This window comes from Dendropsophus ebraccatus, chromosome 14, assembly GCF_027789765.1.
Source record: "Dendropsophus ebraccatus isolate aDenEbr1 chromosome 14, aDenEbr1.pat, whole genome shotgun sequence".
Taxonomy (NCBI): Eukaryota; Metazoa; Chordata; class Amphibia; order Anura; family Hylidae; genus Dendropsophus; species Dendropsophus ebraccatus.
The window spans coordinates 61,669,893-61,793,233 of record NC_091467.1 but is presented as its reverse complement, the minus strand read 5'-3'; the positions used below and the strand labels follow the sequence as shown (position 1 = coordinate 61,793,233).

At 48.7% G+C, this 123,341-nt stretch overlaps 5 protein-coding genes and 1 non-coding gene across 23 annotated transcripts; 3 read left to right on the top strand and 3 right to left on the bottom strand.

The window, feature by feature from the left end:
- The first annotated feature begins 12,894 nt into the window (after nt 1-12,894).
- SMURF2 (SMAD specific E3 ubiquitin protein ligase 2) lies at nt 12,895-46,500 on the top strand. 4 transcript variants are annotated; one of them, XM_069953794.1, is made up of 19 exons: nt 12,895-13,160; nt 25,645-25,683; nt 26,905-27,013; nt 27,979-28,112; nt 29,224-29,289; nt 30,245-30,329; nt 32,213-32,296; nt 33,899-34,101; nt 34,182-34,266; nt 38,047-38,205; nt 38,363-38,585; nt 38,673-38,776; nt 39,364-39,478; nt 39,563-39,741; nt 39,826-39,963; nt 42,226-42,346; nt 42,439-42,640; nt 42,864-42,939; nt 43,891-46,500. In XM_069953794.1, the coding sequence occupies exons 1-19, from the start codon at nt 13,109-13,111 to the stop codon at nt 43,988-43,990; spliced, it is 2,274 nt and encodes a 757-aa protein (XP_069809895.1). In that variant the 5' UTR covers nt 12,895-13,108; the 3' UTR covers nt 43,991-46,500. The 4 variants fall into 4 exon arrangements, with proteins under 4 accessions (XP_069809895.1, XP_069809893.1, XP_069809894.1 ...); XM_069953792.1 differs by having other exon boundaries at nt 32,150-32,296; XM_069953793.1 differs by having other exon boundaries at nt 26,902-27,013.
- Nucleotides 46,501-49,133: 2,633 nt separating this feature from the next.
- CEP95 (centrosomal protein 95) lies at nt 49,134-70,389 on the bottom strand. Of its 7 annotated transcripts, none has more exons than XM_069953373.1 (22): nt 70,371-70,389; nt 59,012-59,104; nt 58,803-58,931; nt 57,633-57,740; nt 57,382-57,495; nt 57,062-57,164; nt 56,884-56,990; nt 56,704-56,799; nt 56,368-56,589; nt 56,057-56,127; nt 55,830-55,975; nt 53,898-54,030; nt 53,707-53,821; nt 53,377-53,561; nt 53,088-53,180; nt 52,750-52,888; nt 52,477-52,646; nt 52,024-52,098; nt 50,909-51,061; nt 50,642-50,788; nt 50,486-50,557; nt 49,134-49,525 (listed from the first exon to the last, which is right to left on the bottom strand). In XM_069953373.1, exons 2-22 carry the CDS (start codon nt 59,028-59,030, stop codon nt 49,349-49,351), a joined length of 2,574 nt encoding a protein of 857 aa, XP_069809474.1. In that variant the 5' UTR covers nt 59,031-59,104; nt 70,371-70,389; the 3' UTR covers nt 49,134-49,348. The 7 variants fall into 7 exon arrangements, with proteins under 7 accessions (XP_069809474.1, XP_069809471.1, XP_069809468.1 ...); XM_069953370.1 differs by lacking the exon at nt 70,371-70,389 and adding an exon at nt 60,323-60,384; XM_069953367.1 differs by lacking the exon at nt 70,371-70,389 and adding an exon at nt 59,963-60,296.
- LOC138773208 (small Cajal body-specific RNA 2) lies at nt 68,210-68,552 on the bottom strand. The gene has a single exon (XR_011359918.1). It is a non-coding gene; the product is annotated as a small Cajal body-specific RNA 2 (non-coding RNA).
- Nucleotides 68,881-76,708, top strand: DDX5 (DEAD-box helicase 5). The gene is made up of 13 exons (XM_069953374.1): nt 68,881-68,991; nt 71,929-72,094; nt 72,183-72,279; nt 72,517-72,650; nt 72,725-72,790; nt 72,906-73,047; nt 73,130-73,290; nt 73,366-73,538; nt 73,617-73,727; nt 73,837-73,898; nt 73,981-74,040; nt 75,089-75,307; nt 76,037-76,708. Exons 1-13 carry the CDS (start codon nt 68,951-68,953, stop codon nt 76,420-76,422), a joined length of 1,818 nt encoding a protein of 605 aa, XP_069809475.1. The 5' UTR covers nt 68,881-68,950; the 3' UTR covers nt 76,423-76,708.
- Nucleotides 76,709-82,338: 5,630 nt separating this feature from the next.
- On the top strand, nt 82,339-94,026 carry POLG2 (DNA polymerase gamma 2, accessory subunit). Of its 4 annotated transcripts, none has more exons than XM_069951570.1 (9): nt 82,339-82,362; nt 84,192-84,646; nt 85,807-85,924; nt 86,342-86,447; nt 86,530-86,703; nt 92,783-92,923; nt 93,004-93,084; nt 93,164-93,264; nt 93,390-94,026. In XM_069951570.1, the coding sequence occupies exons 2-9, from the start codon at nt 84,250-84,252 to the stop codon at nt 93,553-93,555; spliced, it is 1,284 nt and encodes a 427-aa protein (XP_069807671.1). In that variant the 5' UTR covers nt 82,339-82,362; nt 84,192-84,249; the 3' UTR covers nt 93,556-94,026. The 4 variants fall into 4 exon arrangements, with proteins under 4 accessions (XP_069807671.1, XP_069807669.1, XP_069807672.1 ...); XM_069951568.1 differs by lacking the exon at nt 82,339-82,362 and adding an exon at nt 82,384-82,478; XM_069951569.1 differs by lacking the exon at nt 82,339-82,362 and adding an exon at nt 82,512-82,726.
- A 2,036-nt stretch (nt 94,027-96,062) lies between these two features.
- MILR1 (mast cell immunoglobulin like receptor 1) lies at nt 96,063-122,962 on the bottom strand. Of its 6 annotated transcripts, none has more exons than XM_069952781.1 (8): nt 122,874-122,962; nt 108,115-108,402; nt 106,639-106,917; nt 102,362-102,481; nt 97,102-97,161; nt 96,942-97,001; nt 96,767-96,826; nt 96,063-96,254 (listed from the first exon to the last, which is right to left on the bottom strand). In XM_069952781.1, exons 2-8 carry the CDS (start codon nt 108,371-108,373, stop codon nt 96,220-96,222), a joined length of 873 nt encoding a protein of 290 aa, XP_069808882.1. In that variant the 5' UTR covers nt 108,374-108,402; nt 122,874-122,962; the 3' UTR covers nt 96,063-96,219. The 6 variants fall into 6 exon arrangements, 4 of the variants coding, with proteins under 4 accessions (XP_069808882.1, XP_069808881.1, XP_069808880.1 ...); XM_069952780.1 differs by lacking the exon at nt 122,874-122,962 and adding an exon at nt 114,881-114,951; XM_069952779.1 differs by lacking the exon at nt 122,874-122,962 and adding an exon at nt 110,127-110,199.
- Between the last annotated feature and the right edge of the window lie 379 nt (nt 122,963-123,341).

Here is a 123,341-nt window from a genome sequence, read left to right as displayed (position 1 = left end):
ACTTTTGAAGTCCAAACCAGGAACAGCATAAACAGAACTGGTCATAAAGGAAAGATTTCTTCTCTTTAAATCCATTCCTAGCTTTGGTTTCATAAATCTGTAAAGTTTTGTGAGGGTGCGTTCACACTGAGGAATCTGCGCAGAGTTCCTGTGGATTTCACTGCTCACATCTCATCCCATAGATTCTATTCTATAGTCTGGTGGATTCTGCTGTAAACCCAAAGAATAGATATGTCAAGTCTTTGGGTGGACAGCAGAATCTGCCTAACCATAGAATGTTCATAGTCTATTCCTGGCTTTGGCTTCAAAAAGCTGTCAGGTGTATCTGTAAACGCACCCTTAAGCCGCATTCACACGTTCCTTGTGGAATGCCTGTAATGGAGTCCTCCCCCACCCGCGCAGCATCTGATAAAATGCTGGGACTCTGGAACTGTATGGATGTGCACCACGCTGTCAGTGCTGCACAGCTGCAAATTCATAGTTACTGGGGAGGACTGTTACAGGCATTCCTTGTCTATGGTCCATGCTAATATGGCCTTACATGGCAAACTACAGTGGTCTCTCCACCTGAGAGCCCATCTTTAGCCCTATATTCCTCTACAGCTCAGAACCCAAACCATCAATGCCCAAACCATCAATGCCTATGGATAGGAGATACAAGTTGGTGTGTGCACTGCTGGGTGGAGGCATACCCCCAGTGCACCAAATGGGCTCACTTACAAATTGGCTTTGGATCAAACTACTCAAATGGTGCCACAGAGGGAAATCAGATCTGCTCTGGAATCAGCAGCTCTGTTGTGGTTTCTCTTTATAACAAACAGTAATCAGTCAGTGGAAAGAGCTGGGAGAAGTCTGCACCCCACTGCTGTTATATAGTATGATCATGGTGGCTGCATATTGGAAATTGACTGAGCTAGGAGTGAACATGTGAAGTTCTCCTGATCGGTCATGGTCTGTACACATACTAAATACTGTGTGGTCCCTGACTACTGTGCTAACTAAACAGAAAAAAAAATGGAAGAATGATTTAGGCCCCGTTCACACTACAAATCCTAGCTTCAGTCTTTAAACGGGGGTTTCTGCATGGAATCTCTGCGCTAATTCCGTGGTGTGAAAGGGGCCTTATATGTTGGACACAGAATAGTGCAGAAGATTAATTATACGAATACATAAAATTTTTGTTCAGAGTTTGGAAGTGGAATCTATAACTATCTGAAGACACTTGATGAAACTGTGCCAGCAATAACCACAGTCCTAAAGGACTAGTCTTTGACAATTACCACACCAGATGGGACTACTGCATCTTTACGTACTTGCCTTATGCTGGTTTCTTCTACCTCCATCTTGACTATACATCTGCGGTGGTGTCCCAGTACAGGGGTTATCTCCCATCAGGCAAAGAAACCTCTGACCCAGCGGCTCTTACGATAAGCAGGACATAAGAATGCTCCCTGACAGAACCTTTATGGCTTTTTTTTTTAAATCAAAAACCTCTCTGAACAAAAATTGAATGTATTTGTATAATTCATCTGCACTATTGTGTCCGACCTATTGGTCATCCTTCCATTTCTTTCATGTTTATGTAGCTGGACTTGTGGGGACCATTTAGACATCTTTCAACTGTCTGTAGCCCTCACTGGACACTATGGGTGGGATTTACGAAGACCGGCGTACAAGTACGCTGATCTTATATTAGGCCCCGCCCCCTTTTTCATGGCAGGATTCACTAAGAGGTGTACGCCTCTTAGTGAATCTGGCCCTGGTGTAACAAACCTATACCTGCTTCCAACCAGTTTAGATTTGCGTCATGATTTGCGCCTGCGAGCAGGCGTAAATCTTGACGAGGCATGGGAGGAGGTAAATCTCCCCCCCCCCATGTTAACTTAGAGTAAAGTGCTCTGGTCCCAGCCACCAAGGTTTCTGAATACAGCTTAGTAGAGATGGGTCAACTGACTGCAGAACCCACCCTGTACACCTCTCCATTAAAGGGACAATGGAGCTGAATATTTCCAGCATGCCTCCACACTCCTCCTGGGGATGCCCCTGCTTCTCAGATTGTCCCTCACATACAGCTTTCCATGGAAGCAGTGCCAAGTCCCAACTTCAAGGGGATTCTGACAATCCAATAGACCCAAACCAACCTCCAGATCCCAGCCTGTGCAATTTTTAAAAGGGTACTCCAGCGAAAATCTTTCTTTCGAATCAGCTGGTTTCATAAAGGTATATAGATTTGTAATGTATTTCTATTTAAAGCTTTCCAGTACTTATCAGCTGCTGTATGTTGTGCAGGAAATGGTGTTTTCTTTTTAGTCTGACACTGTGCTCTCTGCTGCCACCTCTGTCCATGATAGGTTTTCTGTGGGGATTTGCTACTGCTTCCTGTCATGGACAGAGGTGGCAGCAGAAAGCACTGTGTCAGACTGGAGAGAATACACAACTTCCTGCAGGACATACAGCAGCTGATAAGTATTAGAAGACTTGAGATTTTTAAATAGAAGTAAATTACAGATCTATATCACTTTTTGAAGCCAGTTGATCCGAAAGAAAAATATTTTCGCTGGACAACCCCTTTAAGCACCAGTGGCTCTAGTACAGGGATGGGGAATCTTCAGCCCTCGAGCTGTTGCAAAACTACAATTCCCATCATGCCCTTGGTAGTTTTGCAACAGCTGGAGGGCCGAAGGTTCCCCATCCCTGCTATAACACGTAGGATCCATTTTCAGCTTCTGAGTGTAAAGACATCTGTTCTTAGTCGCTGACAGCCAGCAGAGCACTCTACAATAAACTAGGATTGTAATGTCTGTGCTTCACAAGTAGATGGTGCTGCACTCTCATAGGTTGCTATGTAAATGAGCTGACTGCTGCGAGCACTAGAGCATGCGCTGCTCTCACACCCCCTGCTGGGAATATACAGTCATACACAACTTTCTAGGAATTGTGGTAGCTGGAGACAGCTGAGGCTTTGGCGCAGACTATAGCGGTGGCCAAGGGCTACACTGGTGGTGATTTTATGTATAAGGGTCACCTCCGTCCCCAGGGACACCCCGCTTCCAGGAATGTGCCCCCATATGACTTCCCAGATATTGCGGCAATAACATCTGGGAAGTGAAAATAACTAAAAATATTCTGTGCAGGAGTATAGGGCGAGGATTGCACAATAGTCCAGGCAGTCGCTCCTGGTGTATATATAGATAACACGTTTATGAACGTCCCCAGTGTATATATATGGACTAAACACGTATGAACATCCACGGTGTATATATATGGACTACACACGTATGAACATCCACAGTCAGTGGCGGTCTTTGGCACCAAGCACCCCAAGCGATCGCTTGGGGCCCCCAACATCCAGGGGGGCCCCCTAGCCCCGCTCTTGTGCTCAAGACCGCTGGACAGGGCCGTTGCCCCGCTCGCTGCTGCCATCTGAACTGTAACTATGAGCACTCGTAATGAGCGCTCATAGTTACATGCAGCAGCACTGACAGGGCGGGAGACATTGGCTCCCTTCCTGTCAGTCACTCTTGTGGCCACAGGAAGGGTTTTTCCTGCGGACACAAGTGGCAGCTTTTTCCTTGTGGTGCCGGCGCTGGAGCATCGGCGCCAGGACAAGGGGAGTGCGGCCTCTTGTGATTGCAGGGAAAACCCTTCCTGCGGCCACAAGAGTGAAGAGAAGAGGAGACGCCCGGACCCAGGTGAGTATAACTGTTTGTTTTATTGTGTTATATACTATATGAGAGGGGGAGTACACAGCGGTCTATTTAACTGGGGGAGCGCACATCAGGGGTCTATATAAATGGGGGGAGCACACAGGGGGGCTATATAACAGGGGGAGCACACAGGGGGGCTATAGACTACTGGGGCTTCACAGAGGGGTCTATATACTACTGGGGGCAGCACACAGGGGGTCTATATACTACTTGGGGCAGCAGAATGGGGTCTATATACAACTTGGAGAGCACACATGAGGTCTATATCCAAGTGGGGGAGCACACAGGGGGGCTATATACTACTGGGGGAGCACACAGGGGTCTATATAATACTGGTGGGACACACAGGGGGTCTATATACTACTGGGGGAACATACATGGGGTCTATATACTACTTGTGAGGCACACAGGTGGTCTATATATAACTGGGGGAGCACACAGGGGTCTGTATACTACTGGGGCAGCACACAAGGGGTCTATATAATACTGGTGTGGCACACAGGGGGTCTATATACTACTGGGGGAACCACACAGGGGGTTTATATACTACTGGAGGAGCACACAGGGGTCTATATCCAAGTGGGAGAGCACACAGGAGGTCGATATCCAAGTGAGGGAGCACACAGGGTGGCTAAATACCCCTGAGGGAGCACACAGGGGGCTATATACTAGTGGGGCAGCACACAGGGGGGTATATACAACTGGGGGCAGCACACAGGGGGTCTATATACAACTGGGGCAGCACACAGGTGGTCTATATACTTCTGGGGGAGCACACGGGGGGTCTATATATAACTGGGGAACACACAGGGGTCTATATACTACTGGGGGAAGCAAACAAGGAGTATATACTACTGGGGGCAGGACACAAGGGGTATATACTATTGGGGGCAGCACACAAGGAGTATATATTACTGGCGGTATCGCACAAGGGGTATATACTACTAGGGACAACACACAGCGGTCTATTGTTTTGGAACGCGTGTTGAGGGGGGGCCCCCCAGACATAATTTTGCTTGGGGCCCCAGAAATGCCAAGACCGCCCCTGTCCACAGTGTATATATATGGACTACACACGTCCCTGATGTATATATATCGACCACACACCTATGAACATCCACGGTGTATATATATGGACCACACACGTATGAACATCCAGTGTATATATATGGACCACACACGTATGAACGCTCCATGGTGTATATATATGGACTACACACGTATGAAAATCCACAGTGTATATATATGGACCACACACGTATGAACATCCACGGTGTATATATATGGACTAAACACGTATAAACATCCACGGTGTATATATATATATATATATATATATGGACTACACACGTATGAACATCCCCAGTGTATATATATGGACTAAACACGTATGAACATCCACGGTGTATATATATGGACTACACACGTATGAACATCCACAGTGTATATATATGGACTACACACGTATGAACATCCCTGATGTATATATATGGACCACACACGTATGAACATCCACGGTGTATATATATGGACCACACACGTATGAACGCTCCATGGTGTATATATATGGACCACACACGTATGAACATCCACGGTGTATATATATATATATATATGTGGACTACACACGTATGAACATCCACAGTGTATATATATGGACCACACACGTATGAACATCCCTGATGTATATATATGGACCACACACGTATGAACATCCACGGTGTATATATATGGACCACACACGTATGAACGCTCCATGGTGTATATATATGGACCACACACGTATGAACATCCACGGTGTATATATATATATATATATGGACTACACACGTATGAACATCCACAGTGTATATATATGGACCACACACGTATGAACATCCCCGATGTATATATATGGACCACACACGTATGAACGCTCCATGGTGTATATATATGGACCACACACGTATGAACATCCACGGTGTATATATATGGACCACACACGTATGAACATCCACGGTGTATATATATGGACCACACACGTATGAACATCCACGGTGTATATATATGGACCACACATGTATGAACATCCACGGTGTATATATATGGACCACACACGTATGAACGCTCCATGGTGTATATATATGGACCACACACGTATGAAAATCCAGTGTATATATATGGACCACACACGTATGAACATCCACGGTGTATATATATATATATATATGGACTACACACGTATGAACATCCACAGTGTATATATATGGACCACACACGTATGAACATCCCCGATGTATATATATGGACCACACACGTATGAACGCTCCATGGTGTATATATATGGACCACACACGTATGAACATCCACGGTGTATATATATGGACCACACACGTATGAACATCCACGGTGTATATATATGGACCACACACGTATGAACATCCACGGTGTATATATATGGACCACACACGTATGAACATCCACGGTGTATATATATGGACCACACATGTATGAACATCCACGGTGTATATATATGGACCACACACGTATGAACGCTCCATGGTGTATATATATGGACCACACACGTATGAAAATCCAGTGTATATATATGGACCACACACGTATGAACATCCACGGTGTATATATATATATATATATGGACTACACACGTATGAACATCCACAGTGTATATATATGGACCACACACGTATGAACATCCCCGATGTATATATATGGACCACACACGTATGAACGCTCCATGGTGTATATATATGGACCACACACGTATGAACATCCACGGTGTATATATATGGACCACACACGTATGAACATCCACGGTGTATATATATGGACCACACACGTATGAACATCCACGGTGTATATATATGGACCACACACGTATGAACATCCACGGTGTATATATATGGACCACACACGTATGAACGCTCCATGGTGTATATATATGGACCACACACGTATGAACATCCACGGTGTATATATATATGGACCACACACGTATGAACATCCACGGTGTATATATATGGACTACACACGTATGAACATCCACAGTGTATATATATGGACCACACACGTATGAACGCTCCATGGTGTATATATATGGACCACACACGTATGAACATCCACGGTGTATATATATATATGGACTACACACGTATGAACATCCACAGTGTATATATATATATATATATATATATATATATATATATGGACTACACACGTATGAACGCTCCATGGTGTACATAGCCTTCGAGCTCTGTTTATCCTGATCCTCCTGGTTCATGACTTAGGGTCCATTTACACAGAAAGATTATCTGCCAAAGATTTGAAGCCAAAGCCAGGAATGGAAAAGAGGAGAAATCTCAGGCTTTCCTTTATGACCTGATCTCTGTTTATAGTCTGTTCCTGGCTTTGGCTTCAAATCTTTGGCAGATAATCTGTCAGTTAATCTTTCTGTGTAAATGGACCCTTACACCTGACTGTACATTGTGCCACATACACTCCAATTTTTTCCAGGACACCCATCTGTGTAGGGTAATCCAGGATTACAAAAGGCACAGCTAACTTCTTGCAAAAACAGCGCCACCCCTGTCCTCAGGTTGTGTGTAGTATTACAGTTCAGCTTTATTCAAAACCGCTTCCAAGCTGACGGGGCGCTGTCTCTGGAACAAAGTAGCTATGTTTTCGACCTTGGAGAACCCCTGTAAACACCCCCTAGGGCACTCCACATACCCTGATATCCCTGTAAACACCTCCTTTCACTCAATTTCCCCAATATCCTCTTCTATATAACCCATTCTCCCCGTATACCCATCTATATACCCCTTATACCTATCCACTACCCCCTATACTCCCCTTTTACTGATCGATATAGGGTGTATACAGGGATGTAGGGGGATTATGGGGTGCATAGCGGGGTGTAGGGGGATTATGGGGTGTATGTGGATTACAGGGTGTATAGAGGGGTGGAGATGGATTACATGGTGTATAGAGGGGTGTAGGGGGATTACATGGTGTATAGAGGGGTGTACCCCTTATACCTGTCTAAATGCCCCATACTCCCCTTACACCTATCTGTATACTCTACACTCCCTTTGTCCCCCCTCTATACCTCAATGTACACTCCATAAGCCCCCTACACCCCTCTATACACCCCATAATCCCCTACACCCCTCTATGCACCCTATAATCCCCCTACACCCCTCTATACACCCCATATTCCCCCTTTACCCCTCTATAATACCCCTACACCCCTCTATACACCCTCTAATCCCCCTACACCCCTCTATACACCCTATAATCCCCCTACACCCCTCTGTATACCCCATAATCCCCTACACCCCTCTATACACTCTATAATCCCCCTACACCCCTTTGTATACCCCATAATACCCTACACCCCTCTATACACTCTATAATCCCCCTACACCCCTCTATACTCCCTATAATCCCTCTACACCCCTCTATACACCCTATAATCCCTCTACACCCCTCTCTACAACCTATAATCCCCTACACCCCTTTATACACCCCATAATCCCTCTACACCCCTCTCTACAACCTATAATCCCCCTACACCCCTCTATACACCATGTAATCCCCCTACACCCCTCTATACACCCCATAATCCCCCTACACCCCTCTATGCACCCTATAATCCCCCTAAACCCCTCTATACTTCCCATAATCCCCTACACCCCATAATCCCCCTACACCCCTCTATGCACCCTATAATCCCCTACACCCCTCTATACACCCCATGATCCCCCTACACCCCTCTATATACCCCATAATCCCTCTACACCCCTCTCTACTACCTATAATCCCCTACACCCCTCTATACACCATGTAATCCCCCTACACCCCTCTATACACCCCATAATCCCCCTACATCCCTCTCTGCACCCCATAATCCCCCTACACCCCTCTCTGCACCCCATAATCCCCCTACACCCCTCTCTACAACCTATAATCTCCTACACCCCTCTATACACCCTATAATCCCCCTACACCCCTCTCTGCACCCCATAATCCCCCTACACCCCTCTATACACCCCATAATCCCCCTACACCCCTCTCTGCACCCCATAATCCCCCTACACCCCTCTATACACCATGTAATCCCCCTACATCCCTCAATACAATCTATAATCCCCCTACACCCCTCTATACACCCCATAATCCCCCTACACCCCTCTATGCACCCCATAATCCCAGACACTCCTCTGTACACCATATAATCTCTATAGACCCCTCTGTATACCCAACAACCCCCCTAAACCCTTCTATACATCCCACAACCCCCCTACACCCCTCTATACACCCACAATCCCCCTACATCCCTCTATACACCCCATAATCCCCTACACCCCTCTATACACCCCATAATCCCCTACACCCCTCTATGCACCCTATAATCCCCCTACACCCCTCTATAATCCCCCTACACCCCCTCTAATCCCCCTACACCCCTCTATACACCCTATAATCCCCCTACACCCCTCTGTATATCCCATAATCCCCTACACCCCTCTATACACTCTATAATCCCCCGACACCCCTCTATACATCCCATAATCCCCTACACCCCATAATCCCCTAGACCCCTCTATACACCCCATAATCCCCTACACCCCTCTATACACTCTATAATCCCCCTACTCCCCTCTATACATCCCATAATCCCCTACACCCCATAATCCCCCTACACCCCTCTATACACCCTATAATCCCCCTACACCCCTCTATGCACCCTATAATCCCCCTACACCCCTCTATACACCCCATAATCCCCTACACCCCTCTATACACCCCATAATCCCCTACACCCCTCTATACACCCCATGATCCCCCTACACCCCTCTCTGCACCCCATAATCCCCCTACACCCCTCTATACACCATGTAATCCCCCTACATCCCTCAATACAATCTATAATCCCCCTACACCCCTCTATACACCCCATAATCCCCCTACACCCCATAATCCCCGACACTCCTCTGTACACCATATAATCTCTATAGACCCCTCTGTATACCCAACAACCCCCCTAAACCCTTCTATACACCCACAATCCCCCTACATCCCTCTATACACCCCATAATCCCCTACACCCCTCTATACACCCCATAATCCCCTACACCCATCTATGCACCCTATAATTCCCCTACACCCCTCTATACACCCTCTAATCCCCCTACACCCCTCTATACACCCTATAATCCCCCTACACCCCTCTGTATACCCCATAATCCCCTACACCCCTCTATACACCCTATAATCCCCCTACACCCCTCTATGCACCCTATAATCCCCCTACACCCCTCTATACACCCCATAATCCCCTACACCCCTCTATACACCCAATAATCCCCTACACCCCTCTATACACGCCATGATCCCCCTACACCCCTCTCTACAACCTATAATCCCCTACACCCCTCTATACACCATGTAATCCCCCTACACCCCTCTATACACCCCATAATTGCCCTACACCCCTCTATACACCATATAATTCTCCCACACCCATCCATACACTCTATCTAAATTTCCTATACACCTAGTGCTCCCGACACTCCTCTGTACACCATATAATCTCTATAGACCCCTCTGTATACCCCACAACCCCTCTATACAGTCCACAATCCCCCTACACCCCTCTATACACCCACAATCCCCCTACACCCCTCTATACACCCCATAATCCCCTACACCCCTCTATACACCCACAATCCCCCTACACCCCTCTATACACCCCATAATCCCCTACACCACTCTATACACCCCATAATCCCCTACACCCCTCTATGCACCCTATAATCCCCCTACACCCCTCTATACACCCCATATTCCCCCTTTACCCCTCTATAATACCCCTACACCCCTCTATACACCCACAATCCCCCTACACCCATCCATACACCCCACAACCCCCCTAAACCCCTCTATCCCCTTACACCCCTCTATACAGCCCGTCCTCTCCTTACACCCCTGTATACAGCCGGTCCTCTCCTTACACCCCTGTATACAGCCCGTACTCCCCTTACACCCCTGTATACAGCCCGTACATCCCTGTATACAGCCTATACTTCCTGTACACCCCTGTATACAGCCCCTACTCCCCTTACATCCTTGTATACAGCCCGTCCTCTCCTTACACCCCTGTATACAGCCCCTACTCCCCTTACATCCTTGTATACAGCCCGTCCTCTCCTTACACCCCTGTATACAGCCCGTACTCCCCTTACACCCCTGTATACAGCCCGTACATCCCTGTATACAGCCTATACTTCCTGTACACCCCTGTATACAGCCCCTACTCCCCTTACATCCTTGTATACAGCCCGTCCTCTCCTTACACCCCTGTATACAGCCCGTACTCCCCTGTATACAGCCCGTACACCCCTGTATACAGCCTGTACTCCCTTGTATACAGCCCGTCCTCTCCTTACACCCCTGTATACAGCCCGTACTCCCCGTACACCCCTGTATACAGCCCGTCCTCTCCTTACACCCCTGTATACAGCCAGTTCTCCCGTTTACAGCCCGTACTCCCCATACACCCCTGTATACAGCCCATTCTCCCCGTACACCCCTGTATACAGCCCGTACTTCCCTGTATACAGCCCGTACTCCCCTTACATCCCTGTATACAGCCCGTACTCCCCTGTATACAGCCCGTCCTCTCCTTACACCCCTGTATACAGCCTGTACTCTCCTTACACCCCTGTATACAGCCCGTACTTCCCTGTGTACAGCCCGTACTCCCCTTACACCCCTGTATACAGCCCGTACTCCCCTTACACCCCTGTATACAGCCCGTACTCCCCTGTATACAGCCCATACATCCTTGTATACAGCCCGTCCTCTCCTTACACCCCTGTATACAGCCTGTACTCCCCTATATACAGCCCGTACTCCCTGTAATCCCCTGTATACAGCCCGTCCTCTCCTTACACCCCTGTATACAGCCCGTACTCCCCGTACACCTCTGTATACAGCCCGTACTCCCCTGTATACAGCCCGTACACCCCTGTATACAGACCATACTCCCCGTACACCCCTGTATACAGACCATACTCCCCTTACATCCCTGTATACAGCCCGTCCTCTCTTTACATCCCTGTATACAGCCCGTACTCCCCTTACATCCCTGTATAAAGCCCGTCCTCTCCTTACATCCCTGTATACAGCCCGTACTCCCCTTACATCCCTGTATACAGCCCGTACTCCCCTTACATCCCTGTATACAGCCCGTCCTCTCCTTACACCCCTGTATACAGCCCGTACCTCCCTCACATCCCTGTATACAGCCCGTACTCCCCTTACATCCCTGTATACAGCCCGTACACCTCTGTATACAGCCCGTACTCCCCTGTATACAGCCCGTACACCCCTGTATACACACCATACTCCCCTTACATCCCTGTATACAGCCCATACTCCCCTGTATACAGCCCGTAGACCCCTGTATACACACCATACTCCCCTTACATCCCTGTATACAGCCCGTACTCCCCTTCCATTCCTGTATACAGCCCGTACTCCCCTGTATACAGCCCGTACTCCCCTTCCATCCCTGTATACAGCCCGTACTCCCCTGTATACAGCCGTACTCCCTTTACATCCCTGTATACAGCCCGTACTCCCCTTACTTCCCTGTTTACAGCCCGTACTCCCCTTCCATCCCTGTATACAGCCCGTACTCCCCTGTATACAGCCCATACTCCCCTTACATCCCTGTATACAGCCCGTACTCCCCTGTATACAGCCGTACTCCCTTTACATCCCTGTATACAGCCCGTACTCCCCTTACATCCCTGTATACAGCCCGTACTCCCCTGTATACAGCCGTACTCCCTTTACATCCCTGTATACAGCCCGTACTCCCCTTACATCCCTGTATACAGCCCGTACTCCCCTGTATACAGCCGTACTCCCTTTACATCCCTGTATACAGCCCGTACTCCCCTTACATCCCTGTATACAGCCCGTACTCCCCTTACATCCCTGTATACAGCCCGTAAACCTCTGTATACAGCCCGTACTCCCCTGTATACAGCCCGTAGTCCCCGTACACCCCTGTATACAGCCCCTACTCCCCGTACACAGCTTCGTACACCGTCTGTATGGCGACTCCGCCCTCCATCCACCCGCTCCGCCCTCCGCCCCTCCCCTCAGGCTCCGCCCCCGGCCGGGTGTCTCCGCCCTCCGCCTCCCTCCTCGCTCGTCTCCGTGTCCCCCTCTCATGGCGCCGCTCCGGACCCCCGGGCCTCCACCGCTCTCTGCCTGATCGCCGCCCGCTGCCTGCAGCCATCGTGCCCGGCCTCACCCAGAGCTCCACGCCGCGGCTCCGGCCCGGGCCTACCGCGCCCTCCGGACCCGAGCTCAGGGCCGGGGCCATGTCCAACCAGGGATCCCGGAGGAACGGACCCGTGAAGCTGCGCCTGACCGGTAAGAGGCCTGTACGCCCGGGGAACGAGGGGCAGCGAGGCCTCACCGACCGCACGGCGCCCCGGGGAACCACAGGCCGGGGCTCGGTAGAGGCTAGGCCGCGGGGGGTGGGGAGTAACTCCGGGACCCCGAGCTGTGTGCGTGACGTCACCGGGGACCCCGAGCTGTGTGCGTGACGTCACCGGGGACCCCTAAACTGTGTGTGTGATGTCACCGGGGGCCCCAATACACGTCCATATGGGGGGTATAAGATAGGGAGATACATCATCAAAGGGGGAAGTGTGGGGACCCTGTATAGTCCTGGCCCCCCAAATCTATACATATATACTACAGTGTACAGGGACCCGCGAGCTGTGTGTGTGATGTGACCCCATATATACTACAATGTGACCCCATATATACTACAATGTGACCCCATATATACTACACTGTACAGGGACCCCCGAGCTGTGTGTGATGTGACCCCCCCATATATACTACACTGTACAGGGACCCCCGAGCTGTGTGATGTGACCCCCCATATATACTACACTGTACAGGGACCCCTGAGCTGTGTGTGATGTGACCCCCCCATATATACTACAATGTGACCCCATATATACTACACTGTACAGGGACCCCCGAGCTGTGTGTGATGTGACCCCCCCATATATACTACACTGTACAGGGGCCCCCGAGCTGTGTGATGTGACCCCCCCATATATACTACACTGTACAGGGACCCCCGAGCTGTGTGATGTGACCCCCCATATATACTACACTGTACAGGGGCCCCCGAGCTGTGTGATGTGACCACCCCATATATACTACACTGTACAGGGACCCCCGAGCTGTGTGTGATGTGACCCCCCATATATACTACACTGTACAGGGACCCCCGAGCTGTGTGATGTGACCCCCCATATATACTACACTGTACAGGGGCCCCCGAGCTGTGTGATGTGACCCCCCCATATATACTACACTGTACAGGGACCCCCGAGCTGTGTGATGTGACCCCCCCCCCATATATACTACACTGTACAGGGACCCCCGAGCTGTGTGTGATGTGACCCCCCATATATGCTACACTGTACAGGGACCCCCGAGCTGTGTGTGATGTGACCCCCCATATATGCTACACTGTACAGGGACCCCCGAGCTGTGTGATGTGACCCCCCATATATACTACACTGTACAGGGGCCCCCGAGCTGTGTGATGTGACCCCCCCCATATATACTACAGTGTACAGGGACCCCTGAGCTGTGTGTGATGTGACCCCCCATATATACTACAATGTGACCCCATATATACTACACTGTACAGGGGCCCCCGAGCTGTGTGATGTGACCCCCCATATATACTACACTGTACAGGGACCCCCGAGCTGTGTGTGATGTGACCCCCCATATATACTACACTGTACAGGGACCCCCGAGCTGTGTGTGATGTGACCCCCCCATATATACTACACTGTACAGGGACCCCTGAGCTGTGTGATGTGACCCCCCATATATACTACACTGTACAGGGACCCCCGAGCTGTGTGATGTGACCCCCCATATATACTACACTGTACAGGGACCCCCGAGCTGTGTGATGTGACCCCCCATATATACTACACTGTACAGGGACCCCCGAGCTGTGTGTGATGTGACCCCCCCCCATATATACTACACTGTACAGGGACCCCTGAGCTGTGTGTGATGTGACCCCCCCATATATACTACACTGTACAGGGACCCCTGAGCTGTGTGTGATGTGACCCCCCATATATACTACAATGTGACCCCATATATACTACACTGTACAGGGACCCCCGAGCTGTGTGATGTGACCCCCCCATATATACTACACTGTACAGGGACCCCCGAGCTGTGTGTGATGTGACCCCCCCATATATACTACACTGTACAGGGACCCCTGAGCTGTGTGTGATGTGACCCCCCATATATACTACAGTGTACAGGGACCCCTGAGCTGTGTGTGATGTGACCCCCCATATATACTACAATGTGACCCCATATATACTACACTGTACAGGGGCCCCCGAGCTGTGTGATGTGACCCCCCCCATATATACTACACTGTACAGGGACCCCCGAGCTGTGTGTGATGTGACCCCCCATATATACTACAGTGTACAGGGACCCCTGAGCTGTGTGTGATGTGACCCCCCCATATATACTACAATGTGACCCCATATATACTACACTGTACAGGGGCCCCCGAGCTGTGTGATGTGACCCCCCCCATATATACTACACTGTACAGGGACCCCCGAGCTGTGTGATGTGACCCCCCATATATACTACACTGTACAGGGGCCCCCGAGCTGTGTGATGTGACCCCCCATATATACTACACTGTACAGGGACCCCCGAGCTGTGTGTGATGTGACCCCCCCCATATATACTACACTGTACAGGGGCCCCCGAGCTGTGTGATGTGACCCCCCCATATATACTACACTGTACAGGGGCCCCCGAGCTGTGTGATGTGACCCCCCATATATACTACACTGTACAGGGACCCCCGAGCTGTGTGTGATGTGACCCCCCCCCCCCATATATACTACACTGTACAGGGACCCCTGAGCTGTGTGATGTGACGCCCCATATATACTACACTGTACAGGGACCCCCGAGCTGTGTGATGTGACCCCCCATATATACTACACTGTACAGGGACCCCCGAGCTGTGTGTGATGTGACCCCCCCCATATATACTACACTGTACAGGGACCCCTGAGCTGTGTGTGATGTGACCCCCCCATATATACTACACTGTACAGGGACCCCTGAGCTGTGTGTGATGTGACCCCCCCCATATATACTACACTGTACAGGGACCCCTGAGCTGTGTGTGATGTGACCCCCCCATATATACTACACTGTACAGGGACCCCCGAGCTGTGTGTGTGATGTCACCGGGGGACCCCAATACACGTCCATATTGGGGGGGGCGGGATGGTATGAGACAACAAGATACATCATCAAAGGGGGATGTGTGGGGGCCCTGTATAGTCCTGGCCCCCCAAATCTATACATATATACTACACTGTACAGGGACCCCGAGCTGTGTGTGATGTAACCCCATATATACTACAATCTACAGGGACCCCCGAACTGTGTGCGTGATGTCACCGGGGACCCCAATATACGTCCATATGGGGGGGGTGAGACCACAAGATACATCATCAAAGGGGGAAGTGTGTGGACCCTGTATAGTCCTGGCCCCCCAAATCTATACATATATACTACAGTGTACAGGGACACCGAACTGTGTGCGTGATGTCACCGGGAGACCCCAATAAACGTCCATATGGGGGGGGTGAGACCACAAGGTACAGCTATCATAGGGGGGAGTGTGGGGACCCAATATAGACCCTGCCTCCCAAATCCATACATATATACTACAATGTGCAGGGACCCCCGAGCTTTGTGTGACCCCAAACATACATACATATATATATATACACACACACACGTCATCTTAAGATCTCTAATAGGGGACACTACCCCCCAAATATATATCTATTGTAATGGGACTAAAATGGGGAGCGTCTCAGCCATCTGTAAAAGTGGTGATATACAACACACGAGGGGGGTCCTGCGAGCGCACTACACGTCTCATGCACCCCAGATAGAGAACAATGGGGCTCGCCTACCAAATAATAGTCATACTTTTATCATATAGGAGATAATATACACCGGGATGAGAAAATCCAATAATCAGGTAGGAAGCGTCTGTATAGACTCTATAGGGGGTGATGAATACAGGAGATAGAGAAGGGGAACCGTAGAAAATAATAATCTAAAACCAAATATTATTAATGATAGATATCTCCATAGATTTCCTGTGTAACAAGGAATAGATCCCAGATATTGTATCCACAGAGTATCCGCTCCATCCAGGATATGTGTTATAGATATATTCTATCGCTGCTTTGTGCTACCAGTCTGGCATAGTCCTATACAGTGTGACCTATATACTCTATATACTCTTATACACTGACTGTACAGGCGTCTTTATACTTTTCTGCAGCTATAATCTGGATAAGACGCCGTAACTAAACACAATGGGCCGGTATTCTAGATTCTAAAGATCTATTGGTCACTATGTATCCAGGATGGAGCCGACACTCTCTGGATACAATATCTGCGATCGATTCCTTGTTACACCAGGACACCTGGACAGTGAGGGCCGGCAGTGTTATTATACAGGAATGGGCATAGGAGGATGGCGACGAGGAGCAGGATTCCCCCTTCCCTATATCTCCTACATTACTCATATATATATATATACCACATTCATCACCACCTATACAGCTAGATAGATACTTAGTAGCTGATTATTGATATAATAAAAAATACAAAAATATTTCCGGTTCACTGGTCATAGAACCTACTATATAGTTTTCTATTACATGTATAAATGCTGTTTGCTGGACCCGAGATGTAGATACTGACACCCCAATATACATCTCATCTGTAGTGATTTCCCCCCATCTGTTATGTAGATGTGGTTACTGACAGCCCCCCCCCCCCCCAAAAAAAAAAAAATAAAAAAAATAATTATATATATATACACACACACACTTGTCATACGTGCCCCCTGCTCGGAGCCTTCGGAAAGGAGATAAAGGTCCGCTTTGCTGTACTCCGAAACATGTCACTCTACTATATGACCTCCTCCAGTATCGTGTCCCCTCAGTACCACCCCTCACCCCCTGGTGTTCCCGTATATGATGTCAGCCCCACATCGCTCCACAATTCCCCCCAGGTTGGTCTCCTGACCACCCTGCAGCAGCAGCCACCATGGTTCTGCTAAGCCGTCTGTGCCACAGATTCTTACTATAGGAAGGTGTAGAGATTTACTTGTAGCTTTGGCGCAGCCCGTGTCACGGATAGAGAGGGGCCCAGTAAATGCTGACAAGATGACAACTGGGTCCCAACCCTATGTGACCTGTACAGCTGCTGGTCTCTGGAATCATCTTTTTGTCCACATTGGCCCCATTTTCGTTGCTGATGTTTGATCTTGTTGGCGTGGCCTAAAGTTTGCTGCTGGAGTGGTGGTCTCTTTCAGGTGTCATTGGTGTGTTCATGGTTTATACTGGTACTGACTATTATTGGGAGCACCAAATGGCGCAGACAGTGCGGGGCGACCAATGTGTGTATAATATCGGAACGCTTTCTGGCTCCGCCTTGTGCGCTGTGCTGATTATTCCAATGTGGCGGAACTGTGTGTGTTGTTACATAGACACCAGATGTCATACGGAGGTATCACAGACGTTGTCTTCTGTCTGTCGTGGTATATCTGATCCTGGGAAGGTTATGTGGCTGCTTATGGGACAAGGAGCCCCCATGTCAGCATCATGTGATTTGGTTGAGTGAGGTCACTTTTTTTCCCACCGTGTGTGTGAACTCTCCTTGTGACATCAGGCTTGTTATAATATACACAGAGTCCCTGGCTCCGGCCTGCACGAGCCTGTGTGGTCTGGTTCAATGATCCATACACCGTCCATTGTGCATTGTGTCTATAGAAGTAACAGTATGGATCCTGCTGTCACCTTGGTCTTGATCAGATAATAGACTTACTGCAAATGCTATGTCCCCGGCTCTGTCCCGGATCAGCCCTTAAATAAGCACCATGTGACCCGGTTTAGTGATGTCACTGTCTCCGGACTTATCCTGTGTGTGTGTGTATATATATGTAACTCAGCATGTGGATTTACACACACGATGGACTCTTAGGGCCCTATTCCACGGGACGATTATCGTTCGGATGATGATTAAATCGTTTGGAATGAAGCGATAATCGTTCGATTGAATAGCATTTAAACGATTAAACGACAAACGAGAAATCGTTGATCGCTTAAGAAGACCTGGACCTATTTTTATTGATGCTAGTTCGCAAATCATTCTCATGAAATAAGACGTCGTTTACAGTAGCAACGAACGCAACAGCGACGACAAGACCACCGCAAGAAGTAACGATCATCGTTCCATGTAATTGGGTGAACCATTTCAGGTCATTCGCAATAGCGGTCATTTGAGATCGCTTATCAATAACGATTATGCGAGCCATTATTGTCCCGCGGAATAGGGCCCTTAATGTGAACAGTATAACTTAATCAGAGGTCCCCCGAATCCTCGGCTGTGAGCTGGATGAGCCCTTGTGTGTCCCCACAGATCTAAGCCCCTAATAAGAAAGATATAGCACAACCAGCCCCCCGGAATTCTCATTCTCAGCCCCTACGTCAGCACTGTGTGACCTCATTTAGTGATGTCACTTTTGCCGTGTATCTTCCAGTTGTGTGTGTGTGTATATGGGTAACACAGCGCAGATCCTAGACACATGCCCCCCCCCCCCCCCCCCCAAATTCCGAGCTCGTTCCTGGACCATCCCCAGTGCAATCTGGTTCAGTCATGTCACTGACCCTATGTAGCAACATTTCTCCCATATATGTGTGTGTACATAAGTAGCCCAATGCAGACCCTCCAAATGACTCCACAGCTTTTATCTGGGGCCCACCGAATGTTCAGCCCTGTCCTGGATGAGCCCCCAAGTGATGGTCATGTGATCTGGTTCAGTGATGTCACTATTGCTGTGTAGCCACATCCGTATTCAGGTTACAAGGCAGTCCCTCCATGTGACCCCAGACTCAGATAATACTCTTAATGTGAATAATACACAGTCGGGGTCCCCCGAATCTTCAGATTTGTGTCGTACGAGCCACCATGTGATTGCTGTGATGTCACTGTCTGGCTGTGATGTCACTGTCTGGCTGTATTCAGGCTCAGGTGCATGGCCGTATCACGTAGACCCTGGGGTAAAGATGTCGCACGTCCTTGGGCCACCGCGGGAGGACATCACCGGTGGTCCGTCAGCCGGACCCTCGGCGATGTCTGTTGCCCTGTGGCTCGGATACGGTCATGTTTCAGCAGCCGCCTGACACGGCTCTTAGTCAGGGATAATCTCGTCCCGCTGCTAGACAGAAACCAGGACAACAAAGCCGCCTCCATCTGCGGAGCATACTTTGGCCATTAGCCCCGGGCTGAGTAATGCTGAGAGGCTGCGGCGCGGTCACCGTAGATACCTGCAGCGCGTCGGCTCCCAGGCCTGGAATCTCAGCCGCTCGAGGTATGCCGCCGCCACCGCTCGTCAGCTGTGATAACAAGGCTTTTGTTGTGGATTCCAGCGCGGCCCGGCGAGGGTTAACAGGAACTGAGACTCAAGCGGCCGACATTCCTGCTGCCCCGGGTGGTGGGTGATGTCTGGGCGGGATCCTGGCAGCCGAGGGGTTAAGGGAAGCCTTCCAGCCTCCCCTGTATGGGAAACTCGGTCACCCCCGCTCTCGCTTATCGACTGAGGTGAAAATGGTGCAAAGTTTGTTAATTTTTTTGACAAGTTTATAGAGTGGGTGCCGGGCCGTATTACACTATAGGGGGTCTCAGTGTATAGGTGTGGGGGGTCATGGAAACCCCCAAAATGTTAACTTGAAGATTAGCTGGAGGCTTCCTTCTAGATTCATAGTAATACACTGATCTGAGGCCTCGGAGGCGGAGGGGACCCCTATATCTCTGCACTGTCGCGGTTGAGCCGCCATGTCTGCCTCATGTCATTTGGGTCATTGTATTGTCTGCCCCAGATACAGATTGTAACAACCCTTCAGCTGTGGGCCGGTCGGGGCGGGATGGCGTTCACTGACAGGCAGCAGGGCTGGGGGTTGTGTCACCTCTTATATAATCTGTGCCCAGCCACTCCCACAGGTTTCAGTTTTACTTCCTCATCTAGAGTGGTTGTCACTGTGCTCCTATGACAACTCTTCCTGCCTGTGCCGGCCCTATCAGTGTACACTCCTGGGGAGGGGGGTGACCACAGCATTTACCCTTTAAGTGCCATTAGGATGGAAAGGTCTCAGGCCTCTGGGTTGACAAGCACTTATTCCTGCCAGATGTCAGTCGTAACTGCAGTTCTTAGATTCTGTTCATTCACTGTTCAGCCTGAGCTTCCTGGTTCAGGGAGTGAGGATAGCACAGGCCGTTGTAATCACCTGGCTGTAATTGGCTGATTGTAACGGCCATATTATATAGCCAGATATGTTGAATAAGCGAGAGCTAATCGTGCAACAAGGAAGATAGATATCGATACATTTTTTTCAAAAATAATAAACATACATACTTACCTGTCCACGCTCCCCAGTGTCCCCCTGCCTCTCCCCAGCTGACCAGAGCTTCTACAGCCATCTCTGAAGTGACAAGCGGCTCAGCCAATCACTGACAGAGACAGGACAGCACCATGGCCAGTGATTGGCTGGGAAGCGGCAGGTGTATTATTACTGTATAATTTAATCGGCCACCAACCGCTCACCGACTATTACAGGGAGCAACATTGATTTTTCAACATGTCGGAAGACAATGATCGGCTGATAGTTGTCTTTGTTACATGGGGCAATATTCGCCCGAATCGGCCTGGTTGTGCAATAATCACCCTGTGTAATAGGGCCTTAAGGGCTGGTTGGGTGGGCTCTGGCAGATCTAACCCCCCCTCCCCCGCGGGCTCAATTTATTAGCACCCCCTTCCCCATTAGAAGCCAACTCTGTGGCCAAGCATAATATTTAGTGTTAGTGCTGCTGCTTCATTATAGGACAAGAGTAGGAATCCAACATGGCAGAGATTGGATGGGGGGGGGGGGCACTCACTATTCTGCTGTTACATCTCCTCCAGAGCTGCACTCACTATTCTGCTGTTACTTGATTTCTTATCCTCCAGTCACCTTCAGAGCTGCACTCAATATTCTGTGTTCTGTCAGCAGACTGTTCCTGTGCTTGTGGTCCAGCAGTAGACACTGTCTCTGTACTGGAGCCACAGTAGGGAACAATGCCCAGGATGAGGATGGGTAGTGGAGGTTAGGTGGAGCCCCCACCGTCACTGTGGGTTGTTTTAGGCTTAGTTTAGGCTTTTATGGCTGCTGTGGTGGGCTGCAGGGAAGGTAGTCTGTGGTAGTCAGTGGGTTAAGGAGCACTGAGGACCAGGAGACCCCCCCACCCCCACCCCCCTGCACACCTGCTTCTCCTCATGGGGTCTGTCTCAGGAAGGGGGTCCTGTCTTCCCATACATCCCGCGGTCACGTTCCTCGCTGTCAGGTGTCATCAGTCATGGCTGCAGAGAGCGTGGCCCCAATAGGCAGGACCCCGGCCAAGAGGGAAATGATTCATCGTCTCTGAATGAGGAGCAAGCGGAGGGGGAGCAGCTTCCTGCAGGGGGGATGAGAGAAACCGGAGAGGAGCTGAGAAGACTGCTACACCTGACCGGCGGCCGTCCTCTGTGTACTACACCTGACCGGCGGCCGTCCTCTGTGTACTACACCTGACCGGCGGCCGTCCTCTGTGTACTACACCTGACCGGCGGCCGTCCTCTGTGTACTACACCTGACCGGCGGCCGTCCTCTGTGTACTACACCTGACCGGCGGCCGTCCTCTGTGTACTACACCTGACCGGCGGCCGTCCTCTGTGTACTACACCTGACCGGCGGCCGTCCTCTGTGTACTACACCTGACCGGCGGCCGTCCTCTGTGTACTACACCTGACCGGCGGCCGTCCTCTGTGTACTACACCTGACCGGCGGCCGTCCTCTGTGTACTACACCTGACCGGCGGCCGTCCTCTGTGTACTACACCTGACCGCCGGCCGTCCTCTGTGTACTACACCTGACCGCCGGCCGTCCTCTGTGTACTACACCTGACCGCCGGCCGTCCTCTGTGTACTACACCTGACCGCCGGCCGTCCTCTGTGTACTACACCTGACCGCCGGCCGTCCTCTGTGTACTACACCTGACCGCCGGCCGTCCTCTGTGTACTACACCTGACCGCCGGCCGTCCTGACCAACACGTTTGGTACTTCAGCTGTAATGGCTGATACCAGGGAGACGTAGATGGTGTTCACCTGTATGGAGAAGCTGTAGTAGTAGTAGTTGGTGTCATGTTCAGATGACATGGGAGCTGTTGTGCTTGTCCTGGTGTTGCTGTCAGGTGATAAGTCTCATCTCGCCCCCCCACTTGGTTCCTGTGCAGTGTGCGCCATCTGCTGTTAGACTGCAGTATTGCAGGAAGCTCCGGCCCCGCTCTTCCGCTCGTCCCTTCCTCTCCCCTCCCCCAGGAAATGCTTTGTCTGCACTGGAACAATGATGTGAATGAGCCGGGAGCCTAAACAAACCATTCATAAACACTGCCGCATCCTGCGCCCGGCAGGCTCTGCTGCATTCTGCATCGCTTTGTGTTTTGGGGTGGGCATGGTGCGCACGGTTGTGGATGATGAGCGTTCATGGTGCATGGGAATCACATGACCTCTGTCTTCTCCTCCCCTCACTGTTCATCCTGAGCCTGCTGGTTCATGAAGCTGCAGGAAGGGCACAGGATGCTGGAAGTTAACTCTCTCCCTGCTGGTGTAATCGTTGAGGATGATGGGAGTGTATGTGACCCTGCTCACCGCCAGACACCTCACATCTGTCACAGCCATGTAAACCGATCGTCCTGTAACTGTACTCCGCCATGGTCTAACCTGCAGCCCCTCTATAATTCATGGGGCATAGCCCACGTAGCTGATTCCTGTGGAGAAACGGTGACAGTCAATATGGCTGCCAGTCCCCTGTACACGGCCCTGATCACCAGATGATTCCGCTTTCCCAGTGCCCTGAGCGGCACCATAACTGCTTTAATCCCATCATGTGTGATACTGTCTGCTCAGCTGTGTATCTAATCCTACTGTGTGTGATACTGTCAGGTGAGCTGTGCATCTAATCTCATCATGTGTGATGCTGTGTAACCACTCCTGGTATGTGTGATACCGTCTGCAGAGATGTGTATCTAATCCTCTCCAGTGTGGTACACTCTGCGGTTGGCACTCGGGTGGTCTTGCTGGCGTGAGGGCTTTTGCTCTGTAGACCCTTCATGTCACCAGTAGTCATGTGATTTGCCCGACCAACCATTGGGCTTGGCTGTGGTCATATGGTCACCTCTTCTGTGTCCACACTGTCCTATGGGGGCGCTGATACACTGACTGTACATTGACTAAGAGTATGGAGGGATGGCTGAGGGGAACATACAGCAGCCCTGCAGACCCCTGGACCACCATCGCCGCTGCATCTGTTATGTGAGGACTCCCTGCCGTGCGCCATGCCCAAGACCACCTGCACTCCCCATTATTAGCCCCCACCGTTCCCCAGTCCTCCTGCACTCCCCATTATTAGCCCCTGCAGTGCCCCAGTCCTCCTGCCATCCCCATTACTAGCCCCCACCATTCCCCCCCCCCAGTCCTCCTGCACTCCCCATTATTAGCCCCCAACGTTCCCCAGTCCTCCTGCACTCCCCATTATTAGCCCCTGCAGTGCCCCAATCCTCCTACACTCCCCATTACTAGCCCCCGCCATTCCCTCCCCAGTCCTCCTGCCATCCCCATTACTAGCCCCCGCCATTCCCCCCCCCAGTCCTCCTGCACTCCCCATTATTAGCCCCCAACGTTCCCCAGTCCTCCTGCACTCCCCATTATTAGCCCCTGCAGTGCCCCAATCCTCCTACACTCCCCATTACTAGCCCCCGCCGTTCCCCCCCCCAGTCCTCCGCCATTCCCCCCCCCCCAGTCCTCCTGCACTTCCCATTATAAGCCCCCAACGTTCCCCAGTCCTCCTGCACTCCCCATTATTAGCCCCCAACGTTCCCCAGTCCTCCTGCACTCCCCATTATTAGCCCCTGCAGTGCCCCAATCCTCCTACACTCCCCATTATTAGCCCCTGCAGTGCCCCAGTCCTCCTGCACTCCCCATTATTAGCCCCTGCCGTTCCCCCCCCCCCCAGTTCTCCCACACTCCCCATTATTAGCCCCTGCAGTGCCCCAGTCCTCCTACACTCCCCATTATTAGCCCCTGCCGTTCCCCCCCCCAGTCCTCCTGCACTCCCCATTATTAGCCCCTGCAGTGCCCCAATCCTCCTACACTCCCCATTATTAGCCCCTGCCGTCCTCCTGCACTCCCCATTATTAGCCCCTGCAGTGCCCAAGTCCTTCTGCACTCCCCATTATTAGCCCCCGTCGTTCCACAGTTCTCCTGCACCCCTTGTTATTAGCCCCCGCTGTTCCTCAGCCCTCCTGAACTTCCCATTCGACTTGCCGTGCCCCAGTCCTCCTAACCTCCCTGTTAACCCCCTCCGTGCCCCAGTCCTCCTGCAGCCCCCATTATTAGCCCCCGCCGTGCCCCAGTCCTCCTGCAGCCCCCATTATTAGCCCCCGCCGTTCCCCAGTCCTCGGGCACTCCCCATTATTAGCCCCCACCGTGTCCCAGTCCTCGGGCACTCCCCATTATTAGCCCCCACCGTGTCCCAGTCCTCGGGCACTCCCCATTATTAACCCCCACCGTGTCCCAGTCCTCGGGCACTCCATATTATTAACCCCCGCCGCGCCCCAGTTGTCCTGTGACATTCACCATTATCTTTTCTCTCTCCGCAGTGCTGTGCGCAAAAAACCTAGTGAAGAAGGATTTTTTCAGTGAGTATCATGGTAGTGTGGTATATAGCCGCCACATCCCTGTCCTCCAGTCACAGTAGAGGGGTCTGATGGCAGTGAGAATATAATGGAGGAGGGGGGATACTGGGGTGGGAAAAGGGGGGGGGGGGAGTCCAGACACTGAACCAGCAGCAGTTAGAGTTAGAGCAGCTGTGAGTGTGTAGCCATCACTTTATATAGTGTTGTATATTGCTGTATAGAGGGGGTGTATGTGGCTGTATAGAGGCCGGGTGTATGAGGTTCCGGCTATATATGGCGGTGTATATAAGGGTATGTATGGCAGGATGTAGAGGTGTATATAGGGGCTGTATATAAGAGTTGTGTATGGCTTTAAATAGAGGTGAATAGAAGTGTATATACCTGTAAATAGGGGGTGTATATATCTGTATACTGGGGATGTGTATGGCTGTATATAGGGATGCCAGCTATGTATGGTGGTGTATTAGGGTATGTAGCGCTGTTTGTTTGTGTTTGGCTGTATATAGGGGTGTGTGTGTGGCTGTGGATATGGCTGTATTAAGGGGATGTATATGGCTGTATGTACGGGGGGGTGGGGGGGGGGGTTGTATATGGCTGTTTATAGGGGATGTGTAATGGTGCATACTGGGGTTTATATGGATGTATATAGGGGTGTATATAACTGTTTAGCAGTGTATATAGCAGTGAGTATGGCTATATAGGGGTGTATATAGCAGTGTGTATGGCTGTATATAGGGGTGTATATAGCAGTGTGTATGGCTGTATATAGCAATGTGTATGGCTGTATATATGGCTGTGTATAGGGGTGTGCATTGCTGTATATAGGGGTGTGCATGGCTGTATATAGGGGTGTGCATGGCTGTATATAGGGGTGTCGTGTATGGCTGTATATAGGGGTGTCGTGTATGGCTGTATATAGGGGTGTCGTGTATGGCTGTATATAGGGGTGTCGTGTATGGCTGTATATAGGGGTGTCGTGTATGGCTGTATATAGGGGTGTCGTGTATGGCTGTATATAGGGGTGTCGTGTATGGCTGTATATAGGGGTGTCGTGTATGGCTGTATATAGGGGTGTCGTGTATGGCTGTATATAGGGGTGTCGTGTATGGCTGTGTATATAGGGGTGTATATAGCAGTGTATAGGGGTATATCTGGCTGTATATAGGGGTGCCGGCTGTAACGAGGCGGTTGCGTTATCTCTTCTCTCTTTCACACCAACTGCAGGACTCCCTGATCCTTTTGCCAAGGTTGTGGTGGACGGCTCCGGGCAATGCCACTCCACAGACACCGTAAAGAACACCCTGGACCCCAAGTGGAACCAGCACTATGACCTGTGAGTGTCACCGAAGAACTTCAAGTCCCAGCCTCAGGCTCAGCTTGCTGGGGAGGCTGTTGTCATTCAGCTTTTCCAGACACCCGAATGGTGGAAATGCTCTGTGGCAGCAGATATATTTTGGATTCTGGGAAAGCTGAGTGGTGGCGGTCATGGCAGGTCTCATCTCTAGTCACCAGCAATGGCTTAAAGTGTCTGTTGTAGTAACACATACGTTTTGATGGGTTGGGCTCTGGGTGCTGAAACCCCCAACCAGCGGGGAGAAGAGCATGTCTCAGTCCTTCACTCCATGGCTGATGTAGTTTGTGGAGCTGGTCTCCACCAGTAAGACATGGTGTGAGGCGATTGTTGGGGGTTTCAGCGACACGATCCATCAAAACGTGTAATAGTGTTAGATGGAGAAGACTCCATGGCTGGTGACTGGAGAAGGCCGGAGGGTAAAGGGGTTACACCCATGTACCATAGAAGACCAGGTGTGGGGGCTCTTACACCCTATGTCCCAGATGGTTATAGCCTCTTTTAAGGCTGAAGGAAGACCTGTACTAGGGTCATGTGACATTGGGTGACCTGGAGATTCGGGGTCAGTCGTAGATGTGGGGTGACCTGGAGATGTGGGGCACCTCGGGTGACGCTGCAGTCATTGTTCTCCACACAGCAAACCAGTAGATCCAGTTCCTCCACCATTGTGTCTGTCACCCGGAGACATGTGACCCATAGAGTTGTGCATCTAACCATATTTGTGATTCAGTCTCGGTAAACCCCACAATACTACTTCCCCCATCATGTAGAGTGCCAGGTGCCTGTTTGTGGGGGAGAGGACTGACATCTGCTGATCCTGCATCTGATCCCTGTTCCCCTGCCTGATCTCCTGGGTGTGCGGACGGCTGACACTAGAGGAGCTGTGTGGACTGACACCCGATACAGATCCTGTGTCTCATCCCTGGATCTTCTCTTCTTCTCCTCAGATACATTGGGAAGTCGGACTCCATTACCATTAGCGTCTGGAACCACAAGAAGATTCACAAGAAGCAGGGGGCCGGGTTCCTGGGCTGCGTCCGACTCCTCTCCAACGCCATCAACCGCCTCAAGGACACCGGCTGTGAGTACCGCAAGGGGGTGGGGGGGAGTGGGGCACTGGCTGTGAGTACCGCAAGGGGGGGAGTGGGGTACCGGCTGTGAGTACCACAAGGGGGGGGAATGGGATACCGGCTGTGAGTACCACAAAGGGGGGAGTGGGATACCGGCTGCGAGTAACACAAGGGGGGGGGGGGGGGAGAAAGTTACCGTCTGTGAGTACCGCAAGGGGGGGGGGGGTATGGTACCAGCTGTGAGTAAAACAAAGGGGGGGGGGGTACCAGCTGTGAGTACAACAAAGGGGGGGGGGGAGTGGGCTACCAGCTGTGAGTACAGCAAGGGGGGGAGTGGGGTACCGGCTGTGAGTACAGCAAGGGGGGGTGGGAGTGGGGTACCGGCTGTGAGTACAGCAAGGAGGGGAGGAGCGGGGTACCGGCTGTGAGTACAGCAAGGAGGGGAGGAGCGGGGTACCGGCTGTGAGTACAGCAAGGGGAGAAGTGGGCTACCAGATGTGAGTACAGCAAGGGGGGGGGGGGATTGGAGTACCGGCTGTGAGTACCAAAAGGGGGGGGGAGTGGGTTACCGGCTGTGAGTACCAAAAGGGGGGGGGAGTGGGTTACCGGCTGTGAGTACAGCAAGGGGGAGTGGGATACTGGTTGTGAGTACCGCAAGGTGGGAATGGGATCACAGCTGGAAGTACTGGAAGGGTAAAAGTGGGGTGCCGGCTATGAGTACTGCAAGGGGGGGTGTAGGATGTGACATGAAGGGGAGTTACCAGGTGTTACATGGAGGGAAAGGGGGATACCAGTGTTGTTTGGGGGTGGAGGGGGTATCTGATCTTACATAGAGGGTGTTACCTGGAAGGGGTGGCGGGTTACGGGGAGGAGGGTACTGGATATTATGGGGAGGGGGGTACTGGGTACTACCTGATGGGGGTACTGGGTGTTACTGGTAGGGGGTAGCAGATGTTACATGTCTCTACAGCAGTGCAGCACTCCAGCTGTGGTAAAACTACAATTCCAATCAAGCTTTAGCTTTGTCTGTCCAGGCCTAATGGGAGTTGTGGTTTGGCAGCAGATGTACGGTCACCCTTATGGGCCGAGGCCTCACATGACAATCTCTTCTCTCTGCTACAGATCAGCGCCTGGATCTATGTAAGCTGGGCCCGAACGACAACGACACGGTGCGGGGTCAGATAGTAGGTAGGTGACACGGGGTCACATAATAGGTAGATGGTGGGGGCAGGGGCAGATAGTGAGTAGATGGTGGGGGTGGGGGCATCTGTTAGGTAGATGGGGGCGGATAGGTAGGTGATGGGGGCGAGGGCAGATAATGGGTGGATGGTGGGGGTGGGAGCAGTTAGTGGGTAGGTGATGGGGGCAGGGGCAGTTTGTGGGTGGATAGTGGGGGTGGGAGCAGATAGTGGGTTGGTGACGGGGCAGATAGTAGGTAGATGATGGGAGCAGGGGCAGATAGTAGGTAGATGGTGAAGGGGGGGCAGTTAGGTAGGTGATGGGGGCTGGGGCAGATAGTGGGTGGATGGTGGGAGCAGATGGTGGGTAGGTGACTGGAGCAGATGGTGGGTGGGGGTGGGAGCAGATAGTGGGTAGGTGATGGGTCAGATAGTGAGTGGATGGTGGGGGTGGGAGCAGATAGTGGGTAGGTGATGGGGGCGGTGGCAGATAGTGGGTGGATGGTGGGAGCAGATAGTGGGTAGGTGATGGGTCAGATAGTGAGTGGATGGTGGGGGTGGGAGCAGATAGTGGGTAGGTGATGGGGGCGGTGGCAGATAGTGGGTGGATGGTGGGAGCAGATAGTGGGTAGGTGATGGGGGCGGTGGCAGATAGTGGGTGGATGGTGGGAGCAGATGGTGGGTGGATGGTGGGGGCAGGGGGAGATAGTGGGTGGATGGTGGGGGTGGGAGAAGATAGTGGGTAGGTCACGAGATCGGGGCATATTGTTGGAGGGGTTGACGGCAGGGAAATCCCTCTGTGACTATTCCATGTAGATATAGATGAGTATAGATACTTGTGCGATATAGAGCTTAACAGTAACCCTCCAGTCAGCTGTCAGGGCCTGCTGGGAGTTGTAGTGTCTCATCATAAGTCAGTGGTTGTGGAGACTGTATTAACCCTTTCCCCCCCTGCTCTCCCGCAGTCAGTCTCCAGTCCCGGGATCGCATCGGCACCGGTGGGCAGGTGGTGGACTGCAGCCGACTGTTTGACAATGATTTACCGGACGGGTGAGAGACGTTAACGACCATTTTATACATAGATTGTGTATTGTATGTGTAACACATTGTGAAGGTGAAAGGGCACGGCTGGGGGGGGTCACTGAGACACATGCCCCCCCCCCCCCTGTACCAGTCTATCCACTCCCCACCAGGAAAGTCTGTGTATTTATACCCACCCTATGCCCAGCCTATCTACTGAGTTGGAGACGTGGGTGACAGAGGGGAGAGCTGTTACTCTTTAAGTTTGGCCTGTAAAGAATTGATGTAGGTAATCTTGTATTATTGTGAACCCCCACAGCGCCCCCTCCCCCCTCAGCCGTGAACAGTGTGTCTTCCATGTTGTGACCTGTATATACTCTGTACCCCCCACAGTGACCCATCTGTCTTCCATGTTGTGACCTGTGTGCCCCTTTTCACTTCAGCCATCTTCCGTGTTTCCACCATGTTGTGACCTATGTCTTCCCTGTACCCCCGTGGTGACCAGTCTGTCCTCCATGTTGTGACCTTTTACCCCTGCAGTGCCCCCTGCATTGACCCTCCTGTCCTCCATGCTGTGACCCTGTAGCCCTGCAGTGGCCCCCGCAGTGACCCACCTGTCCTCCATGTTGTGACCCTGTACCCCTGCAGTGGCCCCTGCAGTGACCCACCTGTCCTCCATGTTGTGATCCTGTACCCCTGCAGTGACCCACCTGTCCTCCATGTTGTGACCCTGTACCCCTGCAGTGGCCCCTGCAGTGACCCACCTGGCCTCCAAGTTGTGACCCTGTACCCCTGCAGTGGCCCCTGCAGTGACCCTGTACCCCTGCAGTGGCCCCCGCAGTGACCCTCCTGTCCTCCATGTTGTGACCCTGTACCCCTGCAGTGGCCCCCGCAGTGACCCTCCTATCCTCCATGTTGTGACCCTGTACCCCTGCAGTGGCCCCCGCAGTGACCCACCTGGCCTCCATGTTGTGACCCTGTACCCCTGCAGTGACCCACCTGTCCTCCATGCTGTGACCCTGTACCCCTGCAGTGACCCACCTATCCTCCATGCTGTGACCCTGTACCCCTGCAATGGCCCCCGCAGTGACCCTTCTGTCCTCCATGTTGTGACCCTGTACCCCTGCACTGGCCCCCGCAGTAACCCACCTGTCCTCCCATGTTGTGACCCTGTACCCCTGCAGTGACCCTCCTGTCCTCCATGCTGTGACCCCGTACCCCTGCAGTGGCCCCCGCAGTGACCCTCCTGTCCTCCATGCTGTGACCCTGTACCCCTGCAGTGACCCTCCTGTCCTCCATGTTGTGACCCTGTACCCCTGCAGTGGCTTCCGCAGTGACCCTCCTGTCCTCCATGTTGTGACCATGGCCCCCGCAGTGACCCACCTGTCCTCCATGTTGTGACCCTGTACCCCTGCAGTGGCCCCCGCAGTGACCCACCTGTCCTCCATGTTGTGACCGTGGCCCCCGCAGTGATCCACCTGTCCTCCATGTTGTGACCCTGTACCCCTGCAGTGGCCCCCGCAGTGACCCACCTGTCCTCCATGTTGTGTTGTCTGCATTTCTCTTCTGTACTAAAGTTTTGTGTTGACGAAAGTCATGAGTCCGAGTACGAATTCAAGAAACGCCCCAAAGTCTGCCAGCAGGGGGCCCCGGCGGGTCACCCCACCTAATGTGTGCGGCAGAGGCGGTCGTATACTGTCAGGCGGGCACCTCCTTAGGTTGGGTGACCCGGCCAGGGGGATGCACCACGTACTCTGACCTCTGACCTTTCAGCCGACCAGCGCCCCCTGTCTACTAGTGTGATTCATATTCAGGTGCTTATTCTCTCCCTGTCTGCGGCCACATATAAGGCCGGGCCTCGGGTTCCTGGAAATAGCACTGACTGCTTTATCTCTCCCGTGTCTGGATCGTAGCTGGGAGGAGAGGAGGACTGCCTCGGGGCGCATCCAGTACCTCAACCACATCACCCGGACCACCCAGTGGGAGCGGCCCACCCGGTAAGGACATCACCGATACAGCATGTGTCTATATCCCAAGTCTATCACAGCTGAGGGATTATTACAGTGCACCAGTAAGTCTAACAGACCCTCAGCTGTGGCCGTCACACAGAGTATTTCTAGACTAATACCCTGTAACAAACCCTCAGCCGTGGCCGACACACAGAGGATTTCTAGACTAATACCCTGTAACAGACCCTCAGCCGTGGCTGGCACACAGAGGATTTCTAGACTAATACCCTGTAACAGACCCTCAGCCGTGGCCGTCACACAGAGCATTTCTAGACTAATACCCTGTAACAAACCCTCAGCCGTGGCCGACACACAGAGGATTTCTAGACTAATACCCTGTAACAGACCCTCAGCCGTGGCTGGCACACATAGGATTTATAGACTAATACCCTGTAACAGACCCTCAGCTGTGGCCGTCACACAGAGCATTTCTAGACTAATACCCTGTAACAAACCCTCAGCCGTGGCCGACACACAGAGGATTTCTAGACTAATACCCTGTAACAGACCCTCAGCCGTGGCTGGCACACATAGGATTTATAGACTAATACCCTGTAACAGACCCTCAGCCGTGGCCGGCACACAGAGGATTTCTAGACTAATACCCTGTAACAGACCCTCAGCCGTGGCCGACACACAGAGGATTTCTAGACTAATACCCTGTAACAGACTCTCAGCCGTGGCCGGCACACAGAGGATTTCTAGACTAATACCCTGTAACAAACCCTCAGCTGTGGCCGTCACACAGAGCATTTCTAGACTAATACCCTGTAACAAACCCTCAGCCGTGGCCGACACACAGAGGATTTCTAGATTAATACCCTGTAACAGACCCTCAGCCGTGGCCGACACACAGAGGATTTCTAGACTAATACCCTGTAACAGACCCTCAGCCGTGGCCGGCACACAGAGGATTTCTAGACTAATACCCTGTAACAGACCCTCAGCCGTGGCCGGCACACAGAGGATTTCTAGACTAATATCCTGTAACAGACCCTCAGCCGTGGCCGGCACACAGAGGATTTCTAGACTAATACCCTGTAACAGACCCTCAGCCGTGGCCGGCACACAGAGGATTTCTAGACTAATACCCTGTAACAGACCCTCAGCTGTGGCCGGCACACAGAGGATTTCTAGACTAATACCCTGTAACGGACCCTCAGCCTTGGCCGACACACAGAGGATTTCTAGACTAATACCCTGTAACAGACCCTCAGCCGTGACGGGCACACAGAGGATTTATAGACTGATGCCCTGTAACGGACCCTCAGCCGTGTGACAATCCTACAGACTGACGCTTTTCACCTGCGCTGATACTGTAACAAACTCACAGAGCATTTCTAGATGAGACACTCACAGTTGCAGGTTTGTTACAGTGTATCGGTATAGAGAGTCCTCCGCAGACTCCAAGGTAATACCAATACAGTGCAGTTAGTATATCGGTGCAGGTCACGTGGATCAATACAGGGTACACAGCATGCTGGGAGTTGTAGTCCTGCAGCCGGTAGAGGACACTGGTGTAATGCAGGGATGTGCTGGGAGTTGTAGTTGTCGAGCTTGGCTCCTTATGCTCCCTCTTCCTCCCCCCAGGCCGGCCTCGGAGTACTCCAGCCCTGGGAGGCCTCTCAGCTGCTTTGTGGATGAGAACACCCCCATCACCGGGACCAATGGCGCCAGCAGCGGGCAGAACTCGGACCCCCGCCTTGCTGAGAGAAGAGTCAGGTCACAGCGACACCGGAACTACATGAGCAGAACACATCTCCACACCCCACCAGACCTGCCCGAGGGATACGGTGAGTAACAAGGGAAGAGCCGTGACTATGTGCAGAGGAAACGGAGAACCCAGACTCATCATCATCATCTCCCCCCACAGAGCAGAGGACCACACAGCAGGGGCAGGTCTACTTCCTGCACACCCAGACCGGCGTTAGCACCTGGCACGACCCCCGGGTACCCAGGTAATTTGTACCGTTATACATCTATAGTGAGTACAGCTCTAGAGTACACAGTGACTCTGGAGTATAATACAGGATGTAACTAAGGATCAGTACAGGATCATTAATGTATGTACACTACCGTTCAAAGGTTTGGGGTCACATTGAAATGTCCTTATTTTTGAAGGAAAAGCACAGTACTTTTCAATGAAGATCACTTTAAACTAGTCCTAACTTTAAACAAATACACTCTATACATTGCTAATGTGGTGAATGACTATTCTAGCTGCAAGTGTCTGGTTTTTGGTGCAATATCTACATAGGTGTATAGAGGCCCATTTCCAGCAACTATCACTCCAGTGTTCTAATGGTACAATGTGTTTGTTCATTAGCTCAGAAGGCTAATTGATGATTAGAAAACCCTTGTGCAATCATGTTCACACATCTGAAAACAGTCTAGCTTGTTACAGAAGCTACAAAACTGACCTTCCTTTGAGCAGATTGTATTTCTGGAGCATCACATTTGTGGGGTCAATTAAACGCTCAAAATGGCCAGAAAAAGAGAACTTTCATCTGAAACGCGACAGTCTATTCTTGTTCTTAGAAATGAAGGCTATTCCATGCGAGAAATTGCTAAGAAATTGAAGATTTCCTACAACGGTGTGTACTAGTCCCTTCAGAGGACAGCACAAACAGGCTCTAACCAGAGTAGAAAAAGAAGTGGGAGGCCGCGTTGCACAACTAAGCAAGAAGATAAGCACATTACAGTCTCTAGTTTGAGAAACAGACGCCTCACAGGTCCCCAACTGGCATCTTCATTAAATAGTACCCGCAAAACACCAGTGTCACCATCTACAGTGAAGAGGCGGCTGCGGGATTTTGGGCTTCAGGGCAGAGTGGCAAAGAAAAAGCCACATCTGAGACTGGCCAATAAAAGAAAAAGATTAAGATGGGCAAAAGAACACAGACATTGGACAGAGGAAGACTGGAAAAAGGTGTTGTGGACGGATGAATCCAAGTTTGAGGTGTTTGGATCACAAAGAAGAACGTTTGTGAGACGCAAAACAAATGAAAAGATGCTGGAAGAATGCCTGACGCCATCTGTTAAGCATGGTGGAGGTAATGTGATGGTCTGGGGTTGCTTTGGTGCTGGTAAGGTGGGAGATTTGTACAGGGTAAAAGGGATTGTGAATAAGGAAGGCTATCACTCTGCAACGCCATGCCATACCCAGTGGACAGCGCCTGATTGGAGCCAATTTCATCCTACAACAGGACAATGACCCTAAACACACCTCCAAATTGTGCAAGAACTATTTCCAGCAGAAGCAGCAGCTGGTATTCTATCATAGGTAATGGAGTGGCCAGCAGGGCTGGGACAAAGGGTAGGCCAGGGTAGGCGATGGCCTAGGGCGCCATCTCCTGGTGAATTACAGGGGGCGCAATGTAGCTTCACGTAAAAATCCCCCCACCTGACCTCACACAGCAGCATCCCTTCTCCACTCTGCTCCAGCTCCGCAATGGCAGGACCTGCGCTGCTCCTCCTCTCTTCTGCTTGGCTCCGGAGCAGAAGAAAAGCTTCTAATTAATGTCACATGACCTCTGGAGCCAATCCGGAGAGGGGAGAAGTGCAGGGACAAGTGTAATGGCAGATACCCCAACCCCCGCCCCCCCTCCGGACAGAGAACGGTGAGGAGACTGATCGGCATCCTCAGAAACATCCTCAGTGTCCTCCTCCACTGCTACTGCTGTGTGGGTGGGTGAGTATTTGTGTACTAATGGAGTGAGTGTGAGTGTGTGTACTAATGGAATGTGTGTGTGTGTGTGTGTGTGTGTGTGTGTGTGTACACTAATAGACTGTGTGTGTGTGTGTGTGTTAGTGGAATTTGTGACTGAGATAGGACAACTCCCAGCATAACCTGTATGACTGAGGTAGGACTACAACTCCTAGCATGACCTGTGTGACTGAGATAGCACAACTCCCAGCATGACCTGTATGACTGAGGTAGGACAACAACTCCCAGCATGACCTGCGTGACTGAGATAGGACAACTCCCAGCATGACCTGTGTGGCTGAGGTAGGACAACAACTCCCAGCATGACCTGTGTGACTGAGATAGGACAACTCCCAGCATGACCTGTATGACTGAGGTAGGACAACAACTCCCAGCATGACCTGTGTGACTGAGGTAGGAAAACAACTCCCAGCATGACCTGTGTGGCTGAGGTAGAACAACAACTCCCAGCATGATCTGTGTGGCTGAGGTAGGACAAGAACTCCCAGCATGACCTGTGTGGCTGAGGTAGGACAACAACTCCCAGCATGACCTGTGTGGCTGAGGTAGGAAAACAACTCCCAGCATGACCTGTGTGGCTGAGGTAGGACAACAACTCCCAGCATGACCTGTGTGGCTGAGGTTGGACAAGAACTCCCAGCATGACCTGTGTGGCTGAGGTAGGACAACAACTCCCAGCATGACCTGTGTGGCTGAGGTAGGACAACAAGACCCAGCATGACCTGTGTGGCTGAGGTAAGACAACAACTCCCAGCATGACCTGTGTGGCTGAGGTAGGACAACAACTCCCAGCATGACCTGTGTGGCTGAGGTAGGACAACAACTCCCAGCATGACCTGTGTGGCTGAGGTAGGACAACAACTCCCAGCATGACCTGTGTGGCTGAGGTAGGACAACAACTCCCAGCATGACCTGTGTGGCTGAGGTAGGACAACAACTCCCAGCATGACCTGTGTGGCTGAGGTAGGACAACAACTCCCAGCATGACCTGTGTGGCTGAGGTAGGACAACAACTCCCAGCATGACCTGTGTGGCTGAGGTAGGACAACAAGTCCCAGCATGACCTGTGTGGCTGAGGTAGGACAACAAGTCCCAGCATGACCTGTGTGGCTGAGGTAGGACAACAAGTCCCAGCATGACCTGTGTGGCTGAGGAAGGACAACAACTCCCATCATGACCTGTGTGGCTGAGGTAGAACTACAGCCCCCAGCATGCACCTGTGTGACTAAGGTAGAACTACAGCTCCCAGCATGCTCCTGTGTGTGTGGGGAGGGGGGGGGGGCGCCATTTGCCTTCTCTGCCTATGGCACCAAAACTCCTTGTCTCGGCCCTGGTGGCCAGTGCAGTCACCAGATCGGAACCCCATTGAGCTGTTGTGGGAGCAGCTTGACCGTATGGTACGCCAGAAGTGCCTATCCAACCAATCCAAACCACCCCAATCTAGAAGCGTGGGGGGCAATTTCTCCAGCTTACCTCAACAGATTAATAGCTAGAATGCCAAAGGTGTGCAATGCTGGAATTGCTGCAAAAGGAGGATTCTTTGACGAAAGCAAAGTGTGATGTAAGAACAATGTTATTTCACATACAAATCATTATTTCTAACCTTGTCAATGTATTGACTCTATTTTCTATTCATTTCACAACGTATGGTGGTGAATAAGTGTGACTTTTCATGGAAAACACAAAATTGTTTCGGTGACCCCAAACTTTTGAACGGTAGTGTATATAGTGACCCCACCAGCAGAATAGTGAGTGCAGCTCTGGGGTATAATACAAGATGTAACTCAGGATCAGTAATGTAATGTATGTACACAGTGACCCCACCAGCAGAATAGTGAGTGCAGCTCTGGGGTATAATACAAGATGTAACTCAGGATCAGTAATGTAATGTATGTACACAGTGACCCCATCAGCAGAATAGTGAGTGCAGCTCTGGAGTATAATCTCTCTGTGTAAAGGGTACTTGCTGGTTGCAGTGACGTCTCCTCTAACTACCTTTTTTTCTCTTAAGGGATCTGAGTAATATTAACTGTGAGGAGCTCGGGCCCCTTCCTCCGGGCTGGGAGATCCGAAACACTGCAACCGGGAGAGTGTACTTTGTGGATCACAATAATCGGACCACGCAGTTCACAGACCCCCGGCTCTCCGCCAACCTCCATCTTGTACTGAAGTAAGTGTGATGTTTTCTCAGGGGAGGGATGGAGGACGGGGGGTCAGGGAGAGACACCATTTTCCCCATACACCCTGGATTGTGGTGAGGGTCTTTTTATGCTCTGGTGATGGGGCTTCTTAGTCTGGCATTACTGAGGGATTTCTCTTCTGTGCAGTCGCCAGAACCAGCTAAAAGACCACCAGCAACAGCAACAACCACCGCCACCGCCGCAGGTGGTGCCACTGTGCCAGCTCCCAGACGACGTCGACTGTCTTACCGTCCCCCGCTACAAGCGTGACCTGGTGCAAAAGCTGAAGATCCTGAGACAGGAGCTGTCCCAGCAGCAGCCGCAGGCCGGGCACTGCCGAATCGAGGTTTCTCGTGAGGAGATCTTTGAGGTAGGTGGCGCCATACGATATTATTCCTCCTGTATTACTGCCCTGCGCCTCCCTGCACTGACCGCCCTTTTTCCTTACATCCTGCAGGAGTCGTATCGGCAGGTGATGAAGATGAGGCCGAAGGATCTGTGGAAGAGACTGATGATCAAATTCCGGGGAGAGGAAGGACTAGACTATGGTGGGGTCGCCAGGTAAACACACACCTTAACGTATATTCCCCAGGCACCAGCTGTTAGGAGGGGTCACGTGACCTATACAGTGTGGTGATCCTAGTGTGGTATTAGACTCCTCCCCTTGTGATGAGCTTAGCCCTGTCCCTCATTTTTAGGCTCCTCTCCTCATGTAATGAGCTTAGCCCTGTCCCTCATTTTTAGGCTCCTCTCCTCATGTAATGAGCTGGGCCCTGTCCCTGCATTCTGCTAGGCACCTCCCCTCATGAAATGAGCAGAGCCCTGTCCCTGCATTATTAGGCTCCTCCCCTTATGTGATGAGCTTAGCCCTGTCCCTACATTCTATTAGGCTCCTCCCCTTGTGATGAGCTGAGCCCTGTCCCTGCATTGTTAGGCTCCTCCCCTCATATAATGAGCTGGGCCCTCTCCCTGCATTCTGATAGGCCCCTCCCCTGATGTAATGAGCTGAGCCCTGTCCCGCATTGTTAGGCCCCTCCCCTCGTGATGAGCTGGACCCATTCTATTAGACCCCTCATCTTGTGTAATGAACTTAGCCACGCCCCATGTTCTGTTAGGCTCCTCCCCTCATCTCCCTTCCTTTCTTGCAGAGAATGGCTTTACCTGCTGTCTCACGAGATGCTGAACCCGTACTACGGCCTCTTCCAGTATTCCCGCGATGACATCTACACACTACAGATCAACCCCGACTCTGCCGTTAACCCGGTAAGTGGCGTCTCAGCCTGGTGGTGCTCTGTTTGGCGCAGTCTTTCCGCCTTTATAACTCTGGCTCTGTGCTACCTCCTATAGGAACATCTCTCCTACTTCCACTTTGTGGGGCGGATCATGGGCATGGCGGTGTTTCATGGGCACTACATAGATGGCGGCTTCACACTACCCTTCTACAAGCAGCTGCTCGGGAAGCCTATCACGCTGGACGACATGGAGTCTGTGGACCCCGACCTCCATAACAGCCTCGTCTGGATTCTGTGAGTGCCAGGGGTCAGTGACTGGGGGTGGGCCCTGTAATTCATGACTTGATGGTAACACTGTCTCCCCAACCCCTTCCCCAGAGAGAATGACATCACGGCGGTGCTGGATCACACGTTCTGCGTGGAGCACAGCGCGTACGGCGAGCTTATACAACACGAACTGAAGCCCAACGGCAAAAGCATCCCTGTCACCGAGGAAACCAAAAAGGAATACGTCAGGTGAGGTGCCGCTCAGTGTCACTAGGAAAAGATGGCGGCTGGGGGTGTAACTTAAAGGGGTAAGAATTAGAGATGAGCAAACCTGGAGCATGCTTGAGTCGATCGGAACCCGAACTTTCGGCATTTGGTTAGCGGTGGCTGCTGAAGTTGGATAAAGCCCTAAGGCTATGTGGAAAGCATGGGCGAGGTTTTGCTGCTCAGTTCCATTGAAGTGAATAGAGCTTCATTGCAAACCGCACCTGAACTGGAGACAAGAGTCGTGTTGTCTCTGAAAGAAAGTGGCCATGTTTTTGTAGCACTGGATAACCCCTTTAAAGGGCAACAGAGACCATGCTTGCACATACACAGCATAATAGATGAAGGGTTAAAAGATACATTCTACGCCTGGAACAACATAAATATGTACACTTCCTCTCCAACACGTTTCCCTGTTTGGTTGTTAATGTTCATAAGGGATTTCTAGGGAAGATGTAGATGTGTAATAGACCTAAGATAATGCTGCAGATATAACTACTTATGTATCACACATGGTAAACAAGCCCCCTTAGGTAACAGACAGCCCTACATAGGAATTACTACGGCGCTATATACTACCCACCTATATAGCACAACAGATAAAGCCTAGAGGAGCCGCGGGTGAGTGAGGGATGCCACGGGTGATGGGGGGGGGGGGGCGGTTGCTTGTGGGGCGGGGGGCTGTGTGCTGCGGGTGAGTGCTGGACGGTGCCGGGAGGCTCTGGACACGGGGTGAGCTCTGGGCTGGGGGTGACCGGGTGGCTGCTGTTAGAGAGGGAGACGGTGACAGCTGCGCTGATCACTGTCTCCCTCTCTAAGAGCAGCCACCCCATCAGTGTTCTCAGTCACTTCACTGTGCTGGGACTGAGGACACGTGATGCCGACTCCGAGGGTGGGGGCCAGGAGCAGGGAGCATGTCGGGTTGGACTGAGGTCTGATGATTCTATGCAATCCGTGGGGGTGAATGCAGCTGGATAACAGCAAAACTCTGCAGAATCCATAATAACTTTATATTGGAAAGATGGAAAGCTACGGGTGGGCAGCGTATTAATGCAAAAATAATTTTGGGGGGAATACCCCTTTAAGTTCTATCAGTACAGATAAACTACTAGGATTTGTCTGTTATCCTATATAGCTGGGTTAATTGTCTAGTCATCCCAAAGTGTGTGTGTGTGGGGGGGTCTGTTTCTTAAAGTGTCAGTCGCTTAAACTTTTTTTTTTTTCCCCCTGAAATCAATAGTACAGGTGATTTTAATAAACTTTGTAATTGGGTTTATTAGCTGAAAAATGCATTTTTTTTTAAATGAAAAAGCAGTTTGAAGCTCTCCCCCCTGTCTTCATGGTTCTCTTATGGAGAGGGGAGGGGTTGAGGGAGATGAGGCACCAAAACAGGACAACAAGTCCTGTCTTCTCTGAATACCGGCTTTCACACAGGTCCTACTGTGTAATCCTTTGTTCTCTGCTCTTGAATAATCTCCCCCCCCCTCCCCTCTCCATAGGTAACACAGGGCCCGACTGATGTAAAAGAGTCGTGATTTCCTGATGATGAGCAGTGAATGAGAGAGAGGAGGGGGGGGGGGGGACCTGGGGAAAGTCTTATTAAATGCAGATAATGGCATATTTGCCTAATAAACCCAATACCAAAGTTTCTTAAAATCGCCTGGATTACTGATTTCTGCCAAAAAAAAAAAAAAAAATAAAAATATATATATATATAATATTACAGTGACACTTTTAAGGGGGTTTGTTTACAGTCTATGATACATAATCAGAGTTTTATCATCTGCACCATTATCTTAGGTTTTTTGAGAATCCAACAACACATCTACTTCTTCCCTAGATATCCCTGATGAATATTACCAACTACCGCAGGGAAAGGCGTCATGTCACTTTGTCAAATTGCCCCTGTGGCCCTTCAATGCATATTCCTGTTCATGCTCGTCCGAGGTTGCTGTCACGAAGGCCGTTTGGTCTTTAGTAACAGCAAAACAAGTGACTAAATGCAGGACGTGATGTCATTTGTCCCAGTCAAGATGAATGCTGATTGGCCGGCAGCCGTGCAATGTAAACAAACTGATAAAAGAGGCTCCGCCCTCCGGATCAGAGTGGAATGCAGAGGCATGAGTAGCACAATGCGACAGGTTATAGCTAGCGGTCAGGGCCCTGGGTCCCATCCCCCGCCACCCCTTTGGAGTCCTTTCCACCAGGTCTGAGGGCGCTCTGTGACCCCCCCTGTCCTCCCTGCAGGCTCTATGTGAACTGGAGGTTCCTGCGAGGCATCGAGGCGCAGTTCCTGGCCCTGCAGAAGGGATTCAATGAGGTCATCCCGCAACATCTGCTGAAGACGTTCGACGAGAAGGAGCTGGAGGTGAGTGTGGTGACCTGGATGGTTGGTGTTCATCCTGAGCTTTATGGTTCATGAATAGGATGTAGAATGATCCCAATGTCCTGTATTACCAGCTGATCGTCTGCGGATTGGGGAAGATTGACGTGAACGACTGGAAGACAAACACGAGGTTAAAACACTGCACCCCGGACAGCAATATCGTCAAGTGGTTCTGGAAGGCGGTGGAGTCGTTCGATGAGGAGCGGAGGGCGCGGCTGCTGCAGTTCGTCACCGGATCGTCCAGAGTTCCCCTGCAAGGCTTCAAGGCGCTGCAAGGTATCTGACCTCTCCACTGGGGGGCCCCTATGTGCTGCACAGACAAGTCATGTGACCTCACCTGGATTTGTTTAGTTAATTGATAAGTAACATGGCTGCTTCCCCCGTCACTAAATGGTGTCAGTCCTCATTAAAATGTATTACTGATGACCATTGTGTGTCCTGGCCGCTAGAGGTTACACAGGGGGCGTGGCCACCAGGTAAATCGATTGACTTTTTGCAGGTGCAGCGGGTCCGCGGCTCTTCACCATCCATCAGATCGATGCCAACACCAATAACCTGCCCAAGGCGCACACATGGTGAGTTACTGCACCGATCCTGGTTATAGCACTACCCTCCAGTCCCGGTTGTTGATCCCTGCTCCCCTACTATGCTACTTAGGGTAACATAGGTGGAGCTATGTCAGACAAGGCCATGACCATTAAAGGGGTATTCCACTCAAACATAACTTTTGAAATGTTTCTGCTTATGGTGAGACTAAGAATTCCTTACATACTTATTATCTATCCAGTCTCCTCCCCCCAGTTCTGAGCTGCTGCTGCTTTCTGCTGAAAACACAAAAATCTTAAGTGTGAGCTTTTCTGTCTCCCCCTCCTCCCCCTCCCTTCTGAGACAAGTCAGGATTAATCACAGGGCTCATCAGCAACTTGACCTTAGATTAACCCTCAGCATTACAAATTAGCAGATAAAGCCTGCCAGGGACTTGTTTTACATCAGCTGTCTCAGAAGGGAGGAGACAGAGAGAGAGGCTTTTTGTGGCTTCAGCAGAAAGCAGCAGCTCAGAGCTGGCGGAAGGAGATTGGATAGATGACGGCAAGTATGGAAGGAATTGTTAGTCTCAACATAATCAGAAACATTTCAAAAGTTATGTTTGAGTGGAATACCCCTTTAAGTGTTGGCACATCATTTACACTGATCTCTACGATCCTCATAATAGAAATATACTGTAGAAGCTTGCCATCAAAATAAGCCCCTCTGCTCCATCTAGTCCGCCCTTTTAGTATTTCCCTTCTTATTATCTTAGGATAGATATATGTTTATCTCAGAAGGTTTACATTCAGTTATTGTAGATTAACCTACCACATCTGCTGGAAGTTTGTTTCAAGCATCTACTACTTTTTCAGTAAAGTAATATTTTCTTACGTTTTCACCTTTCCCCCAACTAGCTTCTGATTTTGTTCGGTGCACATGATGGCGGCAGCCTATTTCTGCATGTTTCTCATCTTCTCTCATTTTGCTGTTTTCCTCAGCTTCAACCGCATTGACATCCCACCCTACGAGACCTACGATAAGCTCTACGAGAAGCTCCTGACGGCCATCGAGGAGACGTGCGGCTTTGCAGTGGAATGAGACGCCGAGCACAGACACTTGTGATGGCTCGGACCGCTCCCCCGGCAGCGCCACCGCCGCGCACCAGGAGGAAATCGGACACTTTGGGATTCTATAAATATTATATATAAATATATTTTTTTTCCATTATGAAAAAGTCGTCCGGCGCTCGCGACTTAGCTGCTATTTAAAGAAGACAAAACAAAGTATCTTGAACGTTCTACGGACCGCCGACCTTCCGGTGAAAGTGGCGTCCTGCGATATATAAAGACTACTATTATTTTTATACGAAAAGGGTTAACGATTACATTCCCTCTTCCCGGATCTCACAGCGAGAAGCAAAGATTCAGCCATGGCCGCCGGCGGCGAGAGAGCGAGGGAGGAACAGCTGCCAATGGGAGGTTACTGGATTGTGGCGGGGCTGCCATTTTATCAGCTCCTTTCCCCCCCTTCCCTAACAACATGGAGTGGATTTCACATATGAAGCTCACATTTGGCGCTTCTGCCTCCGATCCATATCCCGCCTTTACTGCGCCAATTATTTTAATTTAATATCCGCCATTATTATCTTCCATTCATCTGCATGTCTCATTTTTTGTTTTTGTTGCTTAAAACTTGATCGGAACAACGGTGGCGGCCGTGTGCAGGGTTACAGCTAGGAGGTGTTGGATGCGCCTATAGAACAGACAGTATGGCTGCCGCCGCTATGTGCTGGTTCATGGAGACTTATTGCTATGTCATGATGTGCTTTCAGAAAAAAAAATTCCAAATGTGATGTCAAACCACTTTTTTTTTTTTTTTTGCTTGTCTGTTAAAAGCCACCACATCATTTTTATTCTTTAATTCCCGTCATTATATGTGACACAGCATTAAACATCCCCCGGCGCTGTGTGTCCCACGTTGTCTCGCCTCCCCTCATCTGTAAATAGAATAAAGAAAAAAAAAAAAGGAATTTTCTGTGAAAATTCCTTAGTCTATTTGTTGCGGCCTTTTTGGCGTTCAGTTATTTTGGCCGTTTTCTATGGACCTGGATCTTGTCAGGGAGAGGAAACTGAGTGTTAAGTAGAAATCGTGCTCCTCTGTGGCGGGAACAGGAGTCCCAGCTAAGCAGGGGTGGGGCCTGAACCTGGTTATAGACATTGGCTAGATAAGGGCCCTACCTCGCTGAGTTACACAGGATCTGAGACAGCATTAGGTCTGGTAAGAGGGGCTTCAGGGGATAGAGGATGATCCCTATTGTTCACCCTGACATGTGCCGCAGCCGTCTCACTGTTGGCCTTCCTCATTCAGGTGCTTTTAGTTCTATCAATGATGGGAAGGGGATGGCTGACTTTTTGCATTGCTTGAAGGGGCAACAGAATACACTAGGACCTGACAGTACTTACCACCTGGAGCCACTGGGGGACATTGTTGCTATGTTGTACTGCAGTAGCATTTTTTTTATTTTAAAAATCCTGTTGTTGGTTATCTGTGCTCCACCTACTAGTTGTACACTAGGACCTGACACTGTACTTACTACCTGTGGCCACTAGGGGCAGTGAATTGCTTAAAGGGGCAGTAGCCATTTTTTATGTGTTTTTGAAAATCATGTTGGGGAGTCATCTGATTATGTCTGCTCCACCTACTAGTGTACATTAGGATCTGTCGTTACTTACACTGTACTTACCACCTTTGGCCACTGGGGGGGATGTTAGAATTGTTGTGCAGCATTCTTTGTACTAAAAGGGCCACTGGCAATTTTTTTTTTTTTAATTTTTGAAAATCATGATGTTGGTTTTCTGAAGTGACTTAGGCTGTACTTATCACGTATGGCCACTAGGGGACAGTTTTGCTATGCTGCAATGATTAAAGGGGCAGTAGCAATTTTTTAAATTTATATATTTTTTGAAAATCATGATGTTTTCTGGTCATTCGGTTTTGTCTGCTCCATCTAGTAGTGTACACTAGGACCTGACTGTACTTACCACCTGGAGCCACTAGGGGAGCTGTGTTGCTATGGAGCATCCTTTGTACTGAAGTGCTTTACATTTTTTAAAAAATTTTATATCTGGAAAAATTGTGTAATCTTTTTATTGGTGGTCTAGTTACGTCTGCTCCGCTTAATGGTGTGTACTGGGCGTGGCTTGTGTACTCAAAGGTTTAGTGTCTTCTACTACAAGGCGTCACCTTTGACTTGTTCGGAAGCTACAGGTCTCAGCTTGGTATTACTTGCAGTAATAAGATTTGGGGGGTACAGGTACCAGCAGCCGCCTCTTCTGGATCAGGGTCCCTTTTCCTGCCACAGACACTGCACCTTTTAAGGCGTCAGATTCTATCTACACAGAAGTAAACCTGTTACTGTATAAAGAGATATAAGCTTTCCCTCCCCCACCCGAGGGTAACCCGCCTCCTTAGTGCCTGTCCAGGGGTCTGGGGGTTCCCGGCCCTCGCGGACGGCCCCTTCACTAACCCTGGCACCAGCATGTTACCCAACATAATATTTGCTTCAATTTATAGCTGATAATTAAAAGAAAAAAGTATTTTCAAAAAAACTTTGTCCTTGATTTCATTATTTATATTGGGATCGTGGGGGCCACTGTGGACAGCCGAGTGTTGGGCATCAGAACCACATTGCCTTATTCCTCAAACGATAATCTACCCAGTCAGACCGATTCAGCAGATTATCGCTCCGCGTAATAGACAATGATCAGCCGATGAAAATGATAATCAGCTGATCGTTTTTTTCCACCAGGCTGAATAGTCATCAGCTGCTGACCGCACATCACTACGTGTAATAGCCATGCACGGCCGACAACTGTGTAAAATAATAAACTTGTCCACAGCTGGAACGTCTAAAGTGACAGGCCGCTCAGCCAATCGCTGGACGAGACTGGACACCGCCACGGCCAGTGATTGGATAAGTGGTCTGTCACTTCAGAGACCAGCTGCGGGCAGAAGGGAGGAGAGGTATGTATAATGTAGTGTTGGCACAGTGCAATAACCGCAGGGCTAGAGCAGAAGGCAGCTGATCGATCACACGTGCAAGCACAGTAACACAGGTCACATGACTCCATGCAGGAAACTCTAGAAATCGGTGTGATCTGCAGGAATATAACTGTGACATCTCTTATTGGCGCCTTTTCTGCAGAGATATCTAGTAGACATAACAGATTACTGGTGGGATCCTAGTGCTGAAAGCCGATTATCACATCATGTGCTAACAGTGACAGGAGGAGAAGCAGAGGAACAGTGATCTGTCAGGTTGTTGGTGCTAGCAAATTACAGGTTAAAGTGATACTCCCCCCATATATACCAGCAGGATAGTGTTGCTAATAATATGGGGCGACCCCTCTTTGTGTACTGCCTTCACCTACTGGGAGGTGTCAGGAAAGTGTGACTTTGTGCCCCCCATCATGCATTGGTGTCAGACACGTCCCCTGATGACATCACTGGGGGCAGGGCTGATCCAGATCCCACTGCAGAAGAACCTGTGCAGAATTCTGATTGGCCCCCAGTGACAGTATTACTTCAAGGCTGGGGCTTAATGTGATGATTTTGGCAGCAACAAGGGTCACATGACCAAACATCAGTACCGCCATCCAGATACCTTATCCCTGACAGTAAGCCTGCCCCAGCCTAAAGCTCCTCCCCTCAATGATGTCACTGCTGTTTTTACCTGTAGTTTTTAATCTTTCCATTAGTCTATTCAAACAGTGATTGTGTCTGAAACCTCTTACTGTCCATGTGACAAATCATACCAAGACCCCCAGCCTCCTCCTCCTCCTCCTCATCCACCCCGCTGACACATTAAATGACACTGTGTGGAGTCAATATAATTAAAAAAAGAAATCTAATTTTTACTTTTCATTCCAGAAAAAAAATATGTAAATAAATTAAAAATCCAATAAATAACGGGGGTCACACATCATTCCTGGGGGGATAAGGCACAGTTGCAGCCGTACACAGACTGCGGAAATTTAGGTTTTGGCCCAATTAGTTAAATATAGAATTGAAAGAAAAAAAAAAAAAGTCTTCCATCAGTGCAGGGTTAAATGAGTACTCTGGTCAAAAAAAAAAAACTGCTAAGAGTTATACAGATTTATAAATTACTTCTATAACAAAGTCTCCTTTCATTACTTATCAGCTGCTGTATGTCCTGCAAAATGGTGTATTTTCTCAAGTCTGACATTACCCTTTGCACACTGGAAAGAATACACCATTTACTGCAGGACATACAGCAGTTGATACTGAAGTACTGAAAAACTTGAGATTTTTAAATTTACAAGTCTGTTTACCTTTTGACACCGGTTGATTCTTTTTTTTTACACCGGAGTGCTCCTTTTAAAGAGGTACTATGGAAACTTTCTGCTAATACATTGCTTTCATAAGGCTATATTCAAATTCCATTGACTGGCAGCAGTAATGGCCGACACAGGGTAGGGGGGCCTGCTGTGTATAGTACTGTGCGGCTTATATAGCCCTGCAGGTCACAACACAAACTGTAGAATTGGAGTCCTGCTGTGTCACCCATTACTGCTGCCAATCAATCGAAGTAGTTATGTTAAAAAAAAAAAAAACATTTTTGACGAAGCCTTTGTCTTCGGGTTACCCCTTTAAAGGACAACTCCCATGAAAAACTTTTTCCCAGTAATTGAAGCACATTACAAAGTTATATAACTCTGTAATGTGCTTCAATCACCTATCTGCCTCCCCCCAGGCAGTGCACTAAACTCACACATACCTAACTACTGTTACCAGTCTCTTCTCAGCTGCTTCTTGTGACAGTGAGTCATCAGCAGGAGGGCTGCTCTAGCTCCTGTTACACCAGCCTCCCCCTCCCCTGCCTTGTCAGGTGACTCAGCTTACTCAGCTCCCATTGGCTGAGCAACTGCAAGCCATCTGAGTCCATGTCACTTGCTTATCTTCCCTCACAGACTCCCCGCACATAGGCAGCTCCCCCCTCCCCTCATACTCTCTCCTGCTGCCAAGTGGACTCAGTGAGTGAATGAGTCATGTCACTAGGGAAGATAAGCAAGTGACATGGACTCAGATGGCTTGCAGTTGCTCAGCCAATGGGAGCTGAGTAAGCTGAGTCACCTGACAAGGCAGGGGAGGGGGAGACTGGTGTAACAGGAGCTAGCGCAGCCCTCCTGCTGATGACTCATCGTCACAAGAAGGAGCTGAGAAGAAACTGGTGACGACAGTAATTAGGTATGTGTGAGTTTAGTGCACTTCCTGGTGGAGGGGGGAAAAGACAGGGAAGGGAGGCAAATAGGTGATTGAAGCACATTACGGAGTTATATAACTTTGTAATGTGCTTCAATTACTGGGAAAAAGTTTTTCATGGGAGTTGTCCTTTAAACTTTTCAGCATTAGCACCCCTTGTGGCCATGCAGTGTATTACAGGCAATGGCTCTTGCTGTATTGGAAGGAGGCCATCTGCAGCCTCCGCCTCAATCGTTCGGCCTCCAGCTCCCTGAAGAAGGCGTCCTCATCAGTCCTCAGGATCAGCTCTTGCAGATCTTGGATTTCCTTCTCCATCTTTGATCGCAGCTCATGCTTGATCTTGTGCAAGTTCTGAGAAGGAGAGACGGAGTTATGGGTAGAGCTGATCGAACAGCGGAAAATCTTAGATTCTATAGAACTCGAACCTTCCGCATTTGATTCCCGATGCCTATTACCTAGGCTGAATCCCGGAATTCTAGGCAGTACCCGGGCACTCTCCTCCTTCCCCACGGACCCCCGGAAGGCATCCGGAATCAAATGCGGAAGGTTCAAGTTCTATAGAACTGTGAAATACGATGTGTTTTACAATGAACAATATCTTGGTATAATATAAGTCAAATATACTACTGACTTCATCATAATAGCACAACACTATTCACTGTATAAAGAAATTGTAATACTGACAGTATATCATATTCTATTCACTGAATACTAGGGAGAGGTGTATAAATTGGGAATAGCTACATAAGCAACACAGCAAAATCTATATTGAGAAACATTACATAGAGAAGATGAGCTATATTTGTTATGGTCATATATGTGCAGACACACACTCAATTATAATAAACACACATGACATTGACAGTGAGTCATGAACCCTATATAAATGGTAGTCACCAAGAGGGAATCCAGAAGGATCCAGGGCCTTCAAGGAAAAGGCTATGTCGCATGAAAGAATCCATGATGGAAGAGTGACGGAAGGGATGTCATTCAGGATGCTTGAAGCTAGTGACGATTTGTAAGACAACCCCTTCAAGGAACTCTCTTCATGAGCTATGGACACTAGACACTAAGGACTGTAAGACATTTCTCTGATACTCATTTTTATTCAATTCTGTAACTTTCATTACTTTTGAAGAAGCAGCAATAAATCTTCATTTTTTTTTAAAAAGAAACCTCTCTGATGTCATCCTACTGCGGCGAGCCATAAATTACAGGTGACACCCAGTTTACTACAAGAACCTAGGATTTTCCGCTGTTAGATCATCTCTAGTTATGGGGGGGGGGGGGCACAGGACTGACATCACTCACCTTGGACTGCGCCTTCTCCCGGGCCTGGATCTCCTGCTTCTCTTGGCTCACAGCTTCAGCCAGCATAGAGAACTAGGATGGTGGAGAGAGGTGAGATGTTGGGGGTTGTAGTAGCATCGCAGAGGCTATGTACACATTGGGGGTGAAGTCTCTTACCTGATCCTTGTAATAATTCTCCATGGACTCCAGCTCCTCCTTGTGCCGCCTCCTCTGCTCCTGCCGCTGATCCTTGGCATATGATCGGATCTCCCGCAGCCTCTGCTTCTGCAGCTCCAGCCCGTCCTCAAACAGCTTCTTAAAGATCTAGAGCAGGAAGCAAGAAACCTAAGAACAGGTCCTATCCACAGCTGAGGGGGCACTAGAGTCTAACTGGCCACAGCAGCACATGGGGATTGGGGAAAAGGACAAGGGCCCTTCACTCACCCTCTCCTCTCTGGTTCTGGCCCTCATGAGTTTGGCACGGAGCTGCACGTGGTAGTCCTCATAGTATTTCTTAGCTCTTGCTGCTTGTTGCCGGTTGTCCCGCATTCGGTTCTGGGCGGACTTCTGGAGCCGGATCCGATCCTTGAAGTCTTTCTGTAAGTAAAAGGAAATATTTTAAATCTAGGATTTCCGTCATTGACTGAACCCCCCAGTCAAGCTGAGGGTTTATTACACTGTGTTGGGTAGAATTTAGCTGCTAGGTTCAGCTCACTGATACCCCTAAAGTGTATGTTCACACTGAGAGATCCGGACAGCCCGCTCGCATAGACTCCATTCTATGCACGGGTGGATTAAGTCGTCTGTCCAAAGAATAAACAGGGTAATTCTTTGGACGGCCGGTGTAATCTGCTCGTGCATAGAATGGAGTCTATGGCACGGGCGGACATACGCGCAGATTCCTCAGTGTGAACCCTAACATGACTTCAGCTGTGTGAGCAGGAAGGTTTTCATTCACTGAATACAAGCAGAGATTTTGCAGAACTTAAAAAATACATCTTGGCCAGAATTATTCGTTAATATGATATTACTCAAGCAAAGCTAGACAAATTCCTAATGTACACTAATTATGGGAAATTCACATATAGTGCTATTTCTATCACTTTAGTAGAACAAACAGGCTTCAATTTCTCTAAAAAAATGTGACATCACGACCTGGTCTATACCTAAAGGGTCCAGCAGGGGGCACAGTATATGTAAAAATTACATGTAAAAAAATATTTCTACATATACTGCGCCCCCTGCTGGACCCTTCAGGTATAGACCTGGTTGCGACATCACATTTCTTTTAGAGAAATTGAAGCCTGTCTGATCTACTAAATTGAGGGAAATAGCAGTATATGTGCATTTCCCATAATTAGTGTATATTAGGAAGTTGACTAACTTTGCTTGAGTAATAACGTATTAAGGATAACTCTGGCCAAAATGTTTTTTTTTTTTTTTAATAAGTCTTCATACAACAATGTGATGCTGATATGGCAAGCCTTAGGCCCACAACCCACTGGGGACTAGATGTCACCCTCAAATGTCACATGGCCCCTGATATCACGAGAACTGACCAGCCGCTGGTTGTGCTCCTGCTCCTTCTGGATCAGTGTTACAAGGAGGTCATGCTTCTTATGAGCTTCCTCCACCTGAAAAATGACAGACAGAGAAGGGTTAACTCCTCCCCATCCCAGCACACTATGGCCCTACCTCCATCTCTGCCTGCTCCTCCCCCATCACAGAGTGCACAATGGCCCCACCTTTATCACTGCCTGCTCCTCCTCTCTTACTGACTGCTCCACCCCCACCACTAACTGCTATGACCCATCAAATATATGTTCCTCCCTATTATTGATGGCCCCCTCCTCCATCAGCGTGCACTATGGCCCCACCCCAACCACTGACTGCTATGACCCCTCAAATGTATGCTCCTCCCTATAATTGACACCTCGTCCACCATGGACTGCCCCTCCCCTATTAGCAACTGCTATGGCCCCACCCCCCAGCAGCTACACATGACCTCTCACCTCTCTCTGTAGATGGCGCTCGCTCCGCTCGTCTTCCTGGCCAGACCTGGCGAGCAGCTCCCCCTGTTCCAGCTGCTCCCTCCACATGTTACTCAGCGTCTGCTGCGAGATCTGGAGATGCGGAAATTCTTCCAGCAAAAGCGGCAACAGATCGTTCTCCTTAATCTTCACTGCGGGAGGAAACAATACAGCAGTGTAAGTGGATTGGTGACAGCAGCAAAGGTGACAGCCACAGGCGGCAGCAGGAGTGGTGACAGCCACAGCAGCACATACTTCGGTTTGCCGGCCTGTGGAGGCTGGGGGCACACTGCTTCGGCTTGGGGGGCGGCTGTGTCCGTTTCCCAGAATACACCCTCTCCGGGTGAGACTTCTTCGGAGGCTCTTTGAACATATTTTCTTTATATTCTTGTTGCTTTTGGTTAAAAAGAAAAAATAAATAAAGATCACAGAACCACTTCCAGATCAGGCCAAAGGCAGTACTACACCTCGCCCAATATCATCTCAGATGTGAGCAGTTACCTCCACATCGCCACCTCCAGATCAGGCCAGAAGTAGTACTACACCTAAATATAAATCACCCAATAACCTCTCTCCTAGATCAGGTCACTCACCTTTTCCTGTAAATCGTCATTCAGCTTTGCCAATTTTTGTTTCTCAGTCTCCTCAAAGTCCTTTAATTCGCCTTCGTAGGCCTTCTGCAGCAGCTGTAGGACATGAAGGGGGTTCACTACAGCCTGAAGATAGGGGGGGGGGGGCACAGAGATGAGAAGAGGTAGAGCTCCCTGTTTTACGTGGCTCTGAGCCCCCATAGCACAGATCCGACTTGTAGGCATCACACTGCAGCTCGGCATATTCAGACTGGCTGCTGTGTACAGGCAGGAGCCCAGCACCGGCACTTACCCGAGCCTTCAGCCTCTCCAGGTCCAGCTCCTTCTGAACGTCTCTCCGGATCTTCCCCATCTCTCCTCTGGCCTCCTTGTTGAGCACATCCTCAAACTGCGCCGAGAGGGAACGGTGTGGAGGTGGCAGCGGCGAGGAGGACATGGACCGCGGCCTGGTGCTGGGGGGCCGTGCACGCCCGGCAGCTGCGGGGAGAGAAAAACAGTCACAGCCCCTCCACATTACTGTCCACTACAGGTAAAAGGCAGAATTGTGAGTGCAGCTCCGGCTGTGACTAGAGGATTAGACACAAGTTCAGTGCTGCCCCCTGCAGTCACTAGTCGTCATTACCGTGCAGTTTCTTCTTCCGGCGGATCTCCATGATGCTGTCACTGTGCTGGGACAGCTTGTCGTCCTCCTTCAGCTCGCTGCTCTGGCTCTGACTCCCCAGCGCCTTCTTCAGCATCTGCAGTTAGGACATGGGGTAAGTGACAGCCCGGCAACTCCTGAGGGCGCTATTTTCCGCACATAACCGTACTCACCTTGTCCAGCTCATCCAGCCGGCGGGACAACTTCTCTGACATCTCCTGCAGCTCCAGCTCTGACAGGCGGTTCCGAGCTCTCTGTACGGACAGCGGCTCGTCTGCCAACGAGAGAGGGAGGGGGTCCGGGGGACTGCGGAACCAAGAGGGGGTCCCACTTATAATCCATATACAACACAGCTACTGACAGCAATGGATTGTCAGTAAGAGGCACAGGGGAGAAAGGACGACACTAGGGGAGTTCATAGGATGTGAGGTATATGAAGTACGTGTACTGGTTATAGCACACTGTATATTGGGGGTAGGAGGTCCTGTACTGGTTATAGCACACTGTATACTGGGGTGGGGGTCCCTGTACTGGTTATAGTACACTGTATATTGGGGGTAGGAGGTCCTGTACTGGTTATAGCACACTGTATACTGGGGTGGGGTTCCCTGTACTGGATATAGCACACTGTATATTGGAGGTGTGGTTCCCTGTACTGGTTATAGTACACTGTATACTGGGGTGGGGGTCCCTGTACTGGTTATAGTACACTGTATATTGGGGGTAGGAGGTCCTGTACTGGTTATAGCACACTGTATACTGGGGTGGGGTTCCCTGTACTGGATATAGCACACTGTATATTGACGGTGTGGTTCCCTGTACTGGTTATAGTACACTGTATACTGGGGTGGGGTTCCCTGTACTGGTTATAGTACACTGTATACTGGGGTGGGGTTCCCTGTACTGGTTATAGTACACTGTATATTGCGGACGGGGGACCCTGTACTGGTTATGCAAAAGTATGCTGATTGACCTCAGGGAGATCAACCAAAACACCGCAGGGACACCATCACATGTCTCAACGTCAGTGTATTCTAGAACATTGCCCCCTGGGAAGTCAAATATGCAAAAGAACACTGCAGAGACACCATCATGTGTCTCGACGTCAGTGAACTAGCTAGACACGTGATGGTGTTTTGCAGTGTTTTGGTTGATCTCCCTGAGGTCAACCAGCGTCCTTTTGCATACACTTACTAGTCATTGCTCCCACTAGCCAGAAACCTACTCCACGCTGATGAAGGGCAAAAACTCTGAAACAGCTGTTTGTGGATACCTTGCTTAGGTGGTTTCCTTAATTGGAGACATTCCTTGGCTTGGTTGTTTCTTCCCGGAGGGAAGGTCTGGCTAGTTCACTTACGTTGAGACACGTGATGGTGTCTCTGCAGTGTTCTTTTGCACCTGTACTGGTTATAGCACACTGTATTCTGGGGGTGGGGGTCCCTATACTGGTTATAGTACACTGTGTATTGGGGGTGGGGGGCCCTGTACTGGTTATAGTACACTGTATATTAGGGGTGGGGGTCCCTATACTGGTTATAGCACACTGTATATTAGGGGTGGGGGTCCCTATACTGGTTATAGCACACTGTATATTAGGGGTGGGGGACCCTGTATTGGTTATAGTACACTATATACTGGAGTGGGTGTCCCTGTACTGAATATAGCACACTGTATACTGGGGTGTGGGTCTCTATATTGGATATAGCACACTGTATATTGTGGGGGAGAGACCCTGTACTAGTTATAGCACACTATATACTGGGGTGGGGTTGCCTGTACTGGATATAGCACACTGTATATTGGAGGTGTGGGGGGAACCCTCTACTGGATATAGCACATTATATATTAGGGGTGGGGGTCCCTGTACTGGATATAGCACACTGTATATTGGAGGTGGGGGGGAACCCTCTACTGGATATAGCACACTATATATTAGGGGTGGGGGTCCCTGTACTGGTTATAGTACACTGTATATTAGGGGTGGGGGACCCTGTATTGGTTATAGTACACTGTATACTGGGGTGGGGGTCCCTGTACCGGTTATAGCACACTATATATTAGGGGTGGGGGGTCACTATGTGTTGCTGTGCCATCCCGTTACTCACGTCAGTAGTGAATCTCCACCATCCTCGGGGTGCAGTTCGTCTTCTTGCTCTACGTCTCCACTATTCCAGCAGTCGCTCAGTGAGCTCTGCAGTGTCATCAGCCTGACGTCCGGCTGTGTGCGGAAGGCCACCTTCTTCTGGTGACCCTGAAAAACCAGGAAGAGCCTCACTATACTGGCTGCCCCCCCTCCAATTCACTGCAGGGACCCGGCCCCTCTGGCTCTCACCTCACATGGCGATTCTACTGCGCTCCTCCGCTCTGTTTGTCTCAATACCGGATTAAGCCCATGGTCAACATCTGAAATAGGAAAGAAGAAAGCACTGACTGAGGAAAAATATAATACTGTAACCCCCCAGGACACTGTGAGGAGTGCCTGACATCAGACTGTAGCAGAATTGTGAATGCAGCTCTGCAGTGTAAGATGAAGCTGTGAGGTATAAGATGGCTGTAATAACTGCTCACTCCCAAATCTGCAACAGAGTATATGGGGGGGATGAGTCTAGCAAATGTACGGTTGGGTATGGGGCCCTTTATTACCTCCATTAGTGACACTGTGCCCCCCGGGGACCTCTGCCTCATCAGGATATTCCTTGCTTTTTGCTGGACTCTGGCAGGAAGAGCCGGCGCTGCCGAGTGAGACCTGGACATCCCGGTTCACACCACGTGGCTGATACGGGGGGCTCAGAGGAATGGCGGTCGGCCCCTCGTGCTGGGTAACGCTATCCTGGTCCTGTGAGTGTCCATTCATAAGGAGGCGTTCTGGAAAGCAATAGAAACTATGAGATCAGAGCGCCCTCTAGAGGAGAATGACAGTATCTTACATACAGCCCAGAGCCCCCCCCCTTATGGGCAGTGTGATGTCTGATTACTTACCATCACCTGTGAGGGCAGCAGCGGGTGGCTGCACCACTGTGATCCGAGGGGTCAGTGCCCGCTCCGCCAGACTCCTCACAGTCTCCACATCAAGACCTGTCAGAACAACACAAAACCACTCACTATGAGCTGCCAACCACCCCAGACCGGGTCTTTCGGCCAATCCCCCAATCCCGTCACCTCTCAGCGTGAACGTGTGCGCCGTGTCCCCCAGACGGATCAGTTCTGCTGTGGACTCCGAGCCATCGACTTCACCGGAAGGCGCAAGGAGATCAGAGGAGAGCGACCTGAGGAGCAGCCATGTGATTAGGACAGAGAGCGGAGGTCATAGGGTGACTTATACAGGATCACCACTTACCCTACGGAAGGAGGCGGCCTCAGGGATGGAGGGAGATCACTATGGTCCCCAGGAACCTCCTTATGTCGCCCCCGCCGAGACTGATCCTTAGACTCCAAATCTTCTGCAAAAGATAAGGACAGACTGAGGATACCTACACCTTCTCCTGTATTATACTCCAGAGCTGCACTCAATATTCTGCTGGTGGGGTCACTGTGTACGTTACTTATCCTGTACGGACCCTGAGTTATATCCTGTATCATACCCCAGAGCTGTATTTATTATTCTGTGGTGTAGTTAGTATATACATGTGGTCACATGATGCAGGATCGGGCTCCTACCTCCGGTTTGGGATGAGGCTTCGCTGATTTGCTCAGTCAGATACTCCAGTAATCCATCGAATATCTCCAGGAGGTTACAGATGGACTCTGTGTCTCCTCGGACAATGTTCTCACCTGTGGGAGGAGGAGGAGGAGAGTGACCATCCCGGGGTACAGGGCAGGGGTGGTGAGTAGCCCCCCCTGGGGCGAGGGGCAGGGGTGGCGAGTAACCCCCCCTGGCAGGGGGCCTCCATCTAGGGGTCCACACTCACCTGTGATATGGGACAGGCTGACTTGCAGATAGTCCAGGGCCAGCGAGTCAATGACGGATTGCACATTGTGGGCGTCATCCTCCGGTGAGCGGGAATCAGGGATATAATCTGTAAATGAGGATGAGGACACTGGGGGTGACCACTCGTCCTGCTCACAGCTGAGGAACCGTTACAGCTGCCTCAGGGCGTCTGGCTCCTGGCTCTGTCATTCACTTTTCTGGGGCTTTAAACAGTGGGGTACTACAGTGAAATTCTTCTTCTTTCAAATCAACGGGTGTCAAAAAGTTACATAGTTTATACATAAAAAGTTTCAAAAATCTCCAGTCTTCCAAGTACTTATCTGCTGCATGTCCTGCAGGAAGTGGTGTATTCTCTCCAGTCTGACACAGTGCTCTCTGCTGCCACCTTTGTCCAAGTCAGGAACTGTCCAGAGCAGCAGCAAATCCCCATAGAAAACCTCTCCTGCTCTGGACAGTTCCTGACATGGACAGAGGTGGCAGCAGAGAGCAGTGTGTCAGACTGGAAAGAATACATTATTTCCTGCAGAACATACAGCAGCTGATAAATACTGGATGTCTTGAAAATTTTAAATGGAAGTAATATACAAATCTATCTAACCTTTTCACATCAGTTGAAAGAAAAAGAGCGCCCCTTTAAAGGGGTAGTGCACCAAAAATGTTTTTCTTTCAAATCAACTGCTGCCATGAAGTGCCAGAGATTTGTAATTTACTTCTATTAAAAAATCTCAAACCTTCCAGTACTTATCAGCTGCTGTGTGTCCAGCAGGAAGTGGTATTTTCTTTCCTATCTGACACAGTGCTCTCTGTTGCCTCCTCTGTCCATGTCAGGAACTGTCCAGAAAAGGAGCAAATCCCCATAGAAAACCTCTCCTGCTCTCCAGACTGGAAATAATACCACTTCCTGCTGGGCATACAGCAGCTGATAAGTACTGGAAGGCTTGAGATTTTTTAATAGAAGTAAATTACAAATCTCTGGCACTTCATGGCAGCAGTTGATTTGAAAGAAATTTTTTTTGGGTGCACTACCCCTTTAAACCTTGCCTGAAGTCATCGGGGTGTGTGGTTACTTTATACACCACATTGGATGCTCAGTGATCAGCACGGTCCCCCAGGGGCCCTTAAATATGGCCGTCTACCATCACTCACGTACCTGGCACTTTTTCTCCCAATATGGCTTCATATATAGCGACAAAGAAGCGGGCGTCACAGTGCGCAAGGTGGCGGAGCGGCAGTTTCACATGGCATCTGCTGAGCAGGCTTCTGGCGACGGTCACCCAGTCTGTGTGGGGGAGGGGAGAGTCAGCACATGCGTTATACATGGAATGTCACCACCAGACGGCACTGTAAACATGTACTCACCCGTCTCCTGCGTGCCCATCCTCCTGGGTCCTACTACCTGGTGCCTCTTACTGCCCCTCTTCAGGGTAGAATCTGACTCCTGTTGCCCCAGATCTAGGAGATATAAGTTATTTGGTTACCCCAGGTCTACATGGAATCAGTCCCTTGCAGCCCCAGGTAAAGTTGGGATCAGTCCCTTGCAGCCCCAGGTAAAGTTGGGATCAGTCCCTTGCTGCCCCAGGTAAAGTTGGGATCAGTCCCTTGTTGCCCCAGGTAAAGTTGGGATCAGTCCCTTGCAGCCCCAGGTAAAGTTAGGATCAGTCCCTTGCTGCCCCAGGTAAAGTTGGGATCAGTCCCTTGTTGCCCCAGGTAAAGTTGGGATCAGTCCCTTGCAGCCCCAGGTAAAGTTAGGATCAGTCCCTTGCTGCCCCAGGTAAAGTTAGGATCAGTCCCTTGCTGCCCCAGGTAAAGTTAGGATGAGTCCCTTGCTGCCCCAGGTAAAGTTGGGATCAGTCCCTTGCTGCCCCAGGTAAAGTTGGGATCAGTCCCTTGCTGCCCCAGGTAAAGTTGGGATCAGTCCCTTGCTGCCCCAGGTAAAGTTGGGATCAGTCCCTTGCTGCCCCAGGTAAAGTTGGGATCAGTCCCTTGCAGCCCCAGGTAAAGTTGGGATCAGTCCCTTGTTGCCCCAGGTAAAGTTGGGATCAGTCCCTTGTTGCCCCAGGTAAAGTTGGGATCAGTCCCTTGTTGCCCCAGGTAAAGTTGGGATCAGTCCCTTGTTGCCCCAGGTAAAGTTGGGATCAGTCCCTTGCAGCCCCAGGTAAAGTGGGGATCAGTCCCTTGTTGCCCCAAGTAAAGTGGGGATCAGTCCCTTGCTGCCCCAGGTAAAGTGGGGATCAGTCCCTTGTTGCCCCAGGTAAGGTTGGGATCAGTCTCTAGTTACCCCAGCTCCAGGTACGATCAGTGTCTAGTTACCCCTGGTAAAGGTGGGTTCTGCCTCTAGTTACCCCAGCTCCAGGTAAGACCAGGCTTCAGTTACCCCGGTTTCGGGTGGGAGCCGTCTCTAGTTACCCCAGGTCCCGATTGTTGCCCCTCCGACTCTTCGAAGTTTAGGGCATTTAAACCGCCAGTGCACTGTGATTGGTCCCCTCAGCCCCGGCTGTTGCTTCCGGATATGACGTCACCGTTCCCTCTTAAACCCGGCGTAAAATAAATTTGTCCGTCTGGGCCCCGAGTCCGAAACTGAGACCCGAGAGAGCACGTGACCCCACGGAGGAAAATGACAACCGGGACCCGAAATGAGAACCGCGCCTACTCTCCGTTCGCATAGTATACCTCCGCCGTAACGTAGTGCGGCCAATGACGTCACCTCACGCACAGCCAGCCGGGGGCGTCGCCGGAAGTGATTGCGGAAGCGTACGTGTGCGTTCCAGCTCTGTTGTTATGGTGATGGAGGCGTTCAATGGGTGTTTAGAACCGCGGCCTCCGTGTGACGTCACGGTATAAGGAACTTGTGGTTCTCTGCTGCACCGGTCAGCGCTCCCTGTGTGAGATGGAGGCAGCGGGATAGGTGATCGGTCTCCTCCATCTCACAGCGGGAGCCAGACCTGACCGACAGCTGATAGAGGGACAGCGCGGGAGCGGGGAGAGGTGAGTATGGTGGTGCAGTACATTACTCTTCTAGGGACATAATGGAAGGCACAGTGCAGTATGAAAGGGAAGGATCGAGAGGGATCTAAAGTGTATTTACTTTAATTTTCTTGTGTGGCGGTATTATATTCACAGAGTATATTGTGTGGCAGTATTATATTCACAGAGTATATTGTGTGGCAGTATTATATTCACAGAGTATATTGTGTGGCGGTATTATATTCACAGAGTATATTGTGGGGCAGTATTATAGTCACAGAGTATATTGTGTGGCGGTATTATAGTCACAGAGTATATTGTGTGGCGGTATTATAGTCACAGAGTATATTGTGTGGCGGTATTATAGTCACAGAGTATATTGTGTGGTAGTATTATAGTCACAGGGTGTAGTGTATTACAGTATTATAGTCACGGGGTGCAGTGTGTTACAGTATTATAGTCACAGGGTGCAGTGTGTGGCAGTATTATATTCACAGGGTGCAGTGTGTGGCAGTATTATATTCACAGGGTGTAGTGTTTGGCAGTATTATATTCACAGAGTATATTGTGTAGCAGTATTATAGTCACAGGGTGTAGTGTGTGGCAGTATTATAGTCACAGGATGCAGTGTGTGTGGCAGTATTATAGTCACGGGGTGCAGTGTGTGGCAGTATTATAGTCACGGGGTGCAGTGTGTGGCAGTATTATAATCACGGGGTGCAGTGTGTGGCAGTATTATAGTCACAGTGTGCAGTGTGTGGCAGTATTATAGTCACAGGGTGCAGTGTGTGGCAGTATCATAGTCACAGGGTCAGTGTGTGGCAGTATTATAGTCACAGGGTGCAGTGTTTGTGTGGCAGTAGTATATTCACTGGGTGCAATGTGGCAGTATTATATTTATAGGGTGCAGTGTGTGGCAGTATTATATTCACAAATTATAGTGTGTGGCAGTATTATAGTCACAGGGTGCAGTGTGTGGCGGTATTATAGTCAGAGTGTAGTGTGTGGCAGTATTATATTTACAGGGTGCAGCAATATTATATTCACAGGGTGTAGTGTGTGTGGCAGTATTATATTCACAGAGTATATTGTGTGGCAGTTTTATAGTCACAGGGTGCAGTGTGTAGCAGTATTATAGTCACAGGGTGCAGTGTATTACAGTATTATAGTCACAGGGTGTAGTGTGTGTGGCAGTATTATATTCACGGAGTATATTGTGTGGCAGTTTTATAGTCACAGGGTGCAGTGTGTAGCAGTATGATAGTCACATGGTGCAGTGTGTGGCAATATATTCACATGGTGTAGTGTGACAGTATTATAGTCACAGGGTGTAGTGTGTGACAGTATTATATTTACAGGGTGCAGTGTGTGACAGAATTATACTCATAGGGTGCAGTGTGTGGCAGTATTATAGTCACGGGGTGTAGTGTGTGACAGTATTATATTTACAGGGTGCAGTGTGTGACAGAATTATACTCATAGGGTGCAGTGTGTGGTAGTATATTCACAGGGTGTGGTGTGTGGCAGTTTTATAGTCACATGGCGCATTGTGTGGCAGTATTATATAGAGTGCGGCAGTATTACATTTACAAGGTGCAGCATTATAGTCACAGGTTGAAGTGTGTGGGAGTATTATATTCACATGGTGTAGTGTATGTGGCAGTATTATAGTCACAGGGTGCAGTGTGTGTGGCAGTATTATAGTCACAAGGTGCAGTGTGTGGCGGTATTATAGTCACAGGGTGCAGTGTGTGTGGCAGTATTATTGTCACAGGGTGCAGTGTGTGTGGCAGTATTATAGTCACAGGGTGTAGTGTATTACAGTATTATAGTCACAGGGTGCAGTGTGTGTGGCAGTATTATAGTCACAGGATGCAGTGTATTTGGCAGTATTATAGTCACAGGTTGCAGTGTATGTGGCAGTATTATAGCCACAGGGTGCAGTGTGTGTGGCGGTATTATAGTCACAGGGTGCAGTGTGTGTGGCAGTATTATAGTCACAGGGTGCAGTGTGTGTGGCAGTATTATAGTCACAGGGTGCAGTGTGTGTGGCAGTATTATAGTCACAAGGTGCAGTGTGTGTGGCAGTATTATAGTCACAAGGTGCAGTGTGTGGCAGTGTTATATTTACAGGCTTCAGTGTGTGGCAACATATTCAGGGTTTATTGTGTGGTAGTATATTCACAGGGTGCAGTGTGGGGCAGTAATATATTTATGGGGTGTAGTATATTCACAGGGTGCAGTGTGTGCAGCAGTATTATAGTCACAGGGTGCAGTGTGTGCAGCAGTATTATAGTCACAGGGTGCAGTGTGTTGCAGTATTATAGTCACAGGGTGCAGTGTGTGGCAGTATTATAGTCACAGGGGCAGTGTGTGGCAGTATTATAGTCACAGGGTGCAGTGTGTTGCAGTATTATAGTCACAGGGTGCAGTGTGTGGCAGTATTATAGTCACAGGGGCAGTGTGTGGCAGTATTATAGTCACAGGGTGCAGTGTTTGTGTGGCAGTAGTATATTCACTGGGTGCAATGTGTAGCAGTATTATATTATAGGGTGCAGTGTGTGGCAGTATTATATTTATAGGGTGCAGTGTGTGGCAGTATTATAGTCACAGGGTGCAGTGTATGTGGCAGTATTATAGTCACAGGGTGCAGTGTGTGGCAGTATTATAGTCACAAGGTGCAGTGTGTGGCAGTGTTATATTTACAGGCTTCAGTGTGTGGCAACATATTCAGGGTTTATTGTGTGGTAGTATATTCACAGTGTGGGGCAGTAATATATTCATGGGGGTGTAGTATATTCACAGGGTGTAGTGTGTGGCAGTATTATAGTCACAGGGTGCAATGTGTGACACTATGAGTGTCTTCTCTTATGGTGCGTTTACACTGAGAGATTTATCTGACAGATTTTTGAAGCCAAATTCGGGAACAGGTCATAAAGGAAAGACAGATTTCTCCTCTTCTCAAATCCATTCCTGGCTTTGGCTTTCAAAATCTGTAAGATAAATCTGTCTGTGTAAACTCACCATTAGTTTAGAGGATGAGAATTTGCTGGTAAAGTGAGGAGCTGAAGATGTCCGGGCTCCACACCCTGCAGAGATGAGACGTACGTTTCCCACCTTATGATTTTCAGCATTCAGGGTGGTCGGTGTTTGTTGGTATCTCCCAGAATCCTTCCCATCGCTGTTGTTACCAGGGGCTCACCTGTACTATGGATGGTATCGCTGGTGCCTATCTGCCACACATGCCTCACATTACTGGGTGGCAGCAATTGGTCCCGTTTGGTTTTGCAGTGAGGACGCTTTAGTCATCAGGGGGTGGTCGGGTGTATAATGAGTACAAGAGACATATTGGTTGTAATGGTCCTTTATTATAGCATCCTCACTGTAAGATGGGTATAAAAGAGGCAGTGGGCTTAATGGCCTTATTAGATATTTGTATGACCTGACCAATGTATATATGTATACATCTAGTGGGCCGATCACTGGTGAAATAAAAGAAGAAAAAAAAATCCCCTCCCCCAAATAATAAAATGACATTTTATTCCACTTTCAAAATAATTTCTCTTTTCCTCCTTGCGTTTAAAGGGGTTATCCAGTGAAGATCTTTTTCTTTCAAATCAACTGATTTTAGAGTGTTATATAGATTTGTAATTTACCTCTATTTAAACATCTCCAATCTTCTATTACTTATCAGCTGCTGTATGTCCTGCAGGAAGTGGTGTTTTATTTCCAGTCTGCCACAGTACTATCTGCTGCCACCTCTGTCCATGTCAGGAACTATCCCCATAGAAAACCTCTCCTGCTCTGGAAACTTCCTGACATGGACAGAGGTGGCAGCAGAGAGCACTGTGTCTGACTGGAGAGAATACACCACTTCCTGCAGGACATACAGCAGCTGATAAGTAAGAGGAGACTTGAGATTTTTAAATAGAAGTAAATTACAAATCTATATAACTTTCTGACACCTGTTGATTTGAAAGAACAAGATTTTTGTTAGAGTACCCCTTTAACGGGCCATAGCACTTGCGTTTTTTCACCTACAGACCCATATGAGGTCTTATTTTTTCCGACAACAGTTATACTGTGTGATGACACGCTTATATTTTTTTATATAAAATGTGCAACAAAACTAAAAGAAAATTTGGCCAGCAAAATTAGAAAAAAAAGGAAAAGCTATTAGATACAGAAACTGAGCAGACAGTATCACACAGGATTAGCTACACAGCTCAGTGGCCAGTATCAAATATGAAAGGATTAGATACTCAGTACACATTACAAATTTAGATACAATGGTCCATCGCATGTGATACTATAAGCCGAGCTGTGTATCTAATCATACCACATGTGACGCTTTACGCTGAACTCATTTATCTTAACCTGTTGTATATACTACTGTTCCCAGTATCTAACATTGTGCTGTTTCATACTGTATCTAATCCTTTCAAGTCATACCGTCTGCTGTCCGTTGTATCTAATCTTGTCAAAAATCATACTGTCAGCTCCTGTATCTAATACTATTGGAATACTGTCTGCTTAGCTGCTGTATCTAAGCCTACCAGTTGTGATTGTCTAGTAAAAAGTGCATCTAATCCTGTATAATACTTTCAGCTTGACCTATGTATCTAATCCTATCCTGTGATACGGTCTGCTCAGATGCTGTATCTAAGCCTATCATTGGTGATTGTGTGATAAAAAGTGTCTACTATCATTATGATTTTCAATTATGCCTCTGTATCTAGAGGAAAGTATCACACAAGATTAGATACAGAAGCTCATTAGATCGTATTACATAAGATAGGATTAGATACAGGAGCTTATCAGACTGTATCACACATGATTGGAATACTAGCTACTGAGCTTCTGTATCTAATCCTTAGAATTAGATACAGGACATCAACAGACAGTATCACATATTATAGGATTAGATACAGGTCCTCAGCATCCAGTATCACATGAGACAGGATTAGATACAGAAGATACAGCAGATGCTATATGATAGGATTAGATACAGGATCTCAGCAGATAGTATCACGAATGAAAGATTAGATACAGAAGCTCAACAGCCAGTATCACATAGGATTAGACAGTATCACATATAATAGGATTAGATACAGGAGATCAGCAGACAGTATCCCATAGGATTAGATACAGAAGATCAGCAGACAGTATCCCATAGGATTAGATACAGGAGATCAGCAGACAGTATCCCATAGGATTAGATACAGGAGATCAGCAGACAGTATCCCATAGGATTAGATACAGGAGATCAGCAGACAGTATCACATATGATAGGATTGGATACAGGAGATCAGCAGACAGTATCCCATAGGATTAGATACAGGAGATCAGCAGACAGTATCACATATGATAGGATTGGATACAGGAGATCAGCAGACAGTATCACATATGATAGGATTGGATACAGGAGATCAGCAGACAGTATCACATATGATAGGATTGGATACAGGAGATCAGCAGACAGTATCCCATAGGATTAGATACAGGAGATCAGCAGACAGTATCCCATAGGATTAGATACAGGAGATCAGCAGACAGTATCACATCAGATACAGATACAAGAGTCTGGGGTGTGGCTGCTCTCCCCCCTAGGGGGGGCACTTCCTCCCTGTTACCATTATAATGGGGGTCCTTACATATACACAGGCGTCTCCATTGTATTGGCAGCTCCTGATCTCCATGTGAATGGCCGATAAGCTGCACTCTCATCGCCCCATGTTGTGTATCCGGGGCAGACGGATGCAGCTGACCCCCACCACAGATCAATGCATTCACCCAGGACATGAGCTGCACGCTGATGGGTTGCTATGGGCGGCCACAATCCCCACCACTATGGAACTGGGGAGTCAAAGGCAGCCACTACATGATGGGAGTTGTAGTGTATTAGCTGGAGAGTCACAGGCAGCCACTACATGATGGGAGTTGTAGTATATACGAGCTGGGGAGTCGCAGGCTCTACATGATGGGAGTTGTAGTATATACGAGCTGGGGAGTCGCAGGCTGCCACTACATGATGGGAGTTGTAGTGTATGAGCTGTAGAGTCACAGTCACTACATAGCTGGAGTCACAGGCAGGCTCTACATGATGGGAGTTGTAGTATATACGAGCTGGGGAGTCACAGGCAGCCACTACATGATGGGAGTTGTACTGTATATGAGCTGCAGAGTCACAGGCTGCCGCTACATGATGGGAGTTGTAGTGTATACGAGCTGGGGAGTCACAGGCTGCCACTACATGATGGGAGTTGTACTGTATATGAGCTGCAGAGTCACAGGCTGCCGCTACATGATGGGAGTTGTAGTATATATGAGCTGCGGAGTCACAGGCAGCCACTACATGATGGGAGTTGTAGTGTATATGAGCTGCGGAGTCACAGGCTGCCGCTACATGATGGGAGTTGTAGTGTATATGAGCTGCGGAGTCACAGGCTGCCACTACATGATGGGAGTTGTAGTATATATGAGCTGCAGAGTCACAGGCTGCCGCTACATGATGGGAGTTGTAGTATATATGAGCTGCAGTCACAGGCTGCCACTACATGATGGGAGTTGTAGTATATATGAGCTGCGGAGTCACAGGCAGCCACTACATGATGGGAGTTGTAGTGTATATGAGCTGCGGAGTCACAGGCTGCCACTACATGATGGGAGTTGTAGTGTATATGAGCTGCGGAGTCACAGGCTGCCACTACATGATGGGAGTTGTAGTGTATATGAGCTGCGGAGTCACAGGCTGCCACTACATGATGGGAGTTGTAGTGTATATGAGCTGCGGAGTCACAGGCTGCCACTACATGATGGGAGTTGTAGTGTATATGAGCTGCAGTCACAGGCTGCCACTACATGATGGGAGTTGTAGTGTATATGAGCTGCAGTCACAGGCAGCCACTACATGATGGGAGTTGTAGTGTATATGAGCTGCGGAGTCACAGGCTGCCTCTACATGATGGGAGTTGTAGTGTATATGAGCTGCGGAGTCACAGGCTGCCACTACATGATGGGAGTTGTAGTGTATATGAGCTGCGGAGTCACAGGCTGCCACTACATGATGGGAGTTGTGGTGTATATGAGCTGCGGAGTCACAGGCTGCCTCTACAGCTTTTTCACAAGTTCCAAAACTACCCCTCCCATCATGCATTGACAAAGACTGCAATGCGAGTCGTCGCTTTGCAACACCTGTAGATGTCACGTGGCATTGTTGTTTTGCAGCAGTTTTGTTGGGGAATGAGGGAAGTTGTAGTCCGTGGGAAGTCCTGTAATATAAAGTATGGTGGGCAGGGAAGTTATAGCCCCTTCATCTGTGAGCCCACCTATGTCCTGTGGTCTCTGCTGATCTCAGGGGGTCCAGCTTATCCCCAGGTCCTCTGCATTATAACACATCCCAAAACTCTGTCGCCCTCCAGCTGCTCCTAAACTACATGATGGGAATGATGGGATCTGGAGGGCAGCAGGCGGCAGAGTTCTCGCAGCGTCCCGTACAGCGTAGGAGCTGTAGTCGCGCAGGCGCACTATATACACACGATCACGCCGGATTATCCGCTGCTCCCCGTTCACACTCAGCCCTGCACGTCGCCATTGGATCAGAATCGCTTCTATACTCATAAACCACCGGAGCGGCTTAGTATATCTGATCAATTCATCACATCCATAGCGGCGGCCTGAGAGCCGGTCTCCGGGCACAGCGCCCCCGGGTGAGGGGCATCGCCAGAGCAGGATCATCACCTCACAGCGGGCGCAGGCGCCAAACACCCGCCGCGATCAAATAAGATCAATGTGTATAGTGACAAAGAGGAACACACTCACACACTCACACACTCACACACTCACACACTCACACACTCACACACTCACACACTCACACACTCACACACTCACACACTCGTTTCCTTTCCCCACGTTTCCGCTCGCTCCTTATTATGCTCTCCCGGCTTCCGTCGCCCCGCCTACACGGTTGCGGCTGCTCGTCTCTACGCCATCTTTGTGCCGGGCACACCTTCTTCCCTCGCAGCCCCTACCCCCGTAGTGCTCCGGTCCTCTGCTTTATCGGGGAGGCATCAGATTAAGTCAGGGAGAAGCCAGAGATTCCTAATAAGTTGTTCCGAGTTACGAGAGCCGCGGGGAGAGTATGCTGCCCACAAGCAAAATGGCGCCGGGAGGCGGGGTTAGAGCCGCGGAGGGATACGTGACGTCACGGAGGCGCTGTGGTTTGGGCGTGGCCAGCCGGAACCTCACTCCTATATAACCGGCGTCTCCTGCTTGTGCAGTTCCCCGCGCCTGCCGCTGCTCGCACACAAGAGTCTTCTGTACCGCTGCAACATGCCTGGATTCAACGATAGAGACCGCGGCCGCGACAGAGGGTGAGTCACCGCCGGAAATGGGCAGGTTATTGGTTGTTAGTCGGTGGACCGGTCCGGGAGGGGTTTTGTGGTTTTCCGGAGTGATGTACGGTAACGACTGTTACTCGCCATGTGTGAGGTGTTTGATCCGTTATTGTCGTGCTGTGCGTTTATTTTCCGCTGAGTTACTGAGGAGATGAAGAAAACGCAATGAGGCGACTCGGATACAAAATGCCGGTTCTTTGTCTCCTCACAAAATGGCGGCGATGCGGGTGGGGGAGGGGCGGCCGCGTGCTGCCGGGAGAGCCGGCCACAACATGCAGCACCGTAATTACTGTAAGACTCCCGCCGCCCTCATACTGTAACACACAGCCGTTGTAGGGAACACGCCCGTCTACTGTATATAATAGAACATGGCGGGGGCGGGTGTAAGTGCGGCTCTGAGGCGCCGGCCTGTCTACTGTATACGGCGGGAACGGCAGCTTATGGCGAGACCAATCGTGTGTAAGCGCGGATTACATCTGTGTGGTCCGTAACTCGCGTGGGTGCGGTATAACCGCTGAGACCTCGCCGTCTGTGTGAATAGTGCGGGAGCGGCTACAGCTGCGTGTCCGCTAACTGCCGAGGCCGACGCGTGTACCGTATATAATGGAATAGAGCGGGGGCGCTGTTGCGCTTACGTAATCATGGAGATCCCGGCCGGCTCGTTTACCGTATCTATTGGTGTGGGGTTTTTGTGTCTTGTTCTGGACTCGGTCCTAGAGTGGGCGCTGGTAGGCTTTAGTTACCGTATATACACTAGTATTGCCTTGTATAACACCTAAGGGTGTATGTACCGTATATACCAGATTAGAGCAGGTCCTTTGTACAAGGACTGGTAATGGGCAGTTTTGGTCTGGCTGAGGCTGTGTACCGTATATACTGGAGAAGAATCAGTGTAAGACATGTATATATTTAGTCTGTTTGCTCTGAGTACTCTGGATTTATTTACTGTATATCCCAGGGTGGTGGCCTTGGTGGCAGATGGTCCCTGATGTGGCCCATGTCTGGAGATAACATGTAATTGTTTAGTCTTTGTGCTCAGCTTTGTTCTTAGCTCTTTCATGGCTGCGGGTTTGTTACATTGTCTCAGCCCTGTTGGCTTTGTTCAGGTTGTGGACACAGGCTTCTTTTCATTAACAGGTGGCATAGCTGGATCCATGGAGGGAAGTATGTCTGGTGAGTCACTGTGGCGGATATGTCATGTGACGTCACCGGGTGGAGGTTACTGGATCAGTCGTCAGAGGTTAACCCTTCCCTGCCCATTGTGTATTCACATCAGTTATTATTCTCTGGTATCAGCTTTGTCAGGCTTGGGCAAGGTGACTTGAGGACAGGTATATACGCTATAGTTACCAGACCTTTTAAGATGTCTGCTGGGTGTTCCTGGAAACGGCTGTTCCTGGTAAGGTTCAGGACGTTCTGTTCCTCTGCCGATCGCTATCTGTGACATCACAGCGGCCGCCTTCTTCCTGATCTCGCTCTACGCCCTGCTGGCTGCTCTGACTCACATCTTCCACAGCAAAAGTGTATGAAATCCCCTAGTTTGCTAGAGACTTCTGTTCAGATGTAAATGAGTGTTCTTGTCACATTCTGGTAGCTTAGCAGTCACAGGTCATAGTTCCAACTTATGGGTTAGAGATGGGTGAATCTACTGAAGGAAGGAAGAGAAGGGCTTTGTTCCCATCTGTATTCTGCACATCAGGCTGCAGGCTCTGAAGTCTGCTCCACTCTGTCACTCCTCCCCGAGTGCTGGGAGAGGATGGATCCAGTCCTGGGAAACTTCTTCCAGCTTCCCAGGACTAGATCCATCTTTTCCCAGCACCCAGGAAGGAGCGGCACAGAGCGGAGAAGACTTCAGAGCCTGATGTGCAGAATACAGATGGGAACAAAGCCCTTCCTCTTCCTTCCTCCTGTAAACTCGCTCATCTCTAGTTTATCGACCTTTTCCCGAGGCATCTGAGTGACACCCATACAAGACAATAGGTGAATGTGTGGATCATGGATCCCTTCAATATTTTGCCAGAAACGATTAGTGTGTATTCGTCACATATCATGGGTTAGATCTTTCATATAGGGAAACATTATACTAAATATTGGGCAATGTAGGTTTAACATAATGATCAGGCAGCGTTGTAGTACTTGTGCACAGTAGGATATTCAGTGGCAGCAAATATTATAGATGGTGGCATCATATACAGTCAAGTCATACATAACCTGGGAATCTGAGAGGTAGTTAGATCAGTGTAACCTAGTTAGATAAGATACCTGTGTATTAGATGGGGGTCGGGTTTAAATCCCTTCAAGGTATATGCATGGAGCAATGGTTGGCTATGGTAGAGTACAGGATGAGACATGGTTCCAGGGTTGGAGAATGGAGGGTGTAAGGGCTAATTCACACCTGTTCTGTCCACAATTGCGTAATTGTGGCCTAAGGCTTATGTAGTTACCAGGTTGCAGCAGTCAGCGGGTTTAGGTTGGAGAGTGTACTGGTGCAGGGAGGCAAGCTGGAGAGAAGGCCACAAGTGGAGTGAGACTGAGGACTGGTAGAGTAAGGGATGCGGCGCAGGTAGCTAGTGTGTCAGTGTCAGGGCCGTATGTCAACTAGGATCCTTGATCCATATGTATGTTAACCTATTGTCTTGTATGCTTTTCTCTAGGACTCCTAGAGGTTGATAACCAAAATGTTAATACTTAGGCCTGTGATTGCTAATATATCAATGAAATAAATATGCACTAGAGCACTTGCATCTCAATGGAAGTCTGTGGACCACTAGTGTATTTCTCATACTTAAGTAGAGTTTCCAATGAGCCTTTAGTCCAGAGTGCTATTTTTTTTCACTATACTACCACCCTGTATTACAGCTTGGGGTCTGTTAGTGTGCCCTTCTGTTGCTCACACATTCACTTGTCTTTCAGATTTGGCGGTGGAGCTCCCCGATTTGGAGGGAACAGAGGAGGATCATCTGGAAAGTTCGGGAACCCAGGAGAGCGACTGATCAAAAAGAAATGGAACCTGGAACAGCTGCCAAAGTTTGAGAAGAATTTCTACCAAGAGAGTCCAGATAGTGCCCGGCGTACTCAGGTGAGTGGGGTGATAGAGCTCTCATGGCCACATGTTGAGTGGGTCTACCTGTCATGTCCTGTTCTCACCTTGTTTCTTTCTTTTACAGCAAGAAATTGAGCAGTACAGGAGAAGTAAAGAGATCACTGTCCGTGGGCACAACTGCCCCAAACCTGTCCTGCAGTTCCATGAGGCCAGCTTCCCTGGTGAGTGGTCTTACCATCCCCTGTAGATGTGTCAATCCTCACCTCCCCCTGTTGTCATTCTTACTTTGTAGTCTCATCCATTCTCACCCCTGTAGTCTCATCCATTCTCACCCCTGTAGTCTAATCTATTCTTACCCCCATAGTCCCATCCCCCTGTAATTTTGTTCATCCTCTCCCTATTCACCTGTGGTCTCTTCTGTCCTTGCCCCTGTCTTACCTGTCCTCTCCCTTCTACAGTCAGTATCATGGAGGTGCTGAAGCGACAGAACTTCACAGAGCCAACTCCCATTCAAAGCCAGGGCTGGCCTGTGGCCCTCACCGGTCTGGATATGGTTGGCGTTGCCATGACAGGGTCTGGGAAGACTCTATCGGTAAGTATTGGGCAGTAGGGCTTCTTGTTGATCTGGAGTTGACATGATTGCTGACAGTCTCCTCTTCTCCGCAGTACCTGCTCCCTGGGATTGTACACATTAACCACCAGCCATTCCTGCAGAGAGGAGATGGCCCAATTGTAAGTATCTTCCACCCATTATAGAGCCAGCATCTGTCCCCCTTGCTATCAATACCAGACCCCTGTCATCCCTGCACTGTTATATACAATGTTCTTGCATCATGTCCGCCTACAGCTCCTGGTGCTGGCACCAACTCGAGAATTGGCTCAACAAGTGCAGCAGGTAGCAGCAGAATATGGGCGAGCATGTCGCCTGAAGTCTACTTGTATTTATGGAGGAGCCCCCAAGGGACCCCAGCTCCGAGACCTGGAGAGAGGTAAGGCTGCCCTCTATACACAGCAGGGAGTACAGGGTAACTGTTCTGTATGGGAGTAACTTACCTCTGACCTCTCCCATAGGTGTTGAAATTTGCATTGCAACACCCGGCCGCCTCATTGACTTCCTTGAAGCTGGAAAGACCAATCTGAACAGATGCACCTACCTGGTCCTGGATGAGGCAGACAGGATGCTGGATATGGGTTTTGAGCCTCAGATCAGGAAGATTGTGGACCAGATCAGGGTGAGTGTCTGCTTTGTCCCCAGTGTGGTACTTGGTTGTATCTGGTGCATATCTAATCTGTGACTCTACCTACAGCCTGACAGACAGACCCTGATGTGGAGTGCCACCTGGCCCAAGGAGGTGCGTCAGCTGGCAGAAGATTTCCTGAAGGACTATGTGCACATCAACATTGGTGCACTGGAGCTGAGCGCCAACCACAACATCCTGCAGATAGTGGATGTCTGTAATGATGGCGAGAAGGATGACAAGTATGTGATTCTACATATACTGTGTATGCAATCTTCATCCCTGTCCCTGCATATCACTCACCTGCTGCTTCTTCCCAGGCTTGTTCGACTGATGGAGGAAATCATGAGCGAGAAGGAGAACAAGACCATAGTGTTTGTAGAGACAAAGAGGCGCTGCGATGACCTCACCCGCAGGTTACGACGGGATGGGTAAGTGGTGCCGTACATAGTGACCCCACCAGCAGAATAGTGGGGTATAATACAGGAAAAGTAATGCATGTACAGTAAAAGTAATATGGCTGCTTGGCTTGTGTTGCAGGTGGCCTGCCATGGGAATTCATGGTGACAAAAGCCAACAGGAGCGTGACTGGGTGTTAAATGGTGAGTGTTGGCTCTGGTTGTCTGGTAATTCTGGGGTCCCCTCCATTTCATTGTTCTGACTTTATTCCTCTGGTTTCCACAGAATTTAAACATGGTAAATCCCCAATCCTCATTGCCACAGACGTTGCATCCCGAGGCCTAGGTCAGTATAATGCCCCCTCTCTGGCGCCCGCACTGTCTGTACCATTTACATGTTATTTCTTTAAAGAAAGTTCATTTGCTTTCTTTAACCTCTGCAATTCTCTTGAGTTTTGTTTTTCACCAAGGTGCGGTCTTTATGGCATGGCTAGGCATGACGTTCGGAGGACTCGAGGGGGACGGAGGACTAGTGGATAAATCGGCTGGCTGCTCCCAGTCGGGTAGAGAGGTGGAAAAAATGCTGCGCATCGTGTGCCAGTAATCCTCAAAAGGCAGAGACATTATTTATCACCGCCCACTGCGACCCCATGCTGTTTTTTTGCATGCTTGCCATTCAGTGCTGTTACTCGTGAACCGTACGGCGAGTCTCAGTGAGGATCCGGCCAAGGATTGCCAGGGGTCCTGTAAGGTGTCCTGTAATGCATTTGTCGCTTAAGCCTTTTGTAGACACAATTGGTGAGTACTGGCACATGAGTAGAGATGTGGGCAGGTGGAGCAGCACTTCAAAGATTTCACGATCCTCCCTCACCTGTAGCGTAATCGTCATGTCGAGACCTGCCTGAGGGCGACAAATTTCTCAAGTGAACCCTGGCTTCTTGGGAGCTCTTGCCGAGACAGTTGTACCGCAGAAAACCAAAGCATTTGACTTGCTCGATCCTTGAGCTCCCCCCTCCGTATTGCTAAACATGGGGGAGCGAGGGTTGTCGGGTCTTGGCAAGAGAAGTGTTGAGCTTCTGATGAGTGTGCGAGGGCCACATGCAGTTCTCTCGGGGTTCCTCGAACAGCACATGAGGAGGCTACTGCCACGTTTGGTGGCCGTACTGCGGAGAAGCTATCAGATGTCACTTGATATTGGCTATTGATAGGGGAGTCCGGGTAAGACGTGTGCCGGGTGATGCACCAGAGGTGGTTCTGTCTCTATAACGTTTCTTCTTTGCAGCCCTCGCCCCATCTTGAGGCGTCCCTTCTAACTTGTCTTTCTGGTCTGGCTGTTGTTGTGGGCAAATCCTTCCCTTGTTCATTCCTCTTTGCCACACTGCAACACTTTACAGATGTTGAAGATGTGAAATTTGTCATCAACTATGACTACCCTAACTCCTCTGAGGACTATGTCCACCGCATCGGCAGAACGGCCCGCAGCAGCAAAACAGGCACAGCCTACACCTTCTTCACACCCAACAACATCAAACAAGTCAATGACCTGATCTCTGTGCTGCGGGAAGCCAACCAGACCATCAACCCCAAGCTTCTGCAGCTGGTGGAGGACAGAGGTAAGGGGCAGGCGGGCTACCCACATAAATGGATCAGTCGTTTCTGGGGGAAGTCAAAGGTTATCCTCCAGTCACATCCAGAGCTCCATTCATAATTCAGAGTAGTCAATCTGATCTCCCATAATGCACCAATGCTATTCTAGAAAACTCTCATTCACCAAGGCTTTTGGTAACCAGTGGTCGTCTACCCTCCAGAGCAGTACGTCATAGTCTAAGGGTCCATTTACACAAAGATCATCTGCCAAAGACTTGAAGACAAAGCCAGAAACTATAAACAGATCAGGTCATAAAGGAACGCCTGAGATTTCTCTTCAAATCCATTTCTGGCTTTGGCTTCAAATCTTTTTCAGATAATCTTTCTGTTTAAATGCACCCTTAGACTACAAACACAGGTCTTCTGAGGCTTAGGGAACATGTCACTCAATTATGTGGTGGACATAGCTGATGGGAATTATATGGTTCAAGTGAACTATTGAAACAAGTCCATCTAGTCTGCCCTTTTAGGATGAATGCTGCTCTGGATATACCATTACTGCCTTCCGGCTAAATCTCCCCATTGTACAAGCTGCTCCCTCATCTAGAAAGGATTCTGCTGGCCGGTTAATGTTGCTGCATATACTCCAGTCACATCCAGAGCAGCATTCACTACATAACTAGATTCTCACAGCACTTACACACTAACAGATTTTTGCTGTATCCCAGGTTCTCATTGACTTTTTTCCCCTGCAGGACGCTTCAGAGGCAGAGGAGGAATGAATGACCGTCGTGATCGCTTTTCTTCAGGCAAGAGGGGTTGGGGGGGTAGTGAGAATTACAACAGAGGGTTTGGCGCTAAGAGAGACTTCGGAAACAAACCACAGAACGGCTTTGGGGCCCAGGCATATAACAGTAACGCATACGCCAATGGATATGGTGCAGCAGCCCTCCAGGGAGCCTACCAGCGCCCAGGACAGAACGGCGCCTACCAGAACGGATTTGATGCCAGCCAACAGTACGCAGCCGCCATGCAGAATGGAATGACCCAGCAAGCCTACACCTACCCGACAGCAGCAACGGCGGCAGCGGCCGCTCCCTCCATGCTAGGCTACGCCATGGCAGGGGCTTACCCTCAGTGAGGAGACGCACGCTCAGTGTCCACTTTGGTTTTTAAGTTTATTTTGTTTCATCGTATTTTTGGGACAGGCCTCGGTATTTAAGTCTGGGCGGGACGCTCGCTTCAGATGGTCGTGCACTTTCCCACTATTTAAGTTGACTGTTTCTCTACATTCCTGAAGACGACGTTTTAGTTTCTTTTTTTTTTTGTACTAGAAGATGCAGCCGGTGTTCTCACAGTCAATGTACAGTGATTGGAGTACTGTAAGGGGGGCGGCGCATGGCCCTCAATAAAGACCATTCAACTCAGTGCATGCATCCTGTGCTCATTTTGGAATGTGTGCGAGCCTTGTGAGCTGTGAAGGGTTTAAGTTCAAAGCCTCAATTGTGCAGTTTCCAACACACGGGAGGGGGCGACTACCAGGGCTGCGGAATCTAAGCTGCAGCTCTGACTTCTGACCTTTTATCAGGGACTGACTCCAGCTCCTTCATAAATGGCCGTCATATACCAGGGGAGTTAACTCACTGGCTCAGCAGCTTCTCCCTAATGTCCTACATGATCCTGGGGCAACTTTTGAGGGAATAAGGAAAGATATATAAAGCAGCTTCTCCTGTGTAGTGGATGCAGCCAGTCTCAATGTCCTGAACAACTCAGAACTAGACTTGAAGGAGCAGGTGTTCTCTTCCTGCTGCCAATCTGTTTCTAAATATTCAATATCTGTTGAACTAAATATTCACCATGCACACAGAAATGCTGTTAACAATGGCAGATGGCTGTGATATAGAGGTCAGCCATAGGTCCAGACTATCAGCGCCTGTGCTCCTAAATCATTGAAGCCCCATTGGAACTATGGGGTCAGTGACCAGCTGTGCCCCACATCACTTACTGATGGGCTGAGTGGGGCCGTGACATCACAGGATCTGGAGCTGGTGGACACAGCCTGCAGCAGCATTGCACACTGAAGAAATAAACAATCTCCCAGAGAGCACCATTGAGGACAGTTTTTCCTCACTCATACATAGGATATCTTTTACTACTGCTCATACAAGCAATCCTTGAAGAGAACACAGCTCCCCCCCCCCCCCCCCCACACAATTGACTTCTAGTTCAGAAATAAGCTGCCATATAGTGACCTACAACTTTCCCCCGACCACCCTTATCTAATAGGGACAGTGCTTTACTGAAATATGGAGCAAACTAAATGAGCTTTAATAAGGGGCTTGGATTGGTAGACACTATTAATGAGGAACACTTATAAAAATTAATATGAAAATTCAATTTGTTTCAAAGCTGGAGTTGGTACATTAGTAATATGGGTCAGTGTGAGGGGCTGTTCATGCTGCAGCACTAAACTCCATTAAACATCCACTAAAAGCTTGCTACGGCTTCTGGCTAACTACACTTCCCAGCATGTCTTTAGTCGGCACATTCATCCATGCCTTGTTAGTGTTTCCTAGTTCAGATCTCACAATTACATTTCTAATTTCTGAGCTTATAGGGAATCTGTCTGGTCCCTACCAGGTGGAGCTACAGACTGGTGTGGCACTTCAGCTTCTGAGGAAAATGCAGTTTTATAACTTTGCAAATGGCCATCAGCAAAGATAAGCACATCGCTTGTTTGTTTCTCCCTACTATCTAGCTGCCTGTGTCTGCAGCTCTGTACCTGTTATGGACCTGACAGCTTCCCTTTAAGCGTGGTTGGAGCTATAGTGTTCCATTACTTAGATACAGGCTCGATTGCTGTAGGGTTGGGTGACTGATCACACAATTAGCATTGCAAGCTAGATCTCCTGGTCTTGGAGCATTTTTGTAGAAGATTCAACTGTGCCGGCACCTCATCCCATACAAGGATGACATCTCTACAATCTGCTTACCCGTCTTCTATTCTGACTCAAGTTCAGTATCTAGACATTGTAGTCATACACTGGAGTTTTCATCACATCCTCCACTTATATTCCTGTCCCCAAAGAATAAGAGGGTTTAAAGTGTACCTGTTGTAAAAGTCTCTGGTCCATCCATTTAAGGGCTGCTGTCTTTCTCGCTAAAAATAGATTCTTTCATGGTGTCCACCCCTTCTGATACCATACCAAACAAGCCTATAAGTGGTAGTGGTGAAATAGTAGATATGCTAAAAGATGTCAGTTTACCAATCACCCCAAAAAGTGTACATATGGACATTGCCACATAAGGTGCCAAAAATCCACCCTAGGCTGATGCCAGCTATGGCATTCATCTGTGGCCATCCTACCCCTGTGATTCAGGCCTATAGGTATAAGGTAGCTATTATGTATAAGAAGTTGAATCCTCTTATTAGCTGATAGAGACATCGGGATATGTGAACAAAGTATTTCTTGCCACCTGTCATTAGAGAAGAGATGTACCTTTCCCAGTACTCCTCTGCTGGTAGAGGTTCTTGGCTTGGTAGAGGTTCTTGGCTATCTTAGTGAGATTAGATATGTATACAGTGAGGAGATAAGGTCCTTGGGACCCTGGGGGTGAAGGACACCTATAAGAGGGTATTCAGGTATTGGTAGTCTAGGGGTTGGGAGCTTCGAAAATACCTAAACATAGAGCGTCTAGGTATCTGACAGGTAGAGGTCCTGTAATGTACAGACGCCAGAAATTAGACTAGGTCTAATGTGAGATAGGGGGGAAACCAGGATTATCCTACAAGGGTATGTCTGCCATTATATCGGCACATTCCATACCTGCCTAGCCAGTCTGTGGATGCGGAGCAGGGGCTCATTTATTCCACAGTTATCTTGTGTTAGGTTTGTCCCAGCACTCTAGGCAGTAGTAAGGTGTGCAGGACATGTCATGAAGGGCGCTTTCACATGTAATATAGTGCCTGAAAAGACTGACTCTCATTTGATGGACCCATAGACTCCATGGCAAAGCATGAAGTGTATGAGTACACTGCGATGGTGGCCTTATGTAAGAGTTTATGGTGAGTATAACCATAAGGCTGTGTTCCAGTTGGGACCTCACTTACTGAGGGAAAAACCTCAGGTGTCTCAAAATCCTGAACATGGCAGCACAAACTAGGCTATGGTAGCAGTGACCAGGTTCTGCCCAAATCGTGTGCACAAACCATCACCACTACAGTGCCATCTGTATCAGCCCAGCTCAGCTGCATCATATGTGGCAGCCTGATCCACAGTAAATCAGTGATGTCAAAGGAAGTGGTCTGTCTGGGGGACTGTAGGATGACATCCGGCTGCTCTCTGATACTACCCAGCTCTGTAAATGGCATTGGAATAGAATATAGTTCTCCTTCCCTGGGTAGTGTCATAGAATGTAGTTCTCCTTCCCTATTTACCAGACACACTGACTTCCCAGCATCATGTATCCTTATGATGCCTGGAGAGCTGCTTTTTGTGGCGCTGTACTAACAGCCGGGTGAATGTGGCCTAACAAGATTGTGACAACTTTTGCTAAAACGTCACATACTCATTATGTGAAGACTGAATCTCCAACAAACATCTCCATGTAGGTCACATCACTTTCTGGTAGTCATGCTTCAAACAATACAACTGCATATAGTGTGAACTGACGCCAACCCACTTATCAGCCTCCTCTGGCAGTCGAGTTGTTGGGTTATGAGACTGCAGAGAGGGATCATGGGTAATGTAAACAACGTTCGAAAATCATTTAAGTGGTTAAATAAGCATCAATATGGCTGAAATCCTGTGTCTCCCACATCCGCTAATAACGACCTAAGCTGCACTAGGTAATTTTGCAAGGGAGCAGGAAATGCCCTCGGGTATAAGTCATGGATATATGGCATGCTATGATGCAGTAGTGGCCATAACTGGTACTGCAGCTTGACATGTTCTGCAGTACCAGGAATGACCACTATGAAATGTATGGCGCTGTGTGGGATCACACTGGCCCTTATAGCTCCTAGAACACTTTAGCTCCTAGAACACTTTAGGCATGCACCTTGCACTGAAGCCAGTGCAGTCATAGTTGCATACCACCAAAGATTCATGGCTTTGGATACTGTGCGAGTTTGATGCCACAAGTTACATGACAACCACATTGACAGTGATTAGATACGGTCATATCTAATATGACATTGCAGATTTCATAATTGGCGGCTACAGTCACCTCACCCCTCCCCACAATGCACCTTCCTGGCCTGAGATGATTGATAACGGGCTCCCCTAAAATTACTATTCCCTGACAGCAAGCAGAGATCCTGAAACTGGTGAATATATATACTGGTGTAAATAGCCTGAAGTTATGGTGGGAGTTGCAGTTTTGCAACAGCTGGAGAGGCAAGGTTCCCTACCCCTGACTTATAGGGGTCATCGAATGTTAGAAAAACATGGCCACTTTCTTCCAGAGACTTTTGTCTCCAGTTTGGGTGCAGGTTTTGCAACTCCGTTCTATTAAAAAGAAGCTTAAAGTGAACCTGTCACCCCTGGATACAGCCCCCCCATACTGCCCGCTCATCTGTACACTCCATATGCACATGAGTGTTGGAGAGTCCAACGTCCATAGGAAATCACTGTTGGTTAGGGTGGGTTCGGGGGACCTCCAGGGGTGACAGGTTCCTTTTAATTGAAAACCGCACCTGAACCAAAGACAAGTGTCAGGTTGTGCTGTGAAGAAAGTGGCCATGTTTTTCGATTGATGGATAACCACTTTAAATGGGTTATCCAGTGCTACAAAAACATGGCCACTTTCTTTCAGAGACAACACGACTCTTGTCTCCAGTTCAGGTGCGGTTTGCAATTAAAGGGCAACTCCGGCGGTACAGAAAAAAAAAAAACAGACACACACAGATCATACTCACCATCCCTCTTGTGACGATCGATACTTGAATCCCCCGCCACCCGCGACTCCGTCACCTCCGGCCCCCGGTCTTCAGCAAGCTGGGAGCCATGTGATACGGTCCAGCCAATGAAAAGGCTGCTGGTGCACAAGTGCACCAGCAGCCTTTTCATGTCCCATTCACTTCAGCAGAAGAGGATGAAGACCTGGCCCGCCTCCTGCTGTGATGTCATCGTTTATTTAACCTTCGGGAGGGGGGGGAGGGGTGCAGAAAGGGGGGGATCGGAGCAAGATAGGTTATTTAGACACATTATAAAGTTATAAAACTTTGTAATGTGTGTTAAATAATCTAAAAAAAAAACGACATAGTTGCCCTTTAAGCTCCATTCACTTCAATGGAACCAAGCAGCAAAACCCCACCCAAGCTGGAGACAAGAGAGGAAGAAAGTGGCCATGTTTTTGTAGGACAACCCCTTTAAGGGTTGGGGCGAAAACCCTTTAAGGGTATGTGCACACTACAGAATCCGTGCTCACTTCCACTTGAAGTTTCGCCCGTGCCATAGACTCCATTCTATGTTCAGGCAGATTGACATGTCAATTCTTTAGGCGGACAGCGGAATCTGCACATAGAATGGAGTCTATAAAACCGGTGGATCTTCAAGTGGGAGTGGGGGGAACGATGGTATCCGCTGGAAGTTATCTGCACGGATTCCCTATAGTGTACACACTCCTATATAGTAGTTCACAATCTGTGGCTCTCAAGCAGTTAAAGTAGTTTACCAGGATGAGACAAACATGGCTGCTATGCCAAACAGGAACAATGCCACTCTTGTCCTCACATTGTGTAGCATAACCTAAAGGCATGTGTGGTGCTCTTTTTTTTTTTAAGTAAAAAAGTTGCCACAATATTTTTACATCCTTGAAAACCCCCTTTAAGAAAAAAAAATTAAAAAACTGGTGACGTCACTGGCTCAGACATTGAATAACCACTGCGCACTGGAACCTGCCCGGTCACGTAGTGAAGTGAGGCCTCCTTACGGTATCGTACACACGGGTACAGCAGGGATTGCGGCCTGTACGGCGGTTTAAAGAGAATGAAAATGTTCCGCGCAGCTACTTAATTGACTTTAGCAGCAGCCAGTGACTCAGAGACGCCCGAAACGTGTGACGTAAGGCAGATAACGTAAGTGCGTACGTTGCTGACGCTTGGAACGCAGGACACACGGATAGCCGAGGCTTGGAACGCACAGGGGCCGCCTCTTTTGAAAGCGCATGTAGGAAGGGGCGAGTGGTGTGCAGGTTGGCGCGGCCGGTGTTCTCTCCGTATTTTGTATCGTTATTGATTGGGTGGCGGCCACCGGACAAGTTATCTTGCCCCGGTGCCGCGTGTACCTGACTTGTAGCGCCGTCACGTGTGCACCATGTGATCCCAGTTGTGACTGTAGTGGAGTAAACTATAGTGTGGCGCTCGGGGAATAGAGATTTCTAGTGAGAGTAGGATGGAATACAGCAGGCAAGAGACGTCATATCACATGTAACATTATAAGGTTATTACAGGACACCTCATACTAGACAAGCTTTATATCACACTGTGGGGTGTAACATTATAAGGTTATTACAGGACACCTCATACTAGACAAGCTTTATATATCACACTGTGAGCTGTAACATTATAAGGTTATTACAGGACACCTCATACTAGACAAGCTTTATATATCACACTGTGAGCTGTAACATTATAAGGTTATTACAGGACACCTCATACTAGACAAGCTTTATATCACACTGTGAGCTGTAACATTATAAGGCTATTACAGGACACCTCATACTAGACAAGCTTTATATATCACACTGAGCTGTAACATTATAAGGCTATTACAGGACACCTCATACTAGACAAGCTTTATATATCACACTGAGCTGTAACATTATAAGGCTATTACAGGTCACCTCATACTAGACAAGCTTTATATATCACACTGTGAGCTGTAACATTATAAGGTTATTACAGGACACCTCATACTAGACAAGCTTTATATATCACACTGTGAGCTGTAACATTATAAGGCTATTACAGGACACCTCATACTAGACAAGCTTTATATCACACTGAGCTGTAACATTATAAGGCTATTACAGGACACCTCATACTAGACAAGCTTTATATCACACTGTGAGCTGTAACATTATAAGGCTATTACAGGACACCTCATACAAGACAAGCTTTATATCACACTGTGAGCTGTAACATTATAAGGTTATTACAGGACACCTCATACTAGACAAGCTTTATATCACACTGAGCTGTAACATTATAAGGCTATTACAGGTCACATCATACTAGACAAGCATTATATCACTGTGAGCTGTAACATTATAAGGTTATTACAGGTCACCTCATACAAGACAAGCTTTACATCACACTGAGCTGTAACATTATAAGGCTATTACAGGACACCTCATACTAGACAAGCTTTATATTACACTGTGAGCTGTAACATTATAAGGCTATTACAGGACACCTCATACTAGACAAGCTTTATATCACACTGAGCTGTAACATTATAAGGTTATTACAGGACACCTCATACTAGACAAGCTTTATATCACACTGAGCTGTAACATTATAAGGTTATTACAGGACACATCAAATTACAGCTGAATTCTTAGTGGATGAACTGTAACTGTAAAATGATAAGAAGGCATACATTGTGTAATATAAGCCCCTGCTGCGCTCGCTATAATGTTATAAGGAAAGGTAATACATTCCATGTACTGATGTGGACTCACATCCTGCAAGCTTATAGATAGACCTCCCAACCTAACAGACAGGCTCCTGTAATGCAGGGGGGCACTTACTTTTTGTACTTCAGCAGACATCAGTGCATAGTAGAGATGACATGTCCCAGCATGCAAACCCTAGATACTGAACCAGAAGGGGATGCTGGGAGATTTCAGCTCTGAAGCCATAGATTCTGTGCTGATAATATTTCCTGTTTTTTCTCTTTGCAGGATGGATCCCAGAGCGCACGTGGGTCATCAGTTTGCAGCGGCGGCTGGTTAGCGTCACATGACTGGATTGACAATGTCCTCCTTTGTCATCAGAGCGTGCTGGAGCCGGAGCACAAGATTCTGGTTGGAGAGGTACAGAGGTTTGCCGTGTCTTGGCTTCAGGCTGTACACGGGGGTGTCCTCTGATCGGATACAGGACGTCCTGTTAGACTTGTGTCAGCGCCGGCGCTTTATTCTGGGGGAGGAGCTGACAGCGGCCTCTGTCCTCGGGGGATGTCACAGCCTCGGGCCACTGGGATCAGAGATGAAGAAGAACATTATAAATGAGTGGTGGAACATGGTGGGGCTGAGCCGGGAGCAGGTGCTGCACATTGATACCTCTCAGCGCCGGTCGCCATCGCAGCCATTGTCCAAAGATGAGCAGCACGGCCTCCTACGTCAGGACCTACTACATGGTGAGGACCTCAGGAGTCCCTCCGGGGGCCAGGGACTAGTGAAGATTATCCTCTGTGGACTCCAGGCTGATACATTGTAACAAACCATCAAAACTCAAGAGATGTTGTATCAGTGTTGATAATTCTCTTTTCTCCAGACTGATACATCTTACCTGCACTGATACATTGTAACAAACCATCAGAGCAGGCGTTTGTGCCTCTGCAGGGTTCAGCTTACAGAGAATTTGTAGACTAATGCTTTCACAGCTGACGGTTTGTTACTTTGTAACTTTGTGGTGATTTGTGTTGCCTATGTGGTGACCTCACAGAATTGTGTAGACCCAATACTTCGTAACAAACCCTCAGCTGTGAGAATTATGGAGCCAGGACTGGTTTTTAGCCTATTTACAGAGCAGAGATCGTCAGGAGCTAAACTACTTGGGGCAAGAACTGGACCCCTATTGTAAACAATGGGGTCTACTACCTGGACCCTTCTAAATGTTAAAGGGGTATTCCATGGTGAGACTAACATTTTCTTCTGTACTTATAACCTAGTCACCTTCCCCCAGTTCTGCTCTGCTGATTTCTGCTGAAGACACAAAAATCTGTGTGTGAGCCTTTCTCTCTGTCTCCCCCCTTCCCCTCCTTTTTGAGATGTCCCCCCCCCCTGCCTGATGTAAACAAGTCCCTGACATTTTTTTCTGCAACATTGTAGCAACTTTGTAATGTAGCAACTTTGTAGGGTTATTTTGAGGTCAAGTTGCTAAATAACTCACTGTGATTATCCCTCCCAGTGTTACAAAGAAGCTACAATGTTGCAGATACAGCCTGCCAGGAACTTGTTTACATCAGTTGTCTCAGAAGGGGGGAATGGCAGAGAGAAGCTCACACACAGATTTTTGTATCTTCAGCAGAAAGCAGCAGCTCAGAACTGGGGAAAGGAGACTGAATAAGTAACAACAAGTATGGAAGTAATTGTTAGTCTCACCATGGGCAGCAACGTATGAACAGTTATGTTTGAGTGGAATACCCCTTTAAGCCATTCATGATTCCAGTATTCTACTCCCACCACTTCTCACCAGAGGGCTGTTTGTAGGGTCTTCCTTGCTCCCTGTCTGTTTGTGTGGGGGTTATTGGGTGAGTCTTTTATTCATGATCCCCGTTTCTGGTCTGTGTTGCAGGTGCCTTATCTCACTACATCGCCTGCCTGGAGCTGGTGAATCGAAAGCTTCCGTTTGGTATAGCAGAAGTGGGAAAATGCTTCTATACTGTGCCAGATCTACCAGACGGTGTCCCCCGGTGAGTAACACAGGGTTGTCATGTGGCCACCTAATTTACATAATGTGTAAAGGACCACCAGCAGAGGTCTATTTTCTGTATTGGGGTCTTAGGCCTAATTCAAACATCCGTGTGAAACCAATGTTATCCTATGGCCCGTTCACACGTCCGTATGTGTATACGGGGCCGAGATCCGTGCCGCAAAAACACCTGACATGTTGTAATACGGAGCGTTTTCTTGCGGCACGGATCGCTGGGGTAATGATGTGTGAACGTACTGCTCCGTGAAGCACGGAGCACTACGGAAGCACATTTGGTAGTGCGGTCCGCGGTGTGGCCTTACTGTGCAGATATCGGGCTCCATGAATGGGACACTTAACTCCCGCTCACAGAATCAACATGCCCTGCGTATAGATAGTGACATGTGACTTCCTTCAGGACTGGAGAGAGGACAATGGCATCGCTCTGCTGGTTCAGTTCCGCAAAAACATCATCCCAGTGGCGCGACTATTGGCTGCGACATCGGCTGCTGTGGTGGCGCAGGGTGAGCAGTGACATCAGTAACAAGGGGGGGGGGCGGGAGAAGGGTTTGACCTCTGCTGACCTGTGACCTTTGTGCCCCACAGTTTGCCCAGGTCCCATCTGGATTCAACAGCAGCGACCACCAGGACACAGAAGGAGGAAAGACTTTAGTTATAAATTACGACTTTCCTTGGGGCAGGGAGGCAGTGGAGACACTGCGCACCTTAGATGACTCCGCCCTCTCACAGATGCATGCTGGGGCCACCGCCAAACTCCACGTACGTACCTGCGCACGTGTTCATATCTTCTGTATCTATACGATTTATCCTCTAAGTGCTGGATTATCAGATTCTGAATTATTGGAGATGTATGGAGATAAATTTACCTCATATTCCAATATAAACATGAACATGGATTATCAGATTCTGGATTATTAAAGACCAGTACTAGTCAGGATTATTGATAACTACTAATCCAAAATTGACAGTGCTACATTATCAGATTGTCGGAGATAGTTTTATCCTATAATTTGACATTGATAGGTCCTGGATTATTGGAACTATATGGTCATATGCTCATTTTATAATCTGGCATTGATAGGTGTTGGATTATGAGATATTCTGGATTATTGGAGATTTATGGTAATGAATTTATTCTATCATTTGACATTGACAGTTGCCAGATGATCAGATAGTCAGGATTATTCGAGATATATGGTGATATGTTTATCCTATAATCCAGCATTCATAGGTGCCAGATTATCAGAAATTCAAAATGATTGGAGATATATAGTGATCATCCTATAATCCGGCATTGACAGGTGCTGGATTGTGAAATATTTTGCCTTATTCTTGTCTTTATGGGACTTCCTAGATATGTTAACATTTTGTCATGTTAATGTGTTTTCCCTGAGTCCTATTAGCATCACAACAGATGGGGTGTTTCCGCCCCTATGAGCTCTCAGGACAAAGGAATTTTAATGAAATAAACCTGTGACTCCACCCCCTGCAGGCTATATCCTGCCGTTAGCCCCCCTTTACCTCAGTTAATTTTTAAAGTAGTCAACAGGGAGGGACTCTTGTGATGCTAATAGGACTCAGGGAAAACACATTAACATGACAAAATGTTAACTTCCCTAGCGTCCTATTAGCCTCACAACAGATGGGGATCTAGCAAGAATTACCCCCACTGGGAGGGCACTCAGTAGATACAACACTTAAAACGGATCTAGCGAACTCAGTTCGCTTAGACAGGATGGAGTCTAAACGATAATGTCTGACAAAAGTCAGAGGAGAAGACCAAGTTGCCGAAAGGCATATGTTTTCAATGGGCACCGAGCATCTTTCGGCCCAAGACGTTGATATCGCTCTTGTAGAATGAGCTTTCAAGAACTCTGGTGGTTGAAGTCCTTCTAATTCGTAACATGTACGAATACAGTCGGAAATCCACCTGGATATCGAAGGCTTGGAGGCCTTTTTCCCTTTAAATCTTCCCTGGAAAAGAATAAAAAGATTTTCCTCCTTCCTGAATTCAGATACCCTGGAAAGGTAAGTTTGAAGAGCGCGGACAACATCAAGTGAGGAAAAATCCGTGTCTTCCTCCGAAGGAGGAGAAAAAACTGGCAAAAGAATTGGCTGATTCAGATTTGTGTGGGAAGGCACCTTTGGTCTAAACGTTGGTAGGTATCTGAGGATAACTCTGTCTGTAAAAAAGGTCACATATGGTTCAGAGGAGCCTAGGGCCTGTATTTCTCCCACTCTCTTTGCTGACGTGATCGCTAGCAGGAACACCACCTTAAAGGTAAGAAACTTGAGGTCTGTTTCCTGTAAGGGTTCGAAGGGTTCGCCACAGAGTCGCTTGAGGACTAGGCCAAGATCCCAGGCAGATACCGGTCTGACTAATGGAGGCCTCAACCTATCGATGGCTCTGGTAAAGTCCTTAATTTCTTGAATCTGTAACAATTTTCTGCCTAGGAAAGCTGACATGGCTGCAATTTGAACCCTTAGGGAACTAGGTCTCAGGCCTCTGTCGAACCCGTCCTGCAGAAAGTCCAAGATTTCTGGTACTGTGGGAGAAACTGGATCTATTCCTTTAAGAGTGGCCCAATTCTGAAAAATCCTCTTTATCCTTTCATAGGATCTATTGGTCGCCTCACTCCTAGAGTGAGAAAGCGTTTCCAACACCCTTAGTGATAACCCAGCGGGTCTCAATAGGGGCCTATTAACCTCCAGGCTGTCAGATTGAATGATTTCAGATTGTTGCAGAGTTGTCCGCTCTGGGAGAGAAGGTCTTGATGTAGGGGAAGTCTCCAGAAGTTCCCCTTGCTCATGTTCCAAAGGACCGGGAACCAAAATCTCTTTGGCCAGAAGGGAACTATTGCAATCACTGACGCCTGGTCTCGCCTGGTCTTTGCCAATACTCGCGGTATCATTGATACAGGCGGAAAGACATATGCCAGCTGGTACTTCCACGGAATGGACATGGCATCTATCACAGTTGGGCTGTCTGCTTTGTATAGGGAACAGAACTTCTGGAGTTTGGTATTGGTTCTCGTCGCCATTAGATCTATTTGGGGGAGACCCCACTTGTCCACTATCTGATTGAAAATCTCTTCTTTCAGACTCCACTCTCCCGGAATAGTAAGGCCTCTGCTGAGGCGGTCTGCGAGCACGTTCTGTTCCCCTTTGATATGGGTTGCGGATAACCTCGTTATCCTCCCCTCTGCCCAACTGAAGATCCTTTCTACCTCCTTGAGTAGAGCTTGGGATCTGGTACCTCCTTGCTTGTTGATATAGCATACGCACGCAACGTTGTCTGTTCGTACTCTCACTGGTTTGCCCGTGATATTTGGAGCAAAGTGACTTAGTGCTAAACCGATTGCTCTCAGTTCTCGCGCATTGGAAGACATCAGGGACTCCTCCACTGTCCACAGACCTGAGACTTGACGATCCTCCAGGTGGGCTCCCCATCCTGTACCTGATGCGTCGGTTGTAAGAACTGTCCAGAGGGGTTCCTCTATATGAAGGCCATCCTTTATATCGTTCCACCACCGAAGAGAAGTCCTGCTGCGAGTTGACAGAACAATCTTGTTGTCCAAAGATTCTTGGGATCTGTCCCATGACTTCAGGAGTTCGCACTGAAGCGTTCGCATATGCCAAAGGGCCCACGGTACAGCATCCGCTGTTGAAGAAAGGAGACCTAAGAATTTCATTACTGTTCTTATAGGAACCTGTCTCGGCTTCGAGAGAAATTGGCAACCTCGTACAATTCTCATCTTCCTCTCTCTGGTTAGGAAAATCCTCATCTGTACTGAGTCCACGATGAACCCCAGAAAAGTCTTGGATGTCGCCGGAATTAGATCTGATTTGTCTAAATTGATGATCCATCCTAGGTGCTGTACGAATTGTAGTATCGTAGAGATTTGCGTGCTCAGGAGGTCGGCTGTGGCTGCAATGATCAGCCAGTCGTCTAGGTAGGGAATTATTCTGATTCCCTGAAGCCTGAGTTCCGCTACTACTGAGGACACCACTTTGGTGAACACGAAAGGAGCTGTGCTTATGCCAAAGGGTAACACTTTGAACTGAAGGTGTCTCAGTTGGTCTCCGATGTATACAGCAATTCTCAAATATTTCCTGTGTGGTTTCCATATTGGTATGTGGAAATATGCATCTTGCAGGTCTAGAGACGCTAGATATTCGTTCCTTCGGAGGACAAACTGTACCGATCTTATGGTATCCATGCGGAATCTTTTCTTTATGATAAATTGATTGAGAAACCGTAGGTCGATGATCAACCGCCATTTCCCGGAGGGTTTGGGGACCAGAAAAACCGGGGAATATATTCCTCTGCCCTGGTCTTCCGGTGGAACCTCCTCCAGGGCCTGTTTTGAAATTAACATCTGTAGCTCCTGCTCCAAAAACTTGTTTTCCGAGAGTCCTAGTCTGCGTGAAATTAAAAATCTCTCCGGAGGTAGCGGGTCCAGAGAAAGGGAGTAACCCTCCCGAACTAAATTTACAACCCAGGGATCTTTTATTGCAGATTCCCAGGCATTGACAAAAAAGGTTAACCGGCCTCCTACCGGTAGGCATCCACCGTCAGAAATCTGACTTTTTAGTGGCTCCTTTGGCTTGTTGCCGTGTGTTACCTCTCCTATTGGCATAAGCTCCTCTGCCTCTGGAAGAGTAACGGAACTGACGAACTCTTTGGGGGGTTCTCTCCCTCCGAAACCTACGAAAAGGCTTCTGATTTTGGGGAAGCGACTTACCTTTCTTGTCAGAAAGGTCCAGCATGAGCTGGTCCAGCTCAGTACCAAATAGACGTCCCGGAGTGTACTCAAGATTACATAAAAAATATTTGGATGAGCAGTCGCCTGTCCAAGGTCGCAACCATAAAGCTCTGCGGCTTGCGGTTGATAGCGACATAGATCTTGCAGCAAGTCTCACTTGCTGTGAAGAGGCGTCACATAGGTAATCAATACCCATGTTTACCTGTTTAAACCTAGTTAGGATATCATCTCTCCCCACTCCAGTCTCTATCTCTTCCTGCACCTTCATCAGCCACTTCCTTAGGGCTTTGCTAACCTCAAGGGCTGAGATGGAAACCGCTTCCTGGGCAGCAGCGGCTGAATATGCCCTTTTCAGAGAAACTTCTAGCCTTCTGTCCATGGGATCCTTTAAGCTGGAGCCATCATCTGCTGGGACTAAGGTCCTTTTGGACAATTTGGCCACTGCTACGTCTACTTTGGGGGCTGGCATCCAGTCCTTAGACTTCTGTTCAACTAAGGGATACATGGTTTTAAATCTCCGGGACAATACAGCAGCCTTCTCAGGTTTCTGCCATTCGACCCTCATCATGTCTAGGACCGAATCGTCTATATCAAACCCTCTACGACCCCTAGAAGTAGATGGCTCCTCATCATCCTCCTCCGGCTGATTTTGTATTCTAACTGCCCTCAGCAGTTTAGCCATCTTCTCTGTCGGGAAATAGGATCTGACAGATTGCAAATCTTCTTCCTCTTCATCAGGGGAGGTGGCGTAAACCTCGTCCACAACCCTATAACTAGTTCCTGCCGGAGATTCTTGCATAGGGGAATCCTCCCTCCTTGGCCTTTTCATGACTACGACCCCTGTGGGCTGGCGAAAGGATTCCTTTAGGTCATTGAAAGCCTGGTTTAGGCCTGTAGAAAAAAGGGAAATCAGCTAGAAGCTATGTATTACACTGGAGTGCGGCAGAGGAGACTAGGTACGCTTACCACTGACGGACTGTTCCATATAGTCCTTTACCCAGACGACCACATCATGGATAGTGGGTTCAGTTTTTTCAGCGGGTGTTGCCCGGCAATCCAAACATTTAATATATTCCCACTCATCAGGAAGGGGTTTATCTATAACAGTGATAAGACCCTAAATAAATAGGCAAATATGGAACAGAAAGAAAAAGACTGTCGAGGTGCAGCGCACCGCTTACCACACTGGGCACATGTGAGATGTTTTCTCTTCAGGGTAGCTTTCTTTGCAGGAATTGGTCCACCTGAATCCTCTCTTGAAGACATCTAGCCCACAAAAACATGCATTAAAATCATATAGCAAGTAATATTAATCTTATATCCAGGTACTTACTCTCAAATACAGGAGAGAAGCAGCAAAAAGAGGAGGTAATGTAAATCCTGAGCTGTAGGTATGGTACACCATATGACAGCACTGGCCGCCCAAACACACTGGGTTTAAATGGCCGAAATGGCGCCAAAATAGGCTCCGCCCCAAAATAGGCTCCGCCCCAAAATAGGCTCCGCCCCCCGGAATTGCGAAATTTCCGGGTCCCGAAAACAACAGAAAATCCAGCCAGGTCGAATTGAGCTTTAGCTGTAGCCCATCATCCATGAGAAAAACGCCGCTCAAGTACTTACAGAGAGAAGGGGCAGTAACGGCCCGGACCGCGGACCGGAAGTGCGTCACCGGCGTGTGACGTCACTTCCGGTATCGCCACGGACTCCGGAAAGATGGCGGCGCCCTAAGGAGGAGACAAACAGCTACAGACACTCCAGAGGAGAGATACAAGATGTGTATACACTCCCAACAGCCCGATATCACAAGCTCTGCTCCTGAGACATGCGATTAAGGCCATTGTGAGAGTGCTTCATAGTGAATCCTTCATCCTTACTCAAGGGACAAAAGAAAAAAACTGAGGTAAAGGGGGGCTAACGGCAGGATATAGCCTGCAGGGGGTGGAGTCACAGGTTTATTTAATTAAAATTCCTTTGTCCTGAGAGCTCATAGGGGCGGAAACACCCCATCTGTTGTGAGGCTAATAGGACGCTAGGGAAATAAGGATTATTGGAATTACCTGTCTCTTCCTCAGGGTCGGGACGGCAGGAAGTCTGTCATCCCCCATGTGGTGTGGCTGAGCAGTGATCTGGAGCGCGCTCTGTTGGCGTACTTGTCTGACGCGCTGCACATGCCTGAAAACCTGTCCCCGCGATGGAAGGAGCATCTGCGGACAGTGAGTTACACGGGGCCCCTCAGGCAGTGATGTGCGGTGTATTGGACTGTGATGTCATCTTTGATTCTGCTATGTTTCAGGTTTTGAGGATTCACCCATCTTTGGCCCCTATTAAAGTGGCCGTGGACTTGGGGAAGGGCCCGGCTGTGGATCTGCGTCTGGTGCGTAGAAGATGTTTGTGATGTATGTGACCTCCCTGTAATCTGGCATCAGTGTAACATGTTACGGTTCCCGTGTTAGGTCTGTCAGGGGCTGTCATCAGAGCTGCGGGGGAGCGGGATCTCCGTCTGGCCTGGATACCTGGACACCATGCAGACGCCAATGGAGCAGCTCTTCACAAAGTGAGTGAATACGATAGATTATCAAATGTTCATGGAAATGTGTGCTGGATTATCAGATGCCGGATCACAGGGATGATGGTGTACGCAGCCGCCTCCTTCTAATGTCGTCTCTGATGTGTTTGCAGATACGATGAGATGGGTGTTATGTTCACGGTTCTGGTGAGTGACGTCACTCTGGAGAGCGGCCTGCTCCACCTGCGTAACCGTGATACTACCATTAAAGAGACAGTGCACATCTCCAAACTGAGAGCGTTCCTGACACAGTACATGTCTGCCGCCAGCAAACTGTAAGGACAGCTGCAACCTGCCGACTCCATGTTCTCAGGTCAAGGAAATCTTTATACTGGGGAAAGAAGGACCCCTGCAATATTGAGGGACAGTGACCCCCTACTTGATACTGGATAAAGACAATGACACCGGGGTACTGGGGGAACAATGACCCCCATGATATGGGTGGACAGTGATCCCTCCCCATCACCCAGTACTGGATAAAGACAATGACACCCTGGTACTAAGGGAGCCACCCCCGATACTGGCAAAACTGACATCCTAGAGAAACAATGACACCCCAGTAGGAGCACAATGAGGGCGGTCCTGACACTTTACATGTCTGCTGCTGACAAACTGTGAGGACAATATAAACCAGCTGCAACCTGCCAAGAGTCGTCTCCTGATTCCATGTTCCCAGGTTAATGATCCCCGATACTGGGGTTGGGGACAGCAACACCCCAATTTTGGGGAAATAAAGACTCACTGATCGAGGTTTAAAGTATATCGACCCTTTTTGTGCCCATATTAGCTCTATAGATGTTGGGGTTCAGGCTGTATTACCTTGCATTCCATCTTGTATTTTAGTGGTGTCCCTTTAAGAAGGTTTCCTTCACCCCTCACTGACAGATACTTGTGTGATTGTTCTGATACTAAATGTGAGGCTGGTTCCACACTTAATTTTAGCAAAAACGCAGCAAGATGGTAACTGTGGAGTTTTATGACCTGCCATACTTGGCAAGTTTTTTCTAAATATATTTTTCGGTGTTTTTCTTTCCTCTTCAGCAGTTTGTTTTTTTTGTCTTTGTGGCAGTTTTTCCAAAACCAGTCGCAACTTAAGTCAAGAATGCCAAAAAAACACACAGGTAATCTTTGCTGAGTTTTCAGCAGTTTTTGGAGAGCAAAAAAACACCACAAAAAAGGTGTGTCTGGGGGCTGCAGGGGGTAGAAGAAAAAGGCCGAGCACAGACAACAGGGTGCGGTGTGTGATATATTTATAGGAGGCCGAGCACAGAAGGTAGGGGGCAGCATATGATATAAGAAGCCAAGCACAGACAACAGGGGGTGGTACATGATATAGGAGGCTAAGCACAGACAATAGGGGCAGTATATGATATAAGAAGCCAAGCACAGACAACAGGGGGTGGTACATGATATAGGAGGCTAAGCACAGACAATAGGGGCAGCATATGATATAAGAAGCCAAGCACAGACAACAGGGGGTGGTACATGATATAGGAGGCTAAGCACAGACAATAGGGGCAGTATATGATATAAGAAGCCGAGCACAGACGACAGGGGGTGGTACATGATATAGGAGGCTAAGCACAGACAATAGGGGGCAGCATATGATATAAGAAGCCAAGCACAGACAACAGGGGGTGGTACATGATATAGGAGGCTAAGCACAGACAATAGGGGGCAGTATATGATATAAGAAGCCGAGCACAGACGACAGGGGGTGGTACATGATATAGGAGGCTAAGCACAGACAATAGGGGGCAGTATATGATATAAGAAGCCAAGCACAGACGACAGGGGGTGGTACATGATATAGGAGGCTAAGCACAGACAATAGGGGGCAGTATATGATATAAGAAGCCGAGCACAGACGACAGGGGGTGGTACACGATATAGGAGGCTAAGCACAGACAATAGGGGGCAGTATATGATATAAGAAGCCGAGCACAGACGACAGGGGGTGGTACATGATATAGGAGGCTAAGCACAGACAATAGGGGGCAGCATATGATATAAGAAGCCGAGCACAGACAACAGGGGGTGGTACATGATATAGGAGGCTAAGCACAGACAATAGGGGGCAGCATATGATATAAGAAGCCGAGCACAGACGACAGGGGGTGGTACATGATATAGGAGGCTAAGCACAGACAATAGGGGGCAGTATATGATATAAGAAGCCGAGCACAGACGACAGGGAGTGGTACATGATATAGGAGGCTAAGCACAGACAATAGGGGGCAGTATATGATATAAGAAGCCGAGCACAGACGACAGGGGGTGGTACATGATATAGGAGGCTAAGCACAGACAATAGGGGGCAGTATATGATATAAGAAGCCGAGCACAGACAACAGGGGGTGGTATATGATATAGGAGGCTAAGCACAGACAATAGGGGGCAGTATATGATATAAGAAGCCGAGCACAGACAACAGGGTGCGGTGTGTGATATAGGAGGCTAAGCACAGACAATAGGGGGCAGTATATGATATAAGAAGCCGAGCACAGACAACAGGGGGTGGTATATGATATAGGAGGCTAAGCACAGACGGTAGGGGGAAGTATATGATATAAAAAGCCGAGCACAGACAACAGGGTGCGGTGTGTGATATTTATAAGAGGCCGAGCATAGAAGGCTAAGCACAGTCAATAGGGGGCAGTACTTGAAATTTATTGGAGGCTGAGCTCAGACAACAGGCAGTGGTATATGATCTATGAGGCCGAGCACAGACAACACAAGGTGGTATGTAATATATATATAGGAGGCCAAGCACAGACAACAAGAGGTAGTATATGATATTTTTATTAGACTGAGGCACAGAAAATGGGGCGGTATGTAATATTTATAAGAGGCCAAGAACAGACAACAGAGGGGAAGTATTCTCATCCACATCTCAGGGATATATAGGGCTTGTCTGCAGGTAACAGAGCTCTGAGTGGTCCCTCATCCTCGGGTGATGTCATGGCCGCCCAATAACCCTGGAATGGAAATGGAAATACAGTGATGTCCTCCCTGTCCTGTAATACCCCAGATTATCACTGATACACCAACCCCCCTGCAGAGATGTGAGGAATATCCACAACTAGGGGGAGCTCTCTGACTACAGGTTAAGGGTCCTATTACACGGAGCGATTTTTAAAGACTAACGATCGCAAACTAGATTGTTTATCGTTAACCTGAAATCGTTCACCATATTACACAGAACGGTGGTCGCTAGATACGATTGTTATTAAAATCGTTATTGCGATCGTTTTTTCCTTCTCATCTAAGGAAAACAATGGGCAATGTGCTATTATACTGAACGATTAGTGAAAAAATGCGGAATTACAGCGAACGATTAACAATAATTTTAGGTTTAAATTCGAACGATATAGCGATTTTTTGCACAATAATCGTCCCGTGCAATAGGGCACTAAGTATTCAGTTCACAAATCTCCTCTGCTGATAGTTTGTTTCAGTGTATCAGGTGTCCACAGAGCGATGCACGTACCTCCAGATCTGTTTTTTATTACTCCAGTATATTCCACCGACTCTTCAATGTCCATTATTGCTGAAAATGCAAAACACAGAAGCCTCGCAGTTATACATAATGGTCCTTAAAGAGTCAGTAACGCAAAGTACCTCACTTACTGGATTGGGCTGACAACGGGGAACGATAGCTTTACCTCCTGTTCTTCCTCCCACCACGACAGTGCAGTACTCCACATCCTGATCTGCACTGCTGCCTGTAAACAGGAAGTGTATATAACGATTATTATCTTAAACACCATCCCTTCAAGTCACCGCACTGTGGTCATATAGTGAGCAAGTGCGTTGTCTACTCACCACCACTCCTGTCTACTGCTACATCCTCATAGTACTGCTCCTGACACTGCCCAGCCCTGCCTTAAGAGAACAAACAAGTAACATCCAGTCGCAGCAATCTAAAACACATCTATATCCATACACTACATAGCAGTTATATACTAGTACATAGGAGCATTATTATAATAGTTATATTCCTGTATATAGGGGCAGTATTATAGTAGTTATATTCTTGTATATAGAGGCAGTATTATAGTAGTTATATTCTGGTACATAGGAGCAGTATTATAGTAGTTATATTCCTATATATAGGAGCAGTATTATAGTAGTTATATTCTTGTATATAGGAGCAGTATTATAGTAGTTATATTCTTGTATATAGGAGCAGTATTATAGTAGTTATATTCCTGTATATAGGAGCAGTATTATAGTAGTTATTCTTGTACATAGGAGCAGTATTATAGTAGTTATATTCTTGTATATAGGAGCAGTATTATGGTAGTTATATTCTTGTATATAGGAGGCAGTATTATAGTAGTTATATTCTGGTACATAGGAGCAGTATTATAGTAGTTATTCTTGTACATAGGAGCAGTATTATAGTAGTTATATTCTTGTATATAGGAGCAGTATTATAGTAGTTATATTCTTGTATATAGAGGCAGTATTATAGTAATTATATTCCTGTATATAGGGGGCAGTATTATAGTAGTTATATTCTTGTATATAGAGGCAGTATTATAGTAGTTATATTCTGGTACATAGGAGCAGTATTATAGTAGTTATATTCTTGTATATAGGGTGAAGTATTATAATAGTTATATTCTTGTATATAGGGGGCAGTATTGTAGTAGTTATATTCTTGTACATAGGAGGCAGTATTTACATATCGTAATTATGCTTTCCTTGAGATATAGGCAGCACATATGGGTCTTCAGATCAGCTTGATCCCCTACCAGGACCGCCCACCTAGATATCATGTAACTAGAGATGATGGAACCTGGAGCATGCTCGAGTCCATCTGAACCCGAACTTTCGCCATTTGATTAGCAGTGGCTGCTGAAGTTGGATAAAGCCCTAAGGCTATGTGGAAAACATGGATATAGTCATTGGCTGTATCCATGTTTTCCAGACAACCTTAGAGCTTTATCCAAGTTCAGCAGCCCCCGCTAATCAAATGCCGAAAGTCCGGGTTCGGATGGACTTGAACCCGAACCTGGTTCGCTCATCTCTACATGTAACATAAAAAATGCTACAGGCAGCCAGTAACTGACTGGCCATAAATATCCACACCTGGCATTCAACATTGTGTAATAGAGCAAAACAAAGAAATGAATGCAAGAAGGTAGTTTTGGCACAAAAGATGGAACTGTCCATAGACGTACACTAGGCGATTAGCAATAAAAACAGTACTTTGAAGGAGTGCCATTTCAACACAGCAGATTCAAAGGGCTTAAAAGTATAAGCAGTAAGTCTGTTAAGTACAAGACACAGGTCCCAGGTAGCCATTGGATGAAGGAGGGTAGGCCGTAAATTCTTTAGACCTTTGAAAAAGCTTGTGGTCAACAAGTTATTTGCATACACACCATCTGCGAGTGTGTTGATGGCGGCCATATGAACCCTTAATGTGTTAGCCTTTAAGCCCTGTTCCAAACCTTCTTGTAAGAATTGTAGATTAGATGAAGAACAGCAGCTCTGATGCAACATACTTTGTCTTGAGGAAGAAACATACTAGTTTGATGCTCTGCAATCTGAGGGCTGGCCACAGAACTATAGTCAGTTTGGTAAACATTCTCGGAGCTGGTAATACAATGGGGGTGCTCTGAATTGAAAATAAAGAAAACTCTCTCTTGTTTGCAGGGCTAACCTCAGGTTTCTTCTGGAGTCTGGGTAGATAGGGATGTGTAGATCGGCATCTTTCAGGTCGAGTGAGGCCATTTATTCCCCTCCTGAACCAAGCCGAACACTGACCTTCTTGTGTCCATCTTGAATTTTGTCTTTCGAAGATGGTGGTTTAGAAAACGTAAGTCGATGATGAGACGCCATTTGTGTTCGGGCTTGAGAGTACTGGAAAAACATGAGAATATACTCCCCTGAATTCTTCGCCTGGTGGAACTTGCTCTAGTGCACTTTTTTTTTTTTTTTAGAAATTTCATAAGGAGGGAGGAGATGCAATTTTTGGCTTGATTGAACAGAAACCTTTCTCTGGGAAGATGCGGAAATTCTAAGGCATAACCCTGCCTTATGATGTTGAGTACCCAAAAATTTTGTGTAACACTTTGCCAGACTTCGAAAGAAAATTGAGGAGCCTTGTGCCAGAATTCTGACTTTGGGCCTGGCGTCAGGATTCTGACTTTGGGCCTGGCGTCAGGATTCTGACTTTGGGCCTGGCGTCAGGATTCTGACTTTGGGCCTGGCGTCAGGATTCTGACTTTGTGAATCCTTAGTCAGACTGCTTCTTCTTGCTTTTGTCTTGAAATTTTCCACGAAATATGGAAAAAATTTCCATATGGCCCTTCAAGCGGAGTTTGCCACTGCCATGTTTTTGGCTGTGATCTTTACTGTATCCAAAGAAAATTCGCATAAGAATTCTGCTGCCATTTTGAGGGATGAGCTGTTCCATCAGCTCATGATGATGGATGCCATCTTCTATGTCTGCTGATAAATAGTTAAGCCAGATTTTAAAAGCCCTGGCCATGGGTGCTGAAGAAAGACCAGCCTTACATAAAGAGGCAAGATTTAAATGTGACCTCTTGAGAAAAGTATCAGTTTTTCTGTCCATGGCGTCTTTTAGCATAGCTGAGTCATCACCTGCAAAGAACGACTTATTAGAGAGCCTAGGAGTAGCTTGGTTGACCTTACTAGATCCTTCCCAGGCCTCCGCTTCAGCTGGCTCAAGTTTATAAACTGATCTAAACCTGGATCCTAGGTCTAGCCTCTTATCAGGCCTGCTCCATTCTTTTTCTGTGACAGTCTTAAATATTTGATTACCGGGTTAGGGCGGGTTCACACTACGGAATTCTCGCGGATAATGTCCGCGGAATTCCGTCAGCTGTCCGCCCGCACGGGCACGCGCTTTTCCGTCGGCTCCATAGACACCATTGTCCGCGAGAATTCCGTAGTGTGAACCCGCCCTAATACAGCAGATCTTTTCTTAGGAAAATAGAACAGACTATCTTTGTCCTGGTCCTGATTTTTAGACTGCTCAGATTCCAGGCATCTTTCGACTTCTCTAATCAGTTTATCAGCAGACTTTTTTTAAATAGGTAATAATCTTTTGAAATGTCTTCATGATCAGACACAGAATCAGAAACATCAGACGATAGACAGGCGGCTTACCTGGTACTCATAGGCTTAGCTCTGGATCTCTTAGGCTGGGTTCACACTGCGTTTTTGCAATCCGTTTAACGGATCAGTTTTTTTAATAGTCAAAAAAAAGTGTCAGCAACGTTTTTGTGTCAGTCAAAAAAAACGGATCCGTTTTGATCTTGTTTTTTTTTTATAATGGAAGTCAATGGAAAAACGGATGCACACAACTGCATCCGTTTTTGCAATCCATTTTTCATCCGTTTTTTTCAAAAACCGGATGAAAAAAACGCAGTGTGAACCCAGCCTTAGAAGAGGAGGGACCAGCTGACGGTAGCTGGCGACACAGGGATCCCAAACATTGCCAGTAAGTTCATCTGGCAAAGGCTGCACACATATAGAACACATTCTGTGCCTGGGTTTTTCTCTCCTCTTTCTGCTTGAGAGGCTCGACATCTGTAGTATAAACAGACTTATGTTCTAAAAACATAGTGTGGTTAATCTAAAGCTCTAGCCACCAATATAACCAAGGACGAAAGCATAAGTACCTTAATGGCGAAGGAACCCGGCTGCCTGGTACATCAGAGGCAGTAACCTGGGGATCCTCTGCCATAAATAAAAAAACCTGCGAACGTGAGCCGGAGCGTGTCGGAAGTACGTCATTACAGTCCCAGAGTGTCACTGCAAACAAGTGGCCGCCATCTAAAAGAAGCCCGCAGGAGCAGACAATTCTGTAAACAAACCGAATGGCAGAAGAGGAATCACGCTCTGGCAAGTATAGCACAATAACACAGACGGGGACCCTGCACCAGTACTAATTTAAAAACTCAGCATAGTAGAGGCGTGCTCCAGAAAACCAGGACATTGCACCAGTATAAACATAAACACAAGCCGGGACCCCGCACCAGTATAAACAGAACACGTGTAAGTCGGGACCCCGCACCAGCTAATGTGCCAGTATTGCGCAACTAGCTCTAGAAACACTGCAACCAGGACCCAACACTGGAATAAGCATGAGTTAAGATGACACCTGGACCCCGCACCGGTAATATAGGACACATATCAAGGCCAGGACCCCGTACCAGCTTATGTGCCTAATAAGCGCATAAAGCAGCAGTCTGTAGTAGTGCAAACTGGGACTCTTCATCGGTGTAAGCATATGTTAGATGACATGGGCACTGCCCGTTAATACAGCTCACATATGCAATTTGGACCTGCACCAGCCAATGTGTTTAAACAAACGCATACATAAGCTTGAAACGCTTAAGACCGGGATGGTGCCAGAGCTTACCAGGATCAAAAGTTACATATGTATATTCATAAATATCGGGGCCCCACACCGGTAATAATAAAATAAAAACATCTAAGGGGAAAAAACACAATACATACCTAGTAGGTGGGCAACCTGGCGGTGCATAGCACCTGAAGGGAAGGGAGCACTGAAAAAAAACCACAATGCTGAATGCCAGTTACTGGCTGCCTATAGGATGCTCTCTAAGGGTGCCTTCACACACACCGGATCCGCAGCAGATTTGATACTGTGTTCAGTTATTTAGATCAGATCTGCTACTTTTTTATGCTAATTGAGATCTAGATGGGCAGTCCTAGTAGGGGATTGAGGGGATCTAAAGACCCATATGTGCTGCTGTAGACTTAAGGGAAAGTAGTTATATTCCTTTATATAGGGGCAGTAGTATGGTAGTTATTATAATAGGGTCGCCTGGACACACCTGCACTTGTCTCCCTCCCCTCCTTCCATGCTGAACTGAACCCCGAATAAATGGACTAATTTTGCAGCAACCGATGAGTGCTAGCTCTTTTTTCTCCTTGACTGGATTATAGTAGTTATATTCTTGTATATATGGGCAGTATTATAGTAGATATATTCTTGTATATAGGAGCAGTATTATAGTAGATAGATTCATGTACATAGGAGCAGTATTATAGTAGCAGGAGGATGAGCCTGTGCACCCACCTTTTTTATATCTGGTAAATCCTATGTATGCAATGATCATGAGGATGCCAATCAGGATGAGGACAGGGATCAGCCACGCCAGGTATATATGTTGGCTCTTTTCCTCTAGAGAGTAAAGATCTTAACACAATATGTGGGTTATTCACACTTTATTTTTACAAATGCAAAATTTTCATTCAAAATGTTTAATGTTCTCTTTGCTAAGAGCTCTCTCCTTAAGGCCATGTTCACACTATGTATAACACCAGCTGTTCTATGACCTGGCCGGATCACAGAACGACTGTTGTTATTGAAGCACATCCCAGCCAGGACTGCTGTATCGGCCAGATGATCTTCACTTCTGCTTAATATGGATGCAGGCGCAGCCGTGTACGCCTGCATCCGAATTCACCGCCGCACGCTCCATTGTGTGAACTGACAGGCTCTCTGCGGCCGCTATTCAATAAATAGCATCCGCAGAAAACTGACATGTCAGGTTTTTGCATGGCAACCAGCAATCCCGGCCAGAGTGTATACTATGTGTATACACTCCGGCCGGGAATCCATAGACAGCAGCACAATGAAAGTTTCAAATCAATCACGGCCGTTGTTGCAAATCGGCAACAACGGCCTTGAATAATATTAAATTTACTTAGTGTTAACATAGCCTAAAATATTAAAGTAATTTGGGATCTCTGGAAATGTGTAAATAAAGTTTCCCTTACATCCCATTGGCATTACAACATATAGGGTATATTCGCCCCTGCGAGCCCCTGGGACGAAGGAATATTTAATGAAAATAAGAAATAAATCTTTAATCCCCTCCTCCAGGTGGTATAAATAGGCTTCACCTCCCCCAATCATCAGTCTTTTTTCACTTCGTTTCTGTAGCCCTAGGGGACTGTGTCCCTCCTCCTTAAACTGACTTCTTTAGGCTACAAACCCACTTGGCGGGTCTGCAGCGAGTCCCCTCGCATTAACCCCCCGGCCGATGTCTTCAGCAAGCCGGAGTGGGGACCAGGTGAAGTACATGCTCCAGCCGGCCGCATCCCCTTTAACACCTCCCGCAGCCCCGGCCGCCCGATCGCCCCCCCCCCCCCTCAGCACCGATCGCACGCCCCCCCAATCGCCCCCCTGCGGCCCCGGCCGCCCCCCCCCCCGATGGGGGCTGCAGGGGGGCGATCGGTGCTGCCGGGGGGCGATCGAGCGGCCGGGGCTGCAGGGGGGCGATTGGGGGGGAGTGCAAGCGATCGGTGCTGCGGGGGGGGCGATCGGACGGCCGGGGCTGCGGGCGGCTGGCTGGAGCATATACTTCACCTGGTCCCCGCTCCGGCTTGCTGAAGACATCGGGAACCGCCGGAGCCGGGATCAGGTGAAGTATCAGCTCCGGCGGGGTTAATGGGGTGGGCTGCAGACAAACTCGCAGCAGGGATGTCCCTGCTGCGTGTTTGTCTGCCATTAAAAGTATAGGGCCGGGTTCTGCAGCGAGTCTCGCTGCAAATACGCAGCAAGGGGACTCGCTGCAGACCCGCCAAGTGGGTTTGTAGCCTTAAACCTGTGGTTAAGATTCTCTTTTCAGGTGCTGATATCCAGGGTTATGCGCTGGAGCCTGTCCCAGGTTGTATATACAGGGCATTGTTTTTTCTCTGTCCTGTGTTTGTATGTTTACTCTACTCCTTGCGCCTGTGGAACGCAATTGCGTGTCAGCCCGAGCCGCCGGAGTCACTTCCAGTTCGCGGCTAGGGCTGTGAAACGCAACGGTGTGCGTGCGTTCCAGTTCAGCGCAACTTCACTTCCGGAAGTCTGGAATTTGGCGGCGACGCGCGTGTGCGTTCGCTTCTCGTCTGCAGTATTTAGGAGCCCTCTCATGTGTAGGGAGGCCTGGTTATGTGCAGTTTGTCTTCTATTATAGGAAATTGTTTCTATCAACTCCAAGAGTAAAGCGCATCCAAGCGGGAGCTCAATTCCTAATTCCTCCTCGACAGGTGTCTATAAGAACTTTAATGCGATTTCTGGGGATCCTTGCATCGGCAGCGGCTGTAATAAGTAACCCGCCCGTTGGGGATCATACTTGCTAATTCCCCATATGTTGTGATGCCAATGGGACGTAAGGGAAGCTAAAATTATTAGGGTAATTTGGTTTCCCTGAGACCCATTGGCATCACAAGACTCCCTCCCGTTGATTCTGTTTTTCTTTATAATTTGACTGATGATTGGGGGAGGTGGAGCCTATTTATACCACCTGGAGGAGGGGATTAAAGATTTATTTCTTATTTTTATTAAATATTCCTTCGTCCCAGGGGCTCGCAGGGGCGGAGATACCCCATATGTTGTGATGCCAATGGGTCTCAGGGAAAACAAATTAACCTAATAATTTTAGCTTGTTGAAACTTAAGCAGATAGGGATTGACTTTAGAGGCGGTGGTTGTTTTCTGACATTTTCTGAAATTTTGATATTCAGTGGAACGTTTACAGGTTTCTATGTCTATGTCTTCTTTTTACTCTGTGGGTTGCTTATAGTTGTCCACATCTGCTATAGAAAACTTAAGAAATGACATAAGAAATTGTTTGGTTGTCCATATACCAGGGCTGTGGAATCGGAGTCGTCGAGTCGGAGTCGGAGCTAGTTTTGGCTGGAGTTGGAGCTAACTTTGGCTGGAGTCGGAAACAAAAATGTACCGAGTCCGACTCCAGCTTTAAAAAAAATCTTTAAAAAATGTAGAATTGAATTTTGATATGAATTTTACAAGTTTTGCTCATGAATATATATTATGAGCAACATTCTAATAGGACACTGGCCCTATTACATAAGGGAGGTCATGGAAAAGTTGTCGGTCACTATTTGGCAGTTTATTTTTGAGCTGGAAGAGTCCATTGTGTGGGGGGAGATATGTGCTGTTCTCTTCCTGAATGCTGGATGACTGTATATGAGCAGCAGTGTAATATAAAGATATCCTGTGTTATATAGAGGAGGAGGAGAAGGCATAAGTAGTGTAGGTGTAACTTCTGTCCTCAGTGTGGTGTTTTCTCTCTGGGAGAAGATTGTGTGTTTTTCTTCAGTGTTCTATGGCTGCAGTAGGCTGTGTGTGTGCTATGACTGCAGCAGGCTCTGTGTGCTATGGCTGCAGCAGGGTGTGTGTGTGTGTGTGTGTGCTATGGCTGCAGTAGGCTGTGTGTATGTGTGCTATGGCTGCAGTAGGCTGTGTGTATGTGTGCTATGGCTGCAGCAGGCTGTGTGTATGTGTGCTATGGCTGCAGCAAGCTGTGTGTGTGTGTGTGTGTGCGCACACTATGGCTGCAGCAAGCTGTGTGTGTGTGCGCTATGGCCGCAGCAGGCTGTGTGTGTGTGGTTTGCGCTATGGCTGCAGCAAGCTGTGTGTGTGTGCTATGGCTGAAGCAGGCTGTGTGGGTGTGTGTGTATGCTATGGCTGCAGCAGGCTGTGTGGGTGTGCGTGCTATTGCGTGCCCCCACAGTGACCTTCTATATCACTATGTGTGACCTCTCTCTATGTCACTATGTGTGACCCCCTGTATATCACTATGGCTGACCTCTATATTACAGGTATCTGGCATTGTTAGCAGTGTTTTTTTAAGTATGGTGAATATTTAGTTAGAAAGATAGAAGATTGTCAGCAGGAAAAGACCACCTGCTCCATCTAGTCTAGTTCTGTGTTGTTCAGGACATGGAGGCTGGAGACTTGCTGCATCCACTGCACACACAGGAGAAGCTTCCTTTGTATGTTTCAGAAGTCGCCCCGGGATCATGTAATACATTAGGGAGAAGCTGCTGAGCCAGTGTGATAAATAACTCCCCTGGTATATGACTGGCCATTTATGAAGAAGCAGGAGTCGGGAGTCGGAGTCGATCCTGATAAAATTCAGGAGTCGGAGTCGGTCCTGATAAAATTCAGGAGTCGGAGTCGGAGTCAGAGCTGCGGCTTACCGACTCCATAGCCCTGCCATATACTTTGTGGGGTGTTGTATGGTTGTCCACATGTTTTATAGTGAGCTTATAGTTGTCCTCATACTTTATAGAGAGCTTATGGTTGTCCTCATTCTATATGTAGAGCTTATGGTTGTCCTTATCCTGTATACAGAGATTATAGTTGTGTCAACCCGTATGGGGAAATTATGGTTGTCCTTATCCTTTGAGGAGTTGGAGTGGCTTTTGAAACTACTGATCCCCACAGTGCTTCATATCCCTGTTCCCATTATAATATGCCCTCCCTGTAAGAAGCAGGCCATTCCCTATGTCCGTGATATCTGCCCCATAGGGATTTGTGGATTATCCTCCTTACCTTTAAGTGTAAATGTGAACCCGTGACTGTATGTGGCATTAGTCCTATTGTTGTCGGCTTTACATTTATAAGGCCCAAGGCTCCTTTCATCATAGATGGTGACATTGAAGGCGGCTTCTCTCCCCTGTGATACTGTCCTGCAACTCACAAATGTCTTATTGAGGAATAAGGTGTAAGTAACAGGGACAGATGTGTTCCTGGAGATGCAGACAATGGTCTCTTTGTTTCCGATTATCGTACTTTCGGAGTCGGGTACAAGATCTGGCCGCAGTAACCTCCCTAAGAGACAGAATGCAGTTACTATGCGGAAATCCAGACATAGAGGGCAGTATTATAGCAGTTATATTACTGTATATTGAAGCAGTATTATAGCAGTTATATTACTGTATATAGGAGCAGTATTATAGCAGTTATAGTCTTGTATATAGGAGCAGTATTATAGCAGTTATATTCTTGTATAAAAGAGCAGTATTATAGTAGTTATATTCTTGTATATAGGAGCAGTATTATAGTAGTTATATTCCTGTATATAGGAGCAGTATTATAGTAGTTATACTCTTGTATATAGGGGACAGTATTATAGTAGTTATATTCCTGTATATAGGAGCAGTATTATAGTAGTTATATTCTTGTATATAGGGGGCAGTATTATAGTAGTTATATTCCTGTATATAGGAGCAGTATTATAGTAGGTATATTCTTGTATATAGGAGCAGTATTATAGTAGTTATATTCTTGTATATAGGAGCAGTATTATAGTAGTTATATTCCTGTATATAGGAGCAGTAGTATAGTTGTTATATTCTTGTATATAGGAGCAGTATTATAGTAGTTATATTCCTGTATAGAAGAGGCAGTATTATAGTAGTTATAAAAAAGTAGAAAGAGAGACTGGGGCACTCACCAGGCTTCCAAGCTTAGTTTATTATTCGATGCGACTTCAATCCATAGGTGAGGGAGGACAGATGGAGTAGCGGGCGCTTACACCCCCGGGGGTGTAAGCACCCGCTACTCCATCTGTCCTCCCTCACCTATGGATTGAAGTCGCATCGAATAATAAACTAAGCTTGGAAGCCTGGTGAGTGCCCCAGTCTCTCTTTCTACTTTTTTATTGCATACGCTGTCCTGTTTTCCTGGGAGCACCCCTTCGCATCAGCAAACACAGGTCTGATTCCCTTCAGTCAGCTCCATAGCGCTATTATCACCGGCAGTGCCGACCGCACTCTACCTTTGCATTATAGTAGTTATATTCTTGTATATAGGAGCAGTATTATAGTAGTTATATTCTTGTATATAGGAGCAGTATCATAGTAGTTATATTCTTGTGAGTGCCCCAGTCTCTTCTTGTATATAGGAGCAGTATTATAGTAGTTATTTTCTTGTATATATGGGCAGTATTATAGTAGTTATATTCTTGTATATAGGAGCAGTATTATAGTAGTTATATTCTTGTATATATGAGCAGTATACACTTACTTTGCAGTGTAAATGTCAACTCCTGACTGTACACTGGACTTAGTAAACTGTCGTTTACTTTGCACTTATAAGGTCCCAGTCTGGTCTCATTGTAGATGGTGACATTAAAGGAGGCTTCTCTGTTCTCTGACATCGTCCTCTTCTCCACAGTCGTCTCGTTGAGGAGTAAGATGTAAGTGATGGACAGATCTGTGGTATTGTAGATGCAGTTAATGGTCTCTGTGTGTCCGATCATGGTATAGAGAGATGTAGCTGTCATGATGGGTGATAATTTTTCTGAAACTGCTCCTACAAAAGGGAGATAGGAGTTAGACCTCTGTCTGTCCAGGCATGTATGGTACACACACACATCTGATGTCACACATGTCTTTAGAGGGTGAATATGTGGCGATCTTACCCAGACCCTGGTGGCTTGTGCATAAGTAGCAGATCGTAGGAAAGGGACAATCACTGATCTCAAATCCTCCGACTGCTACAAATGTAGAATGGGGAAAACCACTTGGCCTAAAGTTTCTCAAAGTAAACAAGAGAGGCTCCTCCTTTAAAGCCTGTGATAAGTGGTATCTACGAGCACCTCCTGTGGTATTATAGTATGTGTGCACTTTTTTGTGCCTGTTAAGACTGGGTTCACACTACGTATATTTCAGTCAGTATTGTGGTCCTCATATTGCAACCAAAACCAGGAGTGGATTAAAAAAACACAGAAAGGCTCTGCTCACACAATGTTGAAATTGAGTGGATGGCCGCCATTTAATGGCAAATATTTGCTGGTATTTTAAAACAAATATTGAAATAATGGCCGTTATTTACTCTTATATGGCGGCCATCCACTCAGTTTCACCATTGTGTGAACAGAGCCTTTCTGTGTTTTCAATCCACTCCTGGTTTTGGTTGCACTATGAGGACCCCAATACTGACTGAAATATACGTAGTGTGAGCATAGCATTGCTAATGTGTATGAGATGTGATTGTAGGTGTGTATACTTTATGGTTAGCAGCACTTTAGATGTAGCAAAGTAAAAGAGTCAGTTTATGGCTATACTAGATTTAACAACTCGGTCATCTTGTCTTTACACCATCAACACCATCTTGTCTTTACATCTTCAAAGTCACCGTCTATGGACTCATCATCAGAAAAGGATCAGTCAGTGGAGGAGGAGGGGGATGGTAGAAGGAGGAGGGCTCAGTGAATTCTTTTTTCACTTCTTGAAAAGTAGAAGCAAGAAAAGATTCATCTTGTGGTTGTGGTGCATCCTGGTACGGAAAGTCATATAGTATATGCCTGTGGTTCATCTTCTTTCTCCTTAATGCCACCAACTTCTAGGAGTTCATTACAGACTAGTAAGCATAAAGAAGTCTGGCGGATTATAAAATCCTGCAGCCGGCAGGGGGGAATTGGCCACAAGTACCAACTTAGCTCTCCCCGTGCCTGCGGTAAACCTTGGAATCCCACTGAAAGTCATTTTCCCCAGAGTTGTGATGACGTCACGACTCGGGGGGGCGTTAGGTCTGTTCCGTCTAATGGACTGGCTGCTCGGCCAATCCATCAGCCGGGTCGTGCCGTGTCCGCTCTGGACCCACAGGCCCCACCGCTCACTGCAAGCACGGGGCAAGGTAAGTTAGTACTTGTAATCAATCTCTGCCCCTGCCGGATTTTATAATCCCCCAGACTTCCATCTATAATAGTAAAAATTATGGAAACACTTCTGTAAAAGGAGATAATGGATCTAAGAATCAACAATTTGATGGATCCAAACCAGCATGGCTTTACTGTGGGCAGATCATGTCCGACTAATCTTATTGATTTCTTTGATTATGTCACAAAAGTGCTGGATGAAGGTGCCGGGATATTGCCTCTCTGGGCGTCAGCAAATTTTTTTTTAGCTTATTTAACACACATTACAAAGTTATATAACTTTGTAATGTGGTTAAATACTCGGTCTGGCCCCCTTCCCCCACTTTCGGACCCCCGACCCCCCCCCCGCCCGGAAGTTAAAGAATGTATACATTACCTATTACGATCGTCACGGTCCTCTTCTCCCGGGCTTCATCTGGTGACGGCGGCATCTGGGGGCGGTCCAGGTCTTCTTCCTCCTCGGCGTCTTCATAGAGAGTGAATGGGACGGAAAAGGCTGCTGGTGCACATGCGCACCAGCAGCCTTTTCATTGGCTGGAGCGCATCACATGGCTTCCAGCTTGCTCAGCCCTGATTGGCTGAGGTTGCTGGAAGCCATGTGATGCGCTCCAGCCAATGAAAAGGCTGCCGATGCGCAAGCGCACTAGCAGCCTTTTTCATCCCCAGGACCCGGAAGTCAGAGACATCGCTGGACGGCGGACGGCGGTGACGGTGAGGCGGACGGCGGGCGAATGGAGTGGCGATCATCACCGGAGGGATGGTGAGTATGGTGTCTGTGTGTGTCTGTGTTTTGTTTTTTTTGGGGGGTCCCGCCGGAGTTGTCCTTTAAGGGTACAAACACACACACCTTATACGCAGCGTATTTACTGCTGCGATACGCAGCAAATACGCAGCAGATACGCAGCAGATTAAATCTAAATAACTGAACACAGCATCAAGTCTTCACCATCAAACTTGCTGCGTATCTGCTGCCCATACGGTGTGTGTTTGTACCCTAAAGGCACACACATATATACACCCGGGTATTCGGTACATGTGTCCTGGTTTCTTGGGAGGGCCCTACAGCACAGAGGCCAGGGCCAGCTAAAGGACTGTACTGTAGTCTGTGCAGGCCTTAGTGTGGGACTGGGGTAACTGTGGCCCACCAATAGAACTGATCATGTTGGAACCCATCAGAGGCGACGGACTGGACTGATGTATGTAACCACAACTCCCTGAATAACAATAACTACAACTCTCAAAATGCCTTACATTCAGAGAATGCTGGGAGTTGTAGTTTTCAAGGTGACACCCCTTGAGTTGTCTACTCATTTGTACTTCAAATCCCAGCATATCCTGAGGACTTCACACTGAAGTAAATGCTGGGAGTTGTAGTGTTTGCAGCTGTTTTGCAGAGTGTAGAAGTGACCCCATAAGAGCACTAATAGGGGATAGAACTAATGGGCCCTTAATCAATGCTGGGACACAGGTAAAATACATGTACTGTATGTGGCTGCACAGCTGGGATACATGTACTGTATGTGGCTTGACAGGTGGGATACATGTACTGTATGTGGCTTGACAGGTGGGATACATGTACTGTATGTGGCTGCACAGGTGGGATACATGTACTGTATGTGGCTGCACAGGTGGGATACATGTACTGTATGTGGCTGCACAGGTGGGATACATGTACTGTATGTGGCTTGACAGGTGGGATACATGTACTGTATGTGGCTGCACAGGTGGGATACATGTACTGTATGTGGCTGCACAGGTTGGATACATGTACTGTATGTGGCTGCACAGGTGGGATACATGTACTGTATGTGGCTGCACAGGTTGGATACATGTACTGTATGTGGCTGCACAGGTGGGATACATGTACTGTATTTGGCTTGACAGGTGGGATACATGTACTGTATGTGGATGCACAGGTTAGATACATGTACTGTATGTGGCTGCACAGGTTGGATACATGTACTGTATGTGGCTGCACAGGTGGGATACATGTACTGTATTTGGCTTGACAGGTGGGATACATGTACTGTATGTGGCTGCACAGGTTGGATACATGTACTGTATGTGGCTGCACAGGTGGGATACATGTCCTGTATGTGGCTGCTTAGGGGGTAGATGAAAGAGAAAAACCATGCTGCAAGGGGGAGGGGGGCACAGTTATTGGCAAAAAGGCATAAACTTACAATCAAACTTAAAGCATCAGAGGGGGGCTCTTTGCTTTCTCTTACACAGTCCACCCTCTATCTTACAACTTCCAGCAGCCTGCCAGACACCCTAACAATAATCACTCACTGTCAGCGTGGCTGCTGTTGCTCCTCTTTACAGTCCTGTCCCTGGCAGCCATAACCCTGCAGCATCCCTCTAGCCCCTGTCACCACATGCTCTCTGTCTTCTCCTCCTCACACAAGGTATGCCGGACAGTAGAGTACAGGAGGGGGAGGGGCTGTCAGCAGCAGAACCAGCCCTGGCTTGGCACAGCATCCAGTGACTAAGTGGGCCCCACAAGAGCAGGGGGCCAGCACTTTCCAGGTGCTGATACCGCCTGGGGGGCCCACTACAGACATGTGCCATGCTGAGCTGACACTTTAGAGTCTGAGCCTGGTGGGCCCCTCTATTGGCCTGGACCCCTGTGCAGCTGAACAGGCTGCACAAGTGATATATCCACCCCTGGAGCTGATAGAGAAAATTGGACTTAATCCCTGCGGCTTCTTACCTGCACAGATCACCAGGGCTGGGACTAAGGGTAGGCGATGGCCTAGGGCGCCATCTGGTGGTTAATTACAGGGGGCACAATTCATTTATCCGGCCCCGCCTCTGTGCAGCATCCTTACTGAGACACAGCAAGGAAAAGCTCCTTTCCCCCAGGTGTGTCCCTGCAGCCTGGCACCATCCCCTGCCCCCCACAGCCTCTCCCAGCCAACAACCCCCACCCCCTCCCAACGGAGACAGATAAGGAGTATGATCCTCTGCTCCACCTCCTCCTCATGGGCAGAGACATCCTTCACTGCTACTTCTGTGTGAGTATATGTATGGTGTGTGTGCGTGTTAGTGAAATATGTGTGTGTGTTTTAGTGCTCATGTGTGGCTGAGGTAGAACTACAACTCCTAGCATGATCCTGTGTAGCTGTGGTAGAACTGCAACTCCCAGCATGCTCCTGTGTGGCTGTGGTAGAACTACAACTCCCAGCATCCTCCTGTGAGGCTGTGGTAGAGCTACAACTCCCAGCATGATCCTGTGTGGCTGTGGTAGAACTGCAACTCCCAGCATGCTCCTGTGTGGCTGTGGTAGAACAACTCTCATCGTGCTCCTGTGTGGCTGTGGTAGAACAACTCCCAGCATGCTCATTTGTGGCTGTGGTGGAACAACAACTCCCAGCATGCTCCTGTGTGGCTGTGGTATAACTGCAACTCGGCATGATCCTGTGTGGCTGTAGTAGAACTACAACTCCCAGCATGCTTCTGTGTGGCTGTGCTAGAACTGCAACTCCCAGCATGCTCCTGTGTGTCTGTGGTAGAACTGCAACTCCCAGCATTCTCCCATGGCTGTGGTAGAACTACAGTTTCCAGCATGATCCTGTGTGGCTGTGGTAGAACTACAACTCTCAGCATGATCCCGTGGCTGTGGTAGAACTACAACTGCCAGCATGATCCTGTGTTGCTGTGGTAGAACTACACCTCCCAGCATGCTCCAGTGTGGCTGTGGTAGAACTACAAGACTCAGCATGATCCCGTGTGGCTGAGGTAGAACCGCTCTGGGGGACAGTTAACTGGCCCCCTATGTAAAAAGTTTGGGGACCCCTGCTATATACTAAAAACTCCTTGTCCCAGCCCTGCAGATTACTATACACAGCAGGTGGAGCGGCATGTTACCTGCACAGATCACTATACACAGCAGGTGGAGCCGCCTCTTACCTGAACCGATCACTATACACAGCAGGTGGAGCCGCCTCTTACCTGAACCGATCACTATACACAGCAGGTGGAGCCGCCTCTTACTTGAACCGATCACTATACACAGCAGGTGGAGCCGCTTCTTACCTGCACAGATCACTATAAACAGCAGGTGGAGCCGCCTGTTACCTGCACAGATCACTATACACAGCAGGTGGAGCCGCCTGTTACCTACACAGATCACTATACACAGCAGGTGGAGCCGCCTGTTACCTGCACAGATCACTATACACAGCAGGTGGAACTGCCTGTTACCTACACAGATCACTATACACAGCAGGTGGAGCCGCCTGTTACCTGCACAGATCACTATACACAGCAGGTGGCGCCGCCTGTTACCTGCACAGATCACTATACACAGCAGGTGGAGCAGCCTGTTACCTGCACAGATCACTATACACAGCAGGTGGAGCCGTCTGTTACCTACACAGATCACTATACACAGCAGGTGGAGCCGCCTGTTACCTGCACAGATCACTATACACAGCAGGTGGCGCCGCCTGTTACCTGCACAGATCACTATTCACAGCAGGTGGAGCAGCCTGTTACATGCACAGATCACTATACACAGTAGGCCGAGCGGCCTCTTATCTGCACAGTTCACTATATACAACAGGTGGAGCGGCCTGTTACCTGCACAGATCACAATACACAGCAGTTGGTGCGGCCTCTTACATGCACGGATCACTATCCACAGCAGGTGGTGCGGCCTCTTACCTGCGCGGATCACTATCCACAGCAGGTGGTGCGGCCTCTTACCTGCGCGGATCACTATCCACAGCAGGTGGTGCGGCCTCTTACCTGCACGGATCACTATCCACAGCAGGTCGTGCAGCCTCTTACCTGCACAGATCATTATATACAGCAGGTAGCGCCGCCTCATGCCTGCACAGATTACTATACACAGCAGGTGAAGCGGCCTGTTACCTGAACCAATCACTATACACAGCAGGTGGAGCCACCTCATGCCTGCACAGATCACTATACACAGCAGGTGGAGCCACCTCATGCCTGCACAGATCACTATACACAGCAGGTGGAGCGGCCTGTTACCTGAACCAATCACTATACACAGCAGGTGGAGCCACCTCATGCCTGCACAGATCACTATACACAGCAGGTGGAGCGGCCTGTTACCTTAACCGATCACTATACACAGCAGGTGGAGCAGCCTCTTACCTGCACAGATCACTATACACAACAGGTGGAGACGGCTCATCTCTGACTCTCTCTGACATGAAGAAGACGACTTATCAGAAGAGGAAGTGACTGCTTTTCTTGTATGCACATGGTTGTATACGCTACAGAAAAGGAAAAAAAAAAAACTTTTTTTCTTTTTCCTTTGTGGGGATTGTGCAATGAGCAGTGTGCCATACCCATTGCTGTGTATTATAACCAGCTCAGGGGGGTATCGAAGGCCCTACTTGTTTCTAGGCACTGAAGGTTCAGTCAAAAAAATACAAGGGTGTGTGTGTGTGTGTGTGTGTGTGTGTGTGTGTGTGTGGGTACGGCTGGTGGCAGAGGACGGGATATTGCTACATTTCAAATGTTTTGGTTCTGCTTTTATGTCTGTGGTGAGTTGGTTCTGTTACATATATATGTAGTATGTTTGACTCTACTTAAAAGTATTCAGGAAGCTTTATTCTGGTACTGTGTATTTAACTTGGTTCTACTTTCATGTCTATGTGGAAAGCTTAGTTTTGGTCACATACTGGTGTTCTAAGCTTAGTGCTGGTACCATATCTGTATAGTGAGCTTGGGTCTGGTTCCATATCTATGTAGTAAAATTGGGTCTTGCACCATGTCTATGCAGTGAGCTTGGGTCTAGTACCATATCTATTTAGTGAGCTTGGGTCTGGTACCACACCTATGTAGCGAGCTTGGTTCGGGTACCATACCTATGTAGTAAGCTTGGGCCTGGTACCATATCTTTGTAGTAGGCTTGGATCTGGTACCATATGTATGTAGTGATCCTGCGTCTGGCACCATATGTATGTAGTGATCCTGGGTCTGGCACCATATGTATGTAGTGATCTTAGGCCTGGTACCATATCTATGTAGTGATCTTAGGCCTGGTACCATATCTATGTAGTGATCTTAGGCCTGGTACCATATCTATGTAGTGATCTTAGGCCTGGTACCATGTCTATGTAGTGATCTTAGGCCTGGTTCCATGTCTATGTAGTGATCTTAGGCCTGGTTCCATGTCTATGTAGTGATCTTAGGCCTGGTACCATGTCTATGTAGTGAGATTGGTTCTGGTAACATATTAGTGTTCTAAGTTAGTTCTTGCACTGTATCCATTTAGCAATCTTTACGGATAACTGTAAGAACAGTGGTCAGACAGGGACCAAACCCTCAGAACACATTAGGTGAAAAAGAAAAGATTTGCAATGTGATAAAAATGATAACTAAATATTATTCATCTGGACAACGCATTTCACGCCAGTGGACCCTCATCCTTTATCAGATCCATAACTAATAATAATAACAACAACAACCCATATTGCTTAAATGAAAGATCATTAGTTAATTCCAATTATTACATTAAATGATAAATTCCCCCCAACGTGTGAAATATAAATCCAAAACCTCTATAAAGTAATGTACAGTCACAGACATAGAAATATACATGGAAAATAATGATAAAAGAACACATAAAAGATAGACGGCAGACAATGTAGATTAAACTTACATTTCTAAGTGCATGATCATGTAACAAGTGACTCTGAAGTACCACCAGAAGCCTATAAAATATAATATAGAGGGTGCATTACCAGGCACAGACACCAGATGTCAGCAGTGTACATCTCATAGTGGGTAAAAAGGAGAACATGTAATGTCCACATTAAACACTAGATGTCAGCAGATATCCAGATGGGATAAATACATCACTCATATGGGAAGTGTTATAAGGATGATGAGCATCAAGTATGGATGATGATGATATTATTATTATTATTATTATTTATAAAGTACCCTTGACTCCAGAGCACTAATGTGTGCATATAAGAACCATACATACAAGACCACATGAGCAGCATGTGCTGCTCCAAAGCAGTTTAAAAGTTTGCGTGGCCGTGTCAGTACACTAGCGCAAACTTACGGATGAGTGAATGACCCCTTAATGCCTCCTCCTATAATATTCCCCTTGTTCACATATCTACTGACATCTAGTGGCAGCAGCAGGCTATAGCACTATGCATGATGTATTCATTGTGCTGACACCTAGTGTTTGATATGGACACTGCGTTTGCTTGCTCACTGTTTTGTACCATGAGTTTTGTGCTGACCTATTCTCTTCTGCCTCTTTCTCACCCACATTCACAGGCAGGTACACAAACACCCCTGTAGAAGGAGTTACACTGGTGGAGAAAGTAAGTCAGTTCTTGTTAAGTTTTCAGTGAGAGAGGACACAAAACAAGAGAATTCCTGCTGAAGTTATGCCAGGGCCTGGCTTATCCCAGGACCCCTGCCAGGAACCAAGCTCAGATGCAACTAAAGATTTCTTCTAAGCAAGCAACTATTTTTACTATGCAGTGCTAAGCCAAAAGTAAGGGAGAGCAGCCTCCAAGGAACACCCTAGCCCATGCTAGGAATGTGTCTAAAAAGTGCAGGACAGACTCCTGAAGTAGGAAGCTGAAGGAGCTGATCCTAAAGCTACTGTAAAGAAAAGGTCTAGGTATTCTACTGTGCAGTGCAGGTAACTGAAATCTTGGACACCTAGCTACCTAGGACGGGTTCTACGACACTAGGGGGCAGAAGGCGGTCAGACATTGTCTAATCGTGAGTACAAGTATTACTTCACTACAAAGATATCTTCAGTGAAGTACAAGGGCTACATTGGGCTCCTCTGGCAAACTTCTCCCCTCTTCTCTCTACAAAGCACTACAACTAGCCTTTTCAAGCACTACGTTGGCACTCAAGTAAGCATCAAGATTATTAATATCTGCAAAACGTGTATTGTTATCCCGAGTTATAGAGTGTTATATTTTTAGTGTTATACATAGTGTTATATCAAATGCATGGGACTCCATCTATCTCTGTACCTATACACACACCACCGCACACCTTGGGTTATTTTTTCCCCCTTCTGTGGGTGGCAGTACCAACATCATGGGTGGGTCAGTTGCCACTCCAGGTTGCTGTGACAAGAGCCCAAGGGACCCACAGCAAACCCGGAAGGTTATCGACCATTTTGGGGAACATACTACCAGCCATACACAAGCAGGTACCAACATCATACCTGTGTGCTGGACTAGCACTGGCATCACGACAGATAACATCCCTCACCAAGCAGTAGCTAAGAACTCGAATTAAGAAATAGTAGCTCTCAGCTCTGTAAAATCTTGTATTCTTTATTCAAATAAGCATCTTAAAACAATAAACAAACTGATAAAAACATCAGCACCGACGCATTGCGAGGTTCACCCTCTTAATCATGGCTAGTAGTTTTCTATAATAACACAGGTATATATATAGGTAAAGCCCCTATTCCACGGGTCGTCTAGAGGAGCAAATGAGCGCTCAGCGCTTGTTTGCTCCTCGTTCCCTGCTCGCTGACACCGCTATTCGACGCGGCTGCATCGAGCCGGTGAGTGCGGGAGGGGAGGCGGGGAGCTGCGGGGGGGCTGCCCGGGTGATCGCTGATCGTCCAGGCAGCCCATAGGATACAGCAGCGTCTGCTGCCGATGCTCCTATTCAACGGAGCGACGGCAGCAGATCGCTGCTATATCAGTCGCTTGTTTTTCAACATGTTGAAAAACAAGCGAACGATGAACGATGTCGGCTGATCGTTGCACTCTATTCCACGGGGCGATTATCGTTCATAGCGGTCGAATACGGCCGATATTCGTTCCGTGGAATAGGGCCTTTATATGCATGTCTCCATATCATGGACCGCCCCAGATAACATCCCTCACCAAGCAGTAGCTAACAACATCTAGCTGCCAAGGTGCACACCACACTTAGATCAAAATAAAATTAATGCAAATGTATAGAATGTAACATCACTCGCCCCCTTCAATGCCCTTCTTTGTTGAACTTGATGAACATATGGTTTTTTTTAACCATACTATGTAATTATGTGAAACCAACAACTATAGAGCAGTAACTCCTCACTCATCCTTTACTGTATAGTGCCCCCCCCCGTAAAAGATGGGAGATGGCGGCGCACTGACTGTACTACTATACTGTATATGCAATATGCACTCCAGTGATCTTATACAGTACTGTACTGTCCGTGAAGCCTCACCAGTAGGGATGGTTCGAACCTGCCAAGGTTCGGGTTCGTACGAACCTGAACTCTTGGCAAAGATTACTGCTGTCTGCCCGCTCCGTGGATACAGCCGGAGGAGCGCCTGGAAAACTGGGATACAGCCTATGGCTATGGCTGTATCCCAGTTTTCCAGGCGGTCCTCTGGCTTTATCCACCCTCTCCACGGAGCGGGCAGACAGCGGGAATCATTGCCGAGAGTTTAGGTTCGTACGAACCAGAACCTCGGCAGGTTTGGACCATCCCTACTCACCAGTGCTAAACTCACCAGGTGCAACACAAAATCCATGCCTGTAAAAATGACACTTTAGACACTTTAGTTCGAATACCAAGCAAAGTTAAAGTTCTGATCATAACTTCTGGGTAAATTTTAGTTCAAAAACCAAATTGTTTAAATTCAGAAATGTTTGTAAACTGAGGTGCCACTGTATATGTGCTTGGTCCTCAGCAGAGCAGAGCGTTCGTACTCTGACGGGTGGTGACTGGAGAGGATATTACATTAGGTGCAGCCTATCCAGGGGGCGGAGCTGAGTGGCCTTACTGACGGGTGATGGCTGGAGAGGAGGGATCATTAGGAACCGCCCCTGAGGAATGGATAGTACTGATCCCAGGGGGCAGAGCTTAGTGGGCACACTGATGGGTAGCTACTGGCGAGGACAAATCACTAGGTGCTGCCCCTGAACATTTCCCAAGAGGTGGAGCTGAACAGCTATACAGTAAACTGGTGACTCTACACGACAGATTAATAGGTGCCACCCCTGAGGAATGGTTAGAAGGGTTCTCAGGAGGCGGAGCAGAGCTGCCGTACAGATGGGCGCTGACGGATGATAAGGTGCCACCCCTGGGGAATGAATAGAACAGTTCCCATGGGGAAGAGCTGAGCGGCCATACTGACAGTGGGGACTGGAGAGGACCTATCATTAGGTGCTGCCCCTAGGGCTCCGTTTACACTGAGCAAAACTGGTGGAATTCCACAGCGGAGAATCCCGCCAGCCACCGTGTTATAATGGGAGGCTCGCGCCTCCTCTCTCCATGCTGAAGAATGAACATGTTAATTCTTCAGCGCGGAGAGAGGAGGTGCGTGAGCCTCTCATAAACTGTCATTATGACAGGGAGGCTAGAGGCATTCTCCGCCACGGAATTCCTCCAGTTTTGCTCCGTGTGAACGGAGCCTAGGGATCAGACAGAATATACTCAGAGGGTTCTGGGGTGATGACTGTGTCAGGGGATCTCTTCACTGTTACAATAGTGCTCGAATAGGGATCTAGGGAAAGTGCCATACCAGGGTCACCCTCACCATGTAATAAGGGCCCTTATAGTCTGGGGGGGCACTCGTGTATGCAGTGTGTGCCCCATAGTCTGGGGGGCGCTCGTGTATGCAGTGTGCGCCCCATAGTCTGGGGGGGGGGGGCGCTCGTGTATGCAGTGTGCGCCCCATAGTCTGGGGGGTGCTCGTGTATGCAGTGTGTGCCCCATAGTCTGGGGGGCGCTCGTGTATGCAGTGTGCGCCCCATAGTCTGGGGGGCGCTCGTGTATGCAGTGTGTGCCTCATAGTCTGGGGGGCGCCCGTGTATGCAGTGTGTGCCCCATAGTTTGGGGGGCGCTCGTGTATGCAGTGTGTGCCCCATAGTTTGGGGGGCGCTCGTGTATGCAGTGTGTGCCCCATAATCTGGGGGGTGCTTGTGTATGCAGTGTGTGCCCCATAGTCTGGGGGGCGCTCGTGTATGCAGTGTGTGCCCCATAGTCTGGGGGGCGCTCGTGTATGCAGTGTGTGCCCTATAGTCTGGGGGGCGCTCGTGTATGCAGTGTGTGCCCCATAGTCTGGGGGGCGCTCGTGTATGCAGTGTGTGCCCCATAGTCTGGGGGGCGCTCGTGTATGCAGTGTGTGCCCCATAGTCTGGGGGGCGCCCGTGTATGCAGTGTGTGCCCCATAATCTGGGGGGCGCCCGTGTATGCAGTGTGTGCCCCATAATCTGGGGGGTGCTCGTGTATGCAGTGTGTGCCCCATAATCTGGGGGGCGCTCGTGTATGCAGTGTGTGCCCCATAATCTGGGGGGCGCCCGTGTATGCAGTGTGTGCCCCATAATCTGGGGGGTGCTCGTGTATGCAGTGTGTGCCCCATAGTCTGGGGGGCGCTCGTGTATGCAGTGTGTGCCCCATAATCTGGGGGGCGCCCGTGTATGCAGTGGGGTGCTCGTGTATGCAGTGTGTGCCCCATAGTCTGGGGGGCGCCCATGTATGCAGTGTGTGCCCCATAGTCTGGGGGGCGCCCGTGTATGCAGTGGGGTGCTCGTGTATGCAGTGTGCCCCATAGTCTGGGGGGCGCTGGTGTATGCAATGTGTGCCCCATAGTCTGGGGGGCGCCGTGTATGCAGTGTGTGCCCCATAGTCTGGGGGGCGCTCATGTATGCAGTGTGTGCCCCATAGTCTGGGGGGCGCTCATGTATGCAGTGTGTGCCCCATAGTCTGGGGGGCGCTCATGTATGCAGTGTGTGCCCCATAGTCTGGGGGGCGCCCGTGTATGCAGTGGGGTGCTCGTGTATGCAGTGTGTGCCCCATAGTCTGGGGGGCGCTCGTGTATGCAGTGTGTGCCCCATAGTCTGGGGGGCGCTCGTGTATGCAGTGTGTGCCCCATAGTCTGGGGGGCGCTCGTGTATGCAGTGTGTGCCCCATAGTCTGGGGGGCGCCCGTGTATGCAGTGTGAGCCCCATAATCTGGGGGGTGCTTGTGTATGCAGTGTGTGCCCCATAGTCTGGGGGGCGCCCGTGTATGCTGTGTGTGCCCCATAGTCTGGGGGGCGCCCGTGTATGCAGTGTGAGCCCCATAATCTGGGGGGTGCTTGTGTATGCAGTGTGTGCCCCATAGTCTGGGGGGCGCCCGTGTATGCAGTGTGTGCCCCATAATCTGGGGGGTGCTCGTGTATGCAGTGTGTGCCCCATAGTCTGGGGGGCGCTCGTGTATGCAGTGTGTGCCCCATAGTCTGGGGGGCGCCCGTGTATGCAGTGGGGTGCTCGTGTATGCAGTGTGTGCCCCATAGTCTGGGGGGCGCCCGTGTATGTAGTGTATGCCCCATAGTCTGGGGGGCGCCCGTGTATGCTGTGTGTGCCCCATAGTCTGGGGGGCGCCCGTGTATGTAGTGTGTGCCCCATAGTCTGGGGGGCGCCCGTGTATGCTGTGTGTGCCCCATAGTCTGGGGGGCGCCCGTGTATGCAGTGTGAGCCCCATAATCTGGGGGGTGCTTGTGTATGCAGTGTGTGCCCCATAGTCTGGGGGGCGCCCGTGTATGCAGTGTGTGCCCCATAATCTGGGGGGTGCTCGTGTATGCAGTGTGTGCCCCATAGTCTGGGGGGCGCTCGTGTATGCAGTGTGTGCCCCATAGTCTGGGGGGCGCCCGTGTATGCAGTGGGGTGCTCGTGTATGCAGTGTGTGCCCCATAGTCTGGGGGGCGCCCGTGTATGTAGTGTATGCCCCATAGTCTGGGGGGCGCCCGTGTATGCTGTGTGTGCCCCATAGTCTGGGGGGGCGCCCGTGTATGTAGTGTGTGCCCCATAGTCTGGGGGGCGCCCGTGTATGCAGTGTGTGCCCCATAGTCTGGGGGGCGCCCGTGTATGTAGTGTGTGCCCCATAGTCTGGGGGGCGCCCGTGTATGCTGTGTGTGCCCCATAGTCTGGGGGGCGCCCGTGTATGTAGTGTGTGCCCCATAGTCTGGGGGGCGCCCGTGTATGCTGTGTGTGCCCCATAGTCTGGGGGGCGCCCGTGTATGTAGTGTGTGCCCCATAGTCTGGGGGGCGCCCGTGTATGCAGTGTGTGCCCCATAGTCTGGGGGGCGCCCGTGTATGCTGTCACTGTGTGTGCCCCATACTTCCCCCTAACCATAAGGAAAGCAAGAAACATCACCCTCCCCCAGTAGAGAACAAGGACAAGGTGACACCCGAGGTCCCGGATTATGGTGGATCCTCTATGCGCGGGTTCTAGTGTGTTTCTCCTCAGAGGCGAACTAAAAAAAGAGCGGGAAGTGAATGCAGCGTGTAGAGAGGGGGGCGGGGCTTCCTGGTGTACGTCTCCGCCCTCAGTGCGGCCTGTGCGTGACCGTGACTGTGCCACCTCCTCCCCTTTCGTCACCTATACGTGTGACTCCGCCCTCCCCGTCCTCCTCCAGTGTTATTACCAGGAAGCACGGCACGGGAGGGGACAGAGACATTATCAATACAATGGAATTATCCGCCTGGCGGGGCACAGCACAGTGTATAGGAGAGGCTGAAGGACCTGCCGAGTGACGTCACATGACCGACTGCAGAGAGGGGACTGAGGGAGGTGAGTACAGGAAGTGTCTGTGCGTGTATGTGTGCACTACGTGTGTTTGTG

What these genes read in the sequence shown, in the direction of transcription:
- SMURF2 (XM_069953791.1), top strand. Translation starts at nt 13,109, where the DNA reads ATGTCCAACCAGGGATCCCGGAGGAACGGACCCGTGAAGCTGCGCCTG. An exon ending in GACAATGATTTACCGGACGG is followed by an intron (nt 30,330 to 32,149) that starts GTGAGAGACGTT and finishes GCCACATATAAG; the next exon opens with GCCGGGCCTCGGGTTCCTGG. An exon ending in ACCAAAAAGGAATACGTCAG is followed by an intron (nt 39,964 to 42,225) that starts GTGAGGTGCCGC and finishes TCCTCCCTGCAG; the next exon opens with GCTCTATGTGAACTGGAGGT.
- POLG2 (XM_069951570.1), top strand. Translation starts at nt 84,250, where the DNA reads ATGACTGGATTGACAATGTCCTCCTTTGTCATCAGAGCGTGCTGGAGC. An exon ending in GGGCCACCGCCAAACTCCAC is followed by an intron (nt 86,704 to 92,782) that starts GTACGTACCTGC and finishes TCTCTTCCTCAG; the next exon opens with GGTCGGGACGGCAGGAAGTC. An exon ending in GGAAGGAGCATCTGCGGACA is followed by an intron (nt 92,924 to 93,003) that starts GTGAGTTACACG and finishes GCTATGTTTCAG; the next exon opens with GTTTTGAGGATTCACCCATC.
- DDX5 (XM_069953374.1), top strand. Translation starts at nt 68,951, where the DNA reads ATGCCTGGATTCAACGATAGAGACCGCGGCCGCGACAGAGG. An exon ending in AGAGAGGAGATGGCCCAATT is followed by an intron (nt 72,791 to 72,905) that starts GTAAGTATCTTC and finishes GTCCGCCTACAG; the next exon opens with CTCCTGGTGCTGGCACCAAC. An exon ending in GCAGCTGGTGGAGGACAGAG is followed by an intron (nt 75,308 to 76,036) that starts GTAAGGGGCAGG and finishes TTTCCCCTGCAG; the next exon opens with GACGCTTCAGAGGCAGAGGA.
- MILR1 (XM_069952779.1), bottom strand. Translation starts at nt 110,181, where the DNA reads ATGCCGCCGTCACCAGATGAAGCCCGGGAGAAGAGGACCGTGACGATC. An exon ending in GGTGGGAGGAAGAACAGGAG is followed by an intron (nt 96,827 to 96,941) that starts GTAAAGCTATCG and finishes TTGCATTTTCAG; the next exon opens with CAATAATGGACATTGAAGAG. An exon ending in AATAAAAAACAGATCTGGAG is followed by an intron (nt 96,255 to 96,766) that starts GTACGTGCATCG and finishes TTTCCATTCCAG; the next exon opens with GGTTATTGGGCGGCCATGAC.
- CEP95 (XM_069953373.1), bottom strand. An exon ending in TGCTGCCCTCACAGGTGATG is followed by an intron (nt 56,590 to 56,703) that starts GTAAGTAATCAG and finishes ATTGCTTTCCAG; the next exon opens with AACGCCTCCTTATGAATGGA. An exon ending in AGCGCCATCTACAGAGAGAG is followed by an intron (nt 52,099 to 52,476) that starts GTGAGAGGTCAT and finishes GTCATTTTTCAG; the next exon opens with GTGGAGGAAGCTCATAAGAA.